This window comes from Adiantum capillus-veneris, chromosome 3 (assembly GCF_014529385.1).
Source record: "Adiantum capillus-veneris isolate H3 chromosome 3, ASM1452938v2, whole genome shotgun sequence".
NCBI classification, from domain to species: Eukaryota; Viridiplantae; Streptophyta; class Polypodiopsida; order Polypodiales; family Pteridaceae; genus Adiantum; species Adiantum capillus-veneris.
This window is the reverse complement of record NC_140933.1, coordinates 2,446,006-2,590,184: the sequence shown is the minus strand read 5'-3', so window position 1 is coordinate 2,590,184 and position 144,179 is coordinate 2,446,006. Positions and strand designations below refer to the sequence as shown.

At 44.1% G+C, this 144,179-nt stretch overlaps 2 protein-coding genes across 2 annotated transcripts; one reads left to right on the top strand and one right to left on the bottom strand.

Moving 5' to 3' along the window:
• Positions 1-5,075: 5,075 nt before the first annotated feature.
• On the bottom strand, positions 5,076-6,820 carry LOC147460426 (uncharacterized). The gene has a single exon (XM_086498489.1). The coding sequence runs from the start codon at positions 6,302-6,304 to the stop codon at positions 5,609-5,611; it is 696 nt and encodes a 231-aa protein (XP_086354615.1). The 5' UTR covers positions 6,305-6,820; the 3' UTR covers positions 5,076-5,608.
• A 40,354-nt stretch (positions 6,821-47,174) lies between these two features.
• On the top strand, positions 47,175-111,346 carry LOC147460425 (phosphopantothenate--cysteine ligase 2-like). The gene is made up of 9 exons (XM_086507577.1): positions 47,175-47,429; positions 47,526-47,646; positions 109,282-109,326; positions 109,431-109,516; positions 110,146-110,198; positions 110,285-110,344; positions 110,413-110,514; positions 110,581-110,700; positions 110,840-111,346. The coding sequence occupies exons 1-9, from the start codon at positions 47,327-47,329 to the stop codon at positions 111,074-111,076; spliced, it is 927 nt and encodes a 308-aa protein (XP_086363703.1). The 5' UTR covers positions 47,175-47,326; the 3' UTR covers positions 111,077-111,346.
• Positions 111,347-144,179: the final 32,833 nt, after the last annotated feature.

The window sequence follows — 144,179 nt, the reverse complement described above, 5'->3', positions numbered from 1 at the left end:
ACTCTCTGAAGCCATCATGTATCGCATAAAGAGCTTTATGTTTGGTCAATGGACCCCGGAATCCGACCATCGCACCTTATGTATTGACCTTTCATGTGGAGAAGCAACTAAGCATGATAATCTCAGCCAAAGGAAAGAGAAGTTATCACTATGTATGGATTTCAAACGGGCACCAATGTACATTGAAATGGTTGAGCAAAAATTATGGATGACAAAGCTTCAATGTGATGCACCATTGGAAACTAAATGGGAAGCTTTCAAGAAAGCTATTTGTTCTTGTGCGGAAGAATGCTTTGCCATAAAGCATCTCCATGGTATCAACAAAGATAGATCACGCAAAAGGTGGTTTGATAAAGAATGTCAAGATGCTCGAAAGTCCTTGATAAAGCTTGATGAAACTATGGACAAAGACAACTATCAAAGTCATTTGCATACATACAAGGCATTGATTCAAAAGAAGAGAAGAAGATGGGAAGTAAAGCAACAAGAATTTCAAGTACAAGAAAAGGCACATGCATGTGGAAGATTTTGGAGAAACTTGAGAGGCAAGCGGGTTGAGAATTTTGGTAACTTGAGTCTAGTGGATATGTACACACATTGTAGGCAATTATATGAGCAAGAAAATACTAAAAAAATGCCATTTTATGGTTCACTCCCATGTATGCCGTCTTTTTTTACTATTGAGGATGTATGCGGTGGGCTTGAAAAGTTGGCCACTCGCAAAGCGGGAGATCTTCAAGGTATCAAGCCGGAGATGATCAAATGGACGGGAGATTTTACCCATGAGTGGATGTGTGATATGTTCAACCTTGCACTTCAACATGGTATGCCTTATGATTGGAGTACTAATTGGGTTAAGCCTTTGCATAAAGGAGGGGATGTAAAGAATGTAAGCAACTACCAGACTATAATGATTGGGTCTCTTATGGCAAAGTTATTTGGGTGCATAATGGAGATGAAATTGAGTGATTGGGCTGAAGAGAATGACAAGCGTGCAAAGGGACAAGCGGGTTTTCGTCGATGCCATAGCACCATTGATCATCTTGTCACTCTTCGTGTTCTCATGGAGGAAAGTCGGTTGAAAGGCAAGCGATTGTATTGTTGTTTTGTGGACTTTAAGAAAGCCTTTGATATGATTCCACGTAACAATTTGTGGAGAAGGATGGAAGAACTCCAAGTGCCAAGTGAGTTTATGCTTGCGGTTTCTCGAATCTATGAGAAGGTGATTTGTCAATTGCGCATGGGAAGAGAAATTTCAGAAATTTTTGTAAGCACTATTGGGGTTAAACAAGGATGTCCATTGTCACCAACTCTCTTTGGTCTATGCATCGATCAATTGGAACAAATGGTACTTGACTTTATGCAAGAAGAAGGCATTGAAGAGGTCACTATTTGCAATGCGGTAATCATGCTTTTGTTGTATGCGGATGATGTAGTGCTTCTAGCACACACTTTAGAAGATGCACAAAAGCTTATGGTTGTCCTTGAGAACTTTTGCTTGCATAGTGGGCTAATTGTAAATGAATCCAAAACAAAGGTTATGCTTGTGAAAACCAACCATAAGGAGAAGCCATGCATTGTGTACAACAACGAGACACTTGAAGTTGTTGAGAGCTTTAAGTACCTTGGCCTTGAGGTTCCATCCAATCACAAGTGGCATGAATGTGCAATGCGTCGTTTGGAAGCGGGAAAGAGAGCATATTATGCATTTGAGAACATGTGTAATGCGGGAAACATCAAGTGTTGGGTTCTCAAGAAGTATCTCTTTGATGCATTGGTGACACCGGTTCTTCTTTATGGAGTTGAAGTGTGGGGTGGGAGCATCTCAAAGTCTACTTGGAAAGAGTTTGAGAATGTCCAAAAGCGTTTTCTTACAAACTTTCTCCAAGTTAAGACACAAACACCATATATGCTCCTACTTCTTGAGTCCGGATCTCTTCCAATTGAGGTTATGGGCATGGAAAGGGTTGTGGAGTACATGATAAAGATGCGTCAAAAACCCCTCACATCGACTTCCTACAATTGCATGGGAAGCAAGCAAAAAAGTTCAAAAGACGCATAAAAGCAAGATCTTGAGCACGGGATGGATGCAAGACATAAAGAAGTGGTTTGGGAGATGGGATGCATTACACTTGCTACATGATGCTTCAATTGACTCTCAAGTGAATGAAGCTTTTCTACAACGCCAATGTATTACGGCTTGGGAGAAATCCGGTGGGTCACGCTTCATACATTACACCACCTATATTGCCCCCAACTACAAAACCATGTTCTTCGCTGAGAGAGGAAACCGTACTCACACTTACATGCTTGAGCCTATTCCCTTGTCCGCGATACGCACTATCGCAGCAATTCGGCTTAGCTCCCATTTCCTTCGATGCGAGATAGGGCGTTGGGGCAATGGAGAAGAGTCAAATCGATTGTGCACATTATGCTCACTGCAAGTTCGAGAGTCTGAGTACCACACACTACTAGAGTGCTCAGCTTTTGATCACATCCGAACTTGCTTCTCTCACATTTTCAGCCATAACTTAGACCTACACACTTTCCTCTCCCAGCCAAAGTGTGGGCTCTCCATTGCGACTCTCATCACTACAATTTTGGAGCATCGAGAGTCACTCATCAGCCATACACATACTACATCACATGTAACTTTGGTCCCATAGGTCATATTTGACCTCCAAGGACGATAATAAAATCTATCTATCTATCTATCTATCTCTCTCTCTCTCTCTCTCTCTCTCTCTCTCTCTCTCTCTCTCTCTCTATATATATATATATATATATATATATATATATATTATATATATATATATATATATATATATATATATATATATATATATATATATATATATATATATCTATCTCTCTCTCTCTCTCTCTATCTCTTCCCTTCTCCTATCTTTTCCTCTCTCTCTCTCTCTCTCTCTCTCTCTCTCTATATATATATATATATATATTATATATATATTATATATATATATATATATATCCCTCTCTTTCTTTCCCTCTCTTTCTTTCTCTCTCTTTAACTCTATGTGCATGGTCAAAGGGTCAACACTTTTGTACACGCCACATTGATGAGCGACGGACCACCAGGATTGCGGTATGATGGGAAAATTTGGCACAGATGATGATGAAGCCAAGTATTGTGGGACTATTGAAACGATACTAAAAGTTAATTTTAGAACCTTTCATACCTTCATCTTTGAATGCAAGTCGTTTGCAAATGTGTCTAGACGGAATGAGAATGGCATCTATTGGACTCTAGTGTGCATCAAACAGGGAGGTATGACAATTTAGTTTTGCCAAGTGTGAGTAGGTGAGTGACTACCTTCTTTACCCTTATTTGGTTGTAACATTTAATATACCAATTAATGTTACTCATTTTGAGCTTCTCTTCTATAGATTATCTATATCCCAGCAATCCACCAACCAAAACTTTGGTCAGTAGTTCTCATAACACCTGAGGGGAGAACCATTTTTTCCACTAATGAAGTGGAGACCATCTTTGACCCTCTTCCACCTACTACTTTGGATAAAAGGGAGACAAAGGAGAGAGAGATTGATCATTCAAGTCCCACGGCCACAAGTCTTAGCGAGGATGATTGTCATGATGATGATGATGAGATGGAGGATGACGAATTCGAAGATGATGAAGCAAACACATCCACAAATGACACTTCTCTTTCTCTCTTTATTAAGTGAGGAGCCATAGGCTTAGAATTCGATGACGCTTCTTGTAGAGATCTTTTGGAAGATGATTCATAAACATTTTTTATACTTTAAGTTAAAAAACATTTTTGTTGTGTCATCCATTCATCTCTCTCCTCCTCCCTTTTCTCTCTCTAATTTTGTAAAGAATGCTAAATTAAGTTAATTGGGAGTGATTAATTTAATTGATAACAAAATATCTATAACTTCTTGAAAATTTTATTTATGAAATAAAGCATTATGGGTACAAGTGGAGCTAGTGTTTTGTGTAATGCGCAGTGCGAGAGTGCTCTGAAAAAGAGCTTCAATAAACTATCATAGGTGCTACCATCTTGTAAAATGTGGGCACTCTATCATCCCCATGCCTCGGCAAAAGATGTCGTCCATGTTTGGGTTCAAGCACGTTGTTGCAAGATAGCGCTTCAAGAAACTAACATAGGTGCTACCATCTGGTAAAATGTGGGCACGCTTCACTTTATCATCCCCTTGACAGGAGATGTCGTCCATGTTTGGCTTCTCACAGTGCTTGCTTTACATGGAGACACGTGCATAACTTTAGGATGGACCGGGCTCTTTGTAGTTTCATGTTTATCCACATAGCTATTGTTTCATGTTTTAATATCATTTTTTTGAAAGTTTATATAATGTTCTTTTTTTTCACAAGCAAAACAAGTGGAAACACCAAAATTTGAATGTTTAAACGCCTAATCTGGGTTCGATAATACACGCGGTAATGAAACCGCTTATAAACACGGTAATAACAACGGATATACCCCCGATAATAATTGATATACAAAAATCCCCCCCCCCCCCCCCCCCCCCCCCCCCCCCCCTCTCTTCCCTGCCCAGCCCATTTTGGACTCTCTCTCTCTCTCTCTCTCTCTCTCTCTCTCTCTCTCTCTCTGTCTCTCTAAATTGCGATAAATGAGATAAACGGATTAAGATTTTCATAGTGGATCTTTTGACTTCAAAAGCACCCACAATTTTATTATTAAACAACAACTCTTGAGTGTTTGGCTACCCCAAGGGTGTGCAACAACTTACAAAGCAGTGGTATTGATCTCAAGTGGAAAACCCCCATATGGTAGTCTCATGTTTGGATGGACGAGCTCTTACCAGGCTTTTAAATTAGGAAAAATTATGGTATGGGTTTTTGCCTCTTTGGGTGATATTGATCGTAGTGTATTGTTGAACATTGGACAATCATTCTTGCATTATTGAATGATAAGGAGTGTTGCCTTCTGTAATGAAAACCCTCCTTTATTTTTATTTTTTTTAAATGAAAAGGAATCAATATATATATTGATCAAGCAGAATTGGACAACTCTGAATTGAAGCATGAATTTTTGCTCATTTTGTACAACGTCATGAATGAAAACACGCAGCTACAATTAGAGCACGAATGACTTGTTTGTATTGGTGGAAAGAGGAGACCGCGCACAAGATAAAACTGAGGAGTCATAATTAATGCCATTTATTCACACAAAGGCTACAACATTTGGCAAATGCATGATTGCCAAATTGAAGTGCCAATGATTGAGGATGTTGATCTTAATCTCTAATGGGAAGCGGAGGAGGCGGTGGCTAGGCGAGGGTTTAAAGCTAAAAACGTGTTATGTGTATACAAGATGGTTACAAACATGTACATCACAATAGCCTAGTAAGGAAGTGGGATGGCCACATTCTCAGTTTGTGTATAAGGTAGGCCTGGTGTTTAACTCTTGTGTAAAATAGGCTATGGGACATGGATGAAAATGGCAACGCCTCGTTGGAACTGGGTAAGCTACAGCAATATACAACTTGCAAGTTGGCTCAAAAAGGGGACTCCTACTGGCAATATATGAACAGAACAAAAATGATAGGGTGATCAATATACATTGGGGAGGTGGGGTCAAGCAGCGGGCGAGGCAAGGGCGGAGAGGAAAGCGAGGGCAATGGTGGCGTGGTGGGTGGGAGCGTTGAGCCGAAGGTAGCATTCCAGGAGCGCCTCCAGCTCCTCCACCTGCGTGGGCCGCAGCGCCTGCATCATCTCGCGCATGGACCGCACAAAATCGCAGCGCGGGTTGCTGGAGTAGGTGGCCATGGCCTCGGCATCTGCCGCGCTGAACAAGCTTTCCGGATAAAATTCCACATCATTCCGCACCACAGTAGTAGTGCTGGTAATGGTAGAGCTGCAGCTGATGGTCGAGGGTGAGGGCGGCGCCGTGTAGAAGAGAGTGGAGCCACCTACACCACCAGGAGCTTGGGTGGAGCCGCCACCATAATCGATAATGTTGTATTCTCGGCGGCTGCTCAAGCGCAGGACGTCGTCGTCATCCTGGAGATGAAGCTCCACCTGATGATACACCCTAAATGACTCAGTCATCATGCATGCAGCTGAGCGTTTGCCCCGGCCAGCACAAACAGACATTGGGTAGAATGCTGCCCTCATTCTCTTTGCCTTGGCCTTGGGGCCACGCCACCTGCCGCTGGAGTCGTCCAATTTCTGCTGCTGTCTACGCCTCACCAGCTTGGATGCAGCTCTTCCTATGTTGGGTGCCGCCAAGCTCCCTATCAATAGCTTAAGCTTCGAGTACAGGATCCTCATCTCTTCTATCTCTCTCTCTCTCTTAACTAGCTATAATCGATGCCTAGGTTTGTAGCACAAGAAGGGCAATGTAATGAGGCGGCGCTTCACAATGCAGCTATGGGTACTGCTCTTCTAGGAATATAGCTTTTCATTATAGAAAAAAATCGCAGCAACAATGGTCGACGCGTAGTATTGACATCGTGCCCGGGACGTTGGGCAGCTTGTTCCACTTGTGCAGGTTGTTGGGAAACCAAACGCCGACGCATACGCCCCTCTCTCTCTCTCTCTCTCTCTCTCTCTCTCTCTCGTTATTTTATGTCGCCTTTATGTATTGAACTAGGCAAGAATTCCGTATTGTGGTTTCCACTTGCCCATCATGCAAGTTTGAGCTCACAAAATGTGCTCTTCAGCCCAACCTTTATTCCGCCACTTTATCCAAGCGCCAATACTTCAATTCCTTACTAAAATGCTCTCTCCCATCACCACCAACACCCTTGATGTCTCTATGCTATTATATCCTAACGTTTAGGTCAAAAATTGTAAGTTAATAAACACAAGGTGTACTTAAAAAAGAGCTTTCATTAGAGAAGATTCTTAATAAAGTGTTGAAAGGCCGCACAAGTGCCCATCAATGAGTTAATTATTGAGGTCTGAAAAAGCGACTCTCTTCTCATGCTTCATTTTGAACACGCCTACCTCCACAACCAAAGAATTTCAACCCAGTCTAACTATAAAACTTGATTGTGCAAGAACGATCAACATACATCAGCATTGCCAAGGGACTGCTTATTAAAACTTACTTGCATCCCCTACAATGTGGGCAACTAACCGGAGCACAAGCTGATGGGCTCTAGTTACCAATAGATTTTCCAGTAATATGGAGTCTCCTCTTTATCTCATGTTGATGTCGTGTAAATGATTATTGAATGTTTTAAGTTGTTCATGTTAAGCATTAACTCCAAACATTTCGTTAAAGCATGCTTAACAATGGGATGTGCCGTTATCACTTTGATAACTATCTACCATTGTCTACTTGAATAAGCTATATCTTTGTGATAAATGGTTTAAGTTGTTTGGATTAAATAATAAACAATTCAGATTTATTTATTATTATTTTTTGTACTCGTTGAATCATGAACTTATGTTTGATGTACTTTGTATTGATAGTTGAATGACTGCGACACGATCCCAGATGTTGAGACACTACAGAGAATTGTAGCACATCATAAAATAGGATTCTTTGCAATTCGAATAGCAAGGCATGCCAAGCTTTTTTGGGTAGGACGTGGAGCCCAAGGGGCCTGAGAAGAGCTTGCTAGCTTGAAGGAGGTCAGAGAGCTTTGCCTCTCATGGTTTGTCAGGTCCACTCTCTAGACATGCGAAGCACACATCATCGGCGCAAAAGCATTCAGATCTACAGAACAAGGGATTTTCATGGGGTTGACATATAGCGTCACATACCATATTTAATATACATATGCAAAAATATGATACTAATCAAACTACAATAATTATGACATATTGGGAGTCCCAAACATGGCCCAAAAAGAAGCCCACGATGTTAAAAATTGGTAATTTTTGTTCGGTCAAATCATGAAGCTCCAACGTCAACTGAAAATTGTCAAATGAGTCCCTAAATAAACATAGTAGTTCATGGAACATAACAAAATGTACAAGTTGTCTTGTACGTCACTTTATTCTGCCACTTTATCCAAGCGTCAATACTTGAACTCCTTAATAAAATGCTCTCTCGTATAATCTACACCACCTCTCTCTCTCTCTCTCTCTCTCTCTCTCTCTCTCTCTCTCTCTCTCTCCACCTAACTCGAGGCTAGAGAGTATGTAGAGAGAGGTAAATAGAGAGAGAGAGAGAGAGAGAGAGATTGAATAGAGGTAGATAGAGAGGGCATAGAGAGAGATATAGATATATTTTCAAGCATCTATCCACCTCTCCTTCTACACCATATCTATACTTAATTTACACAACTCTATCTCTCTACATAAGGTAGAGAGAGGGCATAGAAAGGGAGGTAGATCAAGGTAGATAGAAGGGGCATAGAGAGGAAGTAAAGTAAATTGGGTGTAGAGAGAGATTAGAGAGATATGTACATACATGTATACAGATATTGACACACTCACATGGATACACATATTTGTAGACTATTAGACCTAAGTAGAGGCTAGTAGTGCCAAAAGTCTAGTGGCAACTCTTTAGATATCATCACAATCTCGGTTGTGGTAAAACCAAGGATACATTGCAGTAATCCATACATGAGTGGATCAAAGGACCTCAATAGCACAATTAACAAGGGACTATATCCGAGAGGAAGCATTCAACCATTAGGTGCTATGCTCCCTTACTTAGTGCCTACATGCATGCATATATACCCCGGGGCGGTCTCTTTTTAGAATGTGTATGCTATCACGTGAGTTAACTGGAGAGGATTATTAAAAGATCAAAATGTATCAAAATGTATACATACAGAGGGGGGTGGGGGTTTTTTAATTAAATAGGCACGTAGTGTAAATATAGTATGTATATTGAGGTATTATTAATAACCTCTTGAACGCACGTGATATAGGAAGCTTTTGATAAGTGACTGCCCCGGGATATATACACACTTACACAGTCACATAGGTAAATTTATACATACATATCGACACACTCATATTTGGACACATATGCAAAGTTGCATATATATACTAAAAATTAAATACATAGACTTGGACCACCATACTATTAGGCCTAAGTAGGGGTAGTCATGCCAATAGTCTAGTGACATCCCTTTAGATATCATCACAATTTCAAGTTTGGTAAAACCAAGGGTACGTTGCAGTAATCCACACATGAGTGGATCAAGGGCCCCAACACCCTGATTAAAAGGGACTATACTCACGAGGAAGCATTCAATTATTGAGGTTGCTCTGTCACTAGTGATGGCCTGCAAGTAAGACAAGCATTGTGGTAGGGTGTGGACAATTCTGCATGAAATAAAAGAGGCTCGTACTCTTCTCCCAAACACTGCACACATTTCACCCGAGTAAGTTCACCCTTCTATTTGTCGCATTTTCTGAAAGGCTTTACATAGTTGTTTGGCCATTTCAACCATTTTAGCATACACACGTGTCAGAACGCCAGATTTTCAATATATTTGTACTCTATTAGTTTTACAAGCTAGTGTAGCTACACTATGTGTAAATTTGGATGCCAGAGCTAGTAGCAGATCTATTCTGTGCGTTGTAATTCTTTCATGAAAAGGAGGCTTATCTTTTGGAGAATAGGAAGCTCTATGTATATACGTGCAATTGCTACTCAGCTCAGATTTGTAATGATTGGGTAATCCAATTTTGATTCCAAAACTTGTATCATGTTCCTCTTCTCTTGCTCTTTCATTTAACTATAAGATCAATTAAGTTGCTATTTAGAGTGAGAATTGACTGTATGTCTGATGGTTGATTGTTGATTTGTAATTGCTTGTGTATCTTATTACGTACATGAATTTATTCCATTGTGATTGACACTCTAATGTGTCTTCATGTCACATCTAGCTTGTGTCCCTAAGTATTGACATTGTCTATGTTGGTACTAGCAGATAGCTATGCTATACATGTGTGTCTCTTTAACATTATTGTCATTATTGTTGGGGATTAAATCTTATGATGGTATAGTGACCTTATATTGCACTTGTGTTTATCAAATTCATCAAAAACACATTCCATTTCACTAGCAACAATATAGTGACAAAAAAGGGTTTTATCACTTGATAGAGTTTAGGAGTCGAGGATTGTACTTGTGTTTATCAAATTCATCAAAAACACATTCCATTTCACTAACATAGTGACAAAAAACGGGTTTTACCACTTGATAGAGTTTATGAGTTGAGGACTGGCTAAATCTTTCATTTGGTAGCAAGGAGTGTTTGTGATTGAGTGAATTCAAAGCATTTCAATTGCCAATTTTCTCATTGCTTTTAGAGTGTTGTTCCATTCCACAAACTATTCAAATTTTTCTCATTTTATTGCAATCTTTTATTTTAATTCATAAGAGTAGGTTAAGTAGGCCAAAGCACAACTAGCTGAGATGAAAAGTAAGAGGAAGATTGGGCCAAAACCATATTTGGGAAAAAAAATCATGAAAATTTGAAATTGTGAAGGAGTGTTGGGGAAACATAAAATAACTAAAACCAAATCGTAGAATGTTAATGGGATATCTAGCTTCCAAATACCCCCTAGATCATATTTAAATATTTTGACTAACATTTGGCAGGGAACATGGATTGCGATCCATGTACCTCATAGAAATAACTTTACACTTTTTGCAAACCTAGAATTTTCAACACTTGCAAATACCAAGTGCCACAATTTGGGTGCAAAAAGACGTTTCAAACATCATCAAAACCAAGAAACTAGAAAATTAATAATATTTTGAACTTCAAATGAGAAAATATATTGGGGAACACTTTCAATTGACCTCATCTACATGTGGTGCAAATCGGCAAGCCAGATCATGCCAATGATGAATTGTGATCCATGTACCCTTGGAGTGATTTATAACAAAAAATAGACTCATCACAGAGGGTCATCACAGAGAAATTTAACAAGGAAATTGTGTTATCACAAATGTCAGCCTAGGATAAGACCGAGAAACAGGCCAAAGGCCAGGACGGACATATGGTCAAGGGGGCCCTATTAATATCTAGGCAGGGCCTATATAGAGCATAGTCAGGTGGAGAGTTGCATGCTCCAGTCCTCTCAATCTTACACTGGTATCAGAGCTCAGGGGAAAGGAGAGCCATGGAGAAGGAGAAGGCATGGTAGAGTGGAGGAAAGGGGGAAATGGAAAAAACACCTAGCACCCAGTATGACAGCCTCTCTATAGCCCAATGATTTCACAGCACCCCTATCCCCTATTTAACATACACACAGAGACCCAATCAGCTAACCATTGTTGTCTATGACCATACCCAACCAACCCTAGCTGTATGCAATCAACAACCATGCATATCAACATGACTTCACCCTTTTTTATCCTCAAAAACACCCTCCCACAAAGGTATGTACTTCCCAAATCAATCAACACATAGACCCTTGCCAAAATCTCTTGCATGCACCATGTCCATGTAGGAAGCACCCACTCACTCAGCACATACCAGAGGCACACATATGCTTGATATACAATTAGACACAAAATTGAGAGAGGAAACTAGCATTGATTTGAGACAACATTGGACTAATATCAAGGGTGAATGCTTCAAAAAAGGGTGTACAACAATGGTACTTCAAATGATACTTGGCTTGATTCATAAAATGCAATCTCGAGTCATCTATTGGCCAGTTTCAAGTGGTGGAATGAATGGTACATAATTAATCAAATTCTTGTGTAGTCTCAATCAACTTCTTACACATTTTCAAGTTTTGTCGTTCTACTTCAAGATTTGCATAGGTCAACCATCTTTGATCCAATCTTTGATTAGACTCTATTTTGGTCTTGTAGGCTTTCAATAGAGCATCAAATGGTTCTAGATTAATCCTCCTTTAACAAATTGTACGAGGTCTGTTTTGAACTACTACTGAAGCTAATTTTTTCTTCTAGTGTTTAATTTGTTCTCAAGCTTAGGAAAGGTCTATCGCCATAGTTGCTTCCTCCCGCAGTCGCTTTTCTTTTAGTCTTTTCCATTTAACTTTCCAAGATTTACATTTGAATTTGTTTGGTTTTGCTCTCTTCATCAATATTTTTGTTCATGGACTCTCAAAACTAGGCTCTTGCTACCACATTTATTGGAGTTATTTTATCTAAATATGAACCAATTGGACTTTGTAAAATGTCTATTATGTTTATTATGTTTTATTCCCTGTATTCTTCTACAATCTTTGTTAAAGAGATTTTTTTTCATAGCAAAATATTATTGACTTAATGGTTGGAACCGAGTCAAATATATTTTTTCATGGTCAAGCCAAATCCTCCGTACTGAGTATGAAAACCATGCACTTTCTCAGCTCTTAAGACTTGTTTAAATAGCAACACATGGGCATGAGGATCCCTAGATCCACCATATTTTTTTCTACAATCTTTGTTAAGAGATTTTTGATCATAGCAAAAGCTTCTTGACTCAATGGTTGGAACCAAATCAAAGATATTTCTTCCAAGGTCAAGCCAAATCCTGAAAACCATGCACCTGCTCTCCTCTTAAGACTTGCTTAAATAGCAACACATGTCAATGAGGTTGCCTAGATCCACCATATTTTCTTCTCTCACATTTTTATACTTGTGCGGGTCTCATACGTCATGGTTCAACCACATATATCATAGTTCAGTCCCTTGCAAATATTTTCCTCCCTACTTCTTGTACTCTTGGAGAAAATCCTCGTGGAATCCTATCTGACGTTCTTTAATCTCCAAATTGTGGTCCTCTTGGCCCTATCTTGACTTTTAAACTTCTTGTTCGGCTCATGAATTAGGAACTATACTCCCTTGAGCAAAAACTCCTGATGTTTGTGATCTTGTTGTGTAGGTTCTATTTTTAAAACATAGGTATATTCTTGAGACTTTTTGAATCATGTTCTTTCCACATTTTGTGTCTCAAATCCTTGTGGATTGCTTGCCAAATATCCCTAGTGTGCTCACACTTGACTATATGTAGTACATATTGAAATACCTACACATGTTCACCCAAGGAGGCATCATCATAAAATATCACCTTCTCCTTCCTCTTCTAAGAGGAGATCTTCAAGCTCCAAATCCTCTCTTCATTTACAGGAGAGTGAAAAGAAACCTGAGGAGAAGCGGAGAAAGAAGAAATCATCAACCTCCCCTTTGTCACCATCAAGCTTGTCTCAATCACAATGTTCTTCCAACTGAGATAGTATAAGCTATTCCAAAAAGTCCAATTCAAGCAAAGATGTTCAGTCTTGCCACTATTATGAGTGCATCTTGAACTAGAAGAGAGTGAGAGGAGTTGCTCACAATTAACAAAAAATTGATACTTGATTTTAAACTTAATCTTGGTTGGAAGACTTAATGCTTGATAAACAAACTTGATTACAAAACTACTATGAGCATGTCTCAAGCTAGATGAGAGTGAGAGGAGACGCTCACAATTAACAATAGTTGGAGACTTGATTATAGACTTAATCTTGATTGGAAGACTTAATGCTTCATTAACAGACTTGATTACAAAATTTGGATTATAATCCTGGAGTACAAGGCAATACCTAATTACAAGAAAGACTCGAACACAAGGCAAGAATTGTACCTCGCAAGAGCCTCACACTTGGTGTTGGCAAGATTGAAGGGTTTGTAGCAAGGTAGGTTATAGCCCAAGACCTCTGTTTCTACTAGTGCTTAGGGAGGTTAAGAGGGACACACATCAATACAAGAGTGTGCCACATGGCATGACATGCATGTCAACACATTGTGCACATGCATGGGCACATGGCATAGGAGGTATTACATATGAATGTTGACATAAGCGATGATGGAGACAATCCTCTAGAAGCTTCTCATACAATCTTCTACAATCCTTTTGGGTATTCCTTCTAGAAACTTCCCGACTCTTCTATGATCTTGCATGTGTGACAATACCCCCTCCTCTAGAGACACGTTCACGAGGAGCAATTTTTCCTCTTAAGGTCGGAGTAGGCTTCGATCGATGTTGCTAATTACACTCACAAACTTTGGTCGGTGCTCAATGGAGTTTAGATGCAAACTCTCATGTTGTTTGCTTCCACCAAAACCTTTCCAATATACAAGGTATTGAAGTCTTCCATGATAGATTATGGAATCAAGGATTTTCTCTTTGTATTCATCATGAGCGTCCATCTCTATGGGCATTGGTGGTTGTAAGAATCTTCCAGGAATCTTGGACTGATGACAAGGACCATCACTGAAACATGGAAGATTGGATGAATGTTCATAGCCTTTATAGCTAGAGAATTATGTGATTGGACCTACTTGGCCAATTATTTTAAATGGTCTAAGTCTTTGATAATCTAGCTTCTTGAAGGGAGAGATGAACATAGGTTGGCGGAGAATCCACACTCGATATTTACTCTTGTATGATGGATGTTTCATTCGGTGTTTGTCTATGTTACTTTTATGAATAGTCTGTATGGCTAAGTCTTTGGCAGCTGGATTCTTTATTTGGTGATTCGTGTGGGCCTTCGTCCTTGGGTACTGACCATAATTGGCAAAGAATATGGTATGTCAAGTAGAAGCATGAATTGTGTTGTTATAGAAAAACTCAGATGGGGCTAGCAATTCTACCCAATTGTGTTGTTATAGGCAAACTCAAATGGGGCTAGCAATTCTACCCAACCCCAAGCTTCTCTCCCCCTCCATTTTTATCCTCGATCAGTGATGCATGCCCTTCATTTCCAGCTCCTGCCGCTCTTTTGCACACTCGGCACTGCCAACTCATGGTTTTCTGCAATAACCCGCCTTCCCATATGGCTCCCTTGTCATGCATCCCTGAGCAGTGCTATGCTTCACATACCATGTAGCTATGCCTCCCCTCCTCTTCGAAGCACCTCTCTGCGCTGCCACCCAATAATCGCCTTCCCCATTCGCCCTCCTTTTTTGCCCAAATTTTTTTGCATGCTTTAAAAAAGCTACACTTAAGCGGCCCTTCACACTGCCATGCATGCCCTTAACCAGAGCTACCAAAAAAATCTTTGGTTCAACTCCTCTTCACGATTACACCCTAGCTTGGGCCTCATCTCTAAACTCCACTTCAATTTTGCTTAGCTTACCATAAAAGGCACCATTCCCACGGGAGAGACTACAACCACTTTGATCGTCATCGATCGCCATCAATCATGAGTCACAAACCTGCCGATTGATGAGCTATGAGACGTGTTGTCAAGCACATAAAAAACCATAAAACGGTTGATCCAGGCCTCTTCAACTTTCATACACAACAAAACATGGCATCTGATGATATCTACCAATCTACATCACTTCTATGCTCCCGTGCTAGTAAGGATTTCGAACAACCATAGACCTGTTGATTGCTACCTTTGACATACACATTTTGACAGGACCCCTTGTACCTCTCATCTAGTACATACTCAACCACTCTGCTATCTGCTTGGAAACTTCCATGCACCATCTTATGAGATCTCCTTGGGCAGACCAAATCTAGCTGCGCCATCATTGCCAACCCCCTAATTGAGCATTCATGCTCAACCACAACATTATTTAGATAAGATAGATCTGCATATAAAATAGGTACATAGACTACATAGGAAAAAAATGATATAGTGGCTATATAAATAGGATAGAGATAGAGAGAAAAGCGTCTGCTGCATCACTCTCCTGGATCAAATGGAAAGCTCGAAGCTTCCCCAAGCATGGTGTAGAGTCCACCTGGATCAAAAGTAAAGCTTTGGCCACGGCCAGCCATCTCTAAATCATGCACATTGAAGCCTCTCTTTGCACTTGTAGGCCAATAGACAGGCCACCCTAACATCTCTTCATAGCATGGAGTTTTGTCACCCTGCATCCAAAAGCCTTCCTGCCAGCCATAAGCATACTTTTTATCACTTGAAGCACAGTACCATAAGCATCCATCATATCATATGCTAGAGAAATCTCCATAGCATAGTCTTTATCATATGAGCAGTAAAACCTTTGCATTACACCTTGCAAAGCAACCCTTAACAACATATCTATCAATGTCAGGCCAAGGGCCACCCTGGAGGTCAAGGACCTGGCCAAGGGCCAGCTACCCAGTGGAGAAGGGATCCTGCAAGCCAAGGGGCTATAAAAGGGTGGTTGGGCGGAGGATCATGCACGGCAATTCCTAGGGTTTTACACTGGTGTCAGTGCTAAGTTTGGCATTTGGCATTTGGCATTTACTTTGGATAGTATTTTTTGTTGTGCAAAGCCAAATGCTTGGCCCATTTCACATGAAGCAAGGCTTCTAATTCATGCTACGATAGATGAAGTCTTTTTATGTTACTGCTTGTCTCCAAGTCTTGTGAATTCTCAAGAGCAAAGTGCGGTGAATTCTAGTAATGGTATGCAAAGTGCAATGAATTCTATTGATAAACAAAGTGTTAACAAATCTAACGAGCAAAGTGCTCTCAATTTTAATTCTATAGAGCAACATGCAACTGTTGTAAAACAAACATTACAGGAATTATTGCAAGATTCTCCATCCCAGCATAACTCTAGTTTAATTTCTTCTTTTGCACGGCAAAAGCTAACTCACTTACTCACGGAGTATAGTGATGTGTTCTCAAGTGATTTACCACCGAGTTTACCCCCTACGCGTGATGTGCAGCATGGCATAGATGTCTTGCCAGGCACTAAACCGGTGAGTAAACCACCTTAACCTATGAGTGCTAAAGAAGCCAAGGAGGTTGAGAGTTAGTTCGCTGACTACCTCGCTCGTGGTTTCATTAGACGTAGCACTTTGCCTTGGGCATCACCAATTCTATTGGTAAAAAAGAAAGATGGTACTATGCACATGTGCATAGATTATCACGGATTAAATGCGATAACCATCAAGAACAAGTATCCTCTACCTCGAGTGGATGAGTTGTTTGATCAACTCCATGGGGCAAGATACTATACAAAGATAGATCTTCGTTCAGGATAACACCAAGTGCGTATCCTACTACAAGATATCTCCAAAACTGCCTTTAGAACATGGTTCGGGCATTTTGAATTTTTGGTTATGCTTTTTGGTCTAACCAATGCTCCAGCTAATTTATGACACTCATGGATAGTGTCTTACGTCCCTATCTTGGAAAATTTGTTGTGGTTTTCCTTGATGACATTCTCATTTACAATAAGACTAAAGATGAATACATATAACACTTACGATTAGTGTTCAAAAAGCTGCAAAGCAAGTGCAATTTCTTTAAAACAGAGATACATTACCTCGGTCATGTGATCTCTTATTCTGGTCGATGGCCACATCCCAACACGGTTGAGGAGCTTCAAATATTTTTAGGCATGGCTGGATTTTATCGACAGTATATCCGTGATTATGCCAAAATTGTTGCTCCTATGAAGGATTAACTTAAAGCAAAAGGTAAGACCTTTTCTTGGGAAGAAGCCCAAAAACACAGTTTTGAACAGCTCAAGGTAGCTATAGCCACTGCTCCCATCCTAGCAATCGTCGACCCACTTAAGCCGTTTGTGGTAGAGACTGATGCTAGTGATAAAGCAATCGGTGCGGTACTTCTCCAGGAGGGAAGACCTATAGCCTTTGAAAGTAAAAAGTTAGATAGATCTGAACAAAATTATTATGTCTATGACAAAGAGCTCTATGCCATAATTCACGCTTTACGAAAGTGGCGGCACTATTTATATGGTGCCGAGTACGGAGTAGTTTTTGACCATGAGAGTATCAAATGGTTTACTACTCAAACGGACTTGAAGGGCCGTAAAGCTAGATGGGCCAAAATCCTTCAAGATTATGATTGTAAGCTACGATATCGCAAGGGGCGATATAATGTAGTAGCGGATGCACTAAGTCGGATGCCTCATATTAATTCACTTGCTTTCACGAAAGTAAAGAGTGGATTTTTAGATTCATTACCTAGCAAGTGTGCACAAGATTAATCATACACTAAAGTGTGGAGTGCAGTTTTAAGAAGGGATCCCTCACACTCACATGTCTCTGAATAGCCAGATCAACATGTCTCTGCACGGGCATATAGAAACTCCAACACACAGAGCTCCACCCCTACTCAGGAAGAGCTTAAGCGATGGAAGAATTTTTCCATTGATAATGGCTACTTACTCCACAAAGGTAGAGTATCGCCCTTTCAATAGGTAATGGCTACTTACTCCACAAAGGTAGAGTACCGCCCTTTCAATAGGTGTGCTGCCAAAGCATGTTGGCATGTAACCTTCATTAAGGGTGAGTAGGTAGTTCTGTGTGTTCCAAAATGTTCAGAATTCTGACATGAGGAAACTCCCTATTCTATCCCTCAGTAACTATGAGCTTTTCAAAATACTCACGCGAGTTAGGAATCTGGCTCACAACTTCATGAATTCTATGCACTCTTGTATATATCCGATATTTCATGTAAGCCGTTTGCGTAAACGGTTACATGCGGACAACATTGTCATTGACCAACAGATTCTGGTTTATTTCATTGAACCTCCTACCCAACCAACCGCATACACTTGCGTGCATTTTAGACTACCATGATTTACGGATGCGTCGTCATGCCGGTCAACAAGTTCTTGTACAGAGGAACGATTGACCTGACCTACAAAAGGTGCCACTTGGGAAAACATTGGTGTTCTTAAAAAGAAGTAACCCACTTTTGTTTTCGAGGATGAAAACACTTCTCCAAGGGGGGAGTAATGTCAAGCCAAGGGCCACCCTGGAGGTCAAGGACCTGTGGCCAAGGGCAAGGGCCGGCTGCCCAGTGGAGAAGGGATCCTGCAAGCCAAGGGGCTATAAAAGGGTGGTTGGTTAAAGGATCCTGCACGGCAGTTCCCAGGGTTTTACAATAAACAACATGAAACATAGCTTCAATGCCTTGCCATTTGCTTGAGCCTACTGCATAGGCAAGCAACATGAAACATAGCTTCAATGCCTTGCCATTTGCTTGAGCCTACTGCATAGGCAAGCAAACCTGTTCCCTTTGCAAACCTGCATCCAAATCCTCTATAAATGGCTCCAAGACCGACTCTTTAGACTCAAGAGCATGACCCGTTGAAGCTTCAACCTGTTCTTCAAACACCTCATCACCTGCAAGGTTGGTGGTACCTTCTTCTTGGCATGGAGCCTCGCTCCCATGGGCTGCACATGTACCAGTTTTCATAGAGTCATATGCCAGAGCTATCTCTCCATGGCTACACACAAACTCTAAAACTTCAAAGTGCACCTCTACATGCCAATCAAGGCAAGGTTGTCCCACTCCCTGCATAGACAAATCACTTTGACATACCGCTGCTTCTGTTTCTAGCTCCTACAAATCATCCTCAAAAACCTTCTATTCAATCAAGTCGGATGCACAATCAAACCATACTTCCTCTAGCAAGGACTCCCCACCACAAGACCCAAGAGAGGGTTGCTCAATTGACAAGCTCACACAAAGCATTTCTGTGCTCGCACTATGATTTTCTTCGACCTTCAGCGGAATGGTAGGCAACTCATATACATCTTTCATCACTTCATCCACATGAAAAATATCGTAAGTTCCATACCTTGAAGATATAGACCTTGTCTCCCACGTGCTATATGTGTTTAAAACACTGTTGGAGCTTTGAGAGCTTTCGGACTCCTCTTCTGAACTTTTCGGTTCTTGCACCTCTACTACCTTCCCTATTGTTGGTTCTGGAACCAACACTTCTTCTTCAAGACATTTTATCACCTCGTCCTCTTGAGAAAGTAAACCAGGTGGCACTTTGAATATGCCCCTCTGCACCTTTTGAGACCTTATTGGCACTTGTTGTACCTCCTCTAGCTTGGCTTTGCTTTCACAAGCTTTGATCAAATTCATATCAATAAAAGAAGCAGTTTTTACCTCTTGATGTTCACCCATCTGTTTGAGCTTAGGTCCACTGGATGTCGTGATTGTAGATTGTAGCAAACTCCCTCGTTTCTAGAAGATTCTATAGCTTGGATATAAGTGTGTAATTTGTCTAGTGTACTTTGGAAGTATCTCCCTTCTCAAAGGGTTCTCTACTATGAGTTCCAAAAGCCTGACATTGGGTCAGATGTTGATGTCTTTTGAACATATACTATCGTCTTTCCTCTTTCTTTAACAATCAATGGACAGCTTTGTCCTCACCTAGGTAATGGTTCTTTTTCAAGGTTTCTCATGCCTCATTCTTTTTGTTCTCGATTTATTTCCTCTTATCTATCTCATGAATCATTCTAACCATTACATAGGGAACAATGGAATCATCATCTTCATTGAAAAATTTTGTTGGGGTGACTTCATTCACTCACACATCCATGGTGGCTAGTATTTGAGTCCATTCCAGAGGTTCAAAGAGACGTTCCCAAAAAGGTTATGGCATGTAAGCATCATCTTCAAATAATATTTCTAACTTACAATTTTTTTGAGAAGATTGTTACAATATAAAGCTCCATGTTCATCTATCGTGGCTAAATCAAACTCCTCAATAGGTGTTTGATTCACATCTATATAGCTATGATCCTTGAGACTTTCCCTCATACTTGTCCATTTGTTGCAAGTAGATATGGTCATAAGTCCAATCTTGAACCATTTTAAGTTGTCTCATGAATGGATGCCCCAAATAACATCAAAATTGTTTTTTTGTCCCAAAGTCTACATTTGCAAATGTGTGTTTGTACTCAATCCCTCAAAATGTGACTACTATTTATTTTAACATTTCCATAGGCTTTTCCACATAGCTATCTACTAATTGCAATTTCATGTGTGTCTTACATAGTGCTGGTTTTCTCCATTTTTCCCAAGTTTTCTTTTGTTGCAATGGCTACAACCGCTCCACTATCAAGCATAGCCAAAGGTTTGAAATTATTTTACTCCATGGGTAAGGTTGTGTTTCCTTCCTCACCTTTACAATAATCACCGACTTTGTTGACAGGTTTGGCTCTGTGTTCTTCCTTATGTGTTTTGTTTTCTTGGTCTGTAATTCCATGTCCTTGGAAGGAAATTTGCTATCCACTTGGTTTTTCCCACCATCCTACATATATGGCTTGATTTTTGGCAACTCTACTTGCACTATTGTACATTGAATTGGCTGTACACAGCAACTCTTGTAAACTCCTTGAGTCTATCATCCATGGCATTGTTTTCCATTATGATGGTACAACTCTCACTTTCGGATTTAGCTTTACATTCAACCCTCATGATGGTAGAGTTTTGAATGTGTGTGGTCACTCTCTATGGAAACCAGAGATTCAATGTCACCATAAAGTGACTAAAATCCTCTACATTAATCTCTATAATGTGAGCAAATTTTTATGGCATGCTTTCCCTCCTTACCACTCCTAATTTCTTCCCATAATTCATTTGGTCATGGCTTGAGTCATGAAATGCAATCTTGAGTCATCTATTGGCCACTACTTGGTCATCTAATTGAATGTTTTGTTTGAGATTAGTCCAAGGAGGTGTTTCAACAACCTTCTCCTTAGGTGTTTTGTTTCAAGTGGTGGAATGAATGGTACATAATTAATCAAACTCTTGTGTAGTCTCAATCAACTTCTTACACATTTTCAAGTTTTGTCGTTCTACTTCAAGATGTGCATAGGTCAACCATCTTTGATCCACTATTTGATTAGACTCTATTTTGGTCTTGTAGGCTAATGGTTCTAGATTAATCCTCCTTTAACAAATTGTAAGGTCTGTTTTGATCTGCTACTGAAGCCAATTTTTTCTTCTAGTGTTTTAATTGTTCTCAAGCTTAGGAAAGCTCTATAGCCATAGTTGCTTCCTCATGCTCTCGCTTTTCTTTTAGTCTTTTCCATTTAACTTTTCAAGATTTACATTTGAATTTGTTTGGTTTTGCTCTCTTCATCAATATTTTTCTTCATGGACTCTCAAAACTAGGCTCTTGCTACCACATTTATTGGAGCGATTTTCTCTAGATATGAACCAATTGGACTTGGTAGAATGTCTATTATGTTAATAGTACAATGTTATGTTTTATACCTATATTCTTCTACAATCTTTGTTAAAGAGATTTTTTTTCATAGTGAAATATCATTGACTCAATGGTTGGAACCGAGTCAAAAATATTTTTTCAAGGTCAAGCCAAATCCTTCATATTGAGTATGAAAACCATGGACTTCCTCAACTCTTAAGACTTGTTTAAATAGCAGCACATGTGCATGAGGATCCCTAGATCCACCATATTTTTTTCTACAATCTTTGTTAAGAGATTTTTTATCATAGCAAAAGCTTCTTGACTCAATGGTTGGAACCAAATCAAAGTTATTTCTTCCAAGGTCAAGCCAAATCCTAAAAACCATGCACCTGCTCTCCTCTTAAGACTTGCTTAAATAGCAGCTAAATGAGGTTGCCTAGATCCACCGTATTTTTTCTCTCACATTTTTCTACTTGTGGTTTTCTCATGCGTCATGGTTCAACCACATATATCATACTTGAGTCCCTTGCAAAGATTTTCCTCCCTACTTCTTGTACTCTTGGAGGAAATCCTCGTGGAATCCTATCTAACGCTCTTTAATCTCCAAATTGTGGTCCTCTTGGCCCTATCTTGACTTTTAAACTTCTTGTTTGGCTCATGAATTAGGAACTATACTCCCTTGAACAAAAGCTCTAGATATTTGTGATCTCGTTGATCCTGTAGGTTCTATTTTTAAAACATAGGTATATTCTTGAGACTTGTTGAATCATGTTCTTTCCATATTTTCTGTCTCAAATATTGCTTGCCGATATCCCTAGTGTGCTCACACTTGACTGTATGTAGTACATATTGGAATACCTACACATGTTCACCCAAGGAGGCATCATCATAAAATATCACCTTCTCCTTCCTCTTCTAAGAGGAGATCTTCAAGCTCCAAATCCTCTCTTCATTTAGAGGAGAGTGAAAAGAAACCTGAGGAGAAGCGGAGAAAGAAGAAATCATCGACCTCCCCTTTGTCACTATCAAGCTTGTCTCAATCACAATGTCCTTCCAACTGAGATAGTAGCTATTCCAAAAATTCCAAGCAAATATGTTCAGTCTTGCCACTATTATGAGTGCATCTTGAGCTAGAAGAGAGTGAGAGGAGGTGCTCACGATTAACAAAAAATTGATACTTGATTTTAAACTTAATCTTGATTGGAAGACTTAATGCTTGATAAACAAACTTGATTACAAAACTACTATGAGCATGTCTCAAGACAGACGGGAGTGAGAGGAGACGCTCACAATTAACAATAGTTGGAGACTTGATTATAGACTAAATCTTGATCGGAAGACTTAATTCTTCATTAACAAACTTGATTACAAAATTTGGATTATACTCCTAGAGTACAAGGCAAGACTTGATTACAAGAAAGACTCAAACACAAGGCAAGAATTGTACCTCACAAGAGCCTCACACTTGGTGTTGGCAAGATTGAAGGGTTTGTAGCAAGGTAGGTTATAGCCCAAGACCTTTGTTTCTACTAGTGCTTAGGGAGGTTAAGAGGGACACACATCAATACAAGAGTGTGCCACATGACATGACATGCATGTCAACACATTGTGCACATGCACGGACACATGGCATAGGAGGTATTACGTATGGATGTTGACATAAGCAATGATGGAGACAATCCTCTAGAAGCTACATCCTCATTCTTTTATGATCTTGCATGTGTGACAATACCCCCTCCTCTAGAGACACGTCCACGAGGAGCATTTTTTCCTCTTAAGGTTGGAGTAGGCTTTGATCGATGTTGTTGATTACACTCACAAACTTTGGTCGGTGCTCAATGGAGTTTAGATGCAGACTCTCATGTTTGTTTGCTTCCATCAAAACCTTTTCGATATACAAGTTATTGAAGTCTTCCATGATAGACTATGGATCAAGGATTTTCTCTTTGTATTCATCATGAGCGTCGATGTCTATGGGCATTGGTGTCTGTAAGCATCTCGTAGGAATCTTGGACTGATGACAAGGACCATCAGTGAAACATGGAAGATTGGATGAATGTTCATAGCCTTTATAGCTAGAGAATTATGTGATTGGACCTACTTGGCCGATTATTTTAAATGGTCTAAGTCTTTGATAATCTGGCTTCTTGAAGGGAGAGATGAACATAGGTTGGCGAAGAATCCACACTCGATACCTAACCTTGTATGATGGATGTTGCATTCGGTCTTTGTCTATGTTACTTTTATATCTCTCTTGAGCCTCTCTAAGAGTCTTTTTACGAATACTCTGTATGGCTAAGTCTTTGGCAGCTGGATTCTTTACTTGGTGATTTGTGTGGGCCCTGATCCTTGGGTACTGACCATAATTGGCAAAGAATGTGGTATGTCAAGTAGAAGCATGAATTGTGTTGTTATAGGCAAACTCAGATGGGACTAGCAATTCTACCCAATTGTTTTGATGGTAGTTGATTGTTCATCAGAGATATTAATCTAGAACTTGATTCACCCTCTTTGTTTCTCTATCACTCTAGCTGAAGGGAGGCTAATCTTTACTCCTAGAAGCATGACCAATCCTCTCCAAAATCTTGACATGAATTGTGGCCCTTGATATGAAACAATTTCATGAAGAAGTCTGCGATAGCAATAGAATTCTTGAGGAAGATCTTTGTCGTCCCTTCTCAAGAGATTGACTTGGTTGCTAGGATAAAATGCACCATCTTTGTGAGTTTATCAACAACCACCAAAATTAAATCATAACCCTAGAGGAGGGTAGATTTGTAATGAAGTAGATGGCCATGGTTTATTAGGGCCATATGGTCAAGGGATGAGAACTAATCCATGTGGGTGATGGTGTGGAGCCTTGGCCCTATTGCCATTGTCACATGTTTTGACAGGCTTGCACATTTGAGGCCACCAAAAATCTCGTGTGATAAACTCAATCATCTTGTTGACTCCAAAATGACCCTCTATTGGGGAGTCGTGTCTCTCCTGAAGTATTTGTAGTCTTACCTCTATTGATGGTGTATATAGAAGTCCCTTATAGTACAACAATCAATCAACTTATTCAAAGTCCTATAAAGTTATTTTTTCTCCTCGTTGGAGTTTGAGAGTGGTGTCATGAGCAAGGGGTCATTGCAAATGTTTTTCTTCATCTTGTGAAGGAAGGTAGAGTCATATGGGGCCATGCTAGTCACTGCAAAGAGCTTGAGCTATTCTGGCCTTAAAATTAGTGACTCTTGTTGATCATAGACGGGTTCTCAAATGGTCAAACGTGAATAAGAAGTTACTCCATCTAGCTTGATGGCAATTAAGGACTCCAAACGTCAGGAAGTACTCCAAGTTCTTGTAATCCGTATATAATCTGACTTTGTGGGGTGCTCCTTCAAGAAGATATCACCACATCTCAAAACAATCAACAATATCCAAAAGCTTCTCATCATGAATTTTATAATTAATTTCACCTTCTGAGTGTTTTTAAAAGTGAAAAGCAATGGGATGCTCTCGCCCATCATTGCCAATCTGAGATAATATTGCACCAAGTGCAAAATTGTTGGGGGTTCACTATTTGTAGACCCTCCATATCACATGCATTCAACGCCTATTTTAAATATCCCTAATATGTCAAATTTTTATGAATGAAATAGACACCTTTTTTACCCAATCTGCGTAAACCTCCTCTATTGAGCACCCTTCTATATGTTTAATAAAGATAAAATCCAAGGTTTAAAAACCCCTTATGTTGAGCTAACATTCTATGTTCACATATTTATAGGTGACCTCTGACATGCTTGCATTTTTCACATTGTGGCCGTCTTTTCTTGACCCTTCGAGACCTCGAATCAATATCTAGATTGTGTAAATCAAGCTAGGATAGGCCAATAATGACTGGATTTGTTAGGCAATGTTTGACATTGAAAGCTATCTTAGAAACTTGCTCATTTATTGTTACCTCCAAAGGTTGGGTTTCATACCTGATGTCTCTTGAAGCAAGTTTGCAAGCATCAATCACCTCCATAGATGTCAAAGTCAAATTTTTCACAAGCATTAATCCTTGCTGCTAAGTAAATTCTTCATCGATGAGCACGTGGTGGTGCCACTATCCAATAGACCTTTCACCTCCACTTAATCTCCTATTACATGAATCCTCATTGGTATGGTGAAATTGGATGTTGCATCAACAAGTAGGGAGAGACATTAATGAGTTTTGGTTTGCACATGGTCCAACCACATTGTCACTAATGAGGTTGGACGTTGACGAAGGAAATTTGGAATGGCGGCCTCTACACCAAAACAAACTCCATTGCGCCACAAGGGAAATGAGATGAGGGCACCACCTAGTCTTGGAAGCGTGGACTAGGACCGCTACACAAAGAGAGAGAGAGAGAGAGAGAGAGAGAGAGAGAGAGAGAGAGCTATCACTATGAATGAAGCATTAACCTTAGTGTGTGTACAAGGAATGGATAACTTCAAGCACTCCCAACAAAAATAGCATGTAGATTACTAAACAACAACTCAAGAATTAGCCAAAATCACATCAAACACTCTCACACACACATAAAAGATCTCTCTTAATTAACATAAGTAAGAGGAGGGGAGGTTACTAGCATAAAACAATTTGCACTCTAGAATGTGCAAGAATAGAGTGAATGAATGAGCTTTATGGGCTCATGATGAGTGATACAAAGACTTAATGGGGTTGAGGGAGACTTGAAATTACAAAGGGGGGGGCCTCTTTATATAGGAAAGAGAGTGATTAGAAGTGAGGTTAAGATCCAAGTGCAATTTGTACAAATGAAGCTTGATTAGGGACATTCAACCAATGAAGAAGCTCCTTCCAAGTGATTTGTTGACCAATTTGCAACTAATTGGCTCTATCATCACTTGTGTTGTCTTCACTCCTTCCTCCATAGCTTGAGTCCAAGAGCTTCCTTATTTTAAAATGTAAAGAATCTACATAAAATCAATACATATCTAGTAATAATAGAAAGGGGTTGAATGAGAACTTACGAATTACAACAAGATTAAGCATGATTTGAGAGGTGATTAGAAAAGGAATTTGTGATGGTTTTTTTGAGCTTGAGAGAGAGGAGGAAGGAGGGGAGGGTGAGAAGACTAATGGCTGATTTTTAGAGAAGGTCTCAATGTGGAAAAGGAAGGGTGTGTGTGTAAAGGTAGAGGGGGTGGTCTCCACCACAGTTGAAAAAATTGGCGTCCACCATTTTGTCCATATCTCCTAGACCGTAGATGCAAAAATTATATTAAAAAAATGGTCAGAATCTCCAGCTCATCAGCTACAACTTTGATGAAGACAACTTTTCTTGGATCGGAGTGGAAGTATTTTTTAAAAATCTAGCAAAATCATGTGTCTGTTTCCTTCCTTTATCAAGTCTTCCACCTAGGTCCCATCTGTTTGAATCATCATATGGCTCCAAAGCCATGATGATATGAGCCACTCATGACCCTTGAATCATGGTGCATGGCTCCACAACCACATCATATCTTTTCTTTTCACATTTACATATTTTCCCTTCCCTTTACCACTAGGTTCTCCCTTTCACCTCCTGTGAACTAGTCAAGGAAAAATTCCCATCAAATCATTTTTTGAATTTTTCCAAGAGGTTGTTCTCACTCTTTCTTTTATTGTAAACCTCTAGAAGCAAGGAAAACCAACAAAATATAGTAAACAAAAAATTGTGATAGGCTCGGATCAACGTCTATTATTTCCAAACTTGATGGATTTGTAATGCCCTATACCTTAGGTTTTCTTTTGTTTGGACAAATTTGAGCAATTTTCCAAGACTCCCCACAATACATGCATAGCCTATTTACTCTTCTTTGTTGCTTCTCTTGTGGTGAAAGCGGTTTGAATCATGTTGCATCAACTTGCATGGTTTTGGTGTCGATTTTTGGATTCCCTTAACTCCCTTCAATAGAGGATATTATTGTAAAGGTAGTGGATGTGGCTACCTCTTGCCTCTTCTATAGCCATCTTTCAAAGAGCCTACTATCTCACTCTATGGCTTGAGACGTGAATTCACTTAGGGTTTGAACCTTTGACATATTAAGCAAGAGATCTCTAAAATCATCCCTTAGACCCCACCAAAATTGACTGACAAAATAATCCTCATGCCAAGTTAAATCACAATTGAGATGCATAAATTTGGATGCATAGATCGATGCATGGCAAGGGCCCTGTTGTAACTAATGAAGCTTGGCTTTGTGAATTCTTGCCATATCTACTTCCCCAAAGGTTGTTGAAATCTCTCTTACAAAGGCCTACAAATCATAGAGTAGATGAGAGTCCCTTTTGAGCAGGGGTGCAAAGGAGAGAGGGGGCCATACCTAAGAGGGGTGTGTTGATGGGACCAACTTGAGAATCACCATCAGGGTAGCACTTGAGCTGCATGCATATGAACAACTTCATTTGTTTGAGGAAGCCTCTAAACTTGGATCTCGTCCCATCAAAATTTTCAGGTAGCCTAGGCTTGGGCCCCTTTCAATTTTGTAGTAGATTGGCTGAAGCTATGGTTTGAGTATGGGCATAGTTGGCTTCACGTAGCGCTTAGATTTGGTGTTGAACCTCTTACACCATTGGCTTTAAGAAGTATGGTTGCTCTCCTTGTATTCCTGCATTACCCTCATGGATCTCTTGAATTTGTTGCTACAAGTTTTTCAAGGTGGACACTACACCTTCCGATACGAACTTCATGTCTCGACAAGATTAAGAAGCGGAGTCTTGCCAAATTGTTATGCGCACATCTCGAGCTCGAAGAGAGTGAGAGAGACGCTCACAATTAACAAGAGTTTGAGACTTGATTATATTAATCTTATTATAAGACTTAATGCTTCATTAAAAAACTTGAATACAAAATCAAAGTACAAGGCAAGACTTGATTACAAGAACAAGACTCGAACACAAGATAAGAGCTGGAAGAGGACTTACCTCACAAGAGCCTCACAACTAGTTTTGGCAAGACTGAGGGGCTTGTAACCTGTATAGCAGGGGTACATGGCTACGCATGGCGTAGCTTGCATGGCCATCTTGGTGGATGTGCCCCAGAGGACATTCTCTTCCAGTTGGACTCTAGGACCGCCCACCACCAACGGGCTCAGACCACCAGGGTGCCAGAGAGGTAACATTCATCATATAGAATGTGGCCATCCTATGGCCACCCTTTTCAAAGAATTCAAGAGCTACCAGACAACAATTCTTTGGTTAGCCCAGGAGCGATGTGGGCCAGGTCGTCCAGACTCACCACGAGCTTCCATAGGCCACTAGCATTAGATATTTTCAATTGCCCATGAGTTGCCTAGGCTAGTATTTTCCATAGCAGCAGATATGTGGTGGCTGTGCGATGGCCTTGGCTTGTGGATATATACAACATATCGGATTTTTTCCATACTCTTGCCTTGTGCTTAACTCCACTGTATGTCACATTCTAGAGCACTTGTCTTGCACTCTTGGGCACTAGCCTTTGGGGCATTTCACCTTAGTTGTTTGTAGTTGGGCATGTAAGCCTTGTAGTCCTCTTATGTAGTTATATTGCTATTTCGATTGTGTCGCATGCACCACTGCCCTCTCCATTGCACCTCAGCCTCTACACCCCCATTGTACCTTTTGTGGTAGTCGTGGACTGGGTAGAGCTTGCCACAACAAGACTAATCTTTGCATGGCCATTTGGTTATGTAGAGGGTGTTGCCTTAGAGGGCTTGTGGTGGTCTTGGCTACTCTTTCGGTTCTAATTTTTTCTTTGTTTCAATTTTGTTTCATGTTTTCACATTGTCTGTTGATTTGAGCTAGAATTTGCATGCATACTGCATCCAGATCATCCCACCACTAGAGAGCATAATACACCATTTTTATCTACAGCTTCTCTCATTTTTGGCACGCCTGGTGGGACAGCTCTATCTGGACTTGCAAGCTAGCCCAGTCACCTAGGAAGTCAACTTGAAGCAGCCCAATAGTGAGGCCACATTCTAGGATGCCCTAGGCATCTATAGCCACTCCGACCACCTGCCCTAGGTTTTAGCCTGAAATTTAGGAAACCTTGTTTTTGCATCTATGCATGCATGTTACTCGCTCTAAGTCAAGTGGAGCACGTTTGAGAAATGCTATAAAGATTCATCACAATATCATCACCAACATCACATGTACTCACCTTCTTCTACCTCGCATGCACCATTGCCTCTACCTTCACCCAAGCCTTGCCCCAGTTAGTCACAAAGGTCATCTTCGCCATCCCCACCATCATCCCCCTCTCCAACATCTTCTTCAAAGCCACCTTCCACCCCTCTCATCAAGCCTATCATGGCGGAGGAATTGACAACCTGTTGGACGGGAGCGACTCACACACCCATGAAGTGCATGCAAACACTACCTAGATCAACATAATGTCAATCGAGGACACAGATCGCACGATAGGCACACGGAGGAAATCTCTCTAGCTTGTCAGGCTAAGACCATCCTACACATACAACACTCTGGAAGGCCAACTAAACCACAATCAAGAACCTCACTGCTCTCAACTACACCACCTAGCCACATACACACATACTAAAGGTAACTCGCCTAATCATGCCAGATTCGTACGAAACTTAAGGCACACGGAGGAAATCTCTTAAGCTTGTCAAGCTGAAACCATCCTACATATACAACACTCTGGAAGGCCAGCTAAACCACAATCAAGAACCTCACTGCTCTCAACTACACCACCTAACCACATACACACATACGGAATGTAACTCACCTAATCATGCCAGATTCGTACGAAACTTAAGGAACATCATCCCCTCACTAGGATACACCTGTCCCTAAGCTTCTACACTCAAAACCCTCACTCTAAACCCATCTGCGAAAAACGCGTAGGATGACAGAGCCGAATTTTGAAAGTGCCCGAAACTGAAATTTATGAGTACCTATGCGTAGCTTATGTCGCCACGATTCTATAGACTACTAGCACGCAGAAAACAGACATCGTTTGATACACTTACGGCCACAAATAGCTCGTAGATGCGTCGGCGTGTGCGCTTCGTCTCGCGTGGAATGCTTGGCATCGTCGCGTAGCTCTCCTCGAGCCTACAAAAATGGTGCAGTCGGATCTTCAATGTGTTGAGCGAGCCGGGCGTAGCGAGAGGATGAAGCTCACGCTCACTCTCTTTCTCTCTCACACACAGTAGACGGCAACGCTAAGTTTTGATTATGATCAAAAGTCTTTTTACAAAATGACCTAGGTACCTTATATACTAAGGCTACCTTAGGTTTAACCAAAAATGGGGTTGAATGGGTCAAATGGCTTTGTATTTACAATCTGGAAGTGCCATTGCACCCCGGCTTCTGAAACTAGAATAACTACTCATTACAAATGACGTTTATAGCCATAATCCGCAGCATTTCATAACTCGCAAAAGATAAGACTTTGGTACGAAACTTGAGTTATGTTGTGTTGTTGACCCAGCGGTCAACATTCCCCCCTTCCGCGTTCATGTCGTCCCCGACATGACCTGATTGTCGATGGCGATGTGGTTGTTGTTGTCGTTTTGTTGTTGGAAAGAAAGTATAGACTATAGCCTTTGCAATAGCTTGTCTTGTTCGTCCAATCCGATGTACATAGTCTTCACATGATTCAGGAAAATCATAATTGATGACGAACTTTATGTCTTTCACATCCACGCTCCGAGCTGCAGCGTCTGTTTCTATCATTATAGGTCTACTGCCAGATCTAAATTAAAAAAGAACCCAATGTTGTTTAAGTTGACTCTTATCATCATGGATAGAGAAAGCTCCATCCATCACTTGCTCCGGCAAATCTGCCAATTCTGAGTATTTGTGATTCTCAGAAACAACTTCTACAATCTGTAGAATTGAGTGATTGGCTTTCTAATCTTGTGAGCCAATGACAACTTTGTAAGGATTTTGTAGAAATTGTATGGCTAAACCCTTAACTTCTTTAGGCCAAGTTGCACTCCAATGCAAAGTCTGTCTGTCAGGCCGAATCCAGGATGTAATTATTCTAATTTGAGGTTCAAAACCCTGCCGAGCATTCGATGCGCATTATCAAGGACAAGCTTTTGCGATCCTCTGATTACCCTTATGTCTGGTCTTTGTCATTGAGGACTTCTTTGTTCTTGAGTTATGTTGTATTGTTGACCCAGCGGCAACACTTTGCTGTTGTTTTGGCTTCATCTGTTTCACTGCTTGTATCTTTGTCGAACCACAACAAGAACTATGATCCATTAGAGCGGACGTCTATCATCGTAACCATTCATCTTTTGAGATCCTTTGATTACTTTTATGTATGCTCTTCTTCATTGGGGACATCTTTGTTCCTGTGCAATCATGTTGTTAGTGTTGTCTGCAGCGTTGTCATTGTAGGCCATTCTTCGACTCGCCATTGAGGAGAAGTATGCTATGTTATGAAATTGGTGCTCCAATTCATTTGTCAATTGATTTGAGTAGCATTTCCTTATTGTTGATGTAGAAGGAATATGTACAAGAGGATGGTGATAGGTGTCTTTAGATTAGGGTCTAAAACCTGGATGACCAAAGGGAAAAAACCCGGTGGGAAAAAAATTGCCTTTGGTATACACTCTTATTGGAGTTGAGCAGTTGAACGTGAAGTACATGTTCATGAAAGGTGAGTGCTTGGGTGAAACACGGAAAGAGTGCCTGATGCAAGTGCCAATTATGGGACACTCTATATGCATATGAGAAATTTGTCACCAAAAGCATGCAATGTGAAAGAAGGAGATGATGGGTGTTTCGAGGAATAAATGTAGCACATGTGACATCAAAAGATGTCTCAATAGCTTCCACCTTTCCAAGAAGGGTTTTTGATGTAGAAGTTTCTCCACTCGTATCTCACTGTGCTCAACACGTGAGTGTCTTTTGGACCTTCTCCTTCACTTCACCAGACATAAGTACTTAGACTTCGACTCTTTTGCTCACCTATACCAGCATGAGCGACACAACGTAAATATGCTCAACTCTTCCAGCTTGAGCAGTACCTAGAATAGCTAAGACGCTTAGACCACAAAGAATATTACTTGAAGCTTTGGGACTAACACCTCACTCATTTTGTGGGTTAGCTACTCGACTCTGACTTTTATGACTTGTCGGTTGCATGTTGACACTGCTTTGTGACAACTTCTTCGGCTCTTGTAGTGGCTGCTGAGACATACTTCGTGAAGTTTCATCGTTTTCCTGTACCTTCTTCTTTTTGTAGTGCTCAGTCCTCTCGTCAGTCTTTTCTTCATGTGGATTATGGATTTTTATTTTTTTTCTTAATAATAAACAAAGAAAATATTTAAAAAAAACTTAACCAAAGAAAAATCATTCAAATAGAAATCTAAATGCTAGCTATGTACACTATACACATGTCCCTAGGGGCTCATATATGGATTTTGTCCCCATACTCCTCTGTAACACTACTATGAGGGCATATACTCTAAATTTTGTCAAAAAATTATCACAATAAAATGCAAAAATTCAATGCATCTCACAAAACATTGCCCTATAATAGTCATAATGTTAGGTCCGCATTCAGAATGCCTCCCCCCTTCCTATTTGGAGTCATCCTTTACGACACGGTATCGCAAAGGGTATGTGTTGTGCTTGGGCAATTAAAAGTTTGTGCCTATGCAGGCCTTGTAATGTAGCCCTATTATGCATACACAGTCAATGCATGGAAAAGATTTATGTTGTGCAAGATGTGGGTATAAGCAATTTGCTTATTGGCATTTGTTGGCGAGGCTTCCTATTCTAAGCAATGTAATGGTCTTTGAAGCTCCTGTATCGTTGCTTGATTGAAGCGACTTGCTCTCTTCTAACTGTATTGTAATCGTAGGAAGAATTGTAAGAATTCAAGCGGCGATGCACTGACAGCAATTTTGTTGTTCTTCTTTGGGACCCATTTCCTTTGGTTTTTTTGTTGCTGACACTCGTTTGGGAACCCATACTTGCCCATGGTTCGTTTGTGTTTGAAGAGACTTCTTTGGGATCCACCTTTTTGTTGTGTGAGTCAACAATGTTCTTTGCTTCAGCCCTTGTACGCTTGGTTGGGGACAGGATTTAGGCTTTGAAAGTTGATACTGTGGTTGTTTTGGAATCCAAATGAATTCCTGACTTTTTTGTGTTTGAATCAACTTCTTTGGAGCCCAAACCTGAGTTGTGAAAGCTTGCGACTTTGTGATATTCTTACCCGTTCGTGCACGCTTTCCTTGTTTTTGTTTTGGTGTTGGATCTTGTGATTTGTCATTAGAGATCTTTGTCTTCTTGATCCATATCTGTTTTTGGCCGATCTGGCTTTTTGGTATCCAGATTTGTCGAGCTTTTTGGCTACTTGTTTCCTGTTCTTTTGACTTGTCATGGTTGTTGCTGAAGGGGTTGGTGATAGTGATGGCCTAAGTTGATGATAGGGGATGTCGTAAGATTCATCACTATCGCTACTATCCTCAGCAAGGTTGACTTCTTGTACTTTCCCTTGATTTTTTGGCTGGTAGTGGAAAGTTACCGTGTGTTTGCTCGTGGGTGGTAGTTTCTTGGAGGACTTTTCTAGCCCATTGATTAGAGCATTGTTAGCTCGTTGCTCTGGTCGTATTCCTCCTAGCGGAGTCTTTGCATCCTTATTAGGAGCCCTGTATGAGGATGCTTGTGGTGGCTGTGTCTTCACCGAGGACTTTGGAATCCACTTTTGATGCACTTTATTCACGTAGCGATGACATTGATTCCCGGATCGTTGATCTTCTTGAAGCTCGAAGTGTTCTACAGAGTCATAGAAGTTGTCGTCTTCTTCATCTTTTGATTCTCCACATTTCTTTGTTTGTTCGTAATGTCGAGAGCTTGTTGATGTCTGGTTCTCTTCGTTTTCCTGGATTACACTCACTGCAAAATAAGGAACGACATCATAGCCATTTTCATCGCAAAACTTTGTTGTGGGTGCATCCTCCACGGCGCACACGTCCAGAGTAGCCAAGATGTGTTCCCATCCAAAAGGCTCTAACTCTTCTTCAGGAAATGGTTCTGGGATATAGTCTCTATCCTCTATAACCCGTTCTAGGATACATTCCTCACTTTTCAAGCTACCACATTGTGAAGCTCCACACATCCACAGTTCTTTAGGCTTACCTAACCAAGCTGGAAGTTCCGATCCTGCTAACTGTGGCGGAATCAAACTCCTCAACCGGTGTTCTCGTCACATCCCTATAGCTATGGTCCCTCAAGTTTACCTTTGTTATGGTTTCCATATGTCTCAGGTATATATGGTCATAACCCCAATCTTGGACCATTTTCAATTGTCGCATGAATGGTCTTCCCAGAATGATGTCATAGTTGTTCTTCTTGCCAAAGTCAACAACAGCAAAAGTGTGTTCATATTCAATGCCACAAGAAGTAACAAGTACTTTTTCTAGCAGTCCTATGGGCTTTTCCTTGTGTCCGTCTGCAAGCTACAGGGTCATTCGTGTGGATATCAAGGCAGGTTTTCCCCATTTTTTCCAAACCTCTTTGGTTGCAATGGCCACACCAGCTCCACTGTCAAGGATTGCCATGGTTTTTACACCATTGAATTCCACAGGAAGGGTGGTGTTTCCATCTTCTCCCTCGTAATACTCGCCTACCTTGTTTAATGGCACTGGCCTAGTATTTAGTTGAGGCATTTCAAGCTCTTTGATGCCTTCCTCGATTTGAGTCATTGGGGTTTTTACACCAAGTTTCTCTAGACATTTACCCACATTAGCCCACATGTTTGGTCTTATTCTGAGCAACTCGGCTAACATTATTGTACAGGTGACTGGGGTAGATAGAATATCTACTAGCCCCTTTGAATCGATGGCCTTGTTGGGAGACAGTCTCTGTGATGGGACTGCGACCACATCTGACTTGGTCTCGTACTCTCCCATGTAGGACGGTAGTGTTCGTAGTGAATGGGGTTGACTATCCATAGATTGTACAGATCCTTTCTCGCCCCAATATGATCGCACGTCTAGATTCATTTGAGATCTAGTCTCAAATTCCTCTATTGGTGGTAGAATCACTCCTCGTTCATCACCAGTCTTGTCTACTCGTCTTCTTAGGTCATCGGCTTCATTGGACTCTCTGACTTGTTTCCACAATTCGTCAAGACCATCTATCTCTTTACAATCCTCAGGTATAGCTTGGTGAAATCCCTCGGAAGAGTTATCCGTGGTATTCAGTACTATCCTTGGTTCTAAGGCTGGGTCTTTGAAGTTTGGTCTGTGCTCATGACTATAATCTGGCTCTTTTAGTTCCTGGTTTGGTGGGATTACTTGTGTAGGCATGACACAGATCACATCCTCAGGTTTTGCAACTGGTGGTTCTAGTAAAGCTTGGGTTGTTTGAATCATTTTCTTGCACATTTCAAACCTTTGCTTTTCTAGTTCCGTATAGGGATATGTCATCCACCTGTGTTCTTGGGTTTGGTTGTTTTTGAGCCTCACATCATGGGCTTTCAAGAGGGCATCTAATATCTCATTAACCTTCTCTGCCAACACAGATCCTCCTGAACTAGCACTTCTCGGTTTCTCATCCGTGGATGGTTCTTCTAGAGGTTTAACCATCTGTGTAAGAGAAGGTGCCTCCTTTTCCTCATGTTTTTTTATCTTCTCCTCAGCCTCCGTAAGCTTCTCAGCTATGGATTTTTGCTCTCGTTCCCTGCGTGCTTTCATCCTAGTCTTTCTAGCTTTCCAACTATTTCGTTTGCTCTTGGTTTTCAGACTAGGTGCGTCTGTCTTTGGTCCATCATTTGTCTTTGGACTCGTGTCACTTTCCATGTTCTTTGTCTCTGGATTCTCATCAGCTTTCTTTTGAGCTTGTGCTCTAGTAACCACTTGAACTGGTACAACATTTTCATTTTCTGAGCTACTAGGGAGCTGAACAATCCATGATATATTTGTTGTGATTTTCGTGATTTGGTTTGGTTTTTTCAGGCAATCGGGGATCAAGTGAGTGATGCCACACTCAAGACAATAGGCATTTACTTCAATGATCTCCGTATGAGGACATTGTTTGACCAAGTGGTTGTCACGACTTTTGTGACAATCTGTCTCTGGTTGAGGAGATTCTTTTAGCATTTCCTCTTGGCTATAAGCAAGCTTTGACCTAGATAAGCCACTATTTGCAATGAATCGTAATGTCCTTTCGTCCATTTCATACCTTCTTTCTTTCGACTGAAACCCAGGAGGTGGAGGTTGTACCGGCCTCACCACTCCATGTGTTTCTCTCACATTTTGTTGCTTTGAAGGGTAGTACTCACTTTGGTTGCTATACCACATTGTAGCTAGTACTGGCGTTGGTTTATTTGATGCTTCCATCATTGACATGTATCTCATGTCTACCTGCATTCTAGCACTTGGCACCAGCGGTTGTTGTCCTAAGACAAGCTGTGGCCTTAAAACTCCTACTGGTCTCGGCGCATTCCCCATAATGTATCTAGGTGGAGTAGGTGCTTCTGGAACAGGTTGTACATACCTCTCCCTAACATTTTCTATGCTATAATAGCACTCTTCCCCCGTATGGTCCGTCCATTTTCTCTCAATTTCACACCACTTCGGCTCTCCCGAATCAGATCTTACAAGAGGAATCAACCTCTTGACCAAGTGGTCGAGATAAGCTTTTTTTATCAATAGGTGCCGTTGGCTTGGCAATGGACTCACTTATGTGTGAAACACTGTGCTGAGAGGATGCGTCATCTCCTTGACTCTTTAAGTTCGTTTCTTTGTATGCCTCACAGTTATCCACTAGATAAAGAGCTTCTTTGATCAACTCGTTTAGCGTCATCCTCCTTATCATATGCAGATCCTTCTGAAGGCCTGCATGTCTCATTCCCTGGATAAAGATCAGCATCAGTCGTGCTTGCGTAGGTAATTCCGCTCTCGGACAGAGCTTAACATATCTCTTGAGCCGTAATGATGCTTTGCGTACTGATTCATTCTCTTTCTGTTTGAATCTATGGATTTGCGAGACCGTGTTGTGAGCAATGCCTTTTGGCGAGAATTCTTCAATAAACTCCTTAAACAGCTCATCTAGGGTCTCAAAATCCCATTTTTCCACCGACTCGAACCATGTAGCTGCATCATCTTCTAGAGTCAATCCAAATCCTGCAAACTGTGTTGCAAAATCTGAAACTTCCTCTGCTCTAATCACTCTTCTAAAAGCCGCTACGTGATCTCTCATATCTTTATCTCCGGAGTATTTTCTGTTTACCCATTTCTGGACTTGGGATGGTCTAACTCGTCGATTGTCTACAAGTCTACTAACCAGAGACTCTCCCAATCCTTCTCTCGTTATCGCTCTTGAAGGGAATCCTGGTGGCTCTCTTCTTGGAATTCCTATAGGAATTCTCGTGTTTGGTGGAGGCATTTGTGGTCCTTCATTGACCAAATATCCACCTCTTTCTAGTACAGTCTGTGGATTTGTGCTTTCTACAACTCTGTATTCTCGTCCATACTTGTCGACAACTATAGATCTCCATTGACAGTCGACTCCATATGTGTAGACATATAAGAGCTTGTAATCCGTTATCTCTTCTAGGTATGGATCTGAGCACCTATAAAGATTGACCTCATTGTCATCAATGTATCTATATAGTCCTTCACTCTCATGACCAATCATCCAAACTCTCTCAACAAGATGGGTCTTTATCAATTGCAAGTTTGGAAGATCCATTGTGGGAGGATATTCCTCTATTGTCGGGATCTCCAAGCTTGTGTAAGCTACGTTTGAATCTAGGGTAGACATGATTTCTGGGCTTAAGAGCTTTTGCTTGGTTCAAGTAGACTTAGTCCACTGTGTTCAAGTGCTTTGGTTAGGGAAAAGTCGAAACTATGTCCAAAACCGCAACCGTTTCGTCACAATTCTCGCAAATTGTCGCTTTTAGACACCCTTGACTTCCGAATGAATTTTGAGGCCTCAAACGACGTTTTTTTCAAAATAGACATAGATAGCATTTAGTTCATGTTTTGCTCTAAGATTTGTAGAGTTGCTCTCAGGCTACATTTTGATATAAAAACTTTTCCAATCCGATACCGGTTTTAAACTGGTCAAAATGAGTCCAAATTCAATTTTAAAAGAAGATTTGGGATCTCTGTGAGACTGTGAACACTTCTGTATGGTCAAAAGTACAGTTGGACCCTAAAACTGGTCTAGAGACATCCTACGCGTAGGATGTCTATATGCTCTGAATTTAACAAAATTTGGTCCAGAGACTCCCCTTAAGTCCAGCAACACAATGGTATGCTCAGAATTTCATTTGGATTTAAAAATGGCCTTGAGACATCCTACCCGTAGAATGTCTTTTTGCTTAGAATGACTTGAAATTTTCACCCCAGCTTCTCCTTGATGTGTTGATCACAGTGGTGTGCTCATAGGTTGGTTTGGAGTCCTAAATCAAGCTGGAGACATCCTCCGCGTAGGATGTCTTTTTGCTCTGTTTCAGCTCAGACTTGCACTGTAGCTTCCCCTTGATGTGCTTAACTCACATCTATTTTTACTTTTTGATTCTGACACCTATAGGTTGGTCAAATGATCAAGAATCTGTTTCAAAAGCCTTATGTCTGTTCTGATGAATTCCTAAGTCAAATCAACTCCAAATTGGACCAAATTTGACTAGGAGGCTTGCCTAAGGCTATATGCCAGCATGGTATGGTCACAATAGAATTTTGGTTTTAGAATTATGCATTAGACATCCTCCACGTAGGATGTCTTTTTGCTTAGAATGAACCCAAATTTGAACCACAGACTCTCCTTAAGGTGCTGATCACTGTGGTATGCTCAGAATTTTGTTTAGAGTCCAAAATCACACAAAAGACATCCTACACGTAGGATGTGTTTTTGGCCTGTTTGACCCCAGACTTGTCCCACAGCTTCCCTTTGATGTCAGTAACCCAGTGGTATGCTTAGATTTTGGTTTGGATTTCAAAAGTCCCAAATTTTAGTTGTTCAGTCAAAAGTGTTAAGTCCGCTTTGAACCCAATTTTCTCACCCCAAATGAGGTGAAAACTCTCACATGCATTCAATACAACATTTAGAACATGCCTTTGAAGTCACCCTATGGTTTGGTCTCAAAAATTATGCCTTGGGCACAATTTGGGTAGGATGTCTGGCAATTTCAGTCTATCTGGCCTTATCCTGTCAAGATATGGTCAAATTTCCACTTTCCAAGTGAAAATAGGATAAAATCTACCTTCTGAACACACTGGTAACCTCAGATTTTCAAATTTTCCACCAAATCACCCTGTAGACATCCTACACGTAGGATGTCTGCTGCTGATTTTTGAGACTGAAGTGTCCCTGATGCTTCCTTATGCTCTCAGCAAGTGCAAGTATGCTTCACAATTGCAAAAACATGCAAAAATCACTCAGTTAAGCCTTTGCTGAAATTTTACGTTTTCTGACTCCGCCTTTTGGCTTTTGGTCAACAAAAATAGGGAAAAACACCCAAGTCAATATGTTACTAGGGTAAAACCTACCCTCTGAACACATTGGTGCAGTCAAAATTTTCAAATTTGGTCTCCAAAACCCCCTTGAGACATCCTACACGTAGGATGTCTATGTTTACAGAATTGCAGGTTTTCTTCACAGAACCCTTGCAAATGCTCTTTTATATGCACAACATCAGTCAGTCATACAAAAATATCCATAAAAGCTTGTTTAATGCATTTTTACCCTCAAAAGCACACTTTTCCGTGATTTCAAATGCAATCAAGCACTTTAGCAAATAATTCAGTGTTGAATAGCTCTAGATCAGAATCGGATCACTTACCTAAAGCTACTCCTACAAATCATATGGGGTTTTGCATCTATGAGTAGAAAAACGCTTCACTGCCACACACGGACTAGTAAACGCTTTTATCACCTCACAAATCACTCGACCACCAACAACTACTCTAATCCACAGATCCTAACTAAACCTATCTATTCGCAGACCCTCGGCAAGACACACGCTTCCTGGCTATCCACTTGATCGCGGAATATACTCTTCCGGATCCACTTAAGAAAAACGCTTTCTTTAGCCGAAACTAAATCAAGCAACCATCACACGAGTGTTCGTAGGAAACCTAATTAGGTCCTTGTGTCCCCGGCAGCAACGCCAATGTTGGACGGGAGCGACTCACACACCCATGAAGTGCATGCAAACACTACCTAGATCAACATAATGTCAATCGAGGACACAGATGACACGATAGGCACACGGAGGAAATCTCTCTAGCTTGTTAGGCTGAGACCATCCTACACATACAACACTCTGGAAGGCCAACTAAACCACAATCAAGAACCTCACTACTCTCAACTACACCACCTAGCCACATACACACATACTAAAGGTAACTCGCCTAATCATGCCAGATTCGTATGAAACTTAAAGAACACCATCCCCTCACTAGGATACACCTGTCCCTAAGCTTCTACACTCAAAACCCTCACTCTAAACCCATCTGCGAAAAACGCGTAGGATGACAAAGCAGAATTTTGAAAGTGCCCGAAACTAAAATTTATGAGTACCTATGCGTAGCTTATGTCGCCACGATTCTATAGACTACTAGCACGCAGAAAACAGACATCGTTTGATACACTTACGGCCACAAATAGCTTGTAGATGCGTCGGCGTGTGCGCTTCGTCTCGCATGGAATGCTTGGCGTCGTCGCGTAGCTCTCCTTGAGCCTACAGAAATGGTGCAGTCGGATCTCCAATGTGTTGAGCGAGCCGGGCGTAGCGAGAGGATGAAGCTCGCGCTCACTCTCTTTCTCTCTCACACACAGTAGACGGCAGCGCTAAGTTTTGATTATGATCAAAAGTCTTTTTACAAAATGACCTAGGTACCTTATATACTAAGGCTTAACCAAAAATGGGGTTGAATGGGTCAAATGGCTTTGTATTTACATAACTCGCAAAAGATAAGACTTTGGTACGAAACTTGAGTTATGTTGTGTTGTTGACCCAACGGTCAACATTCCCCCTTCTGTGCATCAATTTTCCTACTTTTAAGGGATTGTCTGCCGCCAACCATGTGAGGCAATTCTTGTCGCTCTGTCGAAGCCATGGGCTACACCAATAAGATGCCTATATGGTGCTTTTCCCCTCCACCCTGAAGGGACTAGTCGACAAGTTGTATAGTCAGTTTCTAGAGGGCCACTTTACCAACTAGAATGCCCTCAAAGTGGCCTTCACTTTTGAATTTCAAATAGGTGACTATAGGGAGAAGGATGTGGATCAGCTGGAAAGCTTAGAATTGGGACCTAGGGAAACCTTCACCGAATTAATGACATGGGCTAGATCCCTTGTAGCTAGGCTACCCCAAAAACCAGGAGATTTCATGATTAAGAAGTGGCGGAGAAGGCCTTACCTACATTGTCTTAGCAAAATCTTTGAGAAACCCAGCAGAGTGAAGTGGATGACTTTGTTGCCGCCGCCACAAGAATAAAAAATGCTAGAGTACAATTTGTTGGCTCACCTGTAACTCTTTGCCTGTTGTTCTTATGAACGACCCTACTGTTGACGCTCTGTTGGCTCTCAAAAGAGAGATAGAAACCCTAAAGTTGTAGACGGTACTAAAGAGGAAAAACATCCATAGCAACATTGACTCGGTCATCTCAGCAAACAAATATGGTGGCAAAGCTCAAAAGAGAGCTAGAAGATCTGAAAGCTCAACAAGAGGCTAGGGCCCAAGTATGGTGCAGAATTTGCAACCCCGGCCACCCACCTCAAGAATGATGGTCCATTGTCAGTTTTGTGGTAAAGGGGCTCATGAGGCCAAGGATTGTTACCATATGAAGGGTGTCCATTATCTACATCAAAATCTAGCCTCGGCCATGCACATGAGCGTCGCACCCATGGGCACCTCACCCAATTCACCATGGGCTACCCACTTAGGCCCTAGCACATCCCCTTCATTTTAACCATCCCCCAATGTTCCCAATGTGTCTCCATACGATGGCCCTTTGATACAACTAGCCTAGACCAAGTTTCTATTCCACAGGCACCTCATCCTCCACGCCCCACCAACCCTCGGCTAGCAAACCAACCAGTGATGTGCTATAGGTGTGGTGAATATGGTCACTTCCAAATCAGATGCTCAATACTAGAAGGCATTCCACCATGCAGACATTGTCCATATGCTAAAGAACATTACACTAGATATTGCCCAAAGCAACACCCATCTTCTTCTCTCAACAGGATCTCGGTAAGCTCTTTGCTTACTTCATAAGAGCCCACTATATCCACTTTACCCTCACCATCCACTCATGTCCTTACCCCTCAACCTTCACTTGCCACCTTGGCACAAGAGATCTCGGACTCTATTGGAGTACTCACAAGAGCTCAACGAATAGCCCAAGGCATACCTTTGCCCATAGAGAAGCCTCTACCTATAAGACCTCCAACAGTCTAGTGGATTGAGGACAATAGTAGAAGAAGAAACAACATCACCAAAGCCACAATATGCAGTTATGCCCTCAACTTTGGAGCAAGCATACACAGAAGCCCTACAGGACATGGAAGCCCAAGCTCTACCCCAAGAAGGCTACACAGATAAATAACATTGCGGCCAGTTGAGGAGATTTTGAAGACCACCAACAAAAGCATCTCCCTATATGAACTTCTCCAAATAGATCCTACCTTTAGGGGTGACCTTCTCAGAGTAGTCCAAGCTCTCTACCCCTCAGGCACAAATAATGGCGAGCACTTGCCCACGCTTATCTCTGAGGGAGACACATGATTTCCTACCCACCAGCCCCACTTACACAACATAAAAGCCTTGCCTCACAGTGTTCATTTTTGGCCAACAATTTACAAGTGTGATCGTGGATGGTGGCTTATGTATTAACCTCATGCCAAAGTTCACCATGAAACAACTTGGTTTGATGCCCACCAAGACCACCACTTTCACTGTCACTTTGGCCGACCATCGCAAAGTCTGCCCAGTGGGAGTAGTGGAACAAGTGCCAATGATAGTAGACGACTTCATTTTTTGGCTGGATATTGTGGTGGTCCATCTACCAAAAGTGGATGGCGGCTTTCTCTCTACTTATTGGTAGGCCTTGGCTACGACATACCCGAGCGCTTCACGATTGGGGTAATGATACCATGTGGATCACCACACCAAGCACATGGCATAGACAGATCCAATTGGAGAGTGGAGTCGATCCATCCAATAGAAGGTCTTCTCTCAGCATTGCACAACATGACGACTAGAGTGAAGGAGCTAAAGAAGTTGAACAAGCCCCCTAGGAGGAAGTGGTATTGCCCACAATGATAATCCACATTGAAGAAAGTGAACTCCTCAAATGGTTAGAAGCAGTACCTGACCCTCACTGTTTTGCAGTCCTTACAGGAATTGACAAAGACACAAGCCTTGAGGAACCAACACACCAGGGATTGACAAAGTAGTATCTTTTGGTCTAGGTGAGCCTATCTCTCATCGCAGGCATGGTAAGAAGTCTCCCCTATCTAGGTGCACCAAGAAGAAGATTCACAACATGAGGCAAACACAGATGATTCTCCCCAATCCAAAGTGGGACAAGGTAGGTCTGATCCCGCCCCACTAGAGACCAGCTCCAAGAAAGGTAGAGATGATTTTCATGTGGATGAACTTCCTCAAGGATGGTTATAGGAGCAAACATAAGACTTTCCCATTGATTGGATTCTTGCTCATGATGTGGAAGCACTGACTTAAGCTAGCCAGGATATGGCAGAGGAGTGGAACCCAGACAACTATCAAGATCCAATTAAAGAAGTCAACCTAGGTAGCGAAGAAGAACCCAACCCAGATTTGCTAGCAACATGGCTCTGGGATCATCCCCCTTTACTAGATTTAATGGTCTCCTTCATTACTAGTTGGAAGGATGTTTTTCCTTGGTCATACAAGGACCTCACAAGAATTGACGCGGCTCTGGGCATTCATTTCATACTCATTTCAAACTCCTACAGAAGAATGTCGAGCTTGTGCATGGTCAGGCATACAAGCTCAACCCCAAGTATGCAGTAGAGCAGCCAAGAAGGAAATTGATAAGATTCTAGCTGTAGGTATCGTTGAGCCCTTTGAACACACACAATGGTGCTCCCAATCCCTGAGCTCTAATACCAGTTGAAGTGCGCGTGCGAGAGCGTGTATGTGTGTGTGCAACAATGGAGAAGAGAGAAGAGGAGAGGAGACACATATTTGGGTGGACTCGAAACACAATAATGTTAGGGTTATGAGTCCTTATTCTTAGTAGAATGAATGGTCAGTGTTAGTTTCCGGTAGTCTTCGGCCACCCAACACTCAGGCGCGGCACATTGGGCTTTACCACCCCAACACATTGAACACACACAATGGCTCTCCTTGATAATTACCTCCCCAAAGAAGAATTCAAACAAGATCAGGGTTTGTGTCTTCAGAGCCCTCAATAGGTCACTATCCGAGATGGCTTTCCGACCCCATTTATTGAGGGAGTGCTAGAAGATGTAGCCGACCATGCTTTGCTTACTTTTATGGGTTGCTTCAGTGACTACAGTCAGATGGTCATTTTAGGAGAGGATAGGATCAAGACACCTTTTATTACTCCGCGGAGAGTCTTCGTCTTTCAAGTGATCCCTTCCTCAACAAGTTTCTGTGGATTTTCATGGACGACTTTTCTTGCTTCTCGAGCCAAGGCTATGCAACTCCAGTGGAATGTTTCCAAGAACTCATGGAGTAGCTGGCCCTCATCATTGCTCACGAGAGGTAAATCTGAAACTTAATCCCAATAAATGTCATTTTATGGTCACCCAAACCGATGCTAGTATCACAGCTATAGGCACATTTTTTACCCAACCTAGCAAGGAGTACAAGCTAGACCGGCCTATTTGCTATGCCAGTCAACCACTCACAAAAGCCGAGAGAAACTATAGCACCACTGAGAGAGAGGCTTGGCCATTGTCTATGCTCTGCAAAAGTTTAGGCATTACCTTTTGGGTGCACATTTTGTCATCATAACCGACCACCAAGCTCTCAAATATCTTCCCAACAAGCCTTAAGTGGCCGGGCGTGTATGGAGGTGGCTATTGTTGTTTCTGGAATTTGATTTTGAGATTGTCCTTTGCCCCGGCAAGGAGCATTAGATGGCCAACCATCTCTCTAGGATTGAACCGGCACAACAAGAATAGAAGACGACCTCCCTAACAGTTTTCTTTTTAAGATAAATATTGTCATAGACTAGTATTCGGATGTTATGCATCTCTTGTCCACAGGTTCTTACCCACTAGATTTGTCAAGCTTGCAAAAGAGGAGTCTACTTATCAAAAGTAAGCCCGACACCATGGCTTTAGAGTCCATTTCAGGCACACAACTCTTAGGAGATTTGACGATAGCTCCAGACCCCGTGGTCATCTTTGACACCACCTTACCCTATCATCCCCTCAATACAGTTTTTAGTAGCGCCAACCTCACCACACTTGACCTTTCTACCCTGTCTGCTACTACATTCGGAGGTACTCACTATCCTCTCAAGAAATGTACCAACTTTTTCACATCTTTGGCTAGCAATACTCGCAGAGATGCTTGGCACGATCATCGGTTTGCATACTGCATATGCATCCTTCTCTAACAATAGTAGAGCATATCATGGTCAACAACAATATTCCTTAGTTGAGGATGTCATCTCCACTACCAATGATATTCTGTCTCCCTCCCATTCCACCTTTGCAGGAAATGTAATTTTTTTAAATATCCTATCAAATTATTTCTTATTTAGAGCACAGTTAGAACCTGGTAGCATGCCCAAGCCTCAACAGGCTCACACCATTCATGATGCATATTGTTGCTTGATCACCCATACCCCATTTCCATTCCACAAGCTCATTTTAGATCACTTGCGCAAATGCGCAAAATGCTATAGGCAGGAAACCAACAACCACCAGCGCTTCAGTCCACTCCACTGCTGCTTTGGTACATAGATGAAATTAGGTTTGCACATAGGGCTAGACACATTACACTTGCTTTGCTCTTGCCACTAACATGGCAACATCAAAGGCCCTCAAGAAACGCGATGACGAGAGATGCGAGACACAAGGTGGAGTCGAGACATAGGGAACATGAGCCCTTGGGTGGCCTACATGAGCGACGACCTGAGTACGCATTCGGGCACAAGCGACCCTCCCCCTCAGCTCTCCCTGCATGCGCATTCGACAATGGCCTTTGGCTTAGAGAGAGAGAGAGAGAGAGAGAGAGAGAGAGAGAGAGAGATTCTCGAATTCATTGAGTCAATCTAATAGCAAGATATCTTTGCTTTCAATTTCCCTTCCACTTGGGTTTTCAAATGAAAGAAGAATACATTAAATCCTACCCATCACGTGCTACTAGGCCTAAGGTGCGCTACTAATAAGCTGTGTTTGAATTAGCGGTTTTCTCATCGTCCCACGTTTCTGCTGTTTAAAGTCCTCTACGAGCTAGACGACTGACCAAAGCAGCTGAGAGAGAGAGAGAGAGAGAGAGAGAGAGAGAGAGCTGCTTCTGGCATCGTCATGGCAGCAGGCTGTGCTGTGGAAGCTTTCTTTGAAACTGCGCCAATCCTCAAGGATGAGGACGCCATCAAACAAACAGTGGAGACGTTTTTTCATCAGCATTGTAAGATGTTATCGATCTTGGAGGTGTATCTGTAGTTTCTTCTCTTGTGGAGTGTATATGCATTGCACTCTTCTCTCAGTAATTCTTTCCATGCAGATGTGCAACACAGTCGTCTTGCATGTGTAACATCTGGAGGAACCACAGTTCCGTTAGAACGCCGTTGTGTCCGTTTCATCGACAACTTCAGCTCAGGAAATCGTGGAGCTGCATCCACAGAGTAATCTTCCATGTCTTCCTTTGACTATACCCTTCACTATGAAAGGCGTTATAAACTTGTACGTGCCTATTCAAGTTAAAAGATGCATATCCCCCCTCCTCCCCAAAATGCTACACATGATGGCAGCCAGTCAGGGGAGAGGAGTCACATGAATGCACATAATGGGATCATAGGCCAGCTTTGTCTTTGTTGAATTGGTCATGTGCCCACTACATTGATGCAAAGATCATCAGTTGAGGAGTTTCCATGTGCGTTTAAAGATTGATGTAACTATTCGAAATGATTGTTAAAGTTTGCTTTAAGGAGACCCTTAGATTCTTGTTCATGATGATTGGTGGGGTTTTATGATGCTTGGGTGTTATGTGCACATGAGCTCAATGTGCGAGAGGAGTGATGAGGGAGTTGTTGAACAGCTCATGGCTCGGACCTGGATGGTTATTTGCGGGGGGAGTGTTCATCAGTTGCGTTATGTTTCTATGTCTTGTAACATGCATAGGTGAGCATCTGTGTTGCATTGTGATGTGCCAACCACTGAATATTTCTAATTGGATGAGATTGCCTGGGTATGTAATTTTAGTGCATCAAGACACCCCTTGAAGATCAGTGCAGTTTGGGTGTGATGGCTAATTTTACTACGCCGGAATATCAAGAGTTCCGATCTGGACAAAAGGAGAAGCCAACTCCTTAACAAAAGAGCCAAAAGGAGAAGCCAACTCCTTAACAAAAAAAAGAGCAAACTGATTGTCCCTTGAATGTCTCTCTGAATGACCTCGGAAATTTTTGAGCTAACTTGAGTTAGGTCTGAGCAACTACTAGCTATGACAATTGTGAGATTCAAGATAGATAATAAGAAGGCTTTAAGAGGTATTTTGCCAGTTCCTTGATTAAAGGAAATGTTAAGATGTTTAAGTGTCTTGCATTGGCCGATACCCATCGGGAGGTTGCCTGAAAGGCTGTTGTTTGAAACGTTAAGCCATGAAAGAAAGGGCGCCGCAATGGAGGAGAGAGCGCCAGAGAAGTTGTTGTGCGAAAGCCTTGTCAAGCACGCAATCAAACCCTTCCCTTCTCCAAGATTACAAATTCACTCCCTGTCATACTGAGCCTGATCTGCCTCTGCCATTAAAAGAAAATAGCGACTGGATGAACCGAACCCGGGTGGGATACTTTTTAATGTCGATCGTCGATTTCTGTGAACAATCTGATGATGAATCATTGAACCCACTCTACGAAGCTACCATAACAGTTCTCGTGAAAGTGGAATGCTCAGGGCAGGACTAGAACTACTCTACTAGGTTTCTCTATCTTTCGAGATAGATCATCTAACCTATAGGTTAGGTGGTTTGCGGGAGGGGAGAAATTGGCCTTTAGTAGACTCAATTTTAGCGCGCGCAAGAAATCCCGCGGATTTCCTCCATTATTAGGAGCTCTCTCCGATGAGCTGCGGCTAATTCTTCAAGTAAGTGTCTTTTCTCTGCAGTTTCTGTCGATATAACCAAAGAGAGGAAGCTTGCACGCGATTTCGACGGTACATTCTTTGAGTCTGGAACAGGTACTTCGAGTGAACTAGCTTTAGTGGATGAAAGGTATTGTTACTTCGAGCGAAGTACCTTTAGTGGATGAAGTCATGGGTGAAGATGCAGGTGCTTCAGGTAAAGTACCTTTAGTAGATGAAGATGCGGTGCTTTAAGTAAATTTGAAGTAGCTTGAGTAGATGAAGGATTCGTTTTATTTGCTTTCCGTCCTTCTGAATTTCGTCACCCGCTATCCCTTTCACGGCAACCACAAGTCCTGCGAGCAAAACGCAACCTTAAACCTTACCGTGCCTTCTTTTCTTGTTAGGTGGTGTTGGTCAGGGTCAAGCCACTGTCTGGCTTATCTGAGTTAAGCTTATCGTGCTTATCCGAGTCAGGCTTATCTGAGTTGAGCTGTCACGTGACACATCCAACCCTATGTGTCCGTGGACAAGCTACAGCATAATCAGGGTTCAGTTCAGTCAAGTCAGTCTAGATTTAGAGGTGATCTGACACTTTTTGTGAGTCTAATCGTAGATCGTGCATGCCCAGTCACTTAGTGTAGATACATATCCTCTGGTTGCACACGCATGATCATCAGTATTCCCATCAGAATCCATTAGAATCAGCTAAGGGATTTTTCCAGTGCATTTAGCATATTTTTCCTATTTTTGACATTTTTCACTTATTATTTTTACGTGACTTTTCAACAAAAGTAGGTAGGGCAATTTTGCTAAGTTAATATATAAGCAAACCCAAGTTAGCACTAAATGGCAGAAGAGGCAGCAGGAGCTTCCCGCTCAACAGGCAACTTCTCAACAGAACCCATCAAGGAACCTCAAGACCCCTTGGCGTTTCTGGAGATCCCATCCTCGCCTACCTCCAAGATATGGCATTTTCAGCATTGCCTGGATCGTCCACACCACCAGCACCCTAGCGTTTGCAGATTCCTGCCATCGCCAACAGATTCATTAGCTTTGCTAGCGTTTTGATTTTCAGCCCATTAGCGTTTTTGATTCTCATCAGCAACTTCAGCAATCAGCCAACGTTTTGGTTTTCAGCCAATGTCGCGTCAGAACCACAACGTTTTCAGCCCTATGGAATAGCAGCAAATCAGCCCCAGATTGGTTGCAGAAGAACCTCATTTTCAGCCCATAAAAACACAGCCTAAACAATCAATTTCAGCCACCAAAACAGTCCGAAATTCAGCAGTTAGAAGACCACAAATTTTAGCCATCAAGTCGTTGTCGTCATCATCGTTGTCGTCACCGGCATAGTCCCAGGTTGCATCAGTCCATTGCATACGCATTGTACCACTTTGTGCAATCAAAAGTAGACCACTCTCGCCGACGAGAGTGGGGCCTTCGGAGGAGGGTTTTACGTCTCTGGTGTTGTATCTCTCTTCTCTCTCTATCTCTCAGTCTCATACACTTGCACGCACAGTGTCCATTCACTTTGTTTGTGATCATAGCATTCTCTCATTAAGAACGGAAGGCTCTCCCTTCCATAAGAACAAAAGGAACCTTGAGCACAGTTCGGAGCACTCATCTTGAGCAAAGCACAAACAATCATTCCGCTGCACCTAACATTGGTATCAGAGCTTTGGCAGTGTTCTGTATCACTCAAGGAAAGAACCACAAGAATCACAAGATTTTTTTTTTTGTTGCTTGTTGGGGTCGCACGAACCCAAGTTCGCTTGGGCGTCTCGATTCCTAATCGTGTTTTGTTGAAGAGTGACAGGAATCCCAAGAAAGAAGGGCTTGTCCAGCCTCCCCTTGTGTCTCTTTTCACTCATTGAGAGCGGACCGTGCACTTAGCGGCCGGCCAATCGACGTGAGGTGGGAAAAAGCAACCTTGGTGTGAGCGCAAGGCCGTCAAGGGGTGCGCCCGCAGAAAGGTAGACAACGAGAAGTGTGGCACGAAGAAAGAATGGCAGCCATAGAGCGTGAGTGCGAGCAAGCACGCTTGGCGCCCACAGAAAGAAACACAGCATTGGATCGCGAGTCCACAGAAAGACTAGCCGAATTGGCTCGTGAGCGCAAAGAAAGACGGTCAGAGCGTGAAGTGAAGATAGATCAACGCATGTAAGAGTTTGACCTACTATTCTCTAATGTGCAGACATCGATCGAAGAGATTCGGGAAAAGGACTCTCTCATTCTCTTCTTCTCCAAAGCATGACACACAGGATTTGCATGATTGTGAGAAGCATGATGATTTGATTGACAATGATAAGCATGATGATTTGGATGACACTGACAAGCATGATGATTTGCATGATCAAGATGTGATTTCTCACAGGCATGATGATTTGCATGACCAAGATGTGCTTTCTCACAAGCATGATGAGTTGCATGAAGATGTGATTGTTCACCAAGAGGATGAGTTAGTAGATTCTTTTTCTAGCGAAGCTAACCTCGTTGCAGATTCGACCAATCACGAAGAACCGATCTTGGCTTTCGAGTCAAGGTCCAAAGAACCCCCACAGGACGATTCGATCATTCAGGAAGAACTGATCTTGGCTCTCGAGCCTAGGTCCAAAGAACCCTTACAGGGAGTATTATGTGTTCGCATGATTGATACGCACGCATTGTTCGAGTGTTTCATTCGTGATCGTTTCCTGTATTTTAGTCAGCATCGTTATGTGATCCCTTTTCCTAGGCATGACATTGTATGTTGAGCACGTTTCTCTCGTGGATGAGCACGAATGTATGCGGATTGTTCATGAAAAGCTGAAAAGTTTGTATGTAAGGAAGTCACATTCCATGTCTCTTCCTTGGCATGACACAGTTTCTGAACGAGCACATGATTGTATGAGCACCAAGCATGGGCATTTCCATTGTGATTTGCCACAATTGACTGATTTCGATCAAACAGAAAAGATTCAATCTCATTGTTTGCATGTGTTTGATGAATGGGTTGTCATTCCATCTCTATGTTCATCTACATTGCATACACAGTCTTTAGCGAAGAGAAGATTTTTACATGGAATGGGTATGCTCATGGTTTTGTGTTGGAAGCAATTTCAGGAATTTTCAGCCATGGAGATTCTTGAAGAAGAAAGAAGCATGACTCTAGACGAAGTGGAAGCATTGAAGGAGCCACAAAAGACTGTGTCGCTTTCGGCGCGGCCCAAAGAAGCAAGCGTTGCAGACCTTTATGAAGTTCAAGTACCGCACGACCCATATATCAGAGTGGGCCGGCGAAGAGTCCCTTCCAGGATTCCGGATGCTATTGGCGATCTCCCTCGACGCCATTCAGTTCGGTACTAGTACCTCACTTTGAAAAGGAGGGGATGTCACATTACACATCCAACCCTATGTGTCCGTGGACAAGCTACAGCATGATCAGGGTTCAGTCAGTCAAGTCAGTCTAGATTTAGAGGTGATCTGACACTTTTTGTGAGTCTATTCGTAGACCGTGCATGCCCAGTCACTTAGTGTAGATGCATATCCTCTGGTTGCACACAGCATGATTATCAGTATTCCCATCAGAATCCATTAGAATCAGTTAAGGGATTTTTCCAGTAAATTTAGCCTATTTTTCCTATTTTTGACATTTTTCACTTATTATTTTTAAGCGACTTTCCAACAAAAGTAGGTAGGGCAATTTTTCTAAGTTAATATATAAGCAAACCTAAGTTAGCACTAAATGGCAGAAGAGGCAGCAGGAGCTTCCCGCTCAATAGGCAACTTCTCAACAGAACCCATCAAGGACCATCAAGACCCCTTGGCGTTTTTGGAGATCCCATCCTCGCCTACCTCCAAGATTAGGCGTTTTCAGCATTGCTTGGATCGTCCACACCACCAGCACCCTAGCGTTTGCAGATTCCTGCCATCGCCAGCAGATTCATCAGCTTTGCTAGCGTTTTGATTTTCAGCCCATTAGCGTTTTTGATTCTCATCAGCAACTTCAGCAATCAGCCAGCGTTTTGGTTTTCAGCCAATGTCGCATCAGAACCACAACGTTTTCAGCCCTATGGAATAGCAGCAGATAAGCCCCAGATTGGTTGGAGAAGAACCTCATTTTCAGCCCATAAAAACGCAGCCAAAACAGTCAATTTCAGCCACCGAAACAGTCCCGAAATTCAGCAGTTAAAAGACCACAGATTTTAGCCATCAAGTCGCTGTCATCATCACCGTCGTCGTCACCAGCATAGTCCCAGGTTGCATCAGTCCATTGCATACGCATTGTACCACTTTGTGCAATCAAAAGTAGACCACCCGCGACGAGAGTGGGGCCTTCGTTGGAGGGTTTTACGTCTCTGGTGTCGTATCTCTCTTCTCTCTCTATCTCTCAGTCTCATACACTTGCACGCACAGTGTCCATTCACTTTGTTTGTGATCATAGCATTCTCTCATTAAGAACGGAAGGCTCTCCCTTCCATAAGAACGAAAGGAACCTTGAGCACAGTTCGGAGCACTCATCTTGAGCAAAGCACAAACAATCATTCCGTTGCACCTAACATGAGCTTATCGCGGCTAGGCGAGCCGGAGGTCATATAGTATATGAGGGGTTACAAGAGCTATCATTCAATAGTTTGTCGGTCTCTCCCGACGACCATGTTGGCTGCCTTTTTGTCATTAGCTCTAAAAACACCAACCACGCTGAAGCTGTGCACATCGCCTTTTCCTGTGCATTTGGGACTCTGGTAGTACCGGCACATATCCAGGTGTCCCTTGCGCTCAAAGCACAACACAAAAAGATATGTGTCACATGCACTTAGTAACTGCGCCATCTCGAAGTCGGCGATGTGAGCCTCTAGCGCCTCGTCAAGAGGCACATTCACTGTCTTGAGGTCTCGATGTAGGATGTTTGGACGACAATCATTATGGTTGAATAATAAACCTTTGGGTGTGCCCGTAGCGATCCTTTTCTGACTCTCCTGACTAAGCCCCATTGCGGCAGCGGCTTGCTTATTGGGATGATCTTGCTTCCTATTGTTGCCATGAAGCCACCTGTTTAAGTTGCCATTTTCCATATATTCATAGATGAGCAACCTATCATTTGCTGTCTTGCAGTAAGTTGTAACCCAACAACGAGACAAGGTTGGGATGCTTGATCTTCCCTAATGTTTCCGGTTTTGCCCTGAAATCTCTAAGCTCACCCCTATCATTGATATGATGGCAGAACTTCTTGACCGCGAAGTTTTATCAGTCAAGGTGGCACTTTGCCGAAGCCTCCAGAGCCTATGATGGCCTCTACGCAAAAGCCATCCCTTGGCGGCCTCCTCAAGCTCTCTATAGGTTGCGGAGTGGCGTGATCTTGTATGTTGCGACGTTGATATCGAGTGGCTCGCGTGTTGATATTCTTTTTGTATATATTACTACCACATTGATAGTCAGAGCCTGAATGCAACATCACATCTAAACTAGACTAATACTATTAAAAGACTGCTTTGCGGTGAAGATAGAGAGCAAATAGGTGAATTTCTGTGTCTCACTCGTGCTTGCCCGTAATCTGTGCTATAACTATCCCGCCTTCCTTTCGTGGTCCTCATTTCATAGTCACAATTAACGCATTTCGGGACGGAAAACGGGGGACGGGGCTCAAATGGATTTTGTGTAAAAAAGAGGACGGGACGGCAAGTGGAGACGGGAAGCCCGAAAAAGGGTGTTCCCTGTTACTATGCTTTATTTAAAGAATTGTGTTGCTTCTAGTTATTTATTTCCCTCGGTTAAACAGTTTAACTTAACCTCATCACATTGAATATTAACTATAATTTTATGAAGCTTAGCGGCGTCATCCCAGAGTAGCTAGGCATTTGAACTTACATAACTGCGCTATCTATTTATTACAAGAACCTCGTTGGGGATTAGGGCAATAGTGGTAGAGATAGATGGAAACCATTGCATTGAAAAGATCAAGCATCATACTCTGGTGCCTCTGTTAGGCTATTGCACGGCTTCTTAGGAAAGGAGAGGTTGCTAATGTATGAGTAGTGAAAGGCAGCAACTTAGATAAGAGTGACGCTCTAGTGTTATCTTGCTCGGGCGCGTTTTTGGGATCCTAATAGTATCCAGACTTTACTACTTTTTAATTTATTTCATCAATGTGATGAAGAACAAGGGGGACGGGGCAGACTCGCCTCCTTTTCGGGGTTTAATTCTTTGTGCAAACAAAATATATTGCCATCGCTATCACCGTTCCCATAAAAGCATAGGGTCTCTAATCAAGATTCGTGTCGGATGCTGAACTCAGGGGTTTCTCTATGTCTAGCACAACCAATTCTGGAGGAGTTCCTCGGGAGCTATACCAGTCCCAGAGAATTCATTCGGTGTCTCAGAGTGGTTATTCCTTTATTAATGATCGTTACCGTTTTTACAGCTTTTGGACAGGTGATTAACCTTTTTTCGTTCCCCTGCGTGGGAGGGGAGGTAGCAATTATTCAGCGCGCGTCCTTCCGTTCCCACTCCACCTTCACGTTTTCTATCCTTTATCGCTACCTTTGTAGTGTTTATTATAATATGTAATAAAGGATCTCTCCGCAATGCCGTTTGTATTGTGGCAAGGAAAGAAGGGAAATGATGTTGCCTGCCCTGCACAGGACCCCGACGATATAAAACCGAAATGAAGCCGCGAAAGAAAGCCCAAAAACCATTGATTAGTGCTTTGTCCGATCCAAAGGGTTGCCCACACGGGGTGAATATGTCCGAAGAGTGGGAAAAGGACAGAAGCTAGGGGAGCGAATGGGCAGAAAATGATATAATCAACCAGATTCGTGGCAACACCTCGAACAAGGGGCCCCGGTGCGATGGAATTCATTAAGCCCCCATCCCTGTTATTCGTTTTTTTCTCGTTTCGAAATGAAATAAAGCCATAAATGGGTGGAGGCATTAGCACTGAAAAGGACTCGAACCCCTAACCACCTGGTTTGAAGCCATGCACTCTACCCGATTAAGCTATTGGTGTGGGGGGGTCAAGGAAGACTAGACCCCCGGGGAAGACTAGGTCCCCTCTCCCTACCTAAAATTCATGAAATACACTGCACTGCGGCAGACAGCCACGCTATAAGATTTCTTTATCAATCAAAAGGACTCGGTCAAAACCTATCCCATAATATAGTGGTTAAAAAAGAGGCATCAAGCAAAGCTATAATAGGCGGAGCGAAAGAATAGTTGTAGCTTATTCGAATGGTATTCATTTCGTTTAATAAGAGATGGATTGTTAATGCAAGCAAGCAGTCGCGGAAAGAGCCGGGGTCCCCCGTTTCTTAGCGACGACATCAGTTTGAGAATGTTAAACAGGTTTTGCATCTGCGAACTGATAAACCATAGGTAAGCATTATTCGCAACAATATTCTCTCCCTCTTCTTCTTCTATGGCAATGTGCCATATGCAATTAGCAGTTTTATCAATAAAACCAGGCTCGGGTCACAGGTAACCTGAGAGATCAAGTCGACAGTCGGTATTCCTTGAACGAGAGGAGCGGTTAAATAAAGCAGATAATCGCCCCAACCTTCGGGTAATTCCAAAGAGGCTAAGAATACATTTGCTCTCGCCGGGTCTATTGGCTCCAACAGGCGCTTGCCTTGCACCAATATTGTTCGAATGGGTTTTCGCTTTGTACGCAAGCATCTCAAATTGGTTGTTATCTAGATCTTGAAGTGCATGATATTCCTTTCTGATTCTGGCCCAGATTTTCGCATTATTCATGATGTAAGGTTGCGTTTTGCTACGCAGGTAGTGCGTTGATGTAGTTACTCTCACTAGTTTCTTCGTAATACGTATTCATAACTTTTTTGCAAGCAAATTGCCTGATCCCGACACCAGTCACGAATTAGTTTAGTGATTCCGAAACAAGTTTTTTGCCGCCTACCCTCACAAACTGCAGCAGCAATAAAGGGCCCACATAATGCTTGCCAAGCAAGCGGAAAAGGTAATAAAAGCTTGCATTTAGCCTTTTTCAAGCATCTTTAGGTGATCGATGCACAAAGTATGGCTTAAGATCGATGCTTACCACGAGAAGAGTTTGGGTTTAGCTCAACAATTCCAAACTTAACTCAACTAACTTACAGAGCAGAGCAGAGCAAAGCAAAGCAGAGATGCAACCTTAGCATCTCTACAACGATATCGTGCCATACTACATCCCTGGCCTTCCAAGATCAAGTTGAAAAGGAAGCCTCGATGTCGGAACAAGCTCACGGGCACGATCCCAAAGCAGAGGAATTAAGAACCCTAACCTACCTGACTAGCTCGACCTCCCTAACGACGACCTATCTCCCGCCTGCTACGAGTGGAATGCTAGCGAGACAGAAGGCACTCGACAGGGTAATCTGTGATAGATAGACAGATCGTAGGGTTTGGTTTTATAGTATACGATGGATACATGGGTATCCGGGCCTATGCGCGTTGCCGACATCTGCACAACAGATAAACTACTCTTAGGGTCCATATCGAATCCATCCGGTAGATCATGGATGAGGCATCCTCGTTCTGACGATCCTGCATTCTTTGCAGCGTGCCCATGTAACCCGGGAGTTTCAACCCTGCAGCCGGAGTGACTTTGTAGCCCCCGGCCCGGGGTGAGGAGATTTCAACTTTCAGAATGTCATGTGACACATCCAACCCTATGTGTCCGTGGACAAGCTACAGCATGACCAGGGTTCAGTTCAGTCCAGTCAGTCTAGATTAGAAGTGATCTGGCACTTTTTGTGAGTCTATTCGTAGACCGTGCATGCCTAGTCACTTAGTATAGATGCATATCCTCTGGTTGCACACAGCATGATCATTAGTATTCCCATCAGAATCCATCAGGGGAATTTTCCAGTGCATTTAGCCTATTTTCCCTATTTTTGACGTTTTTCACTAATTAATTTAAGTGACTTTCCAACAAAAGTAGGTAGGGCAATTTGGGTAAGAAAATATATAAGCAAACCAAAGCTAGCACTATTTGGCAGAAGAGGCAACAGGAGCCAAGCTCAGCAGGCAACTTCTCAACAAAACCTTTGCGGTTTCTCCCTCCAAGCAAGAACCCCCATGCTAGTGTTTTCTGCATCAGCCATCCTCTAGCATTTTCAAGATCTACCCATCGCCAGCAAGTTCAGACATCAGCGTTTTGCATCAGCCTTCATCGCCATAAGAATTCACAGCTTCCCTAGCGTTTTTGCAGATCCAGTCTGCGTAGCGTTTTTGAGAACGTCAGCCCTGGCGTTTTTGAATGATCAGCCCAGCCTTGCAGATCCCAGCCTTGGTGATCCCAAGCAGTAGAAGACCTGCCAGTTTCAGCCTCGAAGAGTAGCAGATTCAGCCTCGGTAAGACCATCAGTTTTCAGCCTTGAAGAACCTCAGTTTTCAGCCCTAAACCTGCAGATTTTCAGCGACAAAGACACACAGAAAACGGCCCCAAAATCAGCGTTTTTGGCTCAGTCGCAGATTTCAGCCCATAGCGTTTTTGAACAGCAGTAGGAAGATTGCAGATTTCAGCCCTTAGGTCGACTTCGTTATCACCGTCGTCATCGTCGACATAGCCTAGACTTGCATCAGTCTCATTGTTAGGTGCAGCGGAATGATTGTTTGCGCTTTGCTCAAGATGAGTGCTCCGAACAGTGCTCAAGGTTCCTTTTAGTTCTTATGGAGGGAGAGCCTTCCGTTCTTAATGGAAAGTGCTATGATCACAAGACACTGTGCGTGCAAGTGTATGAGACTAAGAGATAGAGAGAAGAGACATACGACACCAGAGACGTAAAACCCTCCTCCGAAGGCCCTACTCTCGTCGGCGAGAGTGGGTTACTTATTGATTGCACAAAGTGGTACAATGATGATGCAATGGACTGATGCAACCTGGGACTATGCCGGTGACGAGGACGGGGATGACGACGACGACTTTAGGGCTGAAATCTGTGGTCTTCTATCTGCTGAAAATCCGCTAATCTTGGGCTGTTTTGGGTGGCTGAAAATGACTGTTTTGGCTGCGTTTTCGAGGGCTGAAAATGGGGATCTTCTGCAACCGACTAGGGCTGAATCTGCTGCTAATCTTAATTGCTGAAAACACTGCTCATCTGCTGCAACAATGGCTGAAAATGAAAAACGCTAGCAGATCTGGTATTGTTGATGAAAACGCTGGGGTTCTGAGGACTGCTGGCGATCATGGGAAGATTGAAAACGCCAGGCAATCTGGGACTGTTGGTGAAGACCAAAACGCTAGGGTTGAGTGTCTGTGGCGATCAGGAAAGGCTGAAAAACGCCAGGGATGGGGAGGTGCTGAGGATGTCCAAAAATTCTAGGGGTAAAGAGATGCTGAAGATGTCCAAAAACGCTAGGGTTGATGGTGCTTGGGGGTTCTTGCTGAGAAGAATGCCCGTTGAGCGAGAAGCTCCTGCTGCCTCTTCTACCATTTAGCGCTAACTTGGGTTTGCTTATATACAAACTTAGCAAAATTGCCCTACCTACTTTTGTTGGAAAGTCACTTAAAAATAATAAGTGAAAAATGTCAAAAATAGGAAAAATAGGCTAAATGCATTGGAAAATTTCCCTGACTGAATCTGATGGATTCTGAAGGGAATACTGATTGTGTGCAACCAGAGGATATGCATCTCTACCAAGTGACTGGGCATGCACGTTCTACGAATAGACTCACAAAAGTGCCAGATCACTTCTAATCTAGACTTGATTGGATTGATTGAACCCTGATCATGCTGTAGCTTGTCCACGGACACATAGGGTTGGATGTGTCACGTGACACTCATGCATTCCATTTGTACCAGATTGTGCAATCAATAGTAGACCACTCTCGCCGACGAGAGTGGGGCCTTTGGAGGAGGGTTTTACAACGTCTTTGGTGTTGTATCTCTCTTCTCTCTTTCTCTTAGTCTCTACACTTGCACGCACAATATCCATCCACTTTGTTCGTGATCATAGCACTCTCCATAAAGAACGGAAGGCTCTCCCTTCCATAAGAACTAAAAGGAACCTTGAGCAAATATGGATCACTCATCTTGAGAAAATACAACATTCATTCCGCTGCACCTAACATTGGTATCAGAGCTTTGGCAGTGTTCTGTATCACTCAAGGAAAGAACCACAAGAATCACAAGAGTTTTTTTTTGCTGGTTGGGGTCATACGAACCCAAGTTCGCTTGGGCGTGTCGATTCCTAATCGTGTTTTTTGAAGAGTGACAGGAATCCCAAGAAAGAAGGGCTTGTCTAGCCTCCCCTTGTGTCTCTTTTCACTCATTGAGAGCGGACCGTGCACTTTAAACGGCTGGCCAATCGACGTGAGGTGGGAAATAGCAACCTTGGTGTGAGCGCAAGGCCGCCAAGGGGTGCTGCCGCGGAAAAGAGTAGAACTCGGGTGAAGAGAAGATCCTGCTCAATCACGATTTACAAGCAAAAGAAAACCTCAAGAATCTCAAGACCCTCAAGGACCCAAGTTCCTCGTGAACTTAAGAACCAAAGATCATAGTGCATGGTCGTCACCCGAAGCGGAATGGATACTTCGCATACAGGTGATGAGCATGAGAGAGGCGACGAAGAGTTCTCCCTACCAAGAGATTTTTTCGACCCTCCCCCTTCGCCATCTACGCCACGAGTCGGACCAACTTCTATGGAGGCGATGGTCAAGTCGATGTTGGACACGATGGCTCAACAACAAGAACTGATTCGAGTTGCGTTGGCACAACTATCAAGCAAAGCAGAACAACAGGAAGCTAAGGACCGCGAACACGACGAAAGAAACGAAAGAATTGCCGCACAACAAGAAGCAAATCGCATTGCTCAGGACCGCGAGCGTGTCGAAAGAAACGAAAGAATTGCCGCACAACAAGAAGCAAATCGCATTGCTTTAGAACGCGAGCGCAATGAACGAAAAGAACGAAAAGAACAAAGAAAGGAGGAAGCGGCAACACGAAGCGCGGCCTTGGAGATCGAGCGAGAGGCTCAAAGAGAACTACGCACTCAAGAGTTGATTCGACAAGTACTTGTCTCGAAATCCGAACCAGCCAAAGATCGTGGGAGTTCCTCAAGTGGCGCAAGCCACGATGCGGATTCCAACCATCCAGTCACAGAGAAGTTGACTTTCAGTAAGTATGATGGTGAGATGGATGCTACGGTTATTCATTCTTGGTTGCATCAATTTAATGCTTATTTTGCGACAACTAAGAAGACAGGAAATAACAAAGTTTTGACGGCAGCTATGTACCTTACTGGTGATGCCATTAATTGGTACCACCCATGGCAAGAGGCACAGTTAGCCGCGCACCTAGAGGAAGCCGACGAACTCACGTCCCTTTCCTTCAATTGGATTGATTTCCAAGACAAGCTCAAGGCGCGGTTTATGCCACCTCAGTACCTCGCACGATTGAAGGACGATTGGCGCGCTCTCAAGCAAAATGGTATGCCGGTTATGTCTTTTTCTAATCGTGTTTTGCAGCTAGGTACCCAATTACGTAAGTCGGATGATGAACGCAAAGAGGCATTTCTTTTTGGGTTAGACGACTATATCAAGTTTGATGTAGAAGTCTTGGACCCAATCGATTTCAAAAAGGTGGTAGCGATTGCTCTTGCACAGGAGATGAAGCACAACAAGGGAAAGCCTAAGGAGAACAAGACTTCCATAAGTATCTCGCAGACTTCTCAGAACCCTCAGAACGGTAAGAATGGTAACTCTTCTAACCAATCTTCCAATAGTCTCTCAGAAAAGAATTCTTCCAATGAATCTAAGGGTAAGGCTAACACAATTGCTAAACCTAAGCTTACTCTAGATGAAAAGGTAGCACAAGGAATTGTAGGAGGATATATCACGTCGGAAGAGCAAAGCACTTATTCTAAGGAAGGTCGTTGTTTTCATTGTCACATTAAGGGTCACATAAAAAGAACATGTCTTAAGCTTGACTCTAATAAATCTAAAGAATCCACAGAACCCACTTCCTCTGTCAATGCAGTCAATGATAACACGAGTGTGCCCCAAGTTTCTTATGACTCTCCCATTGATGATTCTCTCATTAAATGTTATGGTCATATGATGGGGCAACGTTTTGTCATATTGTTTAACCCAGGTAGTATGCATGATGTAATCAATCCCTCTTGTTGAGAGAGCTCGCTTAGAAGTTAGTCAGAAATCTCCTATCGAGGTCTTTGGCTTTGTTCCCGGTATGGACGCTCTCATCACGGAGGAGTGCCTTGATGTGTTGTTTGCAATTCAAAAAGCTGCCTTTACTAGAAGATTTATTGTCTCTCCTCTCTCAGGATGTGATATGATTTTGGGCATTTGATGGTTTCGTGATGCTAACCCTCTCATTGATTGGGAGACTAACACTTTTAATCTCGATGCCAAAAGTGATTCTCCCATTGTCATTCATGGAGAGGACATTGTTTATTCTCCATCTCTCATTGCTAATATGCAGGACAAGATTGAATGGATTCATAAGAAGGAGACTCTTTTTCTCCAAAGCATGACATACAGGATTTGCATGATTGTCATCAGCATGATGATTTGATTGACAATGATCAACATGATGATTTGGATGATAAAGACAAGCATGATGATTTGCATGATCAAGATGTGATTTTTCACGAGCATGATGATTTGCACGATCAAGATGTGATTTCTCACAAGCATGATGAACTAGTTGTATGAAGAAGTTGTGATTGTTCACAAGGATGATGTGTTAGTTGATGCTTTTTCTAGCGAAGCTAATCTCGTTGCAGATTTGATCAATCACGAAGGATCGATCTTGGCTCTCGAGCCTAGGTCCAAAGAACCCTCACAAGAAGTATTCTGTGTTCGCATGATTAGTACGCACGCATTGTTCGAGTGTTTCATTCGTGGTCGTTTCCTGTATTTTAGTCAGCATCTTTATGTTCCCTTTTCCTAGGCATGACATATTGTATGTTGAGCACGTTTCTCTCATGGATGAGCACGAATTTATGCGGATTTCTCATGAAAAGCTGAAAAGTATGTATGTAAGGAAGTCACATTCCATGTCTCTTCCTTGGCATGACACATTCGTAGAACGAGCACATGAAAGTATGAGCACCAAGCATGGGCATTTCCTTTGTCAATTGCCAGAGTTGATTGCTCTAGATCAAAAGAGAAAGATTCGATCTCATTGTTTGCATGTGTTTAATGAACGGTTTGTCACTCCGTCTCTTGGTTCATCTACATTGCATGCACAGTCTTTAGAGAAGACAAGATTTTTTCCACTCACTTTACATGGAATGGGTATATTCATGGTTTTGTGTTGGAAATGGTTTCAGGAATTTTCAGCCATGGAGATTCTTGAAGAAGAAAGAAGCATGACTCTAGATGAAGTTGAAGCATCGAAGGAGCCATAGAAGACTTTGTGTCGCTTTTGGCGCGGCCCAAAGAAGCAAGCATTGCAGACCTTTATGAAGTTCAAGTACCGTACGACCCACACATCAGAGTGAGCCGACGAAGAGTCCTTGGACAGCAGTAGGAAGATTGCAGATTCAGCCCATAGCGTGTTTGGACAGCAGTAGGAAGATTGCAGATTTCAGCCCTTAGGTCGACTTCGTTATCACCGTCGTCATCGCCGACATAGCGTAGACTTGCATCAGTCTCATGCATTCCATTTGTACCAGATTGTGCAATCAATAGTAGACCACTCTCGCCGACGAGAGTGGGGCCTTCGGAGGAGGGTTTTACAACGTCTCTGGTGTCGTATCTCTCTTCTCTCTTTCTCTCAGTCTCATACACTTGCACGCACAATATCCATCCACTTTGTTCGTGATCACACACTCTCCATAAAGAACGGAAGGCTCTTCCTTCCATAAGAACTAAAAGGAACCTTGAGCAAATATGGATCACTCATCTTGAGAAAATACAACATTCAGTCCGCTGCACCTTACATAGAAGTGGGCTTGTTAGAAGGAGTTTGGAAGAAGCATTCATTCACGAAGTGGTGCATCAATATTATGTTTTATCGATGACGATGAATAGGATGTTACGCTAAAGAAACTTATCAAACCTTGCCTACTTAGTGAATAATACGCAGCTAAAGCAATAAGAATGCGCTAAAGAAAAAGTGAAAACAAAGATGATCGCTACACTCAGGCTTCCCAACCCAAATAGGAGAATGCTTTCGTTCCGCTTGCCTTGCACCAAGTTATAATATAAAATAGGCGATGATCGCTATGCTCATGCTTCCCTATTGATTTAATAGGGTAATCCTTTCGTTACGCTCTGCCAAAGCGCGCGTGCACTCTTTATATTGTATTGCTGTGTGTGCATGGGTAGCGATCGCTCAGGCTTCTTTGCCCTTTGCTTGCTTTTTGGCCTGTCCCAAAGGGGGGAGGCCTTAGTGATGGTTTCCCTTTTTGCTAATGAAAAAGAGAAGATTAATTTTTAAAAAATATGCAGGCTAAAAAGAGGCTGAAAAAAAATACAATTTTTCATTGGTTGGAACATATGGAAGATACTCATTACAAGCACAAGTAAATATATTCGCATCCACGTTAAATCATGGAAAGGTGACTCATAAAATATGTATGATTAATTGACCAGGTATGGGGGGCCGGGGCCCAATTATGACACTCTCTCTCTCTCTCTCTGGCGTAGACAGATCTCAATCTTTCTTGCTAACGTGTGAACAGACTGCAAGCAGCGATAGCAGGCTTTACCCCCTGCAGTGTGAGGTGGATCTGATCGGGAGCACACAAATCCTCTCTCTCTCTCTCTCTCTCTCTCTCTCTCTCTCTCCCCCTGCGCGCTGCTCCCTGCGGGCTGCTCCCTGCGCGTGGCCAGCCCTCGCCTCCCCTCTCTCTCCCTGCGCGCTGCCTCCCCTGCGCGCTGCTCCCTGCGTGTGGCTCCCTCCTGCGCGCTGCCTCCCCTGCGCGCTGTCCCACCCCTGTGTGCTGCTCCCTCCTGCGCGCTGCCCCCCCCCCCCCCCCCCCCCCCCCCCCCCCGGTGCGCTGCTCCCTGCACGTCAAGACAACCAGCTCATCCACTGAACACACACACCCCATCCCCATCCCCTGCCCGCTGCCCCCTGCATACACACAAGCCAAGTGTTCTCTTCCCCTTCTCCCCTCTTCTTCACAATATGAAGAGAGGGTAGCTACGAAGACAACCATGTCTTCCCCCATCATCAAGACGCCGACACCGACAACGAAGACAACGTCCTTCATGCTCACGAATAAGAGGCTTGCACAATTGGAGAAGGACATGAAGGAATGGCGGATGGAGAGAGAAATATGGAAGGAGGAGAAAGCCAACTTCATCAAGCTATGGAACAAAGAGAAGGAGAACATGAGAGAGGAAATCCAAAATCTCAAAGAGGAGAAGGAGAGAAGGGAACGGGAGAACGAGAAGGAGAGGGAGAGATGGAGGAAAGAGCAAGTAGAGATGAAGGCACAAATCGATCTCCTTCATGCTTCCCTCACATCCCTCACCCCTGAGGAAGGAGAGATTAAAGGGGAGGCTAAGGAAGCCCTCAAGGAGGAGATCACCAAAGCCCTCACCGCAAGCATTGAGGACAAATTAGAGGCCACCAAAGAAGGATGGGTCGAAGTGGTCAAAAAGAACATCAAGAAGGTAGCAAGAGAGGAAGCCCAAAAAGATGAGGTACTCATCGTACACACAACCATCGAAGAGGAGAAGATGCGACAAGCTCGCCGTCTCAATGTGCGAGTGACCGGCATCAAAGAAGAAGAAGGGTCTACACCCGAGAGCGATGGGAAAGCATTATGCAAGAAAGTGGGATACAAGGAAGAAGAGATCCCTTTCTCCAAAGTTTGGAGAGCCGGCAAAGATCCAAAGAAGAGAGCTCTCATCCTCCAATTCGCCTCCGAGGAGTCCCGAACTTCTTTCCTCCGAAAGAGGGTCATCTTGAGAGGGCTAGAAGGCCCCCCGATTTATCTTGATGATGACCTCACAAAGATGCAACAAGATCACCGCCGCGCGTGCATGCCTAGAGTCCACCAAGCCCGCAAAGAAGGGAAGAAGGCAGTATATCGAGATGGTAGGGTTATCATTGATGGCAAGACCATCGCATAGGGACTCACGGCCTGTGGGACACACGAGGAGATTCATGTCACGGTTTGGAATTGCAATGGAGACCTATGGACACACCCAGAGAGACTTGAGGAGGTGATGAGAGGTCGAGACATGATTTTACTTACAGAGACACACGAGAGCCCAGAGAGAGGGTTACCACGGATACATGGATTCCAATGGGAGTCTCTACATCGGGGATGTATGCGCCAGCACACCACTCGCGGTTCAGGAGGAGTGGCCATACTCTTTAGACAGGGGCTTCACAGCAGACTACAGATTGTTTCCCGGGACCCACAGGCCCGATACATGTGGATTCGCCTCGAGCTCTCACGAGACAGGATCGTCTACATTGCCCTTTGCTACTTTGCTCCCACAGGCTCCAGATTCGCCCCTATTGAGCAGGAGTCACCGTACGCATGCCTCACGGAGGAGATTATGGAGTACTCTACACTGGGTGAAGTCTTCCTTATGGGAGACTTCAATGCTCGTACGCGCAGTGAGCAGTGTGAGGCATATGACCACGAGGACCCAGAGGCACTACACACTCTAGATGAGGAGGCTACTATGAGAGATACAGCAGACAGAGCTCCAGTCACAGCCTACGGACGACACCTACTTCGACTTGGCTCCCAGCACCGCCTCGTTATTTATAACGGGATGGCCCAGTGGCCCACCTCAGGGGGCCTGACTTGTATGCCACATGGAGTTACAGAGGGAGGGGGGAGTACAGTTGACTGTATTCTGGGACCCAGGGAGGCTACACACCTTATCACATCCTTCACCATTCCACCCATACCCATCGGAGCCGACCACACATACCTCTCTTTCTCCATCACCGGAGATACCATCCCACACAGCTCCACAGCACACACTCCACACACCACCATCCATTTCACACATGAGCTAGCCTCTCTTTACTCGGCCGAGGTCGAGCATGGCCTATGCCTCCTCCACCCATCCACATCACTCTCAGTTCTCACATCACATATCTCTTCCGTTCTCCACACTTCAGCTATTAGCTCTTTTCCACACACCACTCACACAGGACGCACTCCCCCCCCCGGGACTATGCCTCAGAACCGCTGGTATGATGATGAGTGCAGAGAGTTATACCGACGCCTCCGTGCACGGCGAGCCTTAGGAGAGATCACAGAGAGAGAGGCCAGACGACATATGAAGACGCTGACACGCCAAAAGCGGCGAGCATTCGAAGAGGCACAGGAGCTTGAGCTATACCGCCTATTCATGAGCATAGATATCGCGACGGCTTGGCGCACCCTGCGCGAGCCACGTCCGACTACAGCTATTGAGGATCCACAGATATGGCATGATTATGCAGAGCGCCTTTATGAGGTGCCAGGGCAGCCTCCTATCCCACAGCCACACGGGCCACGCCCCACGTGCTCCTCCTCCTTTACAGCAGAGATGGTAGAGAGGGCCATACGCCGCATGCAGCACAGACGATCAGCTGACCATACTGGATTACAGAGTGAGCACATCATTTATGCGGCCTCCACTATAGCCCCGTTGATTGCACATGTCTTCAACCGGGCTATAGGGGAGGGCTTCCCAGAGGAGTGGACACAGCACACCATAGTGCCTATCCACAAATCTGGCGACATCCTGGACCCAGGGAACTACAGGACTATCATGATTGGCCACACGATGGCCAAGCTATATGGAGCAGTACTTGAGGCACAGCTCAGCTGCTACGCAGAGACCGAGGGTTTACGAGCTCCAGGCCAGGCAGGTTTCAGACGAGCTTTCTCCACCACTGATCACATCTTCGTTCTGCGCTGCCTCATTGATGGGGCAAAGGCGCGGAAGAAGAGGCTTTACTGCTGCTTTGTGGATTTCCGCAAGGCCTTTGACACAGTCCCACGCGAGAGACTCTTCCAGCGCCTTCACAGCATTGGGGTACCAACAGAGATGATTTGGGCCATATATACTCTCTACGAGAGGGTGACGGGTCGAGTTCGTTGTCCAGGCGGCTTGAGAGGCCACAGGTATGTATGATCTCACGCTTGCTCCGCAGCAAGAAGACAGTGCCACATGACATTATTAGAGCCGAGCTCGCCACACCACCTATGGCTGTAGAGGCACTATTCCAAACAGTCTGCTTCATCCAGAGGATGAGAGAGCTACCTCCTAACAGACTTACTCGTAGAGCATTTGACGCAGCTATACAGCTATCAGAGAGTGGGCATGAGAGAGCATGGTACTCACAGGTCAGAGCATGGTTTGAGGGACACGGTCTTGACATGGAGAGCCTACCACCATTCCAGTACGACCCCCACTCACCATCTGTTCACCTCTCTCGCAGTGAGAGGAACTTGGTATTGAGACAGGATCTGTGGCAGCTATACACCAGGAGAGTCTGGGAGTCACCTGGCTTGGGGACGAGGATGTCAGATTACAGAGACCAGTTTCTCACCATACTGTCTGGGGGGTTCATACAGAGACCACGCTATATGGATACATATATGCCACATAGCTCACGGGTGGCGATTGGTCAGCTGAGAGTGGCTTCACACAGGTTAGAGATTGAGATCGGGAGACATACTGGTGTTCCCAGGGAGGAGCGAGTCTGCAGAGCCTGCACAGAGGAGGTGGAGAGTGAGGAGCACTTTGTATGTAGATGCAGAGCATACACTGAGATCAGAGGCAGGTATGAGGCCTTATTCAGAGGACAGCCCACTCTCCGAGAGATCATGGACTCTCGAGATCAGAGACAGCTCGGACGCTTCTTACTAGAGATACAGAGCCATCGGGACACACTACTACAGCCACGCACAGCTACACAGACAGAGGGGAGACAGTCGCAGCTCACAGACTTCTTTCAGAGGATTGCCGCCCCTCCCTCACCAGACACTCAGAGGGGAGTGACACTCCCACAGGCGGAGGTGAGCCGAGCTAGACGACGACCACGAGTCACAGGCTACAGGGGCGCGAGCTCCCACCACCGACAGATCGAGGAGATCCGAGCCCGGGAGCGCCGTGCCACTGAGGAGCGAGTAGCTCAGATGAGGGCCGACCCGACAACTTTCATCCGGGTAGCCTTGGCACCAGCCCCACCCATGTACCACATCTTACATCCCCCCATTTGTACAGGATGGAGCTAGATAGCTTGATGCATTCTCATTCTCATGATTGTACTACCTTGAGCATATAGGCATGCATATACCCCTATAGATAGAGCTCCATCCCTCCTCAGATACTCCCCTACCTACCTACATTCAGTTCAGTTTTGTATCAGTTTTGTTTCATTTGTCTTTCCGATAGACGGATGACATACACACCATGTACATTTGATTTGTCTCATAGGCCGATTTCGGCCTGACATAGACGTTAAAAATCTTTCTTTCTTTCTTTCTTTCTTTCTCTCCCTCTCGTGCGTCAGTAGCGTAGTGCTTGAAAGTCATCTGCACAGGTCTTGGCTTTTGCTGCTCCATCGACTTGAAAATGCCTACACATGCTTGCACTGAATGTGCAGGGGTTTTATTAGAGCAGCTGGTATTGGCAATGTAGTATTTTTGGCCTATTAATTATTATACCTCACGATCATCATTTGTTTGTGTTCATAAATCTCTCTCTCTCTCTCTCTCTCTCTCTCTCTCTCTCTCTCTCTCTCTCTCTCTCTCTCTCTCTCTCTCTCTCTCTCTCTCTGCGTGAACCCTAGGAACTTGGAAGTTCTGTGTGCATGCAAGGGGGGCGGAACGCGCGAGGGGACATATCTTACAACGCAATACTAGATAGAGAGAGTAGGAGAGAGATGGCCGACTTTGTTGAGGTAGGCTTGACAAAAACAAAAGAGAAGAGCTGGACCTGTCTAGCTCTTGAAGAGCCGATCCATCCTCGTCTTTCACATAATGGTTCTCATCATCAATGTAATCGCTATTTCCTGGTCACCTTCTTTGAGTTGAGAAAGCCCATGGAGTACTAAGAGGAATTAGTCTTCACGGCAAAGCTGAGCTTTGCCTATCAACAAGAGGGGGGAACGATGACGATGAGTTTGGAGAACTGGTGTTTAAGATTCTCGGAAGTTGATCGGTCATGGTTGATCAAGGGGAGAGTGGGAGAGCGCAAGGGAATGATGAAATACTTGTACGATCATAGTAGAGGGATGGGCCATGTGTAGAAAGCAAGCATTGAGCGAACGACACTAAATTGCAAAGGTTGGAGGCAACCATGAACATAATTAGCTTTGGGCGGATCCTCTCTCGAGGCTGGAGTTGAAAGAGGTGAAGTTGCCCTGAGAACTTTTGGCCAGAGTGGCATGACAAATGTGGGGCATGTGAGGTGGGTTGCGGTCATCTATTTTGGAGAGTTGCCGAGAAAGGACCCGAAGAATTTGGTGAAGGCAACCATAATGCTAGCGCAAACAGGACCAACAATAGTGATATTAATCATGAGGTGAACCCTGTGTGGCAGAGTTTGGTGGATGGTGAATTACTTTACAACTCGATTGTTGAGAACCTCGTTGGCTACTGGTGAGAACTTTAGTGTTGCTTTGCGACAAGATGATTATAACATGAGCAACGCAGAATTTTCTTTTAGGCTGCCACTGATCTCATAGCTAGCGGTATGGTCGGACACCCTTAGGTAGTGCGAATTTACTCTACGTATCTCTTATTGGGTAAGGTAAGCTTAGCGGTGGGACTTGAGTGTATCTGTCTCATCCTAGCCATCCCACAATGCTTCTATGTAGATGGAGAAGATTTCTTCTAGAGGTTCAGTAATATTCAAGCTTTGCTTCCCTATGGCAACCTTAATCTTCACTCTAAACTTCTACATGTTGCACTCGACCACGCTCACGATCATGCACCATTGTCTCATATACTTATATGTTGTCCTGCAAGATTGGGCAGAGATTCCAGAGTCCAGACGTCTCTTTTGTATGCTCTCTCTCACAAAACGGAGGTTTTATCTGAAGCTACCTCACTTCACGCCTCATATCCCTCCCTCTTGACAAACGCCTGTCTTCCCACTCTTGCCCTACTGCAAATCTTCCCTCTGGCTCATGACATCTTGGAGCCTTGCCTTGCTGTGCTTAACTTAGAGAGCAACCAGACGTCAAGCTATGCACGTTAATCCTCTCCATCCTTGCATGAGATTGAGAAAAGGCTCGCCTTCTTGCTTTGCTTGCGAGCATTATCATGCGATTTGGCATCATAAAAAAACACACAAGGCTGCAGGCTCGCTGTGTAGCTGGGTGGACAAGCTGGCAGACTAGGGCTGTAACAAACTTGGACACTCCAAGTCAAGAATCAACCGCGACAGCACCAAATAACCACTTCAAAACAATTCACAGATCACAATAGATTTGCACTGGCCCGGCGGAGTTCCGTGCCTAGAGATATTGGCCCCAAAGACTGGCGCCTCTTTCGGTATTTCTTTTTGTATTAATCAATCATCAAAGTACAAGAGAGCGGTTAGGGTTTCACTCTCAGACTCTGCGTCCAGATGCTCTGAGAAGTGAGGCCCTCACCACTAATTTAAAGGTTACAAGGGATGCCCAAAAGCAGAGCCCCAAAAGCTTTTAAAATCAAAAGCATCAGTTCTCTCTCTCTCTTGAGAGTCTTTTCTCTTTTTTTTTTATAAAAAAAAACAACAGCAAAATTCGCGTCGCTCATCATTTTCCAATTTTTTTTTTTTTTTTTTTTTTTTTAATAATCCGCCTCCGCGATTTCCGGAATTTAGGGTTTTTGGCAAAAATTAGGGTTTGCAGGAATTTTAGGGTTTCTGGCAGAAATTAGGGTTTCTGCTGTCCGCCACGTCATCACTTTGTGACATACCCCCCTCTTGAAAGCATTGTAATCGACCGCGATTACGCCTGCAAAACCGACAAAAGCCATAAACCGTCTTAGCAGACACTGACTGTTAGTACCTACGTACTAGGAACACACATCTAGCACATGTACAAAATCGACAGTCACATCACACGACATCACAGGACATCACCAGACATCACAGGACATCACATGACATTCAACATTCATTCGGATCTTAGACCATGATTTATCGGCAATGTAGCTAGCAATCACATCTAGGTCCAATCGGGACCTCAACGATGTCCGATTGACTAACCCCTATTGCAACCATGTCTATTCGAGATCAATCAGACCAAAATGCTGCAGTCATTTCGGCTATCAGTTCCTGCACTCACAAGAAGTCAAGAACAAATCAGTATCATAATCAGGAATTCCATTTCATAAAGTCATCCAGCAGAATACTGTCAGCTCTCAGTATCCCTGAAGCTCAAAGAGACATCAGTGACTTTAGTATCAAAATCGAGGCATCTGTTGACAAAGGAGTGGAGCGACTCCCCTCTTGTGCATCCCACTGCACCAGATCTTCGGCCAAGCTGAGTTTCTGGGTTCCGTTTGGAGTAGACTATGCTAAACCAAAACATCGAGGTAAAGTTTCACAATCCGAGGAGTATTTGCTAGGTCCTCCTCCTCCATCCACTTCGCATCAAATGCAGGAAAGTTCTTGAACTTAACCAAGAACCGCCTTCGGACTTTACCTTTCTTCGTATCATTATGTGCCAAAATCTGTTCAGGAACAAGGATCTCCTCGTTTTCTTCCACTTCGGGTTGCTCATCAGGCTCCCCATCATCAGGCACATCACCCTTAACAGGGTTCAAGAGACTCACATGCAATGCATTATGAATCCTCCAAGTATCTGGCAGGTCCAATCGGAAGGAGACATCATTTATCTTGTCAGTAATCTGGAAAGGTCCGTAGTATCACATACTAAGCTTTGGAAAAAGCCTCTCCTTTCCCTTTTTTTTTCCTTAGGCGTGCCTTCTCAAAAGTAAGAGCACCCAATCATCCTCCTTCAGTTTCCAGTCGCGACGATGGCGATCCGCTGCCTTTTTCTGTCGTTCTTGAGACTTCTGTAAAGTCTCGCGAACCTTGGCAAAAGCCGTATCCAAATCTCGCGAATATTCATCCGCTTCAAATTTCTAATCTTTCGTGCTCTGGAAGGATGGAACCTTCGCAGCAGTTTCAACAATCTCTCATGGCGTCTTCCCCGTCGAAGAGTGTATCGTGTTATTGTAGGCAAATTCCACCAAAGGTAAGTTCTTTTCCCATTGAGTCTTCTGATGCGAGATACAAGACTTCAATAAATCTAAAATCACTGAATTGGCAATCTCAGATTGCCCGTCAGTCTGCAAGTGGAACGATGACGAGAACTGCAACCGCGTGCCAATGTTCTCCCAAATTGCCTTCCAAAACAAACTCATAAATCTGGGGTCTCTGTCGAAGACAATCGTCTCAGACGTGCCATGTAATCGGAAAATCATCGTGATCATTCTGTATTCTCGGGAGATCAAGAAAAGTGAAATCCATTTCAATATTTTCCCAGGGGCGGGTGGGTATGGGTAAAGGCTGTAACAATCCCTGTGCCTTATGCCTGTCAAACTTGACCTTCTGGCATACCAAGCAACTGCGCACAAACTCTTCCACATCCTTCTTCAGTCTCCGCCAAAAGAAATATCTCTCTACCCCTTTCATGGTGGTAGCAATGCCGCGGTGACCCGTAAAAGGTGGACAGTGGCAATCAGTCATAACCTTTTCCCTCAACGGCTGTGTAACGCACAACATAGTCTTTTTCATCAAGTAGCCTTCCCGAAGGGAGTATCCAGCTACTGTCTCCCCATCCCGTATCCGTGTGAACATATCTGCAAAACCTGTATCTGTGGCATACTGATCGACCATATCCTCGAAGCTCCTATGATGTATCGCGGAAATAGCCAGAACCAATGGTTTCCGAGACAAAGCATCTGCCACCACATTCTTCTGTCCCTGCACATGGACAATCTGGAAGTGAAACTGTGACAAGATGTTCGCCCACCGCATCTGCTTTTCCGAAAGCTGCTTCTGTGACAAGAAGTAGCGCAAACTCTGATGGTCTGTAAAGACAATAAAATCCGCTCCGAGTAGGTAATGCCGCCACTGAGTAAGAGCATGGATAACCGCCAAAAGCTCTTTCTCATAAATCTGTGCTGTCATCTCCGGCCTAGAGAACAAACGGCTCTCGTAAGCTATGACATGGCCTTCTTGCATCAAGACCGCACCCAGACTACGACCACAAGCATCACAATATACTTCGAATGACTTCTGCAAGTCCGGCAAAGTCAAAATAGGTCCCGTAGTCAATTTCTCTTTCAATGTCTGAAAGGCAGTCACCTCTGTGGGTCCCCACGAAAAAGGTACTCCTTTCTGTGTCAAGATATGCAAAGGGGAAGCAACCTCTGCAAACTTTCGTATGAACCGCCTGTAGTATGAACATAGTCCCAAGAAGCTTCTAACTTCATGGACATTCCTCAAATCGGGCCAATCACGGATAGTCTCTATCTTGGCCGGGTCCATTTGCACTCCTGTTGTGTTGCTGACACAATGTGTCCCAAAAAGTGTATCCATGGTAGGAAAAAATTCACTTTTCTTTGCATTAATCACTAGCGTGTGATCTCGTAATGCCTAAAAGACTTGAAGCAGATGATCTCTGTGTTCTGCCTCATTCTTCGAGAAAACAATGATGTCGTCAAAGAAAGTGCCAACAAATAGCCTGTACTCTCGAAAAATCCTGTCCATCATCCGGTTAAATGTCGCAGGAGCATTGGTTAAGCCAAAAGGCATCACCAAAAACTCAAATAACCCAAAAGTCGTCCGAAAAGCTGTCTTGTAGACATCTCCTGGTGCTATCCTGATCTGATGATATCCACTCTTCAAGTCAATCCTGCTAAAGCACGAGGATCCCTGTAACCTGTCGAGTATATCATCGATCCTAGGAATCGGAAATCTGTTCTTGATGGTGATTTCGTTGAGAGTGCTATAATCGATGCACATTCTCCAAGATCTGTCTTTCTTCAAAATCAACAACACTGGAGAGCAATACGGTGAAGTACTAAGCTGGACAAGACCCTTTTCCAAGAGGTCTTTCACTGAGTTCATAATCTTTTCATTCTGTACTCGGCTCACACAATAAGGTGGCCGATTCCGTGGTGTGCTTCCAGATATCAGATCAATGGTATGATCTTCAGGCCCTCTCAAAAGCAATCGGCATGAGCGTGGAGAAAAAAATCTTGGCGTTCTTTTCTTCAGGTCAAAACATATTCAACTTTTATCCATGGTTCAGTTCTCCCAAAAGAATGAGTAAGAAAACTGAAGTTCATCAAGTACAATCTCTAAGCCCTTCATTTATCAAAGTCGCTTTCTCGGCCCGGTAGTCAACCACGGCGTAGTTCTTGTGGTACCAAGGGATCCCGAGTAGAACGTCACTCACGTGCCCTGAACACCCCTGTTCATTGCAAACGAAGTTTGCCAATGCTCGGTGTAATGGCAACATCCCATCCGGGTGCCAGTCGAACTACCTCCGCCAGTGGCGTCAGTCTGTCGGGCGCAGTTCCAAATCGAGGTGCCAATTCCAAGTGAAAAGAAGTTGGCCTTGGCTCCTTCAAAAGAGCTTCTTGATCCTTCACTTTGCCCCAAAAAAAAAACGGCAAAGTTTGTACTTTCATTCATTTGATTCGGTGCAAGTCCCACGCCATGTGGTACCAGTTCTGCTTTTCTATCTGCCTTTTCTGCCACATTCCTCAGCTGCTCTCGAACTCTCAGACCTGTCGTCGTCTTTATCATTCTGTTCTTTCTGTGCCTTATCAGGGCACTTTGCGGAAATATGTCCATGTTTCCCGCATCCAAAGCACTTCCCCTCTCTGATGAAGCGAGCTCTCTCCTCAGGAGTAAGCTTGGGTCGTGCGTCCTTTTTTTTTCTCTGGGTTGCTCTTTTTCATTCTACTTTCATTCCCAGAAGTCTGTTTGGCTCGTTGTGTCATGGCCTCATCTGTGGGGTAGGTCAGACTGCCAGAGTGAATGGCAAAGCCCCGCTTCGCATGACTCATCAACTCCTGAATAGAAGCTGACTTCTGTTCCAAGCAGTGATCTCGGATCTCTTTAGGTAGACCCAAGGTAAACCGCTCAATTTGTTCTCTGAACGAGATCTTCTTGAATGAAGAGGCGGGTAGAAAAGAGCTCCAGAATCTTTCACAATAAGAATTCACTGTATCGCTCTTGGTCATCCGGAGATGGTTCCAAGCAGCTCGTATATCTCGCTCAAACTCTTGAGTCAACCAAGAAGAAATAAAAAGCCTCTTGAATTTCAGCCATGTAACTGGCACAGTCTTGCTTAATAGAAGCGTGGACCACCAAGTATGAGCATTCCCCTCAGAGTAAGAGGCAGCTCTCCGAATCTTGGAGTGCTCTGAATAGCGTCCTCCCGCGAAAGCGATGTCAAACTGTTGTATAAAAGACAAAGCCTTCGAAGCATCTGAGTATCCTGAAAAGTATCAAACTTGATCGAGTGGCCACCTTCCTTAAACTCTCGGACTTTCTTGCTGTTATCTTCGAGAAAGTCATACTGGTTGGCTTTGTAAAAATTCTTCTTGTTCGCATAAAACTTTCCCGTCATTGGAATCTGAGCTGTTTGTAGACGAGTCCTCAGTAGAACTGTCAGTCTCTGGGCGAGATGTAGCCTTCTTTGCCTTTTTCTTGCCCGTTCCGAAGCTTTGTGTCTTGCTTCGCTTTTTGCTTTTTTTCTGTCTTCTTCGCTCTAATCCGAGGAGCTAGAAGAACTGTCAGAAGAAGAAGAAGAAGAACTGGGTACTCCTTCAAATCGAACACGCTTCTTCCGTTTCTTTGCTTTGTCGAATGTCGACTGACGACCCAAATATCCCGGGAAGTCAGAACCTTTGTTCTGCTTTTTGCCGTGCTTTTTGCCGTGCTTTTTGTCTTTCTTTTGCACGTCGAAAAGCTGAGCAATCCGTGCATCAACCACGTTCTCCAGTTCCTTCTCCGTATATTTCTTGGAGGTAGAAGGTTTCTTGAGAGCGGGTTTCGGGAGTGGTGTTGTGGTTCTCTGCCACTCCATCTGTACCTCTTTCAAAGAGGTCTGGTTCACATATTTTACCATCTTCGGGTCCTTGGCAAAATTGAGCATCATCTTTGTTGCATCGCCAATCAATTGACGACGCTCCATCTCTGTTTGCTCCGCCTGAGTAGGCCGAGGTGGGCCATACTCTCTGTCTGAATCTTCGTTGTGATCCCAGCCCGCATCTCCAGATGCAGAGGGAGTCGACTGATCATTGCCTGAAGCCATAGGTGCCGCGGAAAAAAAATTCGGGGATCGGATTTCCCGTAGAAGAGAAATCGGCCGTGCTCTGATACCACTGTAACAAACTTGGACACTCCAAGTCAAGAATCAACCGCGACAGCACCAAATAACCACTTCAAAACAATTCACAGATCACAATAGATTTGCACTGGCCCGGCGGAGTTCCGTGCCTAGAGATATTGGCCCCAAAGACTGGCGCCCCTTTCGGTATTTCTTTTTGTATTAATCAATCATCAAAGTACAAGAGAGCAGTTAGGGTTTCACTCTCAGACTCTGCGTCCAGATGCTCTGAGAAGTGAGGCCCTCACCACTAATTTAAAGGTTACAAGGGATGCCCAAAAGCAGAGCCCCAAAAGCTTTTAAAATCAAAAGCATCAGTTCTCTCTCTCTCTTGAGAGTCTTTTCTCTCTTTTTTTTTTATAAAAAAAAACAACAGCAAAATTCGCGTCGCTCATCATTTTCCAAATTTTTTTTTTTTTTTTTTAATAATAATCCGCCTCCGCGATTTCCGGAATTTAGGGTTTTTGGCAAAAATTAGGGTTTGCAGGAATTTTAGGGTTTCTGGCAGAAATTAGGGTTTCTGCTGTCCGCCACGTCATCACTTTGTGACAAGGGCCGACATGACTTAGAAAATGGATGTGGACAGTTGCTTGCTGCCAGTGGTAGGCAAACACTCGAGTGGTTGCCCAATGTGGCTGACGCAGTCAGTTGGCGCTACTCGAGGCACTGATAATGCCATTATGCCACTTCCACTCTTTCGTTCTTAGATAGGAGCACAACTTTCATTTTTGAAGTTAATACCTTGCTGGTACTTCTCATCCATGAAGGTATCACCTTTCAACATAGAACTTGGAGCTTAGTTCTCCTGGTCTTGAAAAGGCTTCATTTCTCATGCACTAAATCTCTACATTTACGCACTTCCAGTGTTTGGGAAAAATCATTTTTTCAAACATACAAAATTTCTTTTCTTAATTTTGTCAAGAGGAAATTTCAAAAAAATAGGTTATTTTTTGGGTTTTTACACTATTTTTGTCTATTTTGGGGCATAATTTCTCCTTTCCCCCTTGCCCTCAACCAACATTTTTAAAAATGAAAACGGCACAACACTAAGCTAAGACACGAACATTGGGCACTTCTTACACAACATATTTTGAGATGATGAAACTGTTTTATCTACTTGAGCACTTGTGGTAGAGAGTGACCTTATTTCTCCAAGGAGCTTGCAATCAATGCCATTCCAATTCTTCTAATGATGATGACACGTATGCATCTTTAACTTTCCCACAGCAAGTTGTGAAACATTATCATCCTTTGAAACTATTGAAATTGACAATCCCCTCTCTTCAAAACTAGGCTCACTCAAAATATCGTCCACGAGATGGTCCAGAGATGATTTGCTGTCATCCTTTGACGAGAACAAGGGACCCCAAGTATTAAAGTTCTCCTTCCTTGGCTATGGTGTAGAGAAGGGCAGAAAACTTACCTTCATCAACTTGTCTATACTTGCATTAAATTTCATGGCAGGACAGTTCCTTCAAGAGATTATCAATCCTCAAGTTGCAAAAGGAAGAAATTCATGACTCTTCTATGACTGTTGCAAGATATGTAAAACATGTAAATCGCAAGAAGGTTGCATCCTCGACACTATGTTGCAACGTCCATAGCCAATCTTCATGTAGTTACTAGTCACTTGCACTAGAATAGCTAGTCATATCGACTTTGTGCATTGCCCATATCCAGGATGTACTTTTTTCATGAACTTGAGTTGTAATATGATTGTACTCTTTCACGTTCCACTCCTGCTCTCAAGGGCAGGCCTCGTGATTTTATCACTTGTTTCCTTTCCTTTCCTTGCCTTTTTTCCATGAAAAAGAACAGAAACCTAAGGTAATAAGTAGCGATTGCTACACTCAGGCTTCTCTGAATCCGAAAGCGAGGAAACCAAAGAAAACCGGAAAGAAAAGAGAAAACAAGAAAGAAAAGAGAGAACCAAAAACACTTTAGTTCTTAAATTTCTTTGTTGAAACTAAGTTTCTTTTGAAATGTGCCTTACACTTTGTTTTTTCCTTAGTCTTTAGCTCAAGCTGGGTCACTACTTATGTAGGGTTATGAAAACAAACCGTTGAAACGTTGTCTTTTCATGGCTTCGTATGTGAAAACGAGCATCGGCTTCAAAGCTGAATCATAGCTTATTGCTACAATGTACCTCTCCCACTCTTCTTTTTACAACGCTATAAAGATGATCGCTATGCTCAGGCTTCCCTTTCACAGGGGGAAGCCTTGCGCTTCACTTGCCTTGCACTTTGAATCTCTTTCTTTATTGAATTTCTTAGTATCATATAACAGGATTCGAACTTGCTTGGTTAACCAGTTTTCGTAGGATACGTTAGCATCGACTATTCTTAGATAAAATACAAGCTATGCACGGCAAAAAGACCCCGATCCTGCGATCTCTGTGTATTTGAAGAATACAGGCTTTAGTGAAGCTATGCAACGCAATGATCGGGTACAACGGATACTTTACGAAGTTCACCTTTAGCAAATCTCTTTAGAGTCTTTGGGAACAAAGTAAAACCATTTTATTAACAACAATGGGAAAGGGAGCAAAGGACACTTTAAAAAGAAAAGAGATATCGACTCAACAAGCTAAGAAGTGCCGACTTCGTATTTTTCTTCCAAGTAACCGTTCCCCGACACTTCGTCCTTACTAAAGGCAAGGTTTAGAGGCAACTGGATCCATTACCATGCGAACCACCCTAGCCGCAAGGCCATAGGCCATAGGCTAAGTTAATAAATGGGAAAGAATATACTAAGAATGGGTAGGTGAATCCGAAACATGATAGCTCAATTATCTTTTTCTAAGGAACAATTGAGTATAATTATTGAAGTGTGTGTGCAAGAGCGTGTGTGTGTTTGTAGCAATGAAGAAGAGAGGAGAAGGGATGAGACACAGGTTTGGGTGGACTCCAAACACAATAGTGTTAGGGTTATAAGTCCTTATTCTTTTATGTAGAATGAATGGTCATTGTTAGTTCCCGGTTAGTCTCCGGCCGCCCAACACTTAGGCGCAGCACATTGGGCTTTACCACCCCAACAACCTCCCACTTAAAGGACAATGTGCCTGTAAGCTGGGGTGACAATGTATATATACATACAATGTAGGTAGACAATGACCATGATCATCTACCCAATGCCCATGAGTGCCCGACAATGTGCAAACCGCTCTAAAGGTAATCCCTTTGTTAGAAGATTAGCAAGATTCTCAGTGGTGTGAATCTTGGCAAGCTGCAATCGCTTGTCTTCAAGCACCTCACGAATGAAGTGATACTTCACATCCACACGCTTTGTTTTTGCATGAAACCCAATTGTATAGTACTTTGGCTATCACAATGTAACACAGGCATCTCAACATTGATTCCCAAGTCTCCCACCAGCCGACCAAGCCATATAGTTTTCTTGCAAGCTTCTGAAGCTGCAACATATTAAGCCTCTATAGTAGACAAGGTAACACAATCTTGCAAACGAGATCTCCATGAAACTGCACCTCTAGTGAATTCAAAAACATAGCTTGAAGTGGACCTTCTCTTGTCCATGTCTCCTGCATAATCTGCATCCGTGTAACCCATTACACATGCTTCCTTTCTTCCAAAGCAAATGCACATGTCTTTTGTACCATTCAAATATCGCATAACCCCTTTCACTGCCTCCCAATGTTTCTTGCCTGGATTTGACGTATATCTGCTAACAACTCCCACTGTAAAAGCAATATCAGGACGTGTAGCAATCATAGCATACATCAAACTCCCAACTGCAGATAAATAAGGCACTTGTGCGGAATTGATCACGAGGAAGCTCGCTGCTGCCCCCTTCGTCCCCCCCCCCCCCCCCTTTGGCTGCTGCTTTCGCGCCCCCTCCCCTACTATGCGTGGGCTGTTGCTACCGCGCGCTTCTCGTTGCTTGTAGCAGCAGTTTTCAGCCAATGCGCGCCCGCCATTGCCCTCGCCCGTTGCCCTCACCCGCTGCTTTTTCCAGCCCCCCTCCCCGCCACTCATTTAGCTTTGAGCCTTCTCTCCCCGAAGGTGTTCTTTCGACTGGCTCAGACAGTGTTGGTCTTCTAGGCAGTGCTCGTCAGGGTTTGTTGCAGAGGAACTACTCTTTCCGACTCTTCTCCGTTTCTTCTTTGCCACAGCAACAGACACAGATGAAGGCTCTAGCCCCGCCACAGAGGGACTCATCCGAAGCCCCCTCGCCCAACCCCGCTGAGCCCACCATTCGACTTGCTCTTTCACCGACAGAGCAAGCGAGCCTTGCCGCAGAGGTAGAGCGCTTTGAGGCGACTTCTGTCATCTGCAAGATTCTCGACACCCGACTCAGCAGAGGAGAGCTGCGTGACCTTCTCCAGGCCCGCCTTCTCGCAGAGGTGGGCAAGATCTTGGGATGTACAGATACTCGGACGAGGCTACTATCAGATTGAGTTTGAGACCTCTGAGATGGCGTCCAAGGTCATCGCCATGAGTCCATTGACCATCAGAGCAGCTCGAGCCCACTTTCGACAGTGGAGACATGGCTTTGACCGTGCTTCGGATGTTCTGGTAGAGGAGTCAGACATCCCCATCTTCGTCTGCTTTCCTGGTTTGCGGAGGGAGTACCTACCACTTTTGTCCAGGATAGGCTAAGCGATTGGGACTGTCTTGGAGACACCTCACACGACAGCCTCAGTAGCTGCCAAGGCGGTTGACATTCCCTCAGTTCGCATTCTGGTTAGGGACACTCACACACTCCCGAAGGTCATTCTTCTGCCTCGGGTGAGTGGGGGTTGATTTAGACAGAGCGTGGAGTATTCGGGCCTCCCGAACCAATGCTTCATTTGTCGATAGATGGACCATCTTGTGAATGCCTGTCCACGGAGGAGGCCTTGACCTACACCACAGACTCAGCCCTAGCCTGCAAGGGCTGGCCAGCAACCACAGATAGAGACACAATGCACACATGCAGAGCCACCCTCTGAGCCTGGGGCTCCAACGGAGGAGGGATGGCAGCAAGTCCGTGGTCGACGACGGCAAAGGCCACAATGACAGCCTGACACTTAGAGTGGTTCTCAGGTGCCTGCCAGCAGTAGTGGGTTCCCACGGGGAATCGTTTCGGTCCTCTTAAGCAGGATGAGGTCCCTGCTCCAGCCCCCACCTCAACTTCACCCTCGACAGCCCCTCCCCCCCCCCAAAGAGTTCCCCCCCTCCTCATCATCCTCCCCTCCGCCTCCTGCTCCCGCCGCCTCTTCGCCCCGCCCCTCTACCCTTGCCGCTCCCCCCCGCCCTTCTTCTCTACCTCTTTCCCTTGCTCCTACTCTCCCACCTTCCGCTCGAGTTCCACAGTCGACCCAGGGGGCAAGGCCATCTCCGGCTGCTAGGAGATCTCTTGGCAGCGCCTTTGCCACGAGTCGCTTGGCGAGAGAGGGACAGCCTTTCTTGCGGCCCCCTCTACAGGTACAGACGTCTCCTTTTGCAGCTATCCCTCGTGGTCTGACGAGCATCGACTTGCGGCACCGATGCGACTTCTTCGACTACGACGTCACTCGTTTTCTCGACGACCCATCAACAGACCATGAGGCAGCCTGCTTCAGGGTCCATGTTCTGCTCCTTGCAGCTGGGGGAATAGAGGCCTTGGACTCAGCGGTGGGCTTCTCGTTTCCCCTTCGCGGCAGGGACCAGACTGAGTGGACTCTCGACTCAGTGTTGGGGTGGTTACACACACAGGTCCTAGAGTTCTCTCACCACATGGGAGAACTAGAAGTTACAGTTATGCTTCAGACTTTGTGGCCACTGGCCAAGTTTGCGGTGACCCCTCCAGATATAGCAGGATGTAGACACATTGTGGTCTACTTCTTTGCCGATACGTAGTGCTTGCCATGCTATGTACACATTCATGAGGACTCCTTGACAGAGGAGGTTGTTGTACGAACGGCTCGCTCTACTTGGGCTTGGGCCAGGCACTCGTTGCAGTCACGCCTATCTAGAGGACGCTCGGATGCGGATTACTCCCCATCCAAGCCAGCCTCGAAGATAGCACGTTTAGCTGCTGCGGCAGCATGTGTTCTCTCTCGCTCCCCATGAGGATCGTCTCATGGAATGTGCAGGGACTTGGTGGGCCCCAGTTTTAGTGTCAGTGGGGCCGACTGCATCAGGAGCTTCAGCGCTTCCTTATGGGAGGAGAGATTGATTTCCTTATGCTTAAGGAGCACCATCTGTGTGAGAGCCGCATTAGACGTTGTGGTCAGCTCTTGCATGGACGATATGATACTTTTTGGTCAGCTGCTTTTGGACCTGGAGGCATCCAGGGTGGGGTATGTATGACTATTGCGGATTCTCTGCAGCAGGCCATTGTGGGTAGAGGGATTATTGTGCTAGGCAGGGCTAAGTGGATTACTATGCAGGTTCAGGGTTGCCTTGTGGGCTTCCTGAACATCTATGCGCCAAAAGTGGTGAGTGCTCGAGCATAGTTTTGGTCACAGATAGTTGAGTCTCTGCCGCAGGCTGAACACTGGTGCATAGGGGGAGGCTTCAACATGTTGGAGAACCCTTTTGATAGGATTGGTGGTAGTCATGCTACTGTGCATGGAGTTGAGCTGGCAACTTAGGAGAGGTTTTGTATGACTCTAAGGGTCTCAGATGTATGGTAGCACTCTAGTTTTGTGAGGCCCCCAGACAGCCTTGCCTTCTCTTGTTCGGACCGCAGAGTGGGAGGAGGGAATCTATCGCGGATAGATCGCTTGTACACTAGTGACCATTTCAGTGACTTGGGAGGGACAGTCGACACTGTGGCAGGGACTTCCTTCTCGGACCATGCACCAGTGATCCTCACAGTGGCAGACAGGCAGAGGAGAGGGAGCACGATGCTTCGCATCCTAGAGAGGGTCTTGCTGGACTCTGCACTCAAAGAGCGAGTAGAGGCTCTTTGGACAGAGAGCTTGGACAGGCAAGATTTTCTTGTTGACAGAGTGGCCTCAGGACTAGCTCAGATTAGTCGTGTCTTTCTCCAGGAGTCTTTGGCTCGCCGAGCGGTAGCGAGAGAGGAGCAGCAGCGTCTCAGAAAGGGCATTGCTTCGTTGCAGAGAATGCAGGAGCAGCATCGTCCTTGGTTGGAGGAGCAGCTACAGCAGGCTCGCCAGGAGCTTGTTAGCACAGAGGAGCGGCGACATGAGTTTGCTTTCCATCGACAGGCATCTCAGTGGACACAGGTGGACGACAAAGTGATTGGTGCTTTCTTCGAGGCAATGGGACCTCGGCATTCGCATGCCAAGGTCAGTCAGTTGAGGAGGCCCGATGGGTCAGTTGCTTCTGAGCCCGAGGATATGCGTGCAGTTGCTACTTACTTTTACCGTGAGTTATTGTCTGCAGAACCTCAGTCAGAGCGTCAGGATGCATGCAAGGAGCAGGTGTGGGCACAGATGCCTTGCCTTGTGACTGAGGAGATACGTCAGAGGCTTGAGCTGCACTTCAGCTTGGGGAGCTGCACACGGCTCTTAGTGCCCTCCCCCGTGGTAGCTGTCCAGGTGAGGATGGGTTGACTCCCAGTTTTTTCTTGGAGTACTGGGACTTGCTTGGCCCAGATCTCGGTTGTGCTTTTCAGTACATCTTGCACACAAGAGTGATGCCTGATAGCATGAGTGAGGGCTTGATCTACCTCATTCCCAAGGAGGGTGGCTCCTTGGATGAGATTCGACAGTTGCGCCCCATCACCATCCTCAACTCAGCCTACAAAATTCTTGCCAAGGCTCTGAGTTTGAGTATCCAGCCACTTCTAGAGAGCCTTATACATGGGACTCAGACAGGTTTTGTCAAGGAACGCAGTATCCTTGACGACATTTTTACTTTTTGGGAGGCTTCTGTCCTAGCGCGGCTCCGTGGTGAGGACTTGGTGATTCTTCTTCTCGATTTTGAGAAGGCATTCGACAGAGCTGACTGGGACTTTCTAGAGGGCACTCTACGCAGGATGGGCTTCTCAGATGCTTGGATCAGAGGGGTGTTAGCTTTGTACAGACAGGCTCACAGTTAGGTACTTTTGGCAGGAGGTAGAGGTGATCGCTTCATGCTCACACGTTTGGTCAGACAGGGCTGTCCTCTTGCCCCCTTCCTCTTTCTGTTCTATGCGGAGGCGATAGAAGCGATCCAAGAAAGATTCACTCCTCCCACTCTGCGGTCCGAACGAGAGAAGGCCAGTCTGTCTGGGGGCCTTACAAAGCTAGAATGCTGCCACACATTTGGGACCCGCAGTCATACATAACCTCTCCCAAGTGGCCAACTCAACTCCATGCACATTAGTATGGCTACCTCCAATCCTGTCAGAGGGGTCCTTCAACATGTTGAAGTCACCCCCAATGCACCATTGCTATGCCTGCGAGAGAGACTCTACAATGTGAGACCAAAACTCTCCACTGCACTCGCCACATTGGGTGTGTAGATGTTCAGGAAGCCCATGAGGCAACCCTAAACCTGCATAGTAATCCACTGAGCCTTGCCTCGCACAATAATCCCTCTGCCCACAATGGTCTGCTGCAAAGAATCCGAAATACGAGACCCTAAAAATTGTTTGGGAGCAAAAAAAGATTACGCGAGCTCGCTGCTGCTGCTTCACCTGCCCACGCCATAGCTTCACACCCCCCCCCTCACCTCAGCCCGCTGCCTCCCCCCCCTACCCCGCTGCCCACCCCCGCGTTGCTTGCCAGCCTACGCCGCCCGCTGCCAGCCAGCCCGCGCGCTGCCTGCCCGTGCTGCCTTTTAGCGTCTGCTGCCCCCCCGTAACCCCCTCCTCCTGCTGCCGCCAGCGTTTCTGCCTTCCCCCCCCCCCCCCCTTCCCCCCCGCGGCCCGTCTTCCCGCCCGCCTCGATTTCTCCCCGTCAACCACTACAGTTCGGCCTCCTCGGCATTGCTTCATTTTTTGGGGCAGTGTCTCCTGCGCGCCTGATTGCAGCGTCCGCCCATCGACCTCTTCTTACGACACAGCAGTAGACACAGATGGAGGCTCCAGCTTCGCCAAAGAGAGACTCGCTAGAAGCCCCCTCGCCCGACCCCGTTGAGCCCACCATTCGACTTGCTCTCTCGCCGACAGAGCAAGCGAGCCTAGTCGTTGAGGTAGAGCGATTGCAGGCGACTTCGATCATCTGCAAAATTCTCGGCACCCGACCTAGCAGAGGAGAGCTGCGAGACCTTCTCCAGGCCCGCCTTCTCGCAGAGGTGGGCAAGATCTTGGATGTCCAGATTCTCGGACGGGGTTACTATCAGATCGAGTTCGAGACCTCCTAGATGGCTTCCAAGGTCATAGCTATGAGTCCACTGGCCATCCGAGCATCACGCGTCCACTTTCGACAGTGGCGACATGGTTTTGACCCGACTTCGGATGTTCTAGTAGAGGAGGCAGACATCCCCATCTCAATCTGCTTTCCGGGTTTACGGAGGGAGTACCTACCACTTCTGTCCAGGATCGGCTCCGCCATCGAGACTGTCCTGAAGACACCTCGTACGCCAGCATCAGTAGCTGCCAAGGCGGCTGGCATCCCCTCCGTTCGAGTTTTGGTCAGAGATACCCACACGCTCCTGAAGGTCATCCTTCTGCCTCGGGTGAGTGGGGGTTAGTTTAGACAGAGTGTGGAGTACTCGGGCCTCCCGAACCAGTGCTTCATTTGCCGACAGATGGGCCACCTAGCGAAGGCCTGTCCACGGAGGAGGCCGCGACCTGCACCATAGCCTCAGCAGCAGCCTGCCAAGGCTGGGCTGCAGCCAGCCAGGGCTGGGCTGCAGCCACAGTCAGCGGCACAACGCACAGATTCAGAGCCACCCTCCGAGCCTGGGGCTCCAGCGGAGGAGGGGTGGCAACAGGTCTGTGGTCGTCGACGCCAGGGGCCACAGCGACAGCCTGGCACTCAGAGTGGCCCTCAGGTGCCTACTCAGCAGCAGTGGGTTCCCACGGGGAACCTCTTTGGTCCTCTTGAGTAGGAGTCGTCCCCTACTCCAGCCTCCACCTCCGCTTCACCCTCGACAACCGCTCCCCCTTCAGAGTTCCCCTCCTCCTCCTCATCCTCCCCCCCGCCTTCTGCTCCCGTCGCCTCTCCACCTCGACCCTCTACCTCTGTCGCCCCATCCCACCCCTCTTCTCCTCCTGTCTCCCCAGCTCCTTCTCCCCCCCCCTCCTACTCCAGTTCCACAGTTGACTCAGGAGACTGGTCCCTCTCCGGCGGCTAGGAGATCTCTTGGCAGCGCCTTTGCCACGAGTCGCCTAGCGAGAGAGGGTCAGCCCTTCTTGCGGCCCCCTCTGTAGATTCAGACATCTTCCCTTGCAGCTATCCCTCGTGGTCTGATGAGCATTGACCTTCGACGCCGCTGGGACTTCTTCGACTACGGGTTCATTCGCTTTCTCGGCGATTCCGCAGCAGACCACGAGGCAGCCTGCTTCAGGGTCCATGCTTTGTTCCTCGCCGCTAGGGGGACAAAGGCCTTGGACTCAGCAGTTGGTTTCTCCTTCCCCCTCTGTGGTAGGGCCGAGACAGAGTGGTCCCTCGACTCAGTGTTGGGATGGTTGCATTCACAGGTTCTCGAGTTCTCTCATCACATGGGAGAACTTGGAGTTACAGATTTGCTGCAGACTTTGTGACCATTGGCCAAGTTTGCGGTGACACCCCCAGACTCGGCAGGATGTAGGCACATTGTGGTGTGGCCTTGTGGGCTTGTGGGCTTCCTGAACATCTATGCGCCCAATGTGGCGAGTGCTCGTGCAGAGTTTTGGTCACAGATTGTTGAGTCTTTGCCGCAGGCTGACCATTGGTGTGTAGGAGGGGACTTCAACATGTTGGAGGACCCTTCTTACAGGATTGGAGGCAGCCATGCTACTGTGCATGGAGTCGAGTTAGCAGCTTGGGAGAGGTTGTGTATGACTTTGAGGGTCTCGGATACATGGCAGCACTCTGGCTTTGTGAGGCCTCCAGCCAGTCTTGCCTTCTCTAGATCGGACCGCAGAGTGGGAGGAGTGAATCTATCGCGTATAGATCGCTTCTACACTAGTGACCACTACAATGACTTGGGGGGGATCAGTGGGCATCCTGGCAGGGACATCCTTCTCGGACCATGCACCAGTGATCCTCACGGTGGCAGACAGGCAGAGGAGTGGGAGCACGATGCTTCGCATCCCAGAGCGGGTCTTGTTGGACTCGGCACTCAGAGAGAGGGTAGAGGCTCTCTGGACAGAGGGCATGGACAACCAGGTTCCACCTGCAGACAGAGTGGCCTTAGGCCTAGCTCAGCTTAGCTACTTTTTTCTTCAGGAGTCTCTGGCTCTCCGGGCTGCAGCGAGAGAGGAGGAGCAGCGTCTCAGACGAGGCATTGCTTGACTACAGAGGATGCAGGAGCAGCATCCAAACAGTCCATGGTTGGAGGAGCAGTTACAGCAGGCTTGACAGGAGCTTGCTAGCACACAGGAGAGGCGTCATGAGTTTGCCTTCCACCGACAGGCATCTCAGTGGACTCAGGTGGGTGACAGAGTGACTGGTGCTTTCTTTGAGACAATGGGACCTCGGCACTCGCATGCCAAGGTCAATCAGTTGAGGAGACCCGATGGGTCAGTTGCTTGTGAGCCCGAGGATATGCGTGCAGTTGCTATTGACTTTTACCGTGAGTTATTGTCGGCTGAGCCCCAGTCAGAGCGGCAGGATGCATGCAGGGAGCGGGTTTGGGCACAGATGCCTTGTCTAGTGACAGAGGAGATGCGCCAGAGGCTAGAGATGCCACTTCAGCTTGAGGAGTTGCACACGGCTCTTAGGGCCCTCCCTCGTGGTTAGCTGTCCAGGTGAGGATGGGTTGACTCCCAAATTTTTCTTGGAGTACTGGGACCTGCTTGGCCCAGATCTTTGTAGTGCCTTTCAGTATATTTTGCACATAGGAGTGATTCATGATAGCATGAGTGAGGGCCTGCTCTACCTCATTCCAAAGGAGGGTGGCTCCTTGGATGAGATTCAACAGTGGCGCCCCATCACCATCCTCAACTCAGCCTACAAAATTCTTGCCAAGGCTCTGAGCTTGAGGATTCAGCCACTATTGGAAAGCCTTTTACATGGGACTCAGACAGGTTTTGTCAAGGAACGCAGTATCCTTGACAACATCTTCACTTTCTGGGAGGCTTGTGCCCTGGCACGGTTCCGTGGGGAGGATCTTGTGATTCTTCTTCTCGATTTTGAGAAGGCATACGACAGAGTTGACTGGGACTTTCTAGAGGGCACTCTACGTAGGATGGGCTTCTCAGATGCTTGGATCAGAGGGGTGTCAGCATTGTACAGACAGGCTCACAGTCAGGTGCTTTTGGCAGGAGGTAGAGGTGAGCGCTTCATGCTCACACGCTCGGTCCGACAGGGTTGTCCTCTTGCCTCCTTTCTCGTTCTGTTCTATGCGGAGGCGATGAGCAGATTTTTGGTGTCACAGCAGGTTGGTTTGCGGGGCTTAGCACTCCCTATTCGGGGAGATGAGCTACTGGACGCTGAGTTTGCGGATGACTCAGCCTTGTACTTAGAGGGCCAGGAGGCCAATTTGCACAGATGTGAGCAGGCTTTGGAGACCTTCTGTTGTGCATCGGGAGCACTGATCAACTGGAGAAAGACAGTGGCTTTCTCGGTTGGCAGTGCTCCTGTGCTAGATTGGATACCAGGAGAGGGTTTCAGGTGGATTCCCCCAGGGACTACAGTTCGGTACTTGGGTTGTCAGGTTGGTTTGGACTTGTCCCCCGAGCAGCAGATTGCTCCTCTTCTCGTGTCCATCAAGAGAAAGCTCTTACATTGGAGCTCAGCACGACTTTCGCTGGTTGGTAGAGTAGTAGTTGCCAACCAGGTGTTGTTGGCGACTATGTGGTACATCACTTCTTGCTGGATCTTCTCGAGTTCTTGTATCAGCCAGGTAGAGAGGCTGATCAGGAACTTCCTTTGGCCAGGTCGTGACACTTAGATTGCCCGAGCCAAGGTGGCTTGGTCGGTCATCACACTTCCTTGTTCTCAGGGAGGGCTTGGGATCATTGATCCAGCACAGCAGAGTAGAGCCCTTCTTGGGAAGTTCGTAGTTAGAGGACTTCTTCCAGGAGAGGAGCCCTGGAAGGAGTTCTTGCTGCAGAGGCCTCGTGCCAGGGTGCCTTAGTCAAGAGGCCGTTGGCAACCTTTGACCAGATGAATCTTTACAGAGTTGCGCCGAGTTGGTTTGAGCAGGAGATTGGAGGACCGCTTCGCTGTGAGTTTGCTTCGATCTTGGCAGCTCTTACGGCGTGGCCTGTAGCAGAGACAGCCAACGTGCACGGAGGAGCGCCTACGGCAGCCCCTCGTCTGGAACCCCATGGTTAGCACTCAGAGAGGCCACTTGGTTGGTAGTCGGCCTCATGTTTCTTGGGGTCCCATGGCAGCAGGTCCAGCGCTCTCTCTAGGTGACTGGCTAGAGTTCACAGGTTTGTCAAAGGAGGTGCAGGGTTTCCAGCTACAGGGCATGAGAGGGGTGCAGAGCATGTGTCAGGACATCTCAAAGTCAGTTCCAGCTGAGTGGCTCATGCCTCTCGAGCCAATAGCACCCAGGTGGATGGGAGCCTTCACACGACTTGAGGTTCTCATTTCAGTCAGGGCCTGCTCAGAGTCTGTCTCAGCCCTGTTCTTCGAGCTTCAGGGTGGGGGACGACTACAGCGAGTGGCAGTAGAGGCCCCGCAGGTAGCAGAGTGCTGTTTTCAGAGGATCCGAGTAGTGGGCATCTGTGGGAGGACCTGCGTCATAGACCCTGACCCAGCAGTTCTTGAGACAAGACACTGGAGGCTATGGGCTTGGGTGTGTTGTCCGCTGGCACGAGTACAGTGGGATCCTGGTGAGTGGCTATGGAGAGACCCCTTCTCTTCTGCAGACCACCCAAGAGTCCCGTTCTTTCAGTACACTGTTCGATTGGGACGTCATATACTAGCAGCACTGTCACGATTGTGAATATGTTAACAGCAATACATCTACTCCTAGTTGCAGATACGCGAAGTGCCATGCCAAGGAGGACCCCTGCGCTTGGAGGGTCACACCCCTTCGCCCAAAGGACGTGTCTCTTCGCCAAAAGCCACACTCCTTCGACGACTGGTCACACCCCTTCGCTCTACGGGTGCGACTCTTCGCCCAATGGTTGCAGCTCTTCGCCGAAAGGATGTGTCTTTACGTCTAAAGTCATGTCTCTTCACCATGAGATGTGTCTTTTCATTTATGTCTCTTCGTCTCCTATATAAGGAGCCCTTGTATCACACATTCAATCAATCAAACACAGAGTCTTATAAGTCTTGTTTTGAGTACAGTTCAAGTTTCTTAATCTTAATCATGAGTTTAAGTACTTAATTAAGGATTAGTACCTAGAATCCTCACAGTGGTATCAGAGCAAATTTTTTCCCGGGACTTGAAGGTTGTGAGTCTTTCACCAACCCTCTACCCCCTTCCCGGAGTTGCATGGAAGTAGCAGAAAGATGGAACACGCTTACATACCAGCATGAGGTAACCTAAATTTACTTCTGTTCCAGTTCTTTAAAAAAAAAAAAGACAGACATAGCTATGTGTGGGGCGTACCGGTGATGGTGATGACTCGTCATGAGGCGGTTTGAGGGGATGTGCCTCTTCAAGATTAAGGTTGCACCCTTTCATGTGAAAAGCACTAATTAGCCCCTGGCTGGAAGTCACGTGCTGGCTGGACTGAAGCGTCAGAAAAGCACCTGCTGCTGAACCATTATACCCACTGGCTGAAGCATCACACCTCTTGGCTGAACCATCGCTCCTCCTGCTGAAGAGTCATGAAGTTCCAGGCTGAAGCGTCACTTTGCTGCTAAAGCGTCATACGAAACGTCAAGTGTTTCGCTGGTTTTTTTACGTGAGCACACAGGCAGCGTACATGATTTAATTCAGCCCCTATCTTTAAAAAAAATAAAGTTTGGCCGACCAGCCCCTAAATTTTTAAGGCCCATGTGAAAGCACCTTATCACATTAAATTTGCCAAGTCAACCTACATAGCCACAGATTTCCACGCTGCCCCCTCTCTCCTCTAGCCCTCGTTCTTTGTTGCTCCTCTACGTGCCGTAGGAACACAGTTAAATACCTTTTCCCGTATTTAGATGAAGTTCCGACAAAGATTTCGCCCGCTATCAGCAAACCCTCTTGCACGTGAAGTGCTCATTATATCGGATACTCGAGCTCCGAAGTCATCATAATTCCAGATTCGCCAGAGCCGGAACCCATTTGGAACAGAGTTTTCGCTCGGAGCACCCGTCCCAGAACCTGTTCACATAACTTATACGTGTTCGAGTTCCTTTTAAGGCATAACCATGCCAAATTCTCAAGATGGAGGTGGTCAATCTTACGAGGCCCTTACTCTTATCAAGGATCAGATGGCAACACTTTCCGCAAGCCTTGCATCACTTCACACTCGCTTGGATCAGATGCACACACAAAATAATTTCCGAACTCGTCCTCCTACTTTTCGGACTACACATGCTGATTCGACACCTTCATCTGAAGCTTCAGTGGACGAACCGAACGAACCAGATCCAACTGAAGAGGTAGACAATCGCGAACTTCAATTACTTTATAAAATTTTTAATGCTGCACAGAAGAAGAAGCTTGATGTTAAATTGCCGGAACCGTATAATGGTCGCCGCGACAAGCGCGTGTTGGACCAATGGCTGTTCAAAATGGAGATTTAGTTATCGAACACAGACTTGGTCGAGAGTAAAAAAGTTGCACTTGCTAGTTCTCTGCTCAAGGACACAACATTTCTTTGGTGGCAACGACGGGTTGTTGATGGTAAACACACACCTTCTTGGGATAAATTCCGGCGTGCTATTCGCAAGGCGTTCGAACCTGCCAATGCGGATTTTCATGCCCAGTCCTCTCTTCGCCGCCTGAGCCAGAAGGGTTCCTTGGTCGCGTACATCACAAAGTTCCAAAGGCTAACCTTGGAGATAGAGACCCTTAGTCCCTCTGATAAACTTCACAGCTTTATCGACGGACTCGAACCCAACCTGAAGGACGATGTGCACAAATACAACCCTACCACCTTGGATGCTGCAATTGCCTATGTGGAGCGTCTTGGCGATAATCGATGCCCTACACGGAATTTTCTCCCTGGTAACAGATCTTCAAACAACGCTCGCATCTCACAGCGTGATCACAGAGACAACTATAGCCAAAGTTAGCAACATCAGTCTCAGTTCAGACAGCAAGCAACGCAACCTTATTCAACTTCAAAGTTCTATTCTCAAGATCGACAATCTCAAAGCAGATCTTCTTCACATGTTTCTCCACTTGATCGTGGTAAAGAACGTGATTTTTCTCAAGATCGGCATTCCAATACTCAGCAAGGCTCTTCGTCAAATGGATCTTCGACTTCAAAGAAGGAAGGATTATGTACAATTTGTAGCGGTGACCATAGATGGTATCAATGTCCAAAGAGACCAAATCCGTCTAATTTGAAAAGAAATTCCAATGCGGAAACATCATCGAATTCTGAACAACCAAATTCTGCTAAGGATAAAGGAAAATCAGTGGTCAATACGATTCGTGTCTCCGAGGATACGAGTATTCTTATGAAGCATGCTCAGTGCAATTCTTCAGTTTTGGAGCCTCTCTCAAAGCAAGTTTTGAGCCTTCTTAGACTACTCAATGGTCGCTCCATCAATATTTTGGTGGACAGCGGGGATGCTCGAATAATTTCGTCAGCACTCAGATAGTTCAACAGCTTGGCTTATCAACTCAGAAGACATCTCACTTATATGATGTGGAATTAGCAGATGGATCAATTTTGACTTGTGATCAGACAGTTCGACAGTTGCAGTTCAAGATTCAAACTTATGCAGATCAACTGGATTTTGAAGTCATGCCTTTATCTTATTATGACATGATTCTTGGTCAACATTGGTTATTCCAATATGATCGAGCAATTAGCTTTCGAGGACATACTATAAATTTGTTCAAAGATGGACGTGAATTGACTTTACACGGGCTTTCTCATGCGGAAAGAGTGATTCAAGCCTCACGTGTACTAGTCAAACAACATGATACAGTGGATTATGAAGAGAATATGATTTCCGATGCAGATGCAGATATTATTATTGATGAATTTTTGAATTCATTAACTTTTCCTGAATCAATTGATGAAGACAAAGATAAAGATATAGTTGCAGATTTCGAGTCTGAAGACGACTATGCTTTCGTTGATTCTTTACTGGTTGCAGATTTCGAGTCTGAAGACGACTATGCTTTCTTTGATTCTTTACTGGATGATGATATGTCAATTTCAAGTCATGAAGTTACAGTTCCAGAAGATGATTCTGAAGAATTTTGGGATTCATTATTAAAAGATGATTACAATCGCAAGCCAAAATCCTCTCAAGTGATTACTAAAGTTGATGTTAACCCATCTGAAGAGTACCTTGAGAAGATTTCCTCTTCCCTAAATATTTCACAATTATTGGAAGATTTTGAACCAAAAGGCTTACATCACACGCAGGATTTTGAAGATCAACCTCTTGTTGCAGTCAACCTGATTATGCCAGATTCCTCTAAAAAGTCTTTGAACAATGCAATGACATGGGATTTAGCAGTCAAAGCAAAAAGGTTTCGCAAGAGGCAAAAGTTAAAGACAAAGGTTTCAAATAACTCAAAGATTGAAGATTTTCGAAGATTCAATGCTTTTCCAGAGTTCTATCAACATCAGAAGTCATTTCTTTGACACGGGCTCTCATTTTAAATGGGAGGGAATGTCACGATTGTGACTATGTTAACAACAATACATCTACTCCTAGTTGCAGATACGCGAAGTGCCATGCCAAGGAGGACCCCTACGCTTGGTGGGTCACACCCCTTCGCTCAAAGGACGTGTCTCTTCGGCAAAAGCCACACTCCTTCGACGACTGGTCACACCCTCTTCGCCCAATGGTTGCAGCTCTTCGCCGAAAGGATGTGTCTTTACGTCTAAAGTCGTGTCTCTTCACCATGAGACGTGTCTTTTCATTTATGTCTCTTCCTCTCCTATATAAGGAGCCCTTGTATCACACATTCAATCAATCAAACACAGAGTCTTATAAGTCTTGTTCCGAGTACAATTCATGTTTCTTAATCTTAATCATGAGTTTAAGTACTTAATTAAGGATTAGTACCTAGAATCCTCACAAGCACAGAGAGAGGCCCGTCCCGTTGCAGCACGTCATTGGCAGGAGGAGGGTCGCATAGTCGAGTTCTTGGCAGACTTTTGGGTGAGGTTGTTGGACTCCAGACAGTTGAGGCGAGTCACCTTGTTTCAGTGGTTGGTCGCACATAGAGCTATAGCAGTAGGGAGCTGGCTAGTGCATAGTGGTCTCTCGGCCACATGTGCAACTTGTGACCATTTAGTGGAGAGTCAGCGTCATTGTCTTTGGGACTGTCCCTCGGCCCAGCAGGTGTGGCTACGAGTTCTTCGGCTGATGCCTGCTCTCTCCACGGCTCGATAGTACACTTGGGGGGCAGCGGCTTGGTCCACCCTCATGGGCCCGGCACTTCAGTTTGAGCTATCTTCCATCAGCAGGATGATAGTGATGCAGGGGGGGCGACCTACACTCCAGCCTGCTACAAAGCTTACTCCACAGGAGTGGTGCAGTGAGAGAGAGAAGTGTTGGGAGCTCATCAGTGGCATGACACTTTGGTTCATCTGGCGGGCCCGCTGTTTCCGCATCTTTGAGGCTCCCCCTGTGCCACCAGCAGAGACTGTTCGTGATTTTTGGCTAGAGATGATCCATACTTTCAGAGGACAGCTTGAGGGACTACAGGGCAGCTCTGATCGCATGCGGGAGTGCCGCGAGGCCTTCCTTAGACTCTGGCGCCCTCGGCCTTTCTACACCATAGTCCAGGGTGTGCTCAGATGGCACTACTGTCCACCTGTGTGGCTCTTCCCTCCTCCCATTGCTTGATTTAGCCTCATTGTATATATGCTGTTTTTTCATTGGGAGAGTCTCCCCATCATGCTTGTTGTAGCCCTCTCTTGCAGAGGTGGTTGTAGCCCTATGGGGAGTTCTCATTAACTAATAGAAGGATCTTTTTCTCGGAAAAAAAAGAATCTGAAAGAGTCATACATACCCCACCTGGATGCCTCCAGGTCCAAATGCAGCTGACCAAAACGTCTCATAGCGACCACGCAAAATCTGACCACATTGTCTAATGTGACTCTCACAAAGATGATGCTTCTGTAGCACAAGAATGTCAATCTCACCACCCACAAGGCATCTCTGAAGCTCCTGACGCAGCCGACCCCGCTGACGCTGAAACTAGGGCCCTCCTAATCCTTGCACATTCCATGAAATGATCCTCATGGAGTCAGTGGGAGAAAATAGCTGCTGCCACAGCAGCCAACCTCGCTATTTTTGAGGCCGGTTTGGATGGGGAGTAATCCGCATCCGAACAACCTCTAGACAGGCGCAAAAGAAGTGATTGTCCCGCCCAGGCCCAAGCCGAGCGGCCAGGCACTTGCTGCCAACCGTCAGCTATTTGATTGTTGGTCTCAGTCAAGGTACCAGCCTGTGCGTCCTGTGTGTCTGGCTGCTGGGCTTGCTCAGCCTTGGGAGGCTGCGCATGCGCTGTGGGTTGAGGTCTCCTGCGAGGACAGGCCTTTGCCAAATGGCCCATCTGTGTGCAAATGAAGCACTGATTCGAGAGGCCCGAATACTCTACGCTCTGATGGAACCAACCCCCTCTCACCTGAGGTAGTAGGATGACCTTTGTGAGAGAGTGGGTGTCCCGAACCAAAACTCGTACTGAAGGGATGCCGGTCCCCTTGGTAGCTACAGAGGCTGCCGTGCAAGGTGTCTCCAGGACAATCCCAATCTGTGAGCCCATCCTGGATAAGAGTGGCAGGTACTCCCTCCTCAAACTAGGAAAGCAGACGGAGATGGGAAGCCTGAAGGTCTACCTCCTCTACGAGAACATCTGTAGTTGGGGTCAAAGCCATGCCTCCACCGAAAGTGGGTTCGAACTTCTTGGATGGCCAAGGGGCTCATTGCGATGACCTTGGACGCCATCTCGGAAGTCTCAAACTCTATCTGATAGTAGCCGCGTCTGAGGAACTGAACATCCAAGATCTTGCCCACCTCTGCGAGAAGCGGGCGTGGAGAAGATTACGCAGCTCTCCTCTGCCGAGTCTGGTGCCGAGAATGTTGCAGATGATGGAAGTCGCTTGAGGGCGTTCCACCTTTGCGGCTAAGCTGGCTTGCTCTGTCGGTGTGAGAGCAAGTCGAATGGTGGGCTCAGCAGGGTCGGGCGAGGGGACTTCATCGGAGTTCCTCAGTGGCGGAGCTTGAGCCTCCATCTGTGTCTACTGCTGTGAAGAAAGGGCGAAGTGGCGTTGGTGAGCGAAGGCCTCTTGCTGGACCGAGCACGTCGAAAGTGCTGTCGAGACCATTCAAGTAGGATTGGGAGTGGGCGAGGAGGCATGCGGGGCAGCGGGCAAGCGGGCGAGCAGGGCAAGCGCGCAGCGGGTAGGGCAGGTGCAGGTAGTGACTAGGCAGGGGGGGGAGGTTGGGAGACAGGGGGAGTGCGATGGCGAGCAGGGGGGGTGGGGGTGAACAGCAGCAACGAGTGCGTCGAGGGCTATCTTCGCACCGCCATATTGTTTAGCAATACTTCTTTTTGGGATGTTGCTGAAGCAAATCAAAGTTCTTGCAATAGATCCCCCAGTGTAGGGCTTTATGACTGGGCAAATTGAAGATGATGCGTTCAGGACTTGGTTGCCGCCGTGAAGGTGTTTTCTCGACTGGTGCAGAACCCAAGGTGTATGGAGTTCTTGCAAGCGTCGCCAGTGCCACAGCAGACAAGGCAACTCACACAGCCAATAGAGCCCATTGAGGTTGAAGCCCAAGTACTTAATGCGTCCCGGCAGGATAGAGAGCACTAGCATGTTGGGGAGTCGGGGGCTCCAAAACAGGTTCCTTCCGTCCATGAACAGGTGGTTAGGAGTCAGGACGCCTATTCTATAGGCTTTGCCAGCTCAGCCCGCCACCTTTCCAAGCGCGCATGTTGCGTTACATGGACAAGGAACCAGTTTCCAGGCAATGCATCAGGTTTTTCCACCACCCACGCCGCACGGTACATCCTGGGTATTTTGGGGGTGGATCTGTGTTCCAAAGTATGGCTGGTTATGCACCTGGAAACCAACATTATATGCCAAGAACAGTGTTTGGGGGTATGTAAGGCATGATGCCAAACCCCATGTATGGTAGCATTGGCATGCAGCAAGGCTTTTAGAGCCACTAGGGCCAGTTTGGGGTGCCACAAGGCAATTTTGGCATGGCTGGTTTTTCTGGACAGCAGCTAGATATGGCACCTATGACGCAAAATGTCAATGGCCAAGACGCACCGATGATCCCTACTACAGTGCCCATGTTGCAGACAATTCCTTATGACAATTTGGGGGCACTGGAAAAGCCAAAAGCTTACAAAGAAGGTGGTGTAGCTGTAAAGTTTAGCACTTTCAGCGGCTTTGAGGTTAAGACAAAGGCTCTTACTTTCCTCCAGCAATTCGTTACAGCTTATGCAGGAGGGAATTTTACAGAGGCCTCTAAGCTCAGGAAAGCTGCCACTTTCTTGAAAGACAATGCGCTTACATGGTGGACGACATTGTTAATGCAAGGACAGACACCCGCCACATGGGTATACTTCAAACAAATGTTTGCATCTGCGTGGCTGTCAAATGAATTTGAAGCCGATGTCATGACATGATGACAGATTGGCACCAACTCACTGCGGCTACTTGCAAGAGCCTATAGGAGTACAATCGAAGGTTTTGCAAAGCATTGCTCTCAGTAACCTCCTACAGGTTTGTGCCACCGACAGAGCAGATCGAGAAGTATTGTTGTGGGTTGCCTAAAGGGCTTCGAGATTACTGTACAAAGAACAGAGTGGTTACCCTCACTCAGCTTAAGGAAGTTGCCAACACTGGTCTTACCTTGTTAAAGGGAGAGGACATAGGGTTTCCGGGCAACGCGAAAGGGGGGGAGCAAAAGAAAAATTCAGCAAAGAAGCCCTTTGCGAAAACGGCTCCTGAAGCATCACAGGGGTCAGAAAAGATTAACAAGGACAAGGACTCAGCCGAGACTTCTGGAGTGCAGGCAAAGAAGCCAAAAAGAAAGCCTTTTGTGCGCAAGTCGCTCGAGGAAAAGGTCTTGATGGCTGAAAATAAATGCTTTATATGCGAGCAGCTTGGTCACTTTGTTGCAGATTGTCCACAAAGGAAAAGGCCAGTTGATTCGGCTGATAAAGAAGATAAGAAAGGAAAGAAGCCTAAGCTCACGGCAGGTTTGGGCCAGATATGGTGGGTGATAGGCCAAGTGCAGATGCCAGCGAGTTATGCAGAGCATGGGGTAAAGTCAAAGATCAGACGACACTCACTTCTTTGATCCACCAGAGTTAGCTATGAAGTTGGGCATCAGAGTTGAAGAGATGGGGTACATGGCAGAGGCAGGGTTGGCATGTTCTGTCTACTCAGAGTGTGTTACTCCCATCATTGGAAAGCTGCGTCTGCATATTCAGTTGTATGTGGACACAAAAGAATTCTATATCATGCCATTGGAAGGTGCGATGCGTTACTAGGAATTACGTGGATGTTCCGAACACATGGCGTGCTGGATGTCTGCGACAAGACGATCACCCTTCAATGTAGCGGCAAAACTCATGTTTTGGATGTAAAGCTCAAAGGGGAGTCTGTACTTGTTGTATTCGCTTCAGCTATTACTTTTGTAATTAAAAATCATCTTTTTGTGTACTTGATCTTTGCACGTGATGTTTTAGATAATTGTCAGTCAAGTTTATTTGTGTTAGATAAAGAAAGGTCAACATTTTTGCAAGAGTTTAATGTCTGTTTTTTTGATTTATTACTGTTGCAATTTCCGCCAGAGAGGCTCGAGGACCATGGGATAGATGTTGTGCCAGGGTGTAGCTTACCAAAGAAACCTCCCTACAGGATTAGTGCGGCGCAGTAGAAAGAGATCACGGGCCAGGTAGAGGAGCTTTTAGAGAAGGGGCTGATTCAGCCTAGTTCTTCACCTTTCTGCTCCCCAGTGCTTTTAGTGCAGAAGAAGGATGGCTCGTGGCGCATGTGTATTGACTACCGTGTGTTGAATAAGAATACCATCAAGAACAAGTTTCTGATTCCAAGGATCGATGATATTCTTGACCGCTTAGAGGGTGCTGTAATTTTCAGCAGGATAGACCTTAAGAGTGGGTACCATCAGATTCGTATAAGGCCAGAGGATGTGCACAAGACTGTGTTTAGAACGACATTTGGCCTTTATGAGTTCTTAGTGATGCCATTTGGTCTTACAAACGCTCTTGTCACGTTCAATAGAATGATGGACAGGGTTTTCCGCTCGCATCAGAAGTTTGTTGGCACATTCTTTGACGACATGATAGTCTACTCGAAGAATGAAGAGGAGCATAGGCGTCACTTGAACATTGTGTTCGAAGAGCTACGTAGTCACAGGTTACTTGTCAACTCTAAGAAAAGCGAATTCTTCTTGGAAGAGATCCACTTTCTTAGCCACATAGTGTCAAAGGATGGCGTCCGAATGGATCCCGCAAAGGTTGAAGCTATTAAGACATGGCCAGACTTAAAGACTGTGCTTGATGTCCGAAGCTTCTTGGGATTGGGTTCATACTATAGAAGGTTTATCAAGAATTTTGTAGAGATAGCTTCACCTCTTCACGCTTTGCAAAAGAAAGAGGTCACTTTCAGATGGACCCAAAGGGAGATTTCAGCTTTCAGTCTCTTAAAGGAAAAGTTGGCTTCAAATCTCGTGATTGTTTTACTAGATCTCAGGAAGTCATTTGTGGTCCAGTTTGACGCATGTGGCAATAGCATCGGAGCAGTGCTAATGCAAGATGGTCGGGTAGTATCTTATGAGAGCAGAATCCTGCAAGGGCCAGAAAAGGCTATGCAAATCTATGAGAAAGAGCTATTGGCCGTGATTCATGTGCTCTCTAGTTGAAAGCACTACCTCTTAGGTGTTGATTTTGTTGTCGAGACAGATCATCAGACCTTGCGATACTTCTTGACCTTGCGATACTTCTTGACACATTCAAAATTATCTGAAAAGCATATGCGATGGGCAAACATTCTTTCTATGTTCCACTTCTAGATTATGCATGTGGAAGGCAAGAAGAACGTTTTGGCTGATGCGTTATCAAGGAAACCACAAATTTCAGTTGTGTCAATTCCTTATCATCATGAGTTGGATGACATGAAGGAACAATATGCTACTGATGAAGATTTTGCAAGGATTTTTGAACAGTTGCAAGAGGGGCAACATGTCACGTGCACATCTAACCCTATGTGCATGTGGAAAAGCTACTTCAGGTCTAGGGTTTAGGTCAGCTTAGGAAGTGTTCTGGCACCTTTGTGAGCCTGTGTGCAGGCCGTGCATGTCCATGCACTTAGAGTAGTTGCATATTGTAACAGACTTGGACACTCCAAGTCAAGATTCTACCGCGACACGATAGGACTTCACTTCAAAACAGTTCATAGTTCACAATTGATTCGACACGGCCCGCGACGGAGTTTCGTGCCTAGAGATATTGGCCCCAAAGACTGGCGCCCCTTTCGGTATTTCTCTATTGCTAAATTGCGTAGCCCAAAAGCTGCCAATGCTTTTTGCGTAAGTAAAGAGCTGCTGAACAGCTACCCGCAAAACGCGTCGCAAAACGCGGGGGTTGCTGTACAGCCATGCCACTTAGCATTTTACGTAAGATCTGCAACCACAGCCAGTTTTTCAGCCGGCACTAGCAGTTGTGTGTGTGTACCATGGGCAACCACGTCACCCGTTTGTGACATATCCCCCTCTTGACAACATTGTAATCGCCCTCGATTACGCCTAGAAAACAGACAGAAGCCATAAACCGTCTTAGCAGACACTGACTGTTAGTACGGACGCACTAGGAACACACATCTAGCACATGTACCAATCAACAGTCACGTCACACGACATCACAAGACATCACTTGACATCACAGGACATTACATGAAAAATCATATTCAACATTCATTCGGATCTCAGACCATGATTTATCGGCAATGTATTTAGCAATCGCATCTAGATTCACTCAGGACCTCATAGATGCCCGATTGACTAATCCTTATTGCAACCATGTCTATCGAGATCATTCATACCAAAATGCTGTAGTCATTTCGTCTATCAGTTCCTGCACTTAAACAAGTCAAGAACAAATCAAGAGACATCAGTGACTTTAATATAAAAAATTGAGGCAATCTATTGACAAAGGAGCGGAGCAACTCCCCTCTTGTGCATACCCATTGCACCAGCTCCGCCCAAGCTGAGTTCGCTGTTTCATTTAGAATAGACTATGCTAATCCAAATGCTTCAAGGTAAAGATTCACAATGTGAGGAGTATCTGCTAGGTCCTCCTCCTTCATGCACTTCGTATCCAATGCAGGATAGTTCTTGATTTTAACCAAGAACCGCCTTATCACTTTACCCTTAATCTTTCTGTCTTTATGTGCCAATATCTGTTCGGGAACAAGGATCTTCTCGTTTTCTTCCACTTCGGGTTGCTCATCAGGCTCCCCATCTCCGGGCTTCAAGAGACTCACATGAAAAGCATTGTGAATCCTCCAAGTGTCTGGCAGCTTCAGTCGAAAGGAGACATCATTTATTTTTTTGGAGATCTGGAAAGGTCTGTAGTATCGCATACTAAGCTTTGCAAAAAGCGCCTCCTTTCCCTTTTTCTTTCTCAGACGTGCCTTCTCAAAACGTAAGAGCACCCAATCGTTCTCCTTCAATTTCAAATCGCAATGATGGCGATCTGTTGCCTTTTTCTGTCTTTCTTGAGATTTTTGCAAAGCCTCACGGACCTTGGCAAAAGCCGTGTCCAAGTCACGCGTGTACTCATCGGCTTCAAAAATCTTATCTTTCGTGCTTATGAAGGGTGTAACCTTCGTAGCACCTTCAATAATCTCAAATGGCGCCTTCCCCATCGAAGAGTGTATCATGTTATTGTAGGCAAATTCCACCAAAGGTAAATACTTTTCCCATTGAGTCTTCTGATCCGAGATGTAAGACTTCAATAAATCTAGTATCACTAAATTAGCAATCTCAGATTGCCTGTCAGTCTGCGGGTGGAAGGATGACGAGAATTGCAACCGCGTGCCAATGTTCTCCCAAATAGCCTTCCAAAACAAACTTGTGAATCTAGGGTCCCTGTCGGAGACAATCATCTTGGGCATGCCATGTAATCTGAAGATCTGGGCCACAAACAGTCTCACTAAGTTATCCGGCTTGACTATTTTCTTCACTGGAATAAAATGAGCTTGCTTGCTAAATGTGTCAGTAACAGTTCAGATACCATCGTGACCACTCTGTGTTCTTGGGAGATCAAAAATGATATCCATTGCAATACTTTCCCAGGGGCGGGTGGGTATGGGTAAAGGCTGTAACAATCCTTGTGCTTTATGCCTGTCTAACTTGATCTTCTGGCATACCAAGCAACTGCACACAAAATCGTCCACATCCTTCTTGAGTCTTGGGCAAAAGAAGTATCTCGTTACCCCTTTCAAGGTGGTAGCAATGCCGCGGTGATTCGTAAAAGGTGGACAGTGGCATTCGGTCATATCCTTTTCCCTCAACGTCTGTGTAACGCACAACATGGTTTTCCTCATCAAGTAGCCATCCCGAATGAAATATCCCGCTACTATCTCCCCATTCCGTATTCAAGTGAAAATATATGCAACATTTGTATCTGTGGCGTACTGATCGACCATATCCTCGAAGCTGGCTCCGAGACAAAGCATCTGCCACCAAATTCTTCTGTCCCTGCACATGGACAATCTGGAAGTGAAACTGTGACAAGATGTTCGCCCTCGCATCTGCTTTTTTGATAGCTGCTTCTGTGACAAGAAGTAGCGTAAACTTTGGTGGTCTGTGAAGATAGTAAAATCCGCTCCGAGTAGGTAATGCCGCCACTGAGTAAGAGCATGGATAACCGCCAAAAGTTCTTTCTCATAAATCTATGGTGTCAATTCCAGCCTTGAGAACAATCGGCTCTTGTAGGCAATGACATGTCCTTCTTGCATGCACCTAGACTACAATCACAAGCATCACAATATACTTCAAATGACTTCTGCAAGTCCGGCAAAGTCAAAACTGGTCCTGTAGTCAATTTCTCTTTCAATGTCTGAAAGGCAGTCACCTCTGTTGGTCCCCACGAGAAAGGGACTCCTTTCTGTGTCAAGATATGCAAAGGGGAAGCAACCTTTGCAAACTTTCTAATGAACCGCCTGTAGTACGAACACAATCCCAAGAAGCTTCTAACTTCATGGACATTCTTTAAATCGGGCCAATCATGGATAGTCTCTATCTTGGCTGGGTCCATATGCACTCCTACTGCTGAGACAATGTGTCCCAAAAAGTGTATCTCGGGTAGGAAAAATTCACGTTTCTTTGCATTAATCACTAACTTGTGATCTCGTAATGCCTGAAAGATCTGTAGCAGATGTTCTCTATGTTCTGTCTCATCCTTGGAGAAAACAATGATGTCGTCAAAGAAAGTGCCAACAAATAGTCTGTACTCGAAAAATCCTGTCCATCATCTGGTTAAATGTCGGAGGAGCATTGGTTAGGCCAAAAGGCATCACCAAAAAGTCAAATAACCCAAAAGTGGTCCGAAAAGCTGTCTTGTAGACATCTCCCGGCGCGATTGTGCGGACTCGTGTCCTCCACAGAATAGTTGTGTAAATCCAACTTCTTCTCCTCAGCAAACTGGGTGAGGGCATAATTGTTGGATGTTGCGTTGGCAAATGCGGATGTAGTCGCAGAAGTGGAACTGGCCGTAGTGGCGAAGACGTGGTGGTCCCCTTCTGGGACTGTTGTTGTTGTCCCTTCTGCTTCGGAGTCGAAATGTCGTGTACTCAAAGAGTAGATCGATAAGATGGCAAGTCGCTGACGAAGGTACCGTCTCCAATGCTGTAGCAGTTCAAAATAACTGCTCAGACAACCACCAACCGCCGGATGGTGTCTTGACGAGCAAGGGAGTGATCAACCGCTCAAAGGGTAAAAATTTAGCGTGCTGTCCGTCCTAAAAAACGCTGCAAAGGGTGCTGAAAACGCTGCTTTAATAGAGATTTCAGTGTGCGTGTATGCCATTGATCGGTACGGGAGCGTCGCAGAGTGTCAGAGGAGGGGGTTCTTGCACTTCTCAGCCGTGGAGGGGCTGATAACAGAGATAAAAAACAGCAAGTAATCAATGCTAAAATAGTGCCGATTGGGTGTAGATACCTGACGATGCCGTGGATCTGCAAGTGCCAGGTGGTAGAAGGGTCTCCAGGCGAGTGTAGGCCGCTTCCTCAAGTGCTCAAGGGCAGCGCGTGAATGGAAACGCAACAGGTTTTCAAAAACGTTGAGCAAGTCCAAAAATGCTAGGAGATGCAAAAAAAAAAAAAAACGCTAAGGGTTCCAGAAAACGCAAGGCTGATTTGGGGTTGTTTTGTTGCGATTTGCTGTTGAGGAGGAAGCGCTACCTATAGGGGATGCTGATCAAGGCTCCAAATTTGAAAAAACGCTAGGTGATTTTTGCAGTTTTCCGAGATGCAAGCGGGCCAGAGATGCAAGCGGGCCTTGGTGATGAGATCGATGAAGATCCTCCACAACTTGGCGACTGATACCATGTGAGTGAGCAGCGGAGAGGGTGTGAGCCACACTTGCCGAAAACGTTGGAGAGAGAGAGAGAGAGAGAGAGAGAGAGAGAGAGAGAGAGAGAGAGAGAGAGAGAGAGAGAGAGAGAGAGAACACAAGTGCTCTGCAAATGATGCTCTCAATACACAATCTGAATGACTATAAGACCCTAAGCATTCTATTTATAGAATCTTAGGTTGAGGTAGGGCAAAATGTGTAACTGGTGCAAAAAATATGAAAGCCCAAAAATGGCTAAAAACGTGTGATCCCAGCTAGGCTCAGGAAATGATCGGCCGGACACGTGCCAAAGTGTCCGCCCATGCAATTTACATGATGTGCGATGGGTGGCCAACCAGAGACAATCACTAGTTGTACAAAATGGCGAAGCAACGGTGGTGTAACTCTAACATGCATATCGTCCATTCGCTCTACGAGCACCCATCTGGTTTGCAGTTTAGTTCACACCACGCCGTTTCTTGCCCCAAGAAACGCAATGGAGTTTCTTGGGAGTTTTGGATCGGAAGAAATAGAGTTTCTTGAGTGAAAAAAAAAATCCCCCAAAAAAGCTGAGGGCAAATGTCTAATGTTCCAAGACTCACATTCTTGAGAATCAATAGCTCTTAGATGACTATGTTGGGCTTGGCTCAATGGATTGCTTATCTTGATGTTTATGAACCCTAACTTTTTGTATTGCGGTGATTTATGGGTTTGGAGACTAGACATGTTATGGCTCTTGAGTTTTCACTTATGACTTGGTCACTTTTTGACATTGAGTAGTATCATGTACGGCTGTCTTTTTATGACATTGAAAAAGTGTCTTTGAATTGAAAGTCTCTTGAGTCTTGGTTTGAACTTTGCGGACCTTCTTCAAAGTTCAAAGTGGTCATTCGTAGACCCTAAGTTTTTGTCATTTAAATTTTGAAGCTCTGTATAATATGATCAATGACTCATCTTTCTAGGCTTCTTGTTTTAAGTATTATATTGGTTTTTTTAAATAAATAAAAAAACCTCGTTTCTTAACCGTTTTGACCTTGGTCGAAACTCCGGTTTTTCCGTTTCCGTTTCTGTTTCGGGTTGTCACTATGGTTCACACCATCCGAGTTGGGGCAGCAAAGGTTATTGCTGGCCGGTAGGCAGTCCATTGTTTGCGACTCGCGAGTAGATGCATCATCACCATCCTTGTGTTTTGGACATTTCCACATCACCCAGGGGAGCCTCTTTCTCAAAAGTCGCCGTGGAGGACATCATGTAGAAGGAACTTCATTCGAGACCATCTTATGGCACCAACACCTCACCTTAATCAAGAGGGGATGTCACGTGCACATGACTCTATGTGCTACGTGGACATGCTTCATCGACTTTTAGAGCCAATTTTCTAGTTTTGGAACCCTCTTGCAAATGTCCAAAACACAAGGATACTAATGATGCATCTACTTGCAAACAGTGGATTGCCTCTTGGATTAACGATGCCCTTGTTGGTTACCAACAAACAGTAACCTTTGCTGCCTCAACTCGGATGGTGTGAACCAAACTGCAAACTGGATGGATGCAGTAGGATATGCAAACGCCGATGTCCACAAAGGTTACTGGCCAACCTATGCTGCCCTTATGCGAGAAGATTGGTGAGAGCAACGCCAAATGGGAGATGAAGATGGATATGTTCTTTGGAATACCTATGAACCATGGCAAGTCCTTTGTATGATGTCTCATGAAACCGCCAAGTAACTCCTCAAAAATAGAGGCTCCTCTTGGGGCTTCAACTAGATTGTCGTATGATAGAAGCTCTTTTTTGTAGTCAGCCAGCAGCCCTAGTGTTTTCCTGTATCCAGGTCAGCGCTGGTGTTTCAGCAGATCAGCGAGCAATCTCAGTTTTCAGCCCCAAGCGCTTGCAGCTCTCAGCAAATCAGCCAGCATTTTCAGATTTCAGCCCATCTCCCTCGCGGAATTGGCTTGGATCGGACCTCGTTAGCCACCTTCGTTGTAGTCCGGTACTTCGGTAGCCTATCAAGCCTCCCCTCGGCCAGTTCCTCGCCGGCATCGAGTGCTTCATTGCTGTCCATCATTGGCATCGTCGAGATCTGCGTTTTCAGCCCTGCTTTACGCGAGAGATCTGCTGTGTTTTACGCTTCAGATCTGCGTTTTTTCACCCAGCTTTCAGCCCTTCATCCCTCTCACTTCGGGAGCGCAAATTAGCCCTAGATCTACCCCTTGGTGGCCATCCGCAACCCCACATCGAGAAGGATCCAAAGGTGCATCAAATCAGCCCCGGCGGTGCCTCGTCTTGAGGAGTTACTGCGGCAACATTCACCATTCGAGTCAGTAGAGTCTCCATATATAGAATAGAACAGCTTTTAATGCCATATTCTCCGAAACTAAGTCATGTACCGTCCGTTTTGCATCTACACTTGAGGTATTGCATGTGTCTACTTTCCATTTAGGCAATCAAAAGCAAATACCACATCGGCAACAATGTGGGGGGCCTATGAGAGGGTTGGGTGGGCCCTGGGACCCCATCGGGTGTCATTCTCCTCTTCTCTTTCTTTCTCTCTCCCTCTACACATCTCCACTGCACTCTCTCATTCCCTCTCTTCAGGGAAAGGTAAAAAGAATCATCACTCAAGCTAAAAGGAATCACTAACGCAAGGAAAGGAAGTGTTTGTGGAGGTGTGAAACCTAGATCTTCACCATATTCAATTCTGCTGCACGTGACAAAGGATGTAAGACCTTGTCGGCTGAATGTCAAAATAACTTGAAAAGGTCTGGAGGCTTTTGACACATTGAAGAAGTTAGCCATAGAGGATATTTTTTTGCAGGCATCGGTGATGTTAGCCATATTGCCATCGGTGCAACTCATTTCTACAAGGAATGAAAGGCACCACCAGTTACTTGTCAACTTTAAAAATCGACTTGCCTTTCTATGGATATAGTGGCATAGGTTTATTCAGACAATTTTCGTATACTTTTTGATGTCATTAGTGGCATGGATTTCCATAGTTGTACGCTCTAGTGAAGTGGCACAATTCACGCTTTTGTCTTCGCTTTGCTACCTGTATAAAACAAGCGTCATATGCTAGTCTTTGGAAGTTTGTCATAGTTTTCTAGATGGCTTCTCTGGCTACAATGAAGCGTCAATAGCACTAAAGGATCAACATATAAGGGTCTTCACCACTTTTTGTTTTAGAAGGTAGTGTTGCACTGGTAATCTACTTATCATAGAGGATGTAAATAATGTTGAACTCCTGCATATTGTCATGTTGGTTTGTTGGTTTTGTCAGGTATTTCTTGAAGGCTGGATATGCTGTCATCTTTCTATACCGAAGGTCTGTTTCTCCCCCCCTTTCCTTCCTCGGGTGTGAGCTTTGTCGTATGGAAATTTCTAAGGTCTCGAATAAATGCAAACACCTTTTGTAAATGGCTATTGCAGAGGAACTGTCCAACCTTTTTGCAGATCTGCTCCAGAGGACGCTCTTTTGACATGCCTTGAGCCAGATGATTATCTTGGGGTTAAAGGTTAGTCCAGTTGCTTGACTTCAAAAATGTCATTAGTGGGGAGCACATATCATCTTGAAACCGGTGCCTGTTTTTGAGATCTAGCATTTGCATACTCTTAACTCAAAGTCAATAGTGATGTTGAAAGCATGTTAATTGTAGGCTTGCTGCTCAGGATGCATGAGTGAAAAATGTTGGGAGCTTTGGAATCTTTTTACTGCTGGTCATTCATGCATTGAATGGTATGACCTCATCTGAAGCATTTGAAGTATTTTCTCCTGCAAGCAAATGACCATTCTTTAAATGGCATTAATGTGTGTGTGAGTAATACACTTGCAGGGCATTTATTGTTTTAAGCATGACAGATTTTTGCTAGATAACTTGATAGTCCCTCTGACCTTGTAGAAAAGAGTTTGTTGATGGGGAATATTGTTTTGAAAAGGTGGGTGTTCTTTTGGATCATGAGCATGTTGTACTTACATAGAGCCTTATAGTGGTAAAAGAACTGGAATTCATGTATCCATGGTATCCACCAATATAATCCTTCTTCCCCCACCTGACATATCTAAGTGATAGTGATAAGTTTGAAACTCCAACTTCTCAACTTCATCATTTTATTTTTTTCTCTCTGATGAAAATGTCTCAAACAGTGCGACGAGTGTTTTCCTTTGATGTGGAGCAGGCGGTCCGTTCAAATCATGAGGTATCATCACCATTTGTAAGAGAGTGAAGCGCATTCTATGATGTCAAGTTCTTTGGGGAAGATGCTAAGCTGAGTAAATCTTTCAGGCACTTGTGCAACACAAAATCTTGAAAGTGCCCTACACTACACTTTTTGAGTATCTTCAGGTTTGTCGTCTTTTCAACACAGTTGTATGCATAGTAATATTGAGGAGACCTAATTTTGACATTTTCAGATCTTGCGTATCATAGCAAGTGCATCGTTTCGGCTTCAAAGGCTTGCAATGTTCTATCTTGCCGCAGCAGTATCAGACTTTTATGTCCCTTGGGAGAGCATGGTAATGTTTTATTTCAATTTTGTTAACATTGCAATGACTTGCTATTAATGGTACACTTTTGATTAGGGTGAGCACAAGATACAATCTGCAGGAGGGTCGCTGGCAATGCAATTGGCATCTGTTCCTAAGATGATCAAAGTTTTGAGAGAAATTTGGGCTCCGTTGGCATTTTGTGTATCTTTCAAGGTAATTAGGTCTAGTTAGCGAGCTTAAATATATATGTTATTATGTAAGTTCATCTTTTATATGTCATCAAAGACTTAATTTCTTTTGGAAATGATTACACTTGCAATCGATGACTCGAGGTATTTGATTTGTTATGTAGCTTGAGACAGATCAAACCATTCTGATTCAAAAAGCCAAAGATGCACTAAGCAAGTACGGGGTGCATGCAGTCGTAGCAAATGAGCTTAGTACAAGAAGAAACAAGGTCACTGTAGTGACACACGAGGGAGAAGTTGTGATTGAAAAAACAGAGCAACATCCCGATGTGGAAATGGGTCTTGTGGAATATTTGTGTGGAAAACATACAGAATTTCTCAATAAACAGGAGGAATATTGAGCTGTTTCTTATAAGGGCAATATAAGTGTCAACAATGTATTGATAAAGGAGCAAAATCGTATGACAATGTATTGATACAGGGAGATGCCAAAACATAGTACCCCCCCCCCCCCCCCCCCCCCCCCCCAAAAAAAAAAAAAAAACCCCAACACATACACACAAATGAAAATTTTACTCCCTTGTGTGCTATACACATGTTGATGCTATCGCTTGTTGCAATGCCATAATATTTATTATTTATACTCTTGAAATGTGCTAATTGCTTTACGAGAGACTGGATTGAGCATTCTTTAGTAGCCAATATCAGTGGGAGGAATTGTATATAAGTCGATTTTTGTAATCCTAAGATAAGCTTTTTTAATCTAACCTCACGTTTACCGTGTGCTTTGTGAGAGAGAGAGAGAGAGAGAGAGAGAGAGGTTTTTTCTCTTTCCTACGTACTCTACAGAGTTTTTGTTGCGAAAGCGACACCACCAATGCGTTAACAGTAGTAGGAACTTCAATCCAACGCCAAGTTTGCACGATTTCGGTGTCGTTGCGATGCGAACTATTACAAGCTTCCAAGTGAGTTTTCTTTCAAATCGTGTGTTCGATTGGTAATTTCTTTTTACTTCTGGGTTCACGACGAGTAGAGCTACGTATTAGGATCATACAAACTAAAAAGTGGTGACCTGCATTTTGTTGTTTGTCTTCATATGCGATTGTCGCACCACGGGGTGGTTTTGGGTAGGATATCAAGTCAGAGTCCACATGGTAATGACCTCTTGATGAGAAGAGTATTTACTATGACTTTCGTGACTTTTCGAGTGCGTATGGTCTAGTTTCAAATAGCATGAGCATTGTAGGTTGAGTTGCATTCACAAGTGTATAGGACGTTTAGATTTGGTTTGTTTGAGTAGAGATTGTTTTAGAAGGTCGAGTAGGTGATTGACACCCATCTCTTTGTTTTCACGCGCTTACGGGAGGTGTGAGTGGGCATACGGCTTGTTCTGGTCATCGACGTTTGACAGTTTTGTTGTAGTTAGTGTAGTTAGAGAGTGGGTGATTTGTGAGGTGTTAAAAACGTAAACTAGTCGTGTGTGACAGTAAAACGTTTCTCTACTCATGAATACAAAAGAAAACCCCATAGAATGTGTAGGAGTAGGGAAAGTAGAACTTGTGATTGAGATATAGAGCTGATCATCATAGAATAAATTTGCTTGTTTGCTTTTGTAATTTTAAGAAGTGAATTTGAGGAAGAGAAATGCAATAAACAAGCATCAATGGTTGATTGAACATGGTTGGGTGTTGCTGGACATAAAAAAATACATCTGCAAAAGATCTGGGTGAGAGAACTGTAACTTTTTATCAGCAGTCATCATACACGTATGATGCCTTAGGGCATAACAAGAGACCAAATTTGACAAAATAGACTACACGAGAGTGTTGTACAGGGGTGTTTTACCCTATGTGCAACTTGAGACCAAGGCTTTGACCAACCCTTGATACCCAAAAGCCAAAAAGTCAAAAAGTCAAAAACGAAAAACTAGGGAACTGATGATTCTAAGCACATTTGTTTGCATAAAAATTGGTAAGAGTGTTTGAAAATCATTGCTAAGAACTTGTGGAAGCCTGTGAGTAAAATCTGTGCAAAAATCCATCAGTAGACATCATACGCGTATAATGTCTCAAAGGGTGATCTGGCAATCGAATTGAACATTTGACTCATTCTACATATTGTATGGAGCACATTCACCAAGTTTCATCTCATTTGGGCAAATAAGTTAAGAATTGAGTACATATTACTCTTTTCGGGAAGTTCTTTGGTAAAAAGTAGTGAAATTGTACAACTCTGATATCCAAAATTGGATGTGAGCACATATGCATGTTGCACATACAAGGGGCAGCTGTGGTAGAAACAGAACTCCATTTATGGCAAAAAGACATCATACGTGTATAATGTCTTAGAGGTTAGAATTGAGTTAAATTGTGCATATGAGTATACCCTTGTAATTTATAGCAGATAATGAGTACATAAAACCAATTTCATTAACTATTGGATCTAAAAAGTGTCAAAAGACGGTTTGAGGCAAGTGTATGATTGCATTGTTCATATCTAGCATAAAAAGTATTGAAACTGAGTTTTAAAAGCTTCTGAGAGTTGCTTGCATGGTAGAGAACCTCTCGAGTGGAAATCTTCTCATTTTCGCCCGATAGACATCATACATGTATGATCTCTCAAGGGCATATTTAGAGACCAGAGCTGACTTTAGGGTTGACCAAGGGATCTAACACCTCAAGACAAACTTAAGGATCCAGTTTCACCTAATTTGAGTCATATTTTCCTAAGATTTGGATTTGAGCTGAATCTGACACATAGACATCATACGCGTATAATGTCTAAGGGCTAGATTTAGGACTTATATGGTTGGATTGAGTCTGCTAGAGTTTTCCAACTAACTCTAGCACCCCCTATGTCATTTCAAATCAGTGTAAAGAACACATATAAGGAGCCAATCCTCCAAAAATAATTTTTGGGCGAAAATTATCCGCAATGTCATACTAATCAACACTGAATAGTATTAAAGTGAGAATCACTGTTTGACAAAGTTTTGCAGAGTCTAAAGTTTTGTATAGATAGCCATCAACATGGTCCAACAGGCCGAGACCGATCTGAAGTACAAACACTCAACAAATTGGAGAGCAGTGAAGAGTAGCCTAAACAAGGAACGACTGCGAGCAAACTCCAAAGGTTTGGATTGATAGTTATGTGTTTAACAGAATTGGTGTATTTGACATCATGTAAAAATCTCCAAAGAGACAAGAGATCACTTAGAGACCATGCCAGCTTAGTTTCTACTGAGGTGAGTGTGATCCAAGCAAGAATAGATCCACTAGCACCAATTATAGAGGACGATAGTGGGACTGACACCTCTTCATAGCAGTTTATTTACCTCATGGCTGACCAAAACATCAATGTTAACCAACAGAACCAAGTGGGAGGAGGTAGCACCTCTAGGAATCCCACTCAGACAACAAGGTATACAACCCTTTACTTAGAAGGATCAAATGTCCATGGAGCTCTGGTACATGCTGATGCAAGGGGACGCAAAAGCATATGTATAGAGGAAAAACCAGCCGATGGAGTGGAAGCCCTTCTAGTGTATGATGATGGGGACAGATTCCGTGATGATGAGGGAATACATTACCTCATTGTTAAGGACCCGGAGAACTATAACAAATACAAGGACAATGTTGCAAAAGGAAAGATGGTTTTTGAGATGACAGAAATGCCTCCTTGGATAGATATTCATAACGCTATCCTGGTGTTTAACAAGAAGGTGACTAAAGTAGTGACAAACCAAGGAGTGGTAGGGCTAAAATATATTTTCGATGTCTAGTACCGTACGTCTTTGATCAAGTACGGAAAAGACTTTATACTTGTTTTCGTACGAATCAGGTGAGGAGAGTCTCATAATATATGTTGACAAGTATGGACGGGAGTATGTACCAATAGATTGGATTGGCCTTATGTGGTTGGATTGAGTCTGCCAGAGTTTTCTGACTAACTTTAGCACCCCCTTTGTCATTTTAAATCAGTGTAAAGAACATATATAAGGAGCCAAACTTCCAAAAATAAATTTTGGGTGAAAATTACCCGCAAGGTCATACTAATCAACACTGAATAGTACTAAAGTGAGAATCACTGTTTGACAAAGATTTGTAGAGTCTAAAGTTTTGTACAAATAGCCATCAACAAGGTCCAACGGGCCGAGACCGATCTGAAGTACAAACACTCAACAAATTGGAGAGCAGTGAAGAGTAGCCTAAACAAGGAACGACTGCGAGAAAACTTTGGAGGTAAAAGGTTTGGATTAATAGTTATGTGTTTAACAGAATTGATGTATTTGAGATCATGTAAAAATCTCCAAAGAGATAGGAGATCACTTGGAGACCATGCAAGCTTAGTGTCTACTGAGGAGAGTGTGATCCAAGCAAGAATAGATCCACTAGCACCAATTATAGAGGACGGTAGTGGGACTGACACCGCTTCAGAGCATTCTATTTACCTCGTGGTTGACCAAAACATCACTGCGAACCAACAGAACCAAGTGGGAGGAGGTAGCACCTCTAAGAACCCCACTTGGACAACAAGGTATACAACCCTTTACGTAGAACGACCAAATGTCCATGGAGCTCTGGTATATGCCGATGCAAGGGGACGTAAAAGTATATGTATCGGAGGAAAAACTAGCAAATGGAGTGGAAGCCCTTCTAGTGTATGATGATGGGGACAGATTCCGTGATGATGAGGGAATACATTACCTCATTGTTAAGGAATCGGAGAACTATAACAAATAGGGGACAATGCTGCAAAAGGGAACATGGTTTCTGAGATGACAGAAATGCCTCCTCGGATAGATCTTCCTAACGCCATCCTGGTGTTTGACAAGAAGGTGACTAAAGTAGTGACAAACCAAGGAGTGGTAGGAATCTACGAGTACATGAATGGTAGGGCCAAAATATATTTCCGATGTCTAGTACCCTACGTCTTTGAGTTAAGTACGAAAAAGACGTTATACTTGTTTTCGTACGAATCAGGTGAGGGGAGTCCTATAATATATGTTGAAAACTATGGATGGGAGTATGCACCGATAGAAAAAGCAAAAGTAGCGGGATTGATAAGCACTGGAGTAATTCCAACAGATCCAGTTGCAACTCAAAGCCCAAACCCTACCCCTAGTAAGTCTACAAATCCCTTTGAGGAAGTGGAAGATATGGCCAGGTTTAAATCCAGTTAAGCTAGAGTGGTTGAAACATCAAATTTTCCTTCATATTTGAATCCAAACCTTGAAACTTTGCAATCCTGGTTGTATCCCACAGTGACGAGGGAACATGAGTTCTATAGAGGAGAAATCCCTATCACAATAGGATCATATGTGACCCCCATAGTATCACCAGTGCCCTCTTATTCTTACTCTTATCCCAAGGAGGGCAAAGGACCGACGACGATGCTGACCACAACAGGATTCCCCTAGATGGAAAGAATCAAGACGGAAAGAAGATTTGCAACAGAACCACATGTTGATACAATCTATAGAAGATACGGGTTGGAAGAAGCATTTGACGCCAGATCGAGATATGAATGAGAACCTATAAGAGGGCAGGGACGAGGAGATTCTACAATAAGGCTGGTAGATCATAGACGTGTTAGACCTTCTCAAGTCCAAAAATGGGTTAGTAAGAAATATTCAGGGGAAAGAGATCCTAGAGACCACGTGGCAGCATTCTTGAGAGTGATCGAAGCAGAAGAGGTCAGGGACTTTGATACACAATTTACCGATTTTGGACTCACCTTAGAGGAAGACACCGCCACCTGGTTTGATTCTGTTGAAAGACGAGATTTTGAGACCATCCAAGAAGTATTTGATGAATTTGTGGAGGAATCCTCTCAAAGAGGGATAGCCCACAATACGGTCTCACATATCCATAAGTTCAAGAAGAAAGAGGGAGAATCTATCAGGAAAGCAACCTTATGGTTGAAACGATACGTAAAATTCTGCCCGGTGGAAGAATTACCCACTCAATCTAGACTCATGTTGATATTTATCAGGGACTGAGAAATTCAGATCTTCAAAAGGATTTGCACATGAAGAAAAGCCCCACCCTGAATGAGTTCACCAAGGAGGCTTTATTCGTGGTAGAAAACTGTGCAATCTACAAGGATGGAGACCAAAAAGATAGAGATGATGATTCATCATCACAACACAGTGGGACTAAGTCAACGAAATCCGCACAAAGGAGTGAGCCATTGAAAAATCAAGAGCAACTCATAGAGGAGGTGGTGAAGAGGATTAGCCCGTTTGCTAAGCCGCAGGCTAAGCAACCAAAGTGGTGCGCCATCGAACAGAAATGGACGAATCACGCAACTGAAGAGTGCTACTACAATAAGGATTATGTGCGAGAACGACAGTATGCTCCACAAGCACAGGTAGCACCTCTCCAAGTACCACCAATGCCTAGATATACAACAAATAATTTTCCAAGGCTAGTACGGGTTGAAAGACCACAACCAGTTTTGGGGCAACAACCACCACTCCTAGGAGCAAGACCTATAGGTGTGAGGTATACACCCACTGTGGCAGAACTGGAGGAACAAGCCTTAGTGCTTGTACTTGTATATTATGAAGAGCCAAGTGGACATATGGCTTGTCCAACATATTACCCACCTAAAGAGCTGAGAGCACCAAAACCATGGAGCATGATTGGCCATGTTGGACCATCAACAACGGCACATGCTGCAGGAGAAGATAGATATAGTTTGGACGAGAGAACATTGTCGTTCATATCCAATGGAGGCTTAGGTGGACCAAGGCCTACTTACCAACAAAGGGGGGACTCCAAGAGCACCACGACAACCATTGGGACCATGCTATAAGTGTGGAGGCGACCACCTCATGAAAAACTATCCTTATACGGAAATTGTTCGAGTGAATGCGTATTGTCCAGAATGTGGCATCAATCATTTGATCACCGATTGTCAAAAAAATTAAACACAAGAACAAAGGTGGATGACTTTGAAAATCTTGGAGGCAATCCCTTCAAGCAGTGGTTTGGAAAACGGAAAGGTAATACCTATACAGGTTATCATACGAGCACAAGCTCAAAAAGAGAGAGAGAGAGGAACCCATAATCGAAGAACCAAGAATGAAAGCACCCAGCATTGAACGAAAAAGCCAATGAAACATATGGAAGGCTAGGAAAGCATGGGTGGAAGCTAGGAAAGAGCGAGAACAGACGGCCCTAGCGGAAGAATTAAAACAAACCAAAGACAAATTGGAAAGGCTTGAGAGACAAACTATTCAAAAACTAGAAACTCTAGAAGTCATACAGCGTGAGAGGAAAAGGGAACCAAAAGTGCGGGATCGAGAGGATCTGTATTAGTTGAGAAAGTAAACTAACCTTTAGACGCTCTCCTGGAGGCCTATGAAGCAAGGCTTAAAATTAACCAAACACAAGAACAAAGGTGGATGACATACCCCTATGCAGACCTAGAAAAAGAAAGATTGAAAATTTGTCAAAAGATGATCCAAACACCCCAAGCCTTGCTAGAGCCAACGACAAGAAAACCAGAGGAGTGGGTAGAACTTCCAGTATCAATACCAAAAACCTCTCCAACACATGAATATGAAGAGATAGCTGTTAGTCCAAAAAATGAATTGGAATCGGAGAAATCGATGGAAAGACCTGGGATAGTGATGAACACTACAAATCAGGATTCTGAAGCTTTTCAACCTATCATACCAGAAATGTATAGAGGGGACTATGGATTGAATGAGATTTGGAAGCAGATAAGAGAAGCGAATGAGGCCAATGAATTGAGCCAAAGGGTTAACCAAACCAGTATGGGAAGAGATGTCCTTCTTCCTCCTATTGAAGAATTTGAGGCGGGACCTCAAGCAGATCTGGAGATGCACTTGTATTGGGGGGACAAGGGATTTGTGAGATCTTTGGATAGTCAACCTATATCTCTGAGAACTTTACCCTCTTATATAGGAGAGTATGAAGCAAAGTCGGATGTGAAAGCAGTACCATCACAGAGACTCTCCACAAGCAAGGTGATGGACTCCCAAGGGTTGATAACCATATTGTACACTGCATTGGCTTGTACTATTACTCTCGCTGCACTTCTCCGAATAAGACCTCACATGTGGACTATAGTAGGAAAATGCATAGAAAAATTTTGGGGTGAAGGATCCGACTTCACGGATGCAGGAAGGGATCAGAGAATTAGAGAAGCCTCAACTAAACATGTAACCAGTACCCTTAAACAAGGTAGGAGAATATTGTGAAGGAGAAGATTGAAATACCATGCTTCTAGTCGAGTTTGAAGGTGTCACAATTGCTAATATATACATGTTGTAGTGATGTGTGTGAGCACACTTAGGATTGTCGGGACAATTTTTCTCTCACTAGTTTTTTCCCCCCATGCATTGTATATATACGCCCATCACTCTAGGGCTATCTATCTTTCCATTGCACACTAAGTAATACACTCTCTATTGTGTGCCTTGATCTTCCTTCATCTTCTCCAAGTTGTGTGTATTTTCTTGCAACCCTAATTCCAACAATTGGTATTAGAGCAGGTTGCGTCCTCTCGGACTTAGTCGCTAGCAGCGCCAATACACGCCTACTCACTTTCTTTGGATTTTGTGAGCTTTGACAAGTGTTCAGACAGTTCTCTTGTGCAGACTGTTCTTGATGCCTTGCCAGATTCTTACTAGACTTTTGCTAGTACTTGGAGACTTATGACCCAAGGAAATCCTGAAGTTGTCAAGTTTGATGCATATATGTCACTTTCCAAAAAAAAAAAGAACTAGACAGTGTGCAATTGAACATGCCTTTATTGATGCTCAAAGAAAAGGTGGTAACAACTTTACAACCACTTCTCATGGTTCTTCTGCGAGTGGAAAATCACCTGTTTCTAATGCTTTTGTTGGCAGCAATTAGTCTAGAAATTTTGGTGATAAGGGCAAAAAGAAGATGCATTGCCATTAATGTAAAGCTAATGATTATTTGATCAAGCAGTGTCCTAAGTTGAAGGCCAAAGAGGCTAAGAAGAAAGAGGGTGGTTCCACTACAAATGTAGCTATTGTTGAGTCTTCAGTGAAAGGAGACTGTGATGCTGATATTCATGTAGAATGGGCTTTTAGTGCAGAGTGTACCTATAATCTTGTTGTCCATGATGCATGCATGTCAATTGCTGCAGATTCGCATTTTTGGTATTTTAACAGTGGTGCTACAAAGCACATTACCTCACATCGTGATTTGTTCACCTCTCTTGAGTCTTTCCCTCATGGGAATTTAGTTACTTGTACCAACAATGCCTCTTATCAGGTTCAGGGAGTTGGAAAGATTATCCTTATTGCTGCAAATGGCAGTACTTTCACACTTGTTGATGCAATTTATGTTCCTGGGATCAAGAAGAATCTTTTGTCTGTATCTGCACTTGCTAGACTTGGTCTTGTAGTCAAATTTGTGGATGACAGATGTACAATACATGATCTCAATTTTGATGATGAAATTATTGTATCTGGCATTTTATGCCACGGGCTGTATAAGATCACTTTGTATAACTAAATGTGGAAAGAATTTTGCAAATGAAATTGTGGATTCAAAGCCTATTTCAGATGCAAAACTTTGGCATGCACATTTTGATCATCTGAATTTTTCTAGTTTGCTGCATTTGCAAAATCTGATACGGTTGCTTCTTTTCCGCCTCTTGAAGCACCTATCAAACATGTCTGTGAAGGTTGTATTTTGGGTAAGATACAGCGTTCTAAGTTTCCAAAGGATGGTTCAGTTAGGGGCCACATAAAGGTTGCAGCTTGTGCATAGTGATGCTTGTGGATCCATGAAAACTCCGTCCTTTGGCAATTACCTTTACTTCGTAACTTTTATTGATGATTACTCCAGGAATGCATGTATATATTTGCTTAAAACGAAGTTAGAAGTATTTATGTGCTTCAAAAAATTTCTGGCTACGGTTGAAAATGTATCGAAATGTTCTATGGGCACCCTCCGTTCCAATTGAGGGGGGGGAGTATATGTCTCAAGAATTTAATGCATTTCTAGCTAGTCGTGGGATAATATACAAATGTACAATGCCTTATACACCTTAGCAAAGTGGTGTTGCTGAGAGAAAAAAAAAGTCACTTACGGAAATGGCACGATGTATGGTCAAAAGGCAAGCTTTGCCGCATTCATTTTGTCTTGAGACAATCATGTGTTCCACTTATGTACTTAATAGGTGTTCTACAAAAGCTTTGGAGTCTATGACTCCAATATATAAAGCATGGCATGAGAGAAAGCCTTCTATTGAGCACATACGTGTTTTTGGTTGTTTGGCATATGATTTGGTTCCACAAACACATCGCAAAAAATTGGATGATAAGGCTGTCAAATGTATTTTTGTTGGTCATAGTGCTGAAAGCAAAGGTTACATGTTGTATCATCCACAAAAAAAGTGTATTTTGGTTTCATGGGATGTAGTGTTTGTGGAAGATTTTGTTCAGCCCTTGTTGTCATGTACTAGAGATAGTAATGTAAGCTCACAAGACATTTATGACACTTTATTGCCTCTTTTCAGTGGTGGAAGTTCGAATGTAAATTCCAATGAGGCAAATGTATAGCCTATGGGGGTTTCTGAAAAGATTACAGATCAGGCTATTACTGATGCAGATGTACACGATGTACTTGATGAGGAAAGGGTTGAAAATGAGCAAGCTAGAGGTATGCCAAAATGATGGTGCATACATTGCGTGACAGTAAATTGGACTCTGAAGCACAGAATTCAAAAAATTGGATGGCTGCCATGCAATCAGAATATGATGCACTTATAGAAAATGACACATGGATTTTATGTGATTTGCCTCCTAGAAAAGAGGTCATTGGTACGAAGTGGGTTTACAAGGTGAAACGCAAGCCGGATGGTGAGATTGATCGCTACAAGGCTCGACTTGTTGCAAAGAGTTATGCACAACAAAAAGGCATAGATTATGAAGAGAATTTTCTCCCACTTGTCGTATGACTACTGTGCATTTTCAATGTGCATTGGCAGCTCATTTTGGTTGGGATGTACATCAATTAGACATTGTTATTGATTTCTTGAATGGTGATATATTTGAGAAAGTTTCTGTAACGCAGCCTCGAAGTTTTGTCAAGAAAGGACAAGAGGATAAAGTGTGCAAATGTAACAAAGCTTTGTATGGGTTAAAGCAATCTCCTTGTACTTGGTATGAGAAGGTTGACACTCATTTGGTCAAAAGAGGCTTTCGTAACAGTCCAACAAAAAGCACATTATGTAACATGTGAGGGTGATGTACTCCTCATTGTGGTTCTCTACGTGGATGATTTGCTGATCACACTAGACCAAATGAGAGGCATATTGTTGAATTTAAGGCTGATTTGAATGCTACTTTTAAGATGAAAGATTTGGGGATGTTGCGTCATTACTTGGGTATACTATTTAAGCAGTGTGATGGTGGTATTGCCTTGTGCCAGAAAAGTTACATAGAGACATTGCTATGTAAGTTTGGACTTGAGGATTGAAAACCTATTGCCACTCCCATGGAAACAGGTTTGAAATCGAGTCTTCATGATGCTGATGATCCTGTAGATGTTACTCTTTACCAAACTGTTGTTGGATGCCTCATTTATGTATGCAACACGCGGCCATATATTCAGTTTGTTGTCTCACAGGTCAATTAATTTATGCATAGCCCAGGGTCTAAGCATTGGCAGACTGTCAAGAGTATTTTTTTCTACTTGAGTGGCACTTTACATCTTGGCTTGTTTTATCCCAAGGGAGGACCATTGCCGTCAGACTTACATGCTTTTTCAGACTTAGACTAGCGTGGTTGTTTTGACATAGGAGTGTCCACAAGTCGTTTTTGTTTCATGCTTAGCAGCTCATGCATATCATGGTTGAGCAAGAAAAAACCTAATGTGGCCACTTCCAATTGTGAGGCCAAGTACATGGCAATCTTCACAGCTACGGTTGAGTGTGTATGGCTTAGACGCCTTATGGCTGATTTGGGTGTTGGACATGACACTGCCAACACTATCTACACTGACAGTAAGAGCGCTTTGGCAGTTGCAAGGAACCCAATTTTTCATGCTCGCACAAAGCACATTGAGGTGCATTACCATTATGTCAGGGAGAGGCTCTCAGCAAGAGAGATCATCTTGGCTTATGTGCCAAGATAGGACAACCTTGCAAATCTTTATTGTCTTGTGAGAAGTTCAAAGCTTTCCAAAAAACTTTGGGCTTACTCCCCTTTGTGGAATGATCCTTTCCTCAAGGCATGTTACTTCCCTTTACTCTATGTGCCAGCTCTTGTTCTCACCGCATAACACCAAATTAGTGAATTTGGGAATGTCTCAATTCCCACTTTCAAAACAAACTTAAGATTTGACCATATGGCCGAATTTTAGCCAAAGTTATGAGAGCATGGATCAGAAAATCTTTTCAAGCACTACCTTGTGGAAGTATTTGGTCTTAATAAATAGTTGAAGATTTTTTCATTTGGCTAAATCTTCAAGACATTGGTGATTCTCAAACTGGCTCTAAAGTCTCAAACTCTCTAATATAATGTTGCATCACTCCAAGGGGGATTTGTTACCATATACATGTGGTAGTGATGTGTGTGAACACACTTAGGACTGCCGGGGCATTTTTCCCTCACTAGGAGGTTTTTTCTCCCGTGCATTGTATATACGCCCATCAATCTAGGGCTATCTATCTTTCCATTGCACACCAAGTAATACACTCTCAATTGTGTGCCTTGAGCTTCCTTCATCTTCTCCAAGCTTTGTGTGTTTTCTTGCAACCCTACTTCCAACAACAACCATGGCAATTCTTAGTTGGTGTAGCCATTGCAACCAAGGATGTATGGAAGAAATGGGAAAATACAAGGACGTGTTTGCATGGTCATATAAGGACTTAAAGGGAGTCGACCCCACAATATGTCAGCATCCTATCCCCTTAAAACCTAATGCAAAGCCTAGCAGACAAAGGCCATACACATACAATGACACCTTTGCTAAGCGCATCAAGGAAGAAATAGATAAGCTAAAAGAAGCAGAGCTCATCTATGAGATATAACACACCGACTCGGTATCTCCAATCGTCGTGGTGCCCAAAAAGAATGGAAAACTCTGAGAGTGTGTCAATCTCAAGAAGGTTAATGTAGCCACGATAAGGGATAATTATCCCCTAACGATCACTGATCATGTCCTTGAACGAGTGGTGGGCAAGCATGCATATTCCTTCTTGGATGGATTCTCTGGCTACAAACAGCTTGCAATTGCACGTGAGGACTAATATAAAACGGCATTTGCCACAGAATGGAGAATATTTGCATATCAAGTCATGCCATTTGGCTTGACGAATGCACTTGCAACATTCCAAAGATTGATGGCATATGCTTTCAAAGAGTACCTGACGATCTTCCTAGAAATCTATATGGATGACCTATGTGTACACTCTCTCCTGGGAGAGGAACATACAGAACACCTCAAAAAAGTATTTGAGAAGTGCAGGACGTATATGATCTGTCTTAACCCAGAAAAGTGTGTTTTTATGGTCAGACAAGGACAAATATTAGGATATATTGTCTCAAAAAATGGCATATCCACGGATTTGGATAAGATAAAAGTGATTATTGAAATGCCTAAACCCATCAATGCAAAGCAAGTACAGTGCTTAATGGGACACTGTGGTTATTACAGGAGGTTAATACACATGTATGCAATCATTGCCCAACCTCTGTATAGACTTATAGTGATCTTTGAATGGACGGATGAGTGTGCTGAATCATTTAAGAAATTAAAAGATGCTCTCATATCCGCTCCTGTGCCAAAAGCACCGGATTGGGAAAAATCCTTTCACGTTCATATTGATGCGTCTGCATTTGCTATAGGATGTATTTTGGCTCAACCAAGAGACGAAACTATGGATTTCCGAGTATGCTATGCTAGTCCACAACTTAACAGTGCCAAAAAGAACTACACCACAACCGAAAGAGAGGGGCTTGGAATGATTTATGCTGTTAAGAAATTTTGGCATTATCTCCTTGCAAATAAGTTTGTGTTTTTCACGGACCATCAAGCCCTCTTTTATATTGTAAACAAACCATGCAATACAGGAAGAATTGTAAGATGGTTCATCATATTACTTGAGTTTGACTTTACTATAGTGGTTAAAAAGGGGAAGACGCATCTGCGAGCAGATCACCTTTCTAGATTTCCAAATGGAGAATCTCCAGAGGGAGTAGACGATGATATCCCTGATGCATATCTCTTCAATGTTGAAATGGTATCTAAGTGGTCCCAAGAGATAGTAAGCCTACTATCACACGATGGAGAATTCAATAAGACTGACCAAGGCCATAAACCACGAATGGTTTAGCAAGCTAAGATCTTTCAGTTGATTGGCAGACGTTTATATCATTTGGGCTCCGACGGTATCCTACGAGTGTGCATAAGTCCGGAGGAATACAACGCCTACTTGTTGGAAGCACATAATGAGGACTTAACATTTCATTGCTCATCCACAAAAACTTATCAACGCTTGAGACAATTAGGAGTGTATTGGCCAATTATACGTGTTGATGTTCATGATTATATAACTAGTTGTGCTGAATGCAGATCAAACCCACCAATAAAACATGCAACACTGTTTCAAATAATAGATACACCGGAATGGAGTCAATACATTGTTGACTCCTTACAAATGCAAATATTTTTTACAAATACCACTAGAGCACGTCAGAGAGCGATAGAAATTGAAGCTAGTCACATCACTTCGATTGAAAACCAGCTTTATAAACGAGGAAAGGATAACCAACTTAGGCTATGTGCAATGGAAAGCATGTACCTTCCAATCCATGAGCAAGCACATGAAGGAATAAGTGGAGGCCATTTCTTAGGGGAAAAGACAAAAAAAAAATTCCTGACCGTTGGAATATGGTGGCCAACATTACGTATGGACGCGGAAGAATATACAAGACAATGTCACTCTTCTCAATGCACCAAAGTGCCAATAAAACGAGATAAGATGCCCTTATGGCCAATGATGAGAGCCATAGATTTTGCTAAGTGGGGAATAGATTTTGTGGAACCAATTTCACCCCCCGCTCACAAAACACATGCCCAATATATCATTGTAGCCATGGATTATCTCACTAAATGGGTCGAAGATAAAGCTACATAAAAAGCTAATGCTAGGACTACTACACAATTTCTATATAAAAATGTCTTTGTTAGATATGGTCTACCAATAGAAATTGTCAGTGATCGGGGCACACAATTTATAAATGAAGTGATTGAAAATATCCTTGATGAGTTCATGGTAGTTCATAAAAATTCTGCATACCATCCATAGGCTAATGGGCAGGCAAAAGCTGCAAATAAGACTATATGTATAGTCCTAACAAAATAGTCTCAGAGTCAAGAACGGATTGGGATCAGAAGTTACATTTGACACTATGGGCTTATAGAATTTCTTATAAAACCTTGATTGTAACAACACCGTACAACATGGTATTTGGTCTTAACGCTATCTTGCCTATGAAATTCCTAATCCCAACACTAAGAGTAGCCAAACAACTTGACTGGACAGGCCATGAAATATCTTCACAAATAGATGACCTTGAAAGGCTAGTTGAGCTTCGCTTAAAAGCATAGCTTCCATTTATGTGAAAAAACGAAGGCAAAAATAGTTTTCAATAAGCATGTACGCTCAAAAGAATTCAAAACAGGCAATTATGTCCTGATTTACACTTTAAAACAATATGCTAAGAAGCTAAAGAAGCGAGGAATGGGACCATTTGTGATCAAAGACTTATCACCAAGTGGCACTGTTAAACTTGCTACATTAGACAATGACAAAATGCCCAACTGGATTAGTGGATGTTGGCTTAAAAAATTTCATCTACCACTAATCTAAACAAGGAAAAGAAACGAACCCAAGAAAAATAGCAAATTGTTGCCGAAGCACAAGCAGAGGCTAAGGAAAGAATAGCTAAGCCGAAGCTTCTTTGTGCGCTCCTTGCCGCACTGTCGAAGCAAGGGACTTGCTGATACACCGTGTGCGAGCCACAAATGGCTCCAAGCACACAACAAGACTAATCTAGCAAGCTCAAAAGAGGGCAATGGTGTGTCACTCACCGCTCTATGCTCCTGCTGTGAAGGATTCCTCGCCGCGATGAAGAAGAAGCTGCAGTCGTGCCGCGCTCAACCGCTTCTCCGCCGTCGTGCCTTCGTAATGCTCGATCGCACACACACACTCTCCCTCTCTCTTTCTCTCTCACATACACACACACACGAGGAGGTGAAGAAGAAGAAGACGGAGATGGAGATGGAGCAAGAGCACTCTTCTATTGCACAAATGAGAGAATGAGTGAATTTTAGGTTTAGTTGGCTTTTATATGAGCTCACCCCATTCACACTTGGGCACCCATGCTTAGCCAACTAATCCCTTGAATGTCCCAGTTAGAGTGCGCCTCTCATCGGCGATCACTCTTACCCTTTTCCTATTGGTCCGACAAGCCCGGTACCTGACTCCACCAAATACATAATACACGTCCGTCGTAGGTGATGGGGTGTCCGTGAGCCGTGAGGGTTAACATGCCCCCCTTCCTGATGTAGATTCCGTCCTCGGAAGCTATTGAGTTGAAGCTCGTTCGTCGAGGTGGAAGAGCATTTGAGATGAATGTCCTTAGCCTTCTTTAGTCACTGCAAAATCAAACAACATTGGCACAGTAATTTCATTCTCATAAGTGATTAAAAAGCATATGTAGTTTTAGGTAGACAACTTGATTGGTAAAAGAATTTCAAACAATTTGTCAGCAATGAACATTAAATTGCAATGTAATGAAATGCATAAACAGATGTAAAGGTAAAAAATTAAACAAGTCTGGGGTCGCTAATTTGACGGTCGAAAAGCACTAGAGATCAAATATTAATACCATGGGTAAGCTTCTTAATTTTCTGTGGTCAATTAAGTTGTTTAATCGCGAGAGCCAAGTATTTATGTTCGAGGGCCGACTAGAGGCTATATCTAGAAGACCTTGTAGTTAAGCTACCATAAAAGGAATTTCTCATGAAATCATCGCCTGAATGATTACTTTTTCTTTGACCCCTCAAAGTCTTTTCACAGTGATTCAATTTTGATGTGTGTGCTTATTTTGTATGCCTTGGGTTTTTTGCTTTTCAAGTAAAAGCGCCCACACTGGGAACCTCTAGGGCTCTAGTACCATAGGCAATACATGTGAGTGAAGTACCAAATCAAGCTGAGATTTCTCTTCCAGCTTAAGATTTTACAATGTGGCACTTTGATTTTTTGTTTGTTCATTTTCAACATTTTAATTTTGTAACTTTGGGGGGTCATATAACACTGATACACCTCCCCAGGCTCATCACACTAGTAAACTCCCTTTATAATACTTAAGCTAAAGGTCAATAGGGTCAAGCCCACTAGAAAGCCCTAGTACATTTCACACAATGCTGCCTAAATCGGATTAAGAACCTAAGTAACCATTAATTATTAGGAAGGCATTCCCCATGGTATTAAGAGAAGATTTCCAATGCCTAACTTGGTCAAACTAGTTTGTCGCACTGCTTGATTTTTAAACCTAGACAAGTGATTATGACAAAAAATTACATTGAATTAAATGTTTGATACTAAGCAAATACGGTGAATATTAGGCTACCAATCACAATTAAAGCTGACAATCATAGATGCAAAAAAGATAAGGGGCAATGCTAATGGACAAGAAACACCTGTTTGTGTCGATGGTCGCGCTTGATTTGAAGAGTGAGTCGAGATAAAGATTTCATGAAGGTCCAAATCCTACCAATAGCAACACGCTCTTGTACACACTAGGAAACAAAAGGAATACCTCCAGGAAGCACATTAGTGGAAAAAGGTACCAACACTTATTGAACACAACAAAAAACATAAGGAACCCTAACCTAATTATTTGCACTCCCCCTAGAGAGTCAAGGGAATAGGATATTGTAGAGGTTGGGGGGAAACCCTAAGGCTAAACCCCTATCCTCGTCATCGAGATAAACAAAGTCATCATCCATGAGACCATATGTGCCATCCGTGTAGTCGTGTAAATTTTCTTCTTCATCATAGGTGCCCATGTTTACTAAGAAGGTCACTAGACGCCTATAGTCATCTTGGTCAAAAGGGTAGGCTTGTGCAATGGGAGAAACGCTCTCTACTAAGTATGGATCAGACGTGGTCAAGAGACGTATCAGCCATTCTAACTCCTCAAAATTCCTCTCACATGCTAGCGTACCTATCAAATCCCATTCACATGCAAGCACTGGAAAGACCATGTGAAATATTTGTGAAAAGTAACGAGGGTACCTCTCACCCAAGGCAGGAGTGGATGACTCTAGCGTACTAGCCATATCTGTACACGCAAATAGATGATGGTTAGAGTGCAAATATTACAAGGATCGTGTTCTTGTGCATAATTTGTTTTTATGATTTGTGTTATGGCTCTTGCTCTTTTACTTTTTTATCTTGTTTTTGTGAGTATAAGGATTTATATTTACATTCCCTAAGATCGGAAATTAAGAGGTCAGGGAGAAAGGTTGAGAGGGAAGCAAGTGAATGATGGATGTCCACAAACACTCCCCCCTTCCTTGGGTAGATCATACCGTTTGAAATGATGTCGTCACCCTTTGAAACCAATTGTTCCAGTTGGTAATAGGTGAGGATTTTTGCTATTAGTTTTCTATTACCCTAGGTGCCTCGTCAAGTTGCAAGGGTGGTAAGGTACTCTCCCAGGATCGAACTTGAAGTGGTTCATCAGATGATTCTTGAACACTGGGAGGTGTGGATTCTTTTGTAGCTTCATGGAGGTCCATTACTATAGATGGAGGCTCTGTAGAAGCTTTTACCTCTATGGATGTATTACATGAGGAGCTAGAAGCTTCATGGAACTCCCCCCTTCCTGAGCTAGGTGGAATAAATTGGTTTTGCCTTGGAGCCCAAACTAGCTCTGGACTAGGTGTGTAGCATTCTGTGATCTTTCCCTTCCCACGGTCTGCCATTGGCTTTAGCGTTACATTGTTTGACTCATATGGGTTTGTTGTCGATAGGGAAGGACACATTTTACGTTTAGGTACCCAAATTTGCTCATTTCCATCATAGTAGCCTTGCGCTTCTAATAGTTGTTTTGGAATCCATCGTGATTTGGTCTTGACTCTCCTAGGGCGCGCTCTTGGTTTTCCCAGGAAATTTTTTCTTGGAATGGATGGGAGGGTTGAGGTAGTTGGAAGTAAGGCCTTGGGGACCCATTGATATGTACTCTTAGGTCGTGCAGGTTGAGTACTTGCAATATTACTGCTTGCTGCAACTACAAGTGTTGAAGAGCTAGATTCATGGGTAGCCGGCAAAGACGAGTTAACCACCTTGGCTTGTGAATGTTGGCTATCCTTCAACTTTGCTAGAGTTTGCAACGTAGGTGACTTTGCTTGAATGATAGGGGTAAGAGTCGGTGGTCGCGTCGTGACACTACCAGTATCCCAATCAATAGTGCATTTGGTTGCCAACATCCACGTGCGTCCCAGGTTTACGTTGCCTTCCATAGCTCCCGCGGGCATCACTAGAAACCTCTGCACTATGCTTCCATTGTCATAGACAATAGGGGTCTGAAGGACTCCAAGAATAGCAGTTTTCTTTTTATTAATGCCCTTGACTTGCATCGTACTCGGGGATAGGGTCGGTTTCCCTAATTGACACCAAACTCCATAGGATAACAAATTGTGTCTAGCTCCCGTATCTAATAAGGCATTGTATAGTACTTTCCCATAGGGGCTATTTAGCTCAATTGGGTATCGTAGGGGTGGCTCAGATTCTAATGAGTTGTCATCTATGTCCTCGAAAAATGCTTGCGTGATTCCCAGATTAGCCTCTCGTTGGCGTCTAAGACGTTGTTGTCGTTCTCGAGCCTCAACTCTTGCTTGGATTTTTTAAAGCTCTGCTCGTTCCTTGGTAGCCTTCTTTTGATGGATGGCTTGCAACTCTTCCTGGCTTAGAGGATCATAATATCTTTTGAATTTACTCCCATTAAGGAATCCAATCCTTGGTAGCCTTCTTTTGATGGATGGCTTGCAACTCTTCCTGGCTTAGAGGATCATAATATCTTTTGAATTTACTCCCATTAAGGAATCCAATGGTTTCAACTCCATCTAGAGTCTCCACACGAATGGTACCTTGCGGGGTAATTTCACACACTCGATATGGTCCCTTACCAGCGTATTTCAATTTCTTCTTTTCATTACGTACCCCGTACATAAGAACTTTATCACCAACCTTGATGTCTTTATCCTTTAAATGGCTATCAAACCACTTCTTTCTCTTATCCTTCTCCACTAGAGCATTTCGCACAGCTAATTGCCTTTCTTCATCTAGCCTTTCCAGGATATATAATCACTCCACTAAGGGGTTACCATCCCAACCTTTTTGAGAAGCTACTCGAAGACTAGGAATGACAAACTCACGTGGCATAACTGCTTCTTGGCCATACACCATCTTAAACGGTGTGCAATTAATAGCAACTTTATACGCAGTACGATAAGCCCATAAAGCTGATGTAAGCTTTAGGTCCCAATCAGTGCGATGAGCCTCGACTGTCTTTGTCAAAATGGAGATGAGAGTTTTGTTGGTACTCTCAGCTTGGCCATTTGCTTGGGGATAATAGGGTGTAGACTGGTGGTGTGATATCATGAAGTTTGATGTGAGTTCTTTTATTAATTCATTTATAAAATGAGTTCCATTGTCACTCACAAGTTCAAAGGGGCATCCAAAACGTGTGATAATGTTCTCAAAGAGGAACTTAGCTGTTGTTTTTGCATCTGCCTTCCGTGTTGCTTTTGCTTTAGCCCATTTGGTTACATAGTCGGTAGCCACAATGATATATCGTGATTGCGTGTTACGTGCAGTCGGACTAATCGGTCCTACAAAGTCTAAGCCCCACTTTTCAAATGGTTGGGTTACCTTGGTGGGATGTAGAGGCATCCTATCACTTCTTTGTGGCTTCTTGAAGCGTTGGCATTCATCACATCCCTTTGCAAAAAGTGATGCATCCTTAAACAAAGTGGGCCACCAATAGCTTGACTGTCAGATTTTTCGGGCAGTCAAGTTTCCTGAAAAGTGACCACCAGCTACGCCCATGTGTGCCTCTTGTAGAATATATAAATACTCATCCTCGCGGGCACAACGTCTAAGAACATCATCTTTTCCTCTCTTATAGAGAGTTCCAGCCAGTAAGCAATAGGGTTCTCATTCCTTGATTAATTTTCGAGCTATATCTTTTCGCAGTTCTTTGGGTGGAAAACCATTAACTAAGAAGTTAACAATCTTTTCACTCCATTCAGGCATTGTCTCAACAATGAACAAAGGAGTATCAGGCAATTCATCATCAACCCCCGTAGGAGCTTCGCCATTAGGGATACGAGATAAATGATCCGCCATGACATGTTTCCTCCCAGGCCTCACAACAACGGTGAAGTCAAACTCAAGAAGAATTAACAACCATCGTGTAATTCGACCTGTGGAACACGACTTGTTTACCAAATATAGAAATGCTTGATGATCAACATAAAACACAAACTTGGTAGCAAGAAGGTAATAGCAAAATTTCTTTACTGCGTAAATCATAGCTAGACCTTCACGCTCTGTAGTAGTGTAGTTCATCTCGGCATCATTTAATTGACGACTTGCAAAGCTAATAGGGTAGTCCAATTTATGTTCTCCTGGTTGAGTTAGAACACACCCAATAGCAAAATTTGATGCATCAATATGCACATGAAAAGGTACATTCCAATCGGGTGTTCGCAGGATTGGAGCACTTGTTAGGGCCTTCTTTAATAACTCATAAGATTGATGACATTCTTCCGTCTAGTGAAACTCGATAAGAAGCTTGTACAATGGACGCGCTATCTCGGCAAAGTTTAAAATAAATCTTCGATAATAACCAACATGGCCCATAAATCTTTGAACTCCTTTATAGTTCGTAGGTGGTGGCAAATCGGCAATGGCTTTAATCTTACTCTCATCTGTGGATATTCCGTTCTTGGACACTATATGCCCTAGAATGACTCCATGCTTAACCCAAAATTGGCATTTGAAAGGGTTCAATGAGATGCGATAAAATCTGCACCTTTCAAATATTTTTCGTAGATATAACAAATGCTTCTCCCAAGAAGAATAAACACAAAGGTCGTCTAGGAAAGCTTCACAAAACTCCCTTAGAAATTCTTTAAACGCAGTGTTTATTAATCGTTGGAATGTAGCAGGGGCATTCGTTAAGCCAAAAGCCATAACACGAAATGCAAACACTCCAAACTCTGTGATAAAAGCAGTTTTAGCTTGGTCCTCTAATGCAATTGTGATTTGATTGTAACCAGAGTACCCATCTAAAAAGCTATAAGCTTCCTTGCCCGCAACTCTTTCAAGCACATGTTCTGAATATGGCAAGGGATAATGATCTCTCCTAGTGGCTGCATTAACTTTCTTGAGGTCCACGCACACTCTTAGTTTCCCATTCTTTTTTGGCACAATGACTATTGGAGAAACCCATTCTGAGTGCTCAATAGGGTATATGAATCCACATTGGATAAGTTTTTAAGTCTCCTCTTGTACAATTTTGGCGTACTTAGGATTCATTGGATAGGGTCGTTGCTGGACGAGTTTAGCAGTGTTGATCATGGGAATTGTATGTTGCACCACAGAAGGTGGAACGCCCTTCATGTCATGATATGTCCAAGCAAAGATATCCTTGTATTCCTTGAGGAGATCCTTAAGTACAACCTCTTCAGTTTCGGTAAGGTCTTGAGCAATAAAGACTGGTTTAGACTCCTCACCTGGTTCTGCTAATTCTATCTCTTTAACTACCGCTGGACCATCATAGACTCCACTGCTTTCATTGGTAGGTATTCGTTGGGCTTTGGCATACACAACCTTTCGCTCCCCCGTGGTATAAGATTTAAAATGTTCAGGAGCCGTATGTAAGTCAGCAGGCTCTTGTCCTGATGGAGACCTTTCATTTAGTTCTGCCTCCTTTTGTTGTTGTGCTAACTCTCGATTTTGACGTCTTCTTATAGTTCGACTCAATTTCAGCTCTGTAACCTCCAATTGAGCGAGGTCAATGGGTCGCGGGCCGCACCACATGACACTCTGGAGATGTTCACCCCAATTGTCTACTAGCTTTCGATGAGCATCACATGCCCCTAGATAGCTAAGCCATTCTGCAGTAGATCTTTCCTTGTTTATCCTAGCTCTCACATTTGCTCGATATCGTCGTCTCTTATATGACCTTTGTTTCTTGTTAAGGTTTTGATTTTGGTAAATGTTTGAACTCGACTCGCTTGATAGGTCTTCGCTTGTATCTTCTTCACTCTCATATAAATTACCATAGATGGTCGTACTAGACCTTGAATGTTCAGTTTCTATACTTGGCTCACTCGATGTTTCCTCAGGTTCTGAATCCATTTCTCCCTGAGATTCCGTTTCTGATGTGTATTGGCCTGAAGCCTTTGAGGAATCATTGGTTTCACTCTCAGGTAGGTGTGCCTCTTTCTTATCATCGGATGTTACATGCGCTACACCTAACATGTTTACCGGTGCAATGTGTGGTATCTCTTCCCCATCTAGTGTTACCCAGGTTGTTCCTCTAGCTCCCCATGTATCTATAGTTGTCGCTAGGTGTACCCAATCGACATTGTCTGACTCAGCCATTCCGGGTAGGATATCCATATAAGGAGAGTTCTTGCCAATATCCGTGTCTTCGTTACACGTGTAACAATACTGTAATGGAGCTGAGTGAATTGTTGTGTCTGATCGATTATCAATGATGAATTTATTTCCTAGAGGATGCGTTCGACCACTTAAAAGATCAACTCGAATGACAGAGTCTTGGAATTGTAAGTAGACGTGGTTTTTGGACCAGTCATGCACCATTTTTGCTTCCCTCATAAATGGACGCCCTAAGATCATCTCAAATGACATAGGATGCTTGGAAAAATCCATAACAATGAAAGTTTGCCTTACCTTGTGTCCCAAGACCTTGATTGTGAGATCCTTTAGCATTCCAATAGGCGTAACAATAGATCCATTAGCCATTTTTACCACTACGCTTGTGGCTTCGAGGTGAGGTCGCCCCATAGACTCCCAACAACTCTTTGTCACCATGCTGACTCCCGCACCACTGTCAAGGACCCCCTTTACAGTTAATCCTTTAGTAGTGATTGGTAGAGTAGCATTAGATTCATCACCTTCAAAGTATCGCCCCAACTTGTTAACGGGTACTTCAATTACAGATTCATGTCCCGCTAGGTCAGATGGTGGTGCTAAATGTTCCTCATCATTCATTACCGAGTCAGGTTTGTTCATATGCGCAAACTGTGGTAATCCGGCCTGTAATTATCCATTGAGGAAGGCTCGAAGAGCTGAGACTAGCTCCGGGTCTTTATATAGTTTGGACATGATGGTGGTTCTAACTTCTGAAGACATGAAATCCATCAATTTGGCAACATTTAATGGCATCTTGTGGGACGTAGGACCCTGACAAGAGAATGGTGAAGATGGAATCTCCACTTCCTCAAGGGGGTCGGGCATTCCCTCACCAAACATTCTCTCTAGTAGGAAAGGTGTGTGTCCACTTTCAGATGTCCTACCCTCGCTCTCTTCCCGAATGATACTGGGTATAGCTAACGGCCTGTAGTTCTTGTGAGGTTGAACTTGTGTGGGAAACACTGTGTCCGACATCTGGATGTGTTTGGGTTCAGGTTCTAATGTTCGTTGAGTTTCTTCCACCAAACCCCTCAGTTGTTGGACTCGTTCAATTTCCACTGTTGGGTTTGGATAGGTTCCAATCTTTCTCCTGCAATCCTCATTTTTCGTCTCTCGTGGCTTATCTTGGGGGTTCGCAACTGAGTGGTTTAACTTTGAATACTCTTTTGGTGCTCGTCGTAATTCCCTCTCGTGATCCTCCTCACTGGCTTTTTCCTTTGTAGTAACAGTTTTGGTCTTCGTGGTCTCTATCGAATCTGAGTCATCCTCAGGGTCATTCATATACATGGGATCCTCTCCTGTCCCTATGTTAGTCTTTGAACTAGGTTTTGAGCTAGAAGCATTAAGGGATTTCTTTCTTCGTGTTTTCTTCTTTCTCGCTCGGCCAATGGATGCAGCATCTCTCTCTTCGAGGATGTAATTTTGCTTTTGGAGCATCGACCGTGTGAGTGCATTCACTGGTGCTATGTTTATAGTTGGTGGTGTCCCATCAACAATCTCTATTATGTTCAATGGTGTGATTTTCGGTGCGTCTGGATTGTTAGGACCCTGTGCGATCAAATGATCTATGCCACAACGATTACAAGTGAGTATTGGCATTGCCAATGCACTCCCTTGACTTGTTTGCATTAGTGCGGCATTCTTTTGTATTCTAATGGGGCACTCAGCTACTCGATGTGGTCCACCACATTCGTAGCACTGAAGAGGTGGTCTCCTGGCAAAACTATTAATGTTTTGGCCTCTTGCTGCTAGCGCAGTAGCTTGATATACCGGTTTGATTTGTCCCCAATGGTCTTCCATATAGTACATGGGACACTCCTCAAGCATGTCGACTCCATAGTGATACTAGAGTCTATGTCCTCTTCTCAATCTACATAAGTACTAGATGACTCGCAACCTATTTGGTTCATAGGTGTAACTCTTGGATGAGGGGGTTGCGGTCCTAGCACTGGAGGTGGCAACGGTGTGGTTTGGACCACATTTTGGGTTCTAGGGACCATGTGCTATAATGGCAACTGTTGCTCCATGGGTGGGGTAGGCATCAATGCAGGAACTCGAGGTGAGTCTGCCCAAGCTATAGGCGGTCTATTTTCCATGATGCGTTTAAGCATTAGGCAATCCTTTGCTTGATGGCCATACCTACCACACGCGTTACAAGTCCCGTTAAACTTTACTCTGAAAGTAGGGCATTCACTCGTAGTATGTGGGCCCAAGCAAATTGAGCACCATTGTTGCTCCCTTCTTGGATACATATGAGTGTTTTGCGGAGCACGATTACCCCTAAGGCTTTCTTGGATGGCCTTTGTGAGATCTTCCAAAGTCATCTCAGATATCGTTTGTTCTTTCACTATTGGATTTATCTTCATTGGCTCATGCCCTGATGCTTGCGAGCTACTAGACTTCGGCTCGGCAGACACTCTTTCTCCTGCAATCATTAAATTATCCTCCAATTGGATTGCATTCATGGTGACTGCTTCCCAAGTAGTGATACCTCTAATGACTAGGCCATTATAGATACTTTCATGTCGTAGTCCCCTAATGAATCTATCGAGCAATTGGTTGTTGTTGAATCGCTCGTTTGGATTGCATCGAGAATTCAAATTCTTTAGGCGACTAATGAAGTCTCTCACGGATTCACCTTCTTCTCGTTGGGCTTTTTGGAGCTGAGAGGCTACACCCCAAAGTACTCCCTCTTGTATGTATTCTTTTAAGAACAGTCTCCTAAGAGTAGAGTAGATCGTTTTTTCTTCTACTCTTAAGGTTCTATACCAATCTCCAGCCTTTCCGCTTAGGGTCAAACTCAAAGCCTTACACTTATGTAGCTCATTGTGCTCTTCCAAGGAATCTCACACATGTTCAAAGACTTCCATATGCTTTCTAGCATCTCCGTCTCCATTGAATTTCTGTGTGAGCTTAGCTACTTGAACTGCCTTGCTCCTAGGCTCTCTATCAGGTACACTACGCATGTTTTCCGCAGTAGAGCGGCCGATAGTTTGAGCAAATGCTGCCAAATCTCCTATTTGAGCAGGTATAATGGGTGTATGTGCTCCTGGAACCACATGTGAGATGGGAGTTGGCCTTGGCCTTGGCATATGCGCGGCTCTTGGGTCCCAAATTTCGTATGGTGGTGTACCAGACGGTGGTCCAAAGTTTACACGCGTGGCCCTAGGCATAGGGGGTGCCTGATATGGCATGTTATTATTAAATGGCATGGCTCCACTTGTATAAGAGCTTGGATAATTCCATTGTGGATTCTAAGCTCTTGGAATAATCGGAGGTGTAGGAGCTACATGAGGCTGAGGTACGACAGGTGCACATGATTGATACATACATGTAGGTATAGTTGGCGGCACTGTGCTACTAGGCATCGACGCAGTGTTAACAAATGAACTCCATGGTGTACTTCTTGTCATGCTCACCATTGGGATATGCATGGTAGCCGTAGTGTCATTAAGAGAAAGATGAGCTAGATCTGGGAAGGTAAAGTTGCCACTTGTGGGCTCAGATTGTACTGAGGCTCCTGGCGAAACAACATATGGAGGATCAATGGGGCTCACTGAGGGAGTCTCCATTTGTGACAGGGTTGGTTGGTTGGCCTTTCCCGTATCCAAGAATCTCATTAGGCCTATTGAAGGCATGTTGATCCCTGTGTTCTGTCTTTCTAACTCGACAATCCTATGGAGGACATCACAGACTTTCTGTTGTTGCTCATCTATGCTAGTAGCACCCGATGTAGATTGTAGAACATCTAACCAACCCACATGATAGGTGTGTCCTGTGTACCGATCAGTTAAAGCTTCTGCTTGTAGGTCATACTCCCAATTTTCGTTTAGGAATATCCCATCTAGGCCTGGCGTGCTGGAGGTTTCCCTTGAAGTGAAAGCATTATTGCTCCCCATAGCTTGCCCCTTCGTGACTGCTACCTTGGGAGCACTCGGTTGCTCGGCTGGCATGATTGTTGTCATAGGAGCCTTTGCTTTCAGGGCTCGAATTTGTTCTAGCCCTCGTAGGTTCTCAATTTCCCTCTCCCTTCAATTGCTTGCATATAGCATTCGATCTCTTGCACTTCGGTAAGACTCCTGCCATCGGGTAGTAAAACCTCAGAGGGAGCTAGTCCTAAAGGATCAGGAGGTGCAGTGGATGGAACATTCACATGCACACTCTCAAGAAGCATAGGGTCCATTTTAGGCATGAATGACGAATTTACTTTCCCACTCCCTTCATTTATTTCATTAACCGCATGTTCGGAGCGAGTAGCTCTACTAAGGGTCTCTTTTAAGCGGCTAAACACGCTGGACCCGGGCCGTGGGCCCATGGCATGCATGTCTTGACTTGAACTATCAGGGTTTGGTGTAGGATATCCCTCCATGACTTCGTAGTCAGAGGAAGAATCACTAGACGCGATATGAGGATCTTGGGTCGCGCTACCTTGAGTCCCGGCCGAAGGTCCAGAACCTAGGGTGGAGGAATAATGGGTGCCCGCGTAAATGGAGGCACTACCAATATGCTCGTGCTCTAACACTCGTCCAGAGCGTAGGTTCATATGACTTGGATCCCCTAGAAGTGTCAGTGAGGGCCCGTGAAGGCTGCTCACCTAGTAATTTTGGGTGTTTTGCAACCCAAGTCTTTTCTTATTTTTTGATTTTTTGGTCCTTTTTTTTCTGACCCAGCTATAGAATAGAACGTATGATAGCTCAAAACGAGCGTCTCAATCAGAGGGACGTGCTGTGCTTTACAGCCCTCCGTTTGGTCACTTTATGCCTTCGGAATCCCTAAAACCGTCAATTTCTAGTAGGGAACTAGGCCCGAATTAGAAAGTCTAAGGGTGCAAGTGGGAAGAGAAGGGAGGAGAGTGGAGGACTTGCCCCACATGCTCTCATTCCCTCTTGAGGGAGTAGGGTATATATATAAGAGTGAGTCTAGTATATATCATAAGACTGAGGACTGAGGCCTGGGCCTGGGCTTGGGCTTGGGCAAATGATCCCGATCCCGATCCGTCTTGAGGGAGTAGGGTATATATATAAGAGTGAGTCTAGTATATATCATAAGACTGAGGACTGAGGCCTGGGCCTGGGCCTGGGCTTGGGCTTGGGCTTGGGCAAATGATCCCGATCCCGATCAAAATTTTAGTGTGGCCCCCCAGTCACTCACGCTTAAATACGATCAAAATTTTAGAGTGGCCGCCCAATCACCGACGACCGTGCGCGGTTTTGGTAACCCTTTCTTGGCCACACACACTATCACCTACCTAACCTCCTAGTCAACAGCTCGCTGACAGCTCACTACCTTATCTACTTACTAACAGTGCTGCTAACCACTAACTAATCTGTTAACTGCTTGCTGACAGTGAGCTAACTGTCCACCTACTTCCTCTCTCACTACCTGCTGTGCAAACACTGTGTGCAGCCAAACCTTGACAAAAAACTGTGTGCAAACAGAAATTGCTAACTGCCTTCCTACTTGTTCATTCATTGCAAACAAGCTAACGACTACTAATTGTGCAAAGACTGTGTGCAAACAGAAAACACAACATTATGCAGAAATCACAGAACTTGCAAAAAACACAGAAATTAACAACATACAGAAAAACAACTCATTCCTCTTCCTCTTCCTCTTCTTTCCTACTACAAACAACTCATAGGAGAAGCACAAAGTGCCTCTTGGGATTAGTGCAGGGCGAATCCCCGGCAACGGCGCCAAAAATGTGCGCTCCTTGCCGCACTGTCGAAGCAAGGGACTTGCCGATACACCGTGTGCGAGCCACAAATGGCTCCAAGCACACAACAAGACTAATCTAGCAAGCTCAAAAGAGGGCAATGGTGTGTCACTCACCGCTCTATGCTCCTGCCGTGGAGGATTCCTCGCCGCGATGAAGAAGAAGCTGCATTCGTGCCGCGTTCAACCGCTTCTCCGCCGTCGTGCCTTCGTAATGCTCAATCGCACACACACACTCTCCCTCCCTCTCTCTCTCTCACATACACACACACACACGAGGAGGTGAAGAAGAAGAAGATGGAGATGGAGATGGAGCAAGAGCACTCTTCTATTGCACAAATGAGAGAATGAGTGAATTTTAGGTTTAGTTGGCTTTTATATGAGCTCACCCCATTCACACTTGGGCGCCCATGCTTAGCCAACTAATCCCTTGAATGTCCCAGTTAGAGTGCGCCTCTCATCGGCGATCACTCTTACCCTTTTCCTATTGGTCCGACAAGCCCGGTACCTGACTCTACCCAATACATAATACACGTCCGTCGTAGGTGATGGGGTGTTCGTGAGCCGTGAGGGTTAACATTCTTCAACAACAACTACAGCATGGGCCTCCCCTGAAGATTAATGCCATTAAAGTAACAGACTTTGAAGCCACAGACAAGGAGGATCCTGCAATTACTGTCAAACTAGGAGGCAATCAAGTGGAGGCGAAGACAATTCTTGATTCAGGTGCTTAAGGTAATCGGATCTCCTACAGCCTTTACAAGAAACTCCAACACATCGAATTACAATCAACACAACAAGACCTTTACTGTTATTCAGAGCACTCAATCAAGGTAATGGGTTGGATAGTGCTCCTGGTACATATTAACCAATATGTTTATCCGCATAAGTTTTATGTGGTAGAAGATAAGCCCACACAACATCCTTTATTGCTTGGGAAACCGTGGCAGAGAAGGTATAATGTACAGCTTGATTGGAGCTCCAATACAATCAACATCCAATCTGCTTTTGGAAAACAACAAGTTTATTTTGCTACTTTAGCTGCAGATAAACCATCAGTGATGCACTCGACGAGGATAAAGGTAAGCATCCCTTACAAACAACCATTGTCCAACAATGGATTCCAAAGGGACCAACAACTCCAGCAAAGTAAGTCATTTTAGCAACTATTCTTCCCCAGGACAAGAGTTCAACATGTGAGAAACAATCCATGGAAATTCACGACAAGGTATCACAAGAACCCCCACTTACTCTGCCTGCCAAAGCTACCAAGCAGATATGGATAAAAAAGGATCAAGTTGCAAGGTTTCAACAAAGCCAAAACAAAGATATCTCTCCACCAAATTCCACTACAACCCGTAAGTTGAAACCACACTTTATCCTTAAGCAAATATGGGTACCAAAGCAGTTACTTAGGGCCCAAAGTAAGCTTGCACAAATCTGGATTTACAAACAACAACCCAAGGAACTCCTTTCAATACAAGCTTTGAAAAGACAACCACAAGCATGTCCCAGTCCGACCATACGCAAAGTTAAGCAAATTTGGGTTCCTAAGAGTGTCTGCCAAACTCCGATTTGGATACCTAAACAAAGGCCAGCCACAACTACAGAGGTGACACACAGCCCAATGGTTCCACGGGCTCCGATATATATCAAAGACAGAGCAACCAAACTCGAGAGCTTATTGTTTCACCGCTCTCACAACATTGAATGCCAATAAGCATCCTTCTTATACCTTCCTCATGCACAACATCAATTTTTCCATGCACTACCTGGGTATGTATATAGGGCTGCATTACATGGCCAACATTAACACAATATTGGTTCCTATGTAGAGCACATACCCTAGGGCGATACATCATTGTCCAGAAGGACTCCAACTAGGAAGGGAGGAGGCATTCTCAATGCGGACTCGACAGGATTGCAAGTGTAAAAAGGGGCACTGTTTTCTATTATTTTGGGATTTTTTTTGTGTTTGAGTGCAAGAATTTTGGTAAGCCCGAGTATATATGTCCTTAATTAATGTGGTGCAACAAGAAACAGAGGACAAACACCAAAGATGAGCCTTTAGGTGTGTGTACATATGTAAAAATCACAATTTTCATGCTAAAAAAGTGAGAAAACAAAGTAATCCATCAAAAAATACTATAGATGGATGTATATAGTGGTTTATTATGCTATTTTCTAATTATTTTGATTTATGGGTATTTTTCGTGTCAAGTTAGCTATTTTTCTTTATTTTTGTTTATTTTCTAGAGAAAAACAAAGAAAAATAGAAAAAGCAGGCGAATTGGCGACATAGTGAAGAAAGATAAATATGGGAGTAATCAGCAGGTCAAAGACAACTCATGGTGAAGACAGGGTGCAACTATGAGAAAGTTGCGAAAAGACCGATTTGGCCAATTTTTGGACGAAATGACAAATTTTCTAGAAATAGAGCAAACAAGTTCAAATGAAGAAATTTCTGAGCCTAAAGTGCATTTCGCGACAAGATAAGAGCACATGTCAAGTTTGGTAACAAGTGGTCCGGGAAACCCCGATATAAAATAATTTGGGCCCAGTTATTAGCTCATTTTCACTATTCACAAGTGAGAGAGACATTGAGAGACCTAGAGCACGCGGACTTTCTACAACTTTGTGTGATGCACACAACACATTGACCGGTGCCAGACATGAGAGCTAGACTCGTTACCATATGCTCTTCTTGTTCTACATTCACTATGTCGCGAAAAACTCTAAAAAATGGCAATGTGGCATCGCGGGAAAGAAATCGAAACGGACCCGTAACGCATCAACCACTAACCCGATAGCTACAAGACTTGATAGGGGATTAACCCTAACCTAGGAGAATACCTTTATGACCATCAATGCGGGTTTAGGTCAATCAAAAAAACCTAACCTCTCCAGGCACTACTGAAGTTGATTGGGAACGGATCGCCGAAACTGCATGAAACTTCATGAAGAGTTATGTCTCAAGTATGTCTACAAGCCCATGTAACCTGCTCATGGATCTACCACAAAAAGTGGACCAAAACATTGAGTTAGGCTTCGGACATGCAAAGCGTCATTTGGCCCTCATGGCCAAGCGATGCGTCCATTTGCCACCAAACTTCACAAGCATCATTGACAACCAAAACTTATGGTCAAAACCTCAAAGGAATTCTTCTCCAACCTTCTCCTCACAAAAAAGACGCAAATTGAGTGACAAATCGTCAAAAACGGTATCCATAAAGCCAAAGGTTATATCGGAGCCACGTGAAGGTGCTCTATTGTAACTACAAGCTTGGTAGAATGATCTCAAGGAGAAGCACCGCGGAAAGCCATCTCCAAAGACAGAAATCCATTACCGAGAATGAAATTCCAAACATGGAATTTTTATACCAAATACATGTGTTTTAAGGTTGAACCACAGCTAGATAGGCTTGTTGCACTAGCACACATCCTCCTAAGGCATCAAATTGTGATTTTTGCATTCTAGACATTATACGCATATAATGTTTGGCAGCCATATTTACACAGCTTTGCACCACTTGACCATACCAGATATTTGCAAATGCTCATTACATCTCATACACCAAGCTTCATGCAATTTGGATCATCATTTGAAACCACTAGATCGAGAAAAAACGCACAGTTAGAGTCTCTTGGTGAAGCGGTCCGGGGCGGGCAACAAGAAGAGCAACCTCTAGACACCCTTCAAGGCTCCCGTGCTGCTCAATGGGGCTGGGGCACAACACAATACAAACCAAAACAACAAACCCCCAGCCAAATCCCAACTACACAAGGGGCACCACCTAGTTTAAGAGCGAACTAGGACGCAAAAGAGGAGAATCGTTAGAGCAACCCACAAACAAGCAAGGAATATACACTATAACCCTAACACCAATGGAACACTCTCATACACTAAAACACGAGAGAGAGAGAGAGAGAGAGAGAGAGAGAGAGAGAGAGAGAGAGAGAGAGAGAGATGGTGCTCGGGGTGCTTTGAAGTGTATCGTTAATGATCAAGCAAACATAAATATATATATG

What these genes read in the sequence shown, in the direction of transcription:
- LOC147460426 (XM_086498489.1), bottom strand. Translation starts at nt 6,304, where the DNA reads ATGAGGATCCTGTACTCGAAGCTTAAGCTATTGATAGGGAGCTTGGCG.
- LOC147460425 (XM_086507577.1), top strand. Translation starts at nt 47,327, where the DNA reads ATGGCAGCAGGCTGTGCTGTGGAAGCTTTCTTTGAAACTGCGCCAATC. An exon ending in GTCATCTTTCTATACCGAAG is followed by an intron (nt 109,327 to 109,430) that starts GTCTGTTTCTCC and finishes TGGCTATTGCAG; the next exon opens with AGGAACTGTCCAACCTTTTT. An exon ending in CACTTTTTGAGTATCTTCAG is followed by an intron (nt 110,345 to 110,412) that starts GTTTGTCGTCTT and finishes TGACATTTTCAG; the next exon opens with ATCTTGCGTATCATAGCAAG.